General features: G+C 42.1%; 1 protein-coding gene across 8 annotated transcripts; it reads right to left on the bottom strand.

Moving 5' to 3' along the window:
• Positions 1-61,460: 61,460 nt before the first annotated feature.
• Positions 61,461-125,446, bottom strand: WSCD1 (WSC domain containing 1). Of its 8 annotated transcripts, XM_065573520.1 has the most exons (12): positions 119,266-119,364; positions 114,076-114,116; positions 106,354-107,063; positions 98,060-98,174; positions 95,094-95,278; positions 83,760-83,881; positions 73,799-73,976; positions 70,006-70,170; positions 68,079-68,279; positions 66,093-66,429; positions 63,834-63,933; positions 61,461-62,654 (listed from the first exon to the last, which is right to left on the bottom strand). In XM_065573520.1, exons 3-11 carry the CDS (start codon positions 106,778-106,780, stop codon positions 63,852-63,854), a joined length of 1,812 nt encoding a protein of 603 aa, XP_065429592.1. In that variant the 5' UTR covers positions 106,781-107,063; positions 114,076-114,116; positions 119,266-119,364; the 3' UTR covers positions 61,461-62,654; positions 63,834-63,851. The 8 variants fall into 8 exon arrangements, 5 of the variants coding, with proteins under 5 accessions (XP_065429592.1, XP_065429591.1, XP_065429593.1 ...); XR_010593966.1 differs by lacking the exons at positions 114,076-114,116; positions 119,266-119,364 and adding an exon at positions 125,126-125,410 and having other exon boundaries at positions 65,672-66,429; XR_010593967.1 differs by lacking the exons at positions 114,076-114,116; positions 119,266-119,364 and adding an exon at positions 125,126-125,410 and having other exon boundaries at positions 65,913-66,429.
• Between the last annotated feature and the right edge of the window lie 18,733 nt (positions 125,447-144,179).

Below are 144,179 nucleotides of genomic sequence, written 5' to 3'. Positions count from 1 at the left end.
TTAACTTGAGGCTCTGGATTCCACTGAGTAGTGAGTCCCTTTTGTGGATCTAAACCTAAGTATGTAGGAGTCAGCTACTTTAGCACTCTCTCTCACAAACTCCACCTCTACTCCGATATAACCCGGCCTGCTATAATACGAATTTGGATATAACGCGGTAAAGCAGTGCTCCAGGGCGGCGGGGCTGCGCACTCCAGCGGATCAAAGCAAGTTCGATATAATGCGGTTTCACCTATAGCGCAGTAAGATTTTTTTTGGCTCCCGAGGATAGCGTTATATCGAGGTAAAGATGTATATTGTTACAGGCCCCTTTCAAAGGAGATGGCCCAGACTCACCTATCGCTAATCAACTGTCTTCCAGCTAAGGCTGTGGGGCTAGGAGTCAGGTGACACCCTGTAGTCACCTGGTCCTTATAAAGGCCAGCAAGTGGTCAGCTAAGCTAGAGAACTGCAGAGGACAAGTAGATTCTTGCAGGAACTCATATGCAAGAAAAGACTCTTGGTGTTAGATGACTCGTAAGTAGCTGGTCTGGGGTTTGAGACTGGCAAGGAGTAGAAAAGCTCCTGTGGGAGTCCCTGGGACAGGGCACTGGCTGAAACGGATGAGGGAAAACCTCTGGGAACCACAGCCTGAGAGGGGCAAAGGGGAACTACTTTATTCTGTGATGTTGCCCACGTTTCTTAGTAAATTGTGGTGCTGAGTCAACGCTCTGGTGTAGCACTGATCCTTCCTGAGCTGGTTAGCTACCATACTGGCTTGCATGTACCATGCACTAAAAATTATATCTGAGTTCTGCCATATTCCAAGGGCTCCCTAGATTCTTGGCACTGACTAGTGATTTGGGCAGGGGGAGGAGAACAGGCGAGAGAGGAAGGTTCTCTTTTAATATTAGCCAGTGCAAGATTTGGTTGCATTCTATGTTAAAGGGGTACTTATACAGGGCTAATAAATTATCAAAATGTGATAAGCATGTGACAGACACAAGTGGCATATGATAGTGGAGATGGCTAAAAGGAGATAAATAGAAGATCTTATAGATATAAGCCATGGCTTAAAAGTAACATTAGTATTACAATCTGCAATCATTTATGAAAACCTATTATTAATACCTTAAATTATTACTATTCAATTAAACTGTTAAAAATTGTATGTGCAATGTTACCATGATTTTATCATCACTTAGAAGGACTCTGCTGTTGTCATGTGAGAATTTACATTAATGGGTGCAGAAAATAAATGCACACAGTTACTATGCTCTGCAATTTACTGAATACACTTGTGGACTTCTTTTTCCAAATATTTAATTCAGAATGTTGTAAGTTTATGATGACTCTCGATGTGGGAAGAAGACTTCAGAATGAAAACAGCCCATTTCATTGTGCTCATGTGTCTTTGTTTAACTACCAAACCATACTTCAGCTGTGACATGACCCTGATGTGATTTTATTCCTCCTCAGTCACTCCTAAGTCTTACTTACGTAGCATCATTAAGCAGCAGAATGGCTTAATTAAGGTGAAGGCAAAGTCCTGGAAGGATGGTGCAATTTTATGCTTGCTGCAGTCATAGGAACTTGGAAAGTCTTAGTAAAATGCAAAGAATAGGGTAGAAAAAGTATGGTTAAAATAGCAGCTTCTAACAGTAATAAAAAAGTTACTGTGTGGCTTCATAGGCACAGTGTTACACTCTCATTGAACACAGAGGGACCAAATTTCAAGTGCTCAAAATTAAGTCTAGAGTTCTAAAAGGGCTCAGCTCCCCTCGGTACCTAAGTAAGGGCTTGATTTTCAGACATGCTCAGTAGCTCCCATTCTGACATACAGGCAAATTTTTGGAAGTGTCTTGCATTAGGGTGCCGAGCTGCTTTTCTGGAAACTCAGCCACTTACTTTTGTGCTGAAATGGGAACTGATCTCTCTTGAAAGTCTGGCCCCACCCAACTGGTTGTACTGAGTCCTTCTGAAAATTCTGGCCAATAGGAGTTGAAGGTCAGCAGCAGGCATGACTTAGTCTGATCCCTGCGCTGGTCCATAATGTTGTTATGGACTCCCACTGAAGCCAGTGGTGCTTTATACAGATGCAGGAATCCATCCAGACTGTAGGATCTGGGACTAAGATTAAACATGGTCATGCATCTTCAGACAGGACTTGTCTATTCAGAAATGTGGCTCACCCCATCCCAGCTGAGTGAACTAACTAGTGGGCTGATATAAGGGCAGACTCCTCCTCTGGTGTTTCTTTGGGCGGGGGGGTGGGTGGGTGGGGAGAACAGCTTAGGTTCCTTCCTCTAGGAAAGGATTCACAGTTAGGGTTGCCAAGTGTCCGGTTTTCAACTGGGACAGCCGGTCAAAAAGGGACTCTGGTGGCTCTGGTCAGCACCACTGACTGGCGGTTAAAAGTCCGGTCGGTGGCGCAGCAGGGATAAGGCAGGCTCCCTAACTGCCATGGCTCCGCACCGCTCCCGGAAGTAGCAGCACGTTCCCCCTCTGGCTCCTAAGCGTTGGGGGAGCCAGGGGATTCTGCACGCTGCTCCCGGCCCAAGCGCCAGCTCTGCAGCTCCCATTTGTCAGGAACCGTGGCCAATGGAAGCTGCGGGGGAGGTGCCCGTGGACTTTCTGTAGTGTGCTGCTTTGATTTCCTCCCTCCCTTTGAAATGGGATTAGATTGAAGTGCACTAGGGAACTTTCAGTGCGTAGTATCAGGGTCCACATGGTCACATACAGTGGGGCAGGCTTGTATGGGGTTTATTTACTCCCCAGCTTGTTGTGCACTAATGGTGCATCTCGATAAGCTCCTGGCTTGCCTTGGACCAGAGCCATCTCTTTCTCTAGAAGAAAATGAAATAGTGATTTCTTTCATTTGATACTGGTAGAGCTGGCTGAAAAATGGAAACACTTCTGTGAAAATATTCATAAAAAGTATATTGCTGGGGGGGGGGGGAGAATTGAAACTCAAACTTTTGAGCATCTCAAGATTTTTGTCTTTGTGCTTTTTTTGTTTTTGTTTTTTGTTACTGGTCTATACTGAAGTATTGTACCTGGCAGGAGTCCTGGTGAAAGAGATATAGAGGAGATATAAAGGTGGTCTTATGTTTACTTTAATAGTCTCGTTAAGGGGATCCAGTACCGTGGTGATGGGTGCATGATAGGAATTTAGATGTCATCTCTCGTTACTGTTGTGTGACCTAGATTGTTAGGAGCTAGACATGAGACAACTGGTAAATCTGCTTAAGCATAGTGATGTCTGGAAGGCATTTCCTCTGATTGCTTTTCCTCCTCCAACTTGTTCTGCTTCTCCGCTGACACTTGACCTTCTGTGATGTTTTAGGATTGAAAGGATTTTCCGTCGTTTGAGCTATATCGCACAATGTGCTCCCTGTGGCCTTTTCTTTTTATCCTAAACTAAAGTGATTTCTCTTAGTTTCCTCCTGTTTTCGTTACTACCATCATACAATTAGGGCCTGATCCTTCAAGGTGAAGATGTCTGGAATTAAGAGAACTCAGCATCTCACAGGATTGGGATCTGAATTATCTCAGCACAAATTCTTAACTTATTCTCTCTGAGCCTGTGTGTAGTTAACTTTCCAACATCCTGTATACTTACAGCAATTCTCTGGAAATACTATATGCACAGGAAGTTACAATTAATCCTGAGTATGCATTTTATTTTGTGATAAATTATTCGACCTGTAAGAGGAAGAAAGAATCATGTAAATGCATTTTGGTCACTTACAAATCATAGGCAAAATATAAACCATTCAATCCCTGCCATTCACACATACTGGACCAGATCCTCAGCTAGTGTAAGCACAGTTTCACATCATGTAGCCATACATAGCCTCCAAATCTTAATTCAATCTTCTTCACTTATGTCCAAGACATAGAATTATAATCAGCACTACATTGTGGCTGGGATTATATTCCATGGCTGCTTAGATTCCTGTTCTTTCTTCTGAATTTTCATTTTATACCCTTTCTTTTCACAGCATACTCTGTGTAGTGCTCAAATATTTTCACATTGCTGGAGGCTGAATATCAGTTTCTCTAATACAATTTAATGGGATTTCCTTTTCTCTTCTAATACCACAGAAGTAGAAGTCATACTGGATAAGAGCACATATCAATGTTACCATAATTTTGCTCTGTTTCAAAGATATGATCTCATCAGTGTTTGATTGTGTCACTAATTTGAGGAAAGGTCACCGGCGTTAGAGCTGAGATACGTAACCTTTAGCAATCCTTGAGTTTATAAGGGAGGTATTTGGAATACCAATTGTTGGGCATTATGCTTTGAATGGTTCCAATAACTTTTGAACAGTAACATTATTTGGCTGTCAGAACTGAGGTCACTTCTTTCTCCTCCTTCAATATCTGACTACAAATCTGAACTAGGGCTTACAAGGAAAAGATGAGCCTATTAGTATTCAAATGAACGACCTTTTTCCCTATGAAAAATGGAAGACTTCATTGCATTTTGCTGAATGTAATTTTAGTGTTTAAGCTACCTATTAATGAGATATCCTACAGTCACCTTGTATGGAGTAGACACATAAATATCCAGGTTTACCAGAGGCTGGATCCTGGCCTTATGTATAAGCCTAAACAGTGCAAATAGGATCTCATAGCTGGATACGTGTCCAGTATGTGAGATCCTGCTTCTCTTGCTGTGGGCTGCTATGAGCATGGTCCTGCTAGTTGCTTAGCCCTTTCTGGCTCAGTGTCCAAGGTGCTAACACTAAGACCTCTCAGGAGAAGGAGGATACTTGGGGACAGGGGAAATCTGTACTAACTGGCACTGAATGGTATTTGCTTACAGGGCCGTGAGCATGTCAACTCCCCATTCTAGCTAACTACATCCCCGTGACCCACAATCCATTCCCGCCAGTGCTAGATGGGTATACTGGTGGCACTTTGTGCTAAGGCAAGATGCCATCTACCTGCCCGTAATGCAATTTGTACCCAACTTACAGCTGCCAGAACCCTTTTCTTCACCTCATGCACTTGGGCATCTAGGTGGAGGAGGGAGGTAGCTTCTAAATCAGTAATGTAGAATATGAGCAAAAAGCTGGTTGCTCTGTTGTCAAGTACCTTCATGTATCCATGTTTTGAGAACATTGCAAGCAATGGGTACGTCTACACTTACCTCCGGGTCCGGCGGATAGGGTACGTCTACACTTATCTCCGGGTCCGGCGGCAGGCAATCGATGTTCTGGGATCGATCCCGGAAGTGCTTACCGTTGACACCGGTACTCCAGCTCGGCGAGAGGAGTACGCGGCATCGACGGGGGAGCCTCCCTGCCGCGTCTGGACCCGCAGTAAGTTCGGACTAAGGTACTTCGAATTCAGCTACGTTATTAACGTAGCTGAATTTGCGTACCTTAGTCTGAAGTGGGGGGTTAGTGGGGACCAGGCCAATGTAAAGAAGGCACTCACCTTTCTTTAGCTTTACCCTTGCCTTTAGTTCATGTGGCAGCCTATTATGATAATTATAATAATTAAAGATGCCATCTATAAGGTGTCTTCAAAACACTTTTGGAAATTCAGTGTAAACTAGCCATAGAATGGGTAATATAATTTCTGCACATTCTCATTCTTGAGTGTCTCTGGTATTCATCAACTACATACAGTATTATTTTCTTGCACTCAAACTCTGGAAATACCAGTTCTGGAACATCCATCTCCTTTCATTCAGCCATCCTCCACAATAATTACCAGAGAATATGGCAGGGAATGAAACCCGACAGGAGAACCATCTAGACTTACATTTTCAAAAATTTCTAGTGATTCTCAGGATCTCAATTTTTGGGTGTGCAAATGGGAATCGCTTTCAGAAACTGCTGAGCTCCAGCCCTCTGCAAATCAAGCCCATTTAAAGTGCCTCAAATTGGAGGTCCAAACAGTGAGGCAGCTGAAATCATTCGTCACCTTTGAAAATATGGGCCATAGAATGTATTACCATGACCTGCTCTGGGTGGGTCATCAGCAGAGAGAGAATCTGGGATGTTTGGAGCTTAAAGCATGAGTCTCTACCAGCTGAGCTAAAAGACACAATTCTGTTAGCCAATGCTGTAGCCAGGCTCATGAACTTTTCTAGGGACCAGCCACCAGTAGAGGGGGACAGATCGCTACACTGAGTGGATATGGGTTTACCTTATTGGCAGTGGAAGATGTACTATGAGAAGAAAAGGCCCACGTGCTAACATATTTATTTTTGTATGTGTAATGCTGACAGATCCTGGTTGTTGGTGGACGGGATCGAACCTGGGACCTCTGGAGCTAAATGCATGAGCTAAAAGCCATATGGTCCTTAGCTAAGGCTGTAGCAGACTCATTGATCGCTAAGTGGCCTCGGTGCCACTAGAGGGGACAAAGCACCACATCCAGGAGGTATGTGGGTTACATACTTTCCCTAGCTGAGGAAGCGCATCCTGAGCTTTAGAGACTTCACAGTTGAAATCCCGGATGAAATCCCCAATTGCAACGCCGACAGATCCAGGTCGTCGGAGAGCGGGATCGAACCTGGGACCTTTGGAGCTTAGTGCATGAGCCTCTATTACATGAGCTAAAAGCCATATGGCCCTTAGCTATGGCTGTAGCAGACTCATTGATCTTTAAGTGGTCTTGGTGCCACTATAGGAGATGTGTGGGTTACGTATGATTTATTTTTTTAACAGATTTTTGTTCCCTTGACCAGTCAGACTGATGGGTGTTATCTTGCTTATCTCTGGCTGGGTAATGACTGAAAACTTCATGCTGATTTGTTGAACTATGCACATTTTCCCTTATTATCATTTAATAAGCATCCATGGTCTGGTCAGCATCTACTCTAAATCGTTCACACTTGGTGTATGAGTATTCCTAACGGGGAGCCGTGCCATTGTCAGGTCATGGGCCACACACATGCGTGATCCCCCTTAGGTGCTGCCACCCCAGAATGCCCCTTGTTGGTTCCTACTCTTCTATGCAATCAATCAGGTTTTGAGTTAGAAGTGCTCACTTCTGCTGCTGCTGTCCATTTACTCTGTGCTCCAGTTCAAGTCAGTGGAAAACTCTTTGTAGCTTCAGTGGTGCAGGATCAAGCCCCATCTCTGGCTTTCAAGGGCCCTGACAAGAAAACAGCAGCATGGAAACTGTCTTCATAGACCTGGCTCAAGTGATGGCAAAACCCCTCAACATTCAGTGGCTGAAGGGTAGGATGGTTGAGTGAGCGGGACCCAGTTTTGGCAAACTTAAACTGCAGTGCTACTGAGACATTAAATGTGGCATCAGCCGGGGGTAGAGGAGAATAGCACTACTCTTCCAAGTGCTTCGGTGTGTGTCTCTGTATTATTACCACCATGGGTTCTGTGTCTCCGACCTACGGTAAAGGAACAAACTACCAACAGGCCAAGATTGAGGACTGGTGACGAGCCAAAGGAGGGAGGAATTAAAAGCCTGGGGACTGTCAGACAGGTGGCAGCACCTGTGCTCAACCAATTCCATCCAAAACACTGTCCTGCCCAAATTCCCTTCTGCCACTATCAAGAAGGAAATTAGCACATGAAACTGGGAATAAGATTTGAATGAGTGTAACAGTTTTGCTTTATGCATAGATGCTGTTAGCGAAGGGCATACTCCAGTTAGTGATAAAACTTCCATTGACTTCCACTGGCCCAGGATTTGGCCATTCATATCAGCACTTTATTTTGTAGGCCTGATTCTGGTCCCACTAAAATTGGTTTCATAAGAAGATAATTCCATTGACTTCAAAGGTCACTCCTGATTTACACCAGTGTAACTTGGCCACAGTTGGGCCCCCCTGCATATTACTGAACACTCCCATCAGCGTTGGGGGGTGAGGGGGAATAGAAATATGCTAATGGTGAATATTTTTGAAAACCCTACCCTCTCGCCATCTTTATTCTCCTGCATCTGTTGTGTATTTTGTCCTCCTGAAAAATAAATCTGGTTGAGCCCAAAACAAAAACACTCATTTGCCAGCTGTCCCCAGTTGCACAGGCATGTTCTGCACCACTGCTGCTCCATCTTTGGAAGACCTGATATTCCTTTTACTTTATGGTAGCTTGATTGGATTGGATTTAAATGAAGACAAGTTTACAAAGTGTAACTGCTCACTAGAAAAGCCTGGAACTGCCTGTGTGTGCTTTTCTTTAAAATGCAAAAAGTGAATTTACTAGTCAGGCTGGAAAAAGAACAGGAGTACTTGTGGCACCTTAGAGACTAACAAATGTATTAGAGCATAAGCTTTCGTGGACTACAGCCCACTTCTTCGGATGCATACAGAGACGCTGTATGCATCCAAAGAAGTGGGCTGTAGTCCACGAAAGCTTATGCGCTAATAAATTTTTTTAGTCTCTAAGGTGCCACAAGTACTCCTGTTCTTTTTGAGGATACAGACTAACACGGCTGCTACTCTGAAACTAGTCAGGCTGGGTTTCTCAAGTTCCCACAATTCTTCTAAGGCAGAGAATATTAAGGTGCATGAACTCTTGGCTAGATTTCTACTTCACAGTGACGTTTTCTGCGGCTCTGCACTTGCATTCCTTACATAAGACGAGAGACTGCCCTTTGTTCAGAGCTGTACACAAAGCACAATGTGTAGATGTACCAGCCCCCAGGAGGCAGACCACATCAGAGCCATGCCCCATAAGTACGGTTCTTCCATTGAAGTTTGAGCAAATTATTTGCTACAGACCTATTCAGGGTTCAGTTTACGCCCTGCTCAGCTCCAAAGCAGTCAACCCCTCCTCCCTCCCCCCACACCCTCTGCAAGTTGATGTACTGGGGGGGCGGAGGGTGAAGTTATGGCTATGCTATGCTTTGCTGGTTTTCTGTCCACTTGTTGACACAAATAGGCTTTAGGGAACATTAAAGTTTCCATTCATTTAAATAGTGCAAGATCAAGTCCCTGTTGCACTCCCCCAGTACTCAGTATAAGCTCTGGGTAGCCCTGCAAGGTAGAAAAAGCTTTCCTTGTCCCCTTCTCCCTATATGGCTGCCCCAATATGGAAAAATCCCATTGGAATCAATGAGTATTTGCATAAGGACTGCACTGGGATTTTCCAAAGAGACCGAGGGAGTTTAGATCCCAAATCTCACTACATGTCATGAATGAAATCCTGGCCCCATTGAACTCAATGGGATTTCTGCCACTGAGTTCAATGGGGTCAGGATTTCACCAAGTGGGAGCTGAGCACCCAAGTGTTTTAAAAATCCAAGTCCACAGGATGTATGGATCAAATGGGTGCAACATTTTTCTTCTTTAAAAGCCCCTTGCTGCTTGCTGCACCAACAGAAAACTGATCAGAGGGGTTAAATAAAATTAATTAGCCTGGGTTTATGGATGTGCTTGAACATCCTAAAAGCGATGCTTGTAAATGTGGGTAAACCTGTCAGTGGGTGTTTAAAAGTGACTAATATAATCATTTTAATTTTCATCCTTCTTGTTGTTATAGATCACAATATGGTTATGGTGACAGAACCATCAAGCATAGTAAATGCTATAAGTACTATATGTTGCTAATTATACGAAGAGGGCTATTATACATTCTAGTTTATCACAATTTAATTGTACAGAAGAAATAGAAGGCAAAATATTTTCAGTAAAGACTAAGAAGACAGACAGCAGGCCACATTCTCCAGTGCCTTGCACCATTGTAGTAAGTGGAGTGCAGCATGATACCAGATCAGAAGGGTAGTATTCATCACTCACCGTGCACAGCACAAGATGAGTGGCAGGAAAAAATCAGGGCCACTGAGTCTGATTCTTAGAGGTTGTCTACATGGGGGATAATGCGCACTATGGGGAGGTGATTTCTAACCTATACTAACATGCTGCACATGAATGGTCTGTGGGGACCCTGCTGGTATGCTTTAAACATTCCACAGTGCGCTTTAATGTATTGTTGTCTGGAAAAAAATTGGACCACGATCTTATTCTGTGTTTGTACAGTGCCTAGCACAATTGGGTCCTGGTCTATGGCTGGGAGTCCTAAGGGCTACCACAGCACTTATTAATGCTGATCCTGGAAGTTTTTCATTTTTACCACACATAGAAAAATTATTAATTTCCCCTTCCTCTTTCCCCCTAACTTTATTCTATGTTGATACAAAACTAAACATAGGGCCAAACTGATCCTTATTGTAATGCCATTGGAGCGAAGTTACACCAGGGATCAGTTTGTCCCAGTTATCATAATCACTCTTGTTTACTGTCAGTATCAGTCTGTGAATATTTTTTTTTAAATCTGTGCAAATAAAGAGTTATGCACAAACTATATGAACCTAGGAGGAAACTCGATGCTCTGCAATTCTACTGTATGTCAGTATCAAGTCATTTTTCCTGCAAAGTGTATTTTGTGCACCCTTCTGGAAGAATGAAAAATAAAATGCACTTTTAAACAGGCAAAAATTATTCAGTGTAATGATTGCCTTTCATCGGCTGCATTTATTACAAATAGCGAAGGGACTTTGTAAAATACATTTACAACTTATTAAAAACACTTTTTGAAATCATTAAATCCTTGTTAAACATTGGTGCATGAGCATTTAAGCATGCATTTCTTGTACAGCATCAGGTTGAACTCTGCTTATTATAAGTGTCTAACAAGCTAGGGGGGGTGGGGTAGAGGGCAGGGTGGAAAACGAAGAAAGAAAAGCATCTTTTTTAAGCCATTATTTCCTGGAGGGAACATGCTAAAGAAAGTTACATGTCAAGCTGCAGTGTAAAGATATTGTACCTCGTAAAGGCATCGGTTCAAAATCTCATAGATGCCATTGCAATTTCCTACACATGCAAGGTTCTATAAGCCACTGGTCGGGGGAGGGAGGACAAAGTATGAAGGACCAGATTCTCCATTGCCCTGCACCATTTCCATCACTGTAAAATGCTACAGAATAAGACTATAGGGGAATGGTGACTCAACCCGATGGAATATTCTGTCTCCTTCGCACTCCCTGAATGAGGGCTAGGGACAATCAGAGGCCCAGTGCTTGTGGGAACACAGAGGAATCTGCCATTTTGTATACTTGGGGTGATCCATCCCAAAGTGAGCAGGAAGTGGCATAGCTGGGTAGAGTAGGGGTCAGGCAGTGCCATCTTGAAAGATGTTGCATTTTGCTCACTTTCCTGGCACAACAGCGAGCAGAGTCGGGATTTAGTCCTCCTGATGTAGAATCGTTCCCCAGACTCCCCCTGATTTGGCTCAGCTGAACTGTGCCCCTGGGTTTAAATGCCCTGGCTTTGCGTCTGTTTAGCAATTTGTTTCTTTACATGTATATTTGTGCATACAAGTGATTAGTTACAAATCTCCTTTGTCCAGTGATTAGTGATTAGGAGAGAGATGTCAGAAGAACCATCCTAGAGTGACCAGATAGCAAGTGTAAAAAATCAGGATGGGGGTGGGAGGTAATAGGTGCCTGTATAGGATAAAGCCCCCAAAATCAGGACTGTCCCTATAAAATCAGGAAATTTGGTCACCCTAAATCATCCTATCGGGCAACTAGCTGGCTGGCCACGACAGGGATCTGTGGAGCAATCCTGAGGGAACACACAACTGGGCAGACTTGTTGCTTGGGGTCCTGACTGGCGCATTGGCTGGTCCTTTCACTTGAGCACTTGGGAGAGATTCTGCTCTAGTGTATGTTGTGTGTGGCATCTCCCGATTCATTTCCCTCCCACCTTACCTTATGCAACCAGTGAGAGAAAAGAGTGAGATCTAGTCCAATATTCTATTGGCCTCTCATAAGGCTGTTATCAAAATACCTTTTCTACTGTACATCTGGTGACTGAACGTATACTACTGTATCTGCATCTCCCATGGCAAGCACAGTACATGTTATCAGGCAAGTCAGCTATTGTGCATACACTACTGCTTCTTGTTAAGGATAATCTTGTAAGCTGCCTATTCACTGTAAAGAATGAATTACAGAAAGGGTTATCTTTTGAATAATGCAAGAACCTTGGAAACTTGGAAAATGTGATGCTTTTGATAAATCTGTAGCAGTGGTATCTGAAACCAAGATGAAAGAACAAACTTTAAAATAAAGTGATTCCAGCCTTCTATCCAGAGTGAATAAATAATTCCAAATATAGCTCCACTCAGAGTGTAATTATACTTTGAGCTCTCTTATTAATGAGTAAATTAATGCCTCTGCTGGTTTACTGGTAAAGAGTCAGGCCTGGCCACACACAGGCCTGCACCCACTTAACGTAATGTCCGTTTGTAAACACATACCGTTAAACCGTTATACATTTGTGTCCAGATATGCTTATTTTGGTTTGACTGGCTTATTTCAGTATAGTTTAGGGTTTACATACATCACATACAGGGTTGCACCAACAGATGTGATTTTTAAAACTGATTTAATTAAACCAGTGTAAACATCTGTGTGGACAATCTAATTTTGGTTTAAAAGTGGCCTATTTTAGCTTAGTTTAAGTCAAATGGGAACAAGGTTAAGCCATTCCGAAATAAGCCACTCTTAAATTGAAATGAGACTGTTCACACAGGGGTTTGAACTCATTTAATTAAACTGGCTCAAGTTCGTGTCTTCCTAATCCAGGGAGGGAATTTATTAACCTAAACTGAAATAAACGTTCAGCAGAAGCAATTGCAAGTTAGTGTGTAGCCTGTTGTAGGGCTTTGTACATGCACGTTCGTTCCCTGCCTTGTGGTGGTGACCACATAAGTGTCTGATCCAAAGTTCATTAAAGTCAGTGGAAAGATTCCCACTTCTAATGTTTTGAAAGTAGCAACTTGAGAACAGTACACAGTGCTTTGTTCAAAATAAAAAATGAAATGGTAAATGCAAATTGGCTGTTGGTAGATGCTATTAATCAATACTCATTGCTAAGCTATTGATTATTATTCGGTGCTCATTGGCTGCTGGTATTAAACTACAGCACCTACCCACTGATAAGGGCCTGGTTCATCAGGCCACCACCACTCAGCAAATCACTTAAATTTAAGCACATGGTTAAGCGTTTTGCTGAATAGGGTTGGATCGAAATGTGTGCTTAAGGACTTTGCTGAAATGTGGCCATAGGTCCCTCTTTTTTATTTAGAAAACTAAAAGCATTCAAAGAAAGAGTTGTATTTGCTTATTAAAAACATGGCAAAGATTGTACAGGCTTTTATGTTTTCCAAATGGTTCTAAAGTCTCTCTATCTGAAGGGGGGGAAGGGGAGAGAAGACAATTTTGAAAATAATTGGAGAACAAATTCATGACTATTTATATCCTGTTTCTTTCTCCCTCTCTCTTGTGCACACATAGGTAAGCTGTTGCGATGCAAGATCTATTATCACTAATTGGTAAATTGTATTTCTTATGTACCAGACATAAGAACAGCGGAGAGAAAGCACTTGACTAGGCTTTTCAATCAGCTCGGAGTTTGTGATTAATGCCTAAGTGGGTAGCAGGTTAGACCAGGGCTGTGGGTTTTCCAGGGGGCAGGTTTGGCTCTGTTTTCCTTGTTCAGCAATATGGTGTGTTATCACTCATAATAATTACCGGTAGAATTATTCAGTGTGGAAAGAGGTATGCAGCGATACTAATATGCCCCCCCAAGGTTTAGTTGCATAAACGAAATTGACCCTTCCAGGAGACAATTGCATTGTGCCAGAAGAATGGAGCCGTTACCTGCTTTAGGAAATCTTTGAGGTACCTTGGCCCCCAGATCATTAAGCGCCTTGAATATAAAGACTGAGGGGCAGAGTCTTGTTTCTCACCAAGGTCCAAATGGCCCTATGACCTTGAAGGTGAGATTATTTTCTGTGGCTAAGGAGTGGCACTGCTGCTTTCAATAGCATTCATTGCCATCCATTCACATGGCGTGATCTTGATCCACTCCCACTGAAGTCAATACCAAAACAGCCATTGAGGGGTGCAGGGTTGGGCCCCAAATCTCTTGGCCTGATTATATACTGGCCTGAGCCTTGCATGTTTTACTCCACTGCCAAGTGAGTGTAAAATGCTGCCGCTCTGATTAGCAGGCTACACCTGCTTCCTGCCAGTGTACGTGACTACAGAAGGCAGAGGCAAGGAAGAATTGAGCCCTACATGAGCGTGTGCTTTATATATAAAAAGCTCTATTGTTTAATTCATGTCATTGTACAGATGGTCCTTCAAACAATGCCCAATGCCTCTGTAGATGTTGGTTGCCTAAGGAATGACATTTCGGGAGCAGCAATGCTGTCTCTGGGGAGTGACAAGCTGATTGCCAAGTCTTCACATAGTCTGAATCAGCTTGGCCCTGACAGGAAGGCTGGTATTGATCTTAAGGGCAAATATGGGTTCTTCAACGCTTGCTATTTTAATTACATGCCTCTAATAGCTGTGAGAGGTTCTATATGGGGGTTTGAGCATTGGCCCACTAAACCCAGGGTTGTGAGTTTAATCCTTGAGGGGGCCATTTAGGGATCTGGGCGGGAAAAAAAAGTTGGGGTTTGGCCCTGCTTTGAGCAGGGGGTTGGACCTGATGACCTTCTGAGGTCCCTTCCAGCCCTGATAGTCTATGATTCCATGTTAAAAAGAAAAACTTAACAGTCAAATATGAGGCAATGACTTGGATTTGGCATTGATCACCTTCTGTGGGATTTTGTATATCATCCAGATGAATTTCACAGCTGTTAATCTGCTTACCAAGTCAACTGCGGAAGCCACTCCTGGTATGATGGTGCATGATCTTAAGCTATTTAAACATGATCTCTGTGGAGGGGTTTTTTTTGTGTGCGGGGGGAGGAAGCGGAGTGAGGAACGGGGAGGAGACATTTAATTTCAGTTAGTTAATTTTCTAGTTAGACAATAACTTCAGTTTTTACCAGAGTCTTACACAGCTCCCTCTGATAAAACGCTATTAAAGAATGTGGAACAAAAGTCCTCCTTTTATAGACACCCCAAATTAAATCACCGTCAGTGAAATTCATCCCTGTGCAGAGGATCAGAACAAGGTCTATATACCACTTAACTCTCATTCTTCTTAGTGTATGCACAATGTGCCTCAGGTGACATGTAACCAGGATTCACCACTGAATTTGGTCTGCTGGTTAGATCCCTGGCCCAGGCTGGGTACTGACGGGGAGCGCGACATGAATGCTGACCCATGCCCCACAATCTCATTGAAACCCTAAATTGAAGGCTTAAGTTGGACTTACGCGGTGCATAGGTCTTGGACTGGTTCAGTGCTCAGAGCTGAATTGCTTCCCTGTAGAAGCTTCTTGTGGAGCCAGTTACTCAGCTAATGTAAATCGACCCGTAGTTCCTTCCTGTGCCACAGAATTCCAGTGAGTTTGGGAGAGACACTTAGCCTCAGGTGGTAAATCTACACTGCACACTAAGCTTGGGGGTGTGGGACCTGGCCTTGTGGACCTGGTGTTTTGAAGCCCATGCTTGAGCATCCACATTCATTGTAAACTTGGATTTACAGTTACTGGACCAGTATCTCACACCTGTGCTAACGTGTCCTGCTGTACTATGCAGACCTTCTGACTTGGGTTTGCAGCTTGATCTGCACTCCCACTGTGAAATGTGAAGGGCATGGACCTGACTCACAGTGGGACTTGGGCTCTGACCCATCCCCTGGCAGGGTCCTGTGACCCAGGACCTGAATCAGACTGATTTGTGTGTTTGAAGGAATAGGGGCTTTGGCTCAAACTGGAGTCAGACCAGGTTTAGCGTGTGGAGTAGACATTCACTCTGTGCCTCTATTATTCATCTGTAAAACGGGGATAATAGCACTTCTCACCTCACAAAGGTGTTGAGAATAAAAACATTAAAGATTGGAAGGAGCTCAGATACCATGATAATGGGAGGCAGTGTGGCCTAGTGAGTAGAGCATTGGACAGCGCCTCGAGAGAACTGGGTTCTATCCCCTGCTCGGTCACTGGCCTTTTCGGTTACCTTGGGAAAGTCACTTCACCTCCCTATGCCTCAGTTTCTGCATCTGTAAAAATGGGAATAATGATGCCTACCTACTTTGTAAAGTGCTTAGAGATCTACCGATGAAAAGGATTATCTGTGAGCTGGGGCTTTTTATTAGTAGTTGTACCACAGATAGACAGAACCATTGGCTTCAGTAGCTGGTAGGTACCTCAGAGACTTTGGACATTTACTGAATCCCGAATAAAGAGCAATTCTCTTGAGAATATCAAGGGTAAATGTCTCCTTTGCCCTCTTCAGACAGTTTAGGTGGCACTAAATCCTTCTTCTGTCTGAATGAAGTGAAATCTATTTATCTGATGTTTGGTGTCTTAGAGTTACCATTATTTATCATCCGTGCCAAGTCCCGTGAGAGATTGTTATTCCTCTGTTATACTCTTAGCTTCCTTATGATCTCGCACCAGTGAAAGTCAGGAGCAGCTTTACGAAAGATTCATCCATATGAGACGAGTAATTGGGCTTAGAATCAGTCCTTCAGATGCTTCATGAAAATTAATATTTTCCTCTATATCAGAGGAACGAGGGGAAAAATGAGTAGTGCTTTCTCAAACTCCACCTACAAACCAAGCTTTATCCACTTGTGATATCAAAGTGTCAATATGCCATTCACAGAAGGCAATCTTCATACAATGATTGTTTCTATTCTGTCTTATGTGCTTTGATCAGCAGCAAAATGGTTAAGACTGACATTTTAATTGTCATTAAGTTAGTCAACACACCAGTCTGATGAATGGAAGCAGCTCTAAAAAAAAAATAAAAAAAAAATATTCAGAGCTGCTGTTTTAAGCTTTCTGCAGACTCAGGCAGACATAATTGCACTGGAGAATTTGGTTCAGATTTGTGAGGTCCATTTTTAATTTAATTATTTCCACTTGGGAAAAGGGACCCTTTGTCTTTAAGTCTATGTCTAAATGTAGGAGCATGGGGCCTCCTAATATAATGCAAAACCTTTGAATTTCAAGTAGTTGCGCATCAGTAGTCTGTATCCTTCCATTCACAGACTAATCATCACTAGTGTTCTTTTTTTTTAATCCAGCCCTAGTCAGTATAAAATCTCTGTTCAATAGTATCCCCAGAGGAAAGTGTATCTCCTTTCACTTGGTGTTTGTCATTGTGTGCTACGACCTTCATATTATTTCAACATATGTATATTCTTACTTTTTGTAATATACCTATGCAAACATTCTATGAATGACCTACTTAGTCTACGGCAGACTGCCAACTAATTTAAGATCAAGCAGATGAAAGTAAGTACACAGAAGGCAATTTATTTTTTTTAAATGGGAATTCCTCTCACTTTAGTTTGTTTAGATCATCTTTTATCTGACTTAGTTTTCTTTGAAGTAATGCTAACCTTGCTGTTGGTAGAAGTGCACTAAAGTGACTGATTAAATAGCAACCACAACAACAAAAAAGAAGCTACAAATGCAGTGTGATATATGAAATATGCACAATATATAATATAATATTGTTGACCTTGTGGAGAAAACAAACAGCTGTGCTTTGACTTCCATCCACCTGAATACATATTAGGCAAGAGTCCAGTAAGACAAAAAATTGTGGCCCTGATCCTCAATTGGTGTTACTCAGCACAGCATCACTGAAATCCTAGGGACATAGGAAAATAGGAATTGCTATACTGAGCAGACACAATGTCCATCTAGACCAGCATCCTGTTTCTGACACTAGCCAGCACTGGAAACTTCAGAGCAAGGTTTAAGAACCCCCCAGCAGGCAGATTTCAGATAAGTCAATAGAACTGAGTTGATTTACCCCCAGCTGAGGAGTTGGCTCCCAGTGTCAAATACATCATACAGTGACAGAAAGAGAGGTATATAATATGCCATATCGAATGACAAATTGCATTTTATCCAACAAAACTTTATATTTTCTATTCACCTTTACAATGTCAAAAGCAAAGTGCATAGCAAGCAATAAAAGCTTAGTAGGGCTACCATGCTGGGGAGCACTATAATATCCGTTTGAGGGCTTGAAAAATAAAACCAAATATTTGGAGGGCTATAAACCTTTTGAAGTTAATAGGTTCCTATGCCAATGTCCAAAAGTCAGTTAAAAAAATAAACTTATGGAAAACAATATCTGCCTGGAGAATTCAAAGCACACATGTTGCTTTTGTAATTGGAGTTGTATGCACCACTGAAAATGTACCTATCTGTATCTTATACAATCCCCAAGCTTACTAAACAAACTTCATTGTATGCAGTAACATACTGTGTGAAGAGTATCACGCTGGAGTTTATGGATTGCACCAAGCAAATTACAAAGCAGTTAATAAGTGACCAGAATTTTAATAGGTGAAATGTTCTGCTAAAGAAAAGCCACTCAAGTCTTTCAACACTTTTGAATTTTTTCCTGTCCCGAATCGTAACAAAAAGTTAAAAATGTGGAAAAATTTTGCAAACTGAATATATATATATATATATATACACACACACACACACAATTGAGGGGTTAGGGTAGGGTCAGATGTTTCATTCAGATCATTTTCTAAAAATGTTAATTTTTTTTAGTGCAAATTTACAAAAATTTCAAAACAAAAAGTCTCTTTCAGCTTGAAAAGTGAAACTTTATTTCAATAATCTTTTTTCAACCACCTTTTTGTTTTTTTTATGCAGTTGGGTATTTTGTCAAACTTGACACTGTTTTGCTACCAGTTTTGGTTTCACCTAAACCTTTTTTTTTTCCATAGGGAAATGGTGGTATATCAGAAAATTCCTGCCCAGCTCTAATCATTAGTGTTGTAGAACTATATCTTCAGATGGTATAAATTAGCATGGCTCCTCTGAAGTCAAAGGGGCAGCTTCTCAGTTGGTATAAATTGTCATAGGATCTACCCTAATTAATCCAGCTGAGGATCTGGCCTACTCTTCATAATAGTATTAGTGGTGATCTGTATACAGTAGTGTCAGGCAGTTTACGGACACTCAAGGATTTCTATCCCTGCTCCAAGGAGTTGGCAATCTAATGATAAGGAAGGTCCATTATAGAATAAAAATTAGATGAAACATTCAAAGTAAACTTCTGAGTTCACTACAAATGGGACAAACTGTGGTAGTGTAACTCTCACACCTGGGTGTGGTGATTTGTCCCATCTAGTGGCACTGAGACCACTTAAAGAGAGAGTTAAAATGCGTCTGCTCTACAGCCTTTGCTAACAGCCAGTTGGCCTTTAGCTCATGCACTAAGCTCCAGAGATCCCTGATTCAATTCTGCCCACCAATGACTGTGGTCTGTTGGTGTTACAGTAGCACTTTTTTAGGATTTTAACATAACTCAAAGATGTTCTTAATGGTAATAGAGAGGGTGCATATTGACAGGCAGTGGGATCTAGGCACCTGAAACTTCTCTGTGCAGACTGCCAGCACAAAGCTAATGTCCCATTTTTGTGTTACAGCATCTGCCTACAGAGATCAGTTGTGGGACTAGGGCCTGAAACAGATTCCCCCATAGAATATCAGTGTTGGAAGAGACCTCAGGAGGTCATCTAGTCTGACCCGCTGCTCAAAGCAGAACTAATCCCCAGACCCCTAAATGGCCCTCTCAAGGATTGAACTCACAATCCTGCATTTAGCAGGCCAATGCTCAAACCACTGAGCTATCACTCCTCCCTTAAACTAAGAAAGATATTTGTAATTGGAATGGAGTGTGGACAGTTAGATAAAGTCTTGGCTTCATGAGTTGGTAGTCTTGGATTTTGGGTCCTTTGGTTTTACATAGTGTTATTTTCTTTTATCTGCCTCCTGTTTTTAGCTGCCAAAATCTAGCTATTGCAACCATAATCTTCTCTTCTAATGCTGCTCTGAATCATCATTTCCCATTTGAGTATCTCCTCTTGCTTTTTTCTTTATTTCTTGTTAATTATTTATTGACCTCCTAGGGCACACTTCAGGTTTTCTCACTTCAGTATAAAATTCCTTGATGGCTGCACATTCTCAATTGTGGCTGTTAATTTCAGATATGTATGTGTGAGCTCATTTAGTAAAATCAGACACTTTATTCATCTCCTCATTGATGTCCTGAATTTTGAAGGATGCATTTCAGTTCTGGTGGTGTATTTGCATATTTCACGGACTACAACATTTTTTTTTTAAGGTCAGAAGACACCATTCTGATGATCTAATCTGATCTCCTGCCTAACAGAAAACATAGTTCCTCACTAAGTTTCTGCATCAAGCTGATAACTTCTGGTTCAGCTATAGCATATCTGTTATAAAAAGATATCCAATCTTGATTTAACATGGTCCTTACTCCTTTTGAGCTCATCACCATATTACTGTTTGGGCACATTTCTTAATACTGATTCCATGCTATTTAAGGATTAGGACTTCATCTGATTTACACTGGAGACTAGGGGAATGTTTGCCAGAGGGAGCAACTCCGGCACATTCAGAATTAGAAATTCCGATATTCCAAGGCAGTTTTTAATAGGTTCAACAGGATGTTTTGTCTAGTGTTTAGGACAGGTATTGAGCTTCAGATGTCCTGGGTTCCATTCTTGGCTCTGCCATTGTCTTGCTGTGTAAACTTGGGTAAGTCACTTAACCACATATGCCTCAATTTATATATCATTGCAAGGGTGTCCTATGGATTACAAAACAGAGGACATCTGTGAGCTAGATGGAGTCACAAGCAGATGGGAGTTACTTGGATAGGTACATCACAAGAGTCAGGAAAGCAGTGCTTAATGGAGGAAGCCTTCCTCCAGCAGTGGACTGATTAAAGAAGGGAACTTTTCTATCATCAGGTAAAAGGAGTTTAAATATACTGCACTGGGCTGTAGTCCAACAAAGCTATGCTTAGGTCTCAGTCCAGCAAAACACTTAAGCACATGCTTAACTTTAAGCTCCTTACTTAGCTTATGGACTTTAAGCACGTGAGTAGTCTCACTAAAGTTTTTTTAAGCATGTGCTTAGGTGCTTTGCTGGGTCAAGGCTTTGGTGCAGTAAATGAAAGTTTTATGAGAAAATAACTGGGCCAGGAAGCACACACAAGTCTGAGTGGAATCACCCATGGGATTCTCATCCAAGGCAGAAGAAATTAACCCTGTTTGACCGAAAAGTCATGTTGAATATGTTACAATAATTTTTACCTCCCTAGACATCACCTACAGAAGAAGTTTCAGTGCTGTTGTGGTTTTGGGACAAAGGATCTAGCCTTAAAGGATCTGTAATGAACTTGGTCTAGTCCATTCTAGCAAGTTGCCTGCTTTAGGGTTGTTCAGGTTTGCTGGCTGCTTTTGAATATGTGCTTCATAGGGCCATCTCGCATCAAGCATCTAACTCAGGGGTTCTCAAACTGGGGGTTGGGACTCCTTAGGGACTCGCGAGGTTATTATATGGGGGGTCGCGAGCTGTCAGCCTCCACCCCAAACGCCGCTTTGCCTCCAGCATTTATAATGGTGTTAAATATATAAAAAGTGTTTTTAATGTATAAGGGGGGGGGGGGGTCGCACTCAGAGGCTTGCAAGGGGTCACCAGTACAAAAGTCTGAGAACCCCTGATCTAGTGAGTCGGTGTCTCTGTCTTTATCGTATTTATTCCAGCGATGGTCTCTTGTGGGTTTTAATAAAGAAACTGAGACAAGGCCAAATGGGTAATTAAAGAGTTCCTCGGGATTCTCATAGAGCCTTATGCATCCGAAGAAGTGGGCTGTAGTCCACGAAAGCTTATGCTCTAATAAATTTGTTAGTCTCTAAGATGCCACAAGTACTCCTGTTCTTTATGCATTATACTAACTGCTTCCTTTGGTGTTTGCTTCTTTGCTTACTACAGGGTGAATTATGGCTGTTATGCTGATGACACTCGGATCTATTTTGCTCTGTAAGCTGGTCCTGCTCTGCATCCTTAGTCCTGTCATTATGCTTGGCTGAAATGTAAGTCCGGATGTCACACAGTTTGTATTACATATGAAACTCGGGGGCGGGAGGGGGGAAATGACAGAAATGTTGAAAATTGCCTCCTTTAATTGATGTTCCTCCTAGGGGGAGGTTTTATTTTTTTTCCTTTAGTACTTACACGGGCACTTCCAAAAATGCTAGGACTATAAGGGTGTAAATTGACTTAATTTTATTATTTCATGCTCCTCTTAACATTGTTCCGCCCTGTCTTTGCCACTTCCAAAATGCTGTTCAGATGCTATTTTTTTTAGCATGCCAGGCTGCAGTAATGGTGCATGCTTTGGCCAGATGAGTTCCATGCGTGTGCCCACGGCCTTTCCTCAGGAGTTTCAATGGGTTCTCCAGATACCTTAGTCTACTTCTGCCAGAAGACTTGCCTAGGCCAAGTGATCTGACTTTGGAGTGGCTTTGTTAGTTTCCTTCTAAATCGTCTCTTGCTATCAAGGCACTACATGACTGTTTTCCCCATTGATGTCTGGCTTCTGTTTGAGATATGTGAATGTGGAACTACCAGCCTGAAAAGCCATTTAGTGCCATAGGTAAGTGTCTTCTAGCATTTTTACATTGACACTTACAAAATCAAAAGCCAGGCACTGTTCTAGGGACATTTTTAGGGCCACAAAGTAGTTGTATAAAATACAAAAGTGCTCGTTTTCAAATGGGTGCTATTCCCAATACTGCCAAATTCTGACCCAACCATGTTGTGTGCATATTTCTCAGAATAGAAGATTTTTTCCCCATTAACTCAGTACCTGAATAAGTTTATCAGGAAACATTGAACAAGAGTCATTAATGTTCTCTTTGAGAAAAACAGCTCTCCTAGTGCCTACACTCATTGGACTTTTCTATTCACTCCAAACACATTTCATCACACTGAATACTTGTTCTACTGGGTGGTTTGTTCCTGGTAGATACAGAGCAAATTTTAATCAATAGATTCGTGTCTTGGACAAAAAATATTGTACTTACTATGTTTTGATAGAAAAAACAAAAAGCTGGACATTTGGGTATCCCACAAGAGTTTCCCGGGACACTAGGACATCATATGAGAAACTGGGACTTCCCAGTAAAACTTGGATGTGCGGACACTCTTTTGCTGAAGGGAGAATTCGGGATTGATCTTGTACCATCCAACTTACTCATACATGAGTGACCTCAACAGAGCAACACTGCAGAATTCAGCTCATGTGACTCTAGAGAATTTTGCTTTGCACTGACTTAGAGGTTTTCATGGCTTAAAGCCTGTACAATGCTAAAATTTTGAAATTATGGCATCTCTACCATCTGCAGAAAATACGTCCTACAATGTTGGGCATTTTTCTAAAGCTTAAGGGAAACAGTGGCTTTGTACCTTGCCCATTGCCAAAAGATTAATCATGAAATGACAATTACCACGTGTCCCTCAAATTGGTGACTGGCACTTGGTTCTTAGTGATGTGGCTGCTTTTGGTTGGATTCAGTACATGAAAAACAAGTAAGTTTGTTTGTTTGTTTTGTGGATATTTGCCTGTTTTTTCAATATATGACTGTGTAAGCATCAGCTGGCAATTTTAGATTGACACAAATTCCAGTTCCTATAATCTTTACCTCTTCTAATTCTCACCTCTTTCATATGGGGTCAAAAAAGTATATTAGTTCATATTCTTACTGAATTTTAATTTAAAACCAATACACTTTAAATCATTTATCAATTAAAATAATCTGGCACAAGTAGATTAATAAAACATTTCAGAGAGATATAAGCATATGGAAAAAACATATACAAATAGATTCATTTTGGACATCTATGTCCAGTGTATTTTGGGGCCTAACTGAGAGACTAGGACTTTGGAAAACCCAGCCTCGCTGTAGGTGCTGAGTGAAGCTGGGTAAAATTGTTCAGACAAACAGCTTATTCACCCAATGCAGTTTTGGGTCAACGGAAACTATTCAAAAATCAGCAAATAGTTTAGGCAAATAAAATCTAAAATCATGCTTTCAGCAGTGCAAAAGACCTCAGTGATCTATGTGGCTCATTGTTTTCTAAAAATGTGCCTTCAACAGCAGCATCGGTGCTACCTGCTAGCCGAGGGAAGGTCCGCTTTCATTTCTTTCTGCTTTAACAGAAAGCTCTTTACAGTCCAGCATAGTGGTACAGTAAGTGAACTGGAATTGTCACAGCACAAAACAAATAGTTGAATTTCATACCATAGTAATTCCTTTATTTACTCTCACATAGTACTATCCTGAACGGTATAATTCAGTGTTAGGGCCTGATGGAAAGATGCCCCTGGACTTCAATGGGCTTTGGATTAGGTTTTAAATGCTGTCTGCTGTTTGGAGGGATCTCTTCTCCTTTAAGCAAAAGCAAAATGGTGTCAGGGAAATGAGACGTATCAAATGCAACTCCCCCTTCCTTCCTCCCACAATTTACTGGCAGGGAGCTATTGAGTAAAATGCTTGCTAAGCACTTAAACCTGAATTCTTTGTCTCTGACAATTATTGTGACCTTTGCTGCGTGTCCATGATAATTTGGCATTGAGTTTGCAGAGTAAGAGGTGTGGGAAGCTTTTGTAATGTAGCTGGAAGCCAGGCAAAGCCAAATTGAGGAGCAGCTTGCTGAAAATATAACATGCCATACAGCTATTGTTTGCACGTGTGTTTCCAAGCATTCTGTGCCCTTAAGCTTTCAAAAACACTGTGACAGATAATGTACAAATGCACTGGTTTGAATCCACATCTCTGATTAAAAATAAGAGTTCAGGCTCCTTTGCCTTGGTAATAGAATCTTTTGACCTTTTTAGAGATTATGGTTCCTTAAAGGTGACAAAGGGGTGAATGGTTTCACTAGAACCTCTGGTCTTAATCTGTTAAAAGCATTGGTATCAACCTCATCATTTTTGCTGCAAGCTGTCATTTGTCATGTGCTTTTAGAATGCACTGGCCTGTTAATCACACAACCTCCTTGCCTTGCAGATGATAAGCATTCAGGCTAGGCAATTCAGTGAGAAGATCTCCAAAGGATGAAGGACAACATTTTGCCAATGAGACACAAGTGACAAAGCCCATTACTGGTGGGACGGAGGGAGGCGCATCTTTGAGGTTGGCTTCTTGGGGCCTGAGAAACCGAGCGCCCTTATCATTTTATTATATTATAAAAAGAATTGGACTTCCACACTCTCTAGGCAACCTGGAAAATCTCAGCCATTAATGACTGTGTGATGTTTTGGGGATCACCCAGATCAATAAGGGGCTCTGTTACCACCTGTCTTTATAACTTTGGGTGTCTTACTGCTATACTGCTGTGATTCAGCACTTTGACCCCAGTAGCCAGACTACAAACAAAAGGTCCCACCTGGCTTCCACTAAACTAGTTAGTTCTTGCAGGGCAACCTCAACAATCCCTTCTGGTCCTGAGTGCCCCTGACCCCAGATCAGTCTCCTGAGTTCTTAACTCCCAGACACTCTGATTTTTCCCCTCTGGTTCTTCACCCCTGAAGGCATGAAACCTGCCCCCAATTATCCGTTCACCTTGCTGCACACTGTCTGCATGAGATCTGCTTGAGGTAAAAAATAAACAAAAAACTTCTTTAATAGAATAATGAGATTCAAAGATAAAACAGTAAGGAAAAGCAAACGCAGAAAATAAACCTAAAGATGCAATCTCAGGCTTTACACGTGTATATTAGCTAAATTCCCTTTTGTTACCTATTGCCTTTGAACAGTTTCCCAACATGCCCCATGTCCTAGAGAGGATCCAGCGCTTTGTGGACAGCACCCCACTTACATGCTGGCCAGTTTCTGGATACCAAACCTCAAACCGAAGCCAGTTTTTTTTAAAAGGTTTTTGCTCCCCCACCCTTCCCCCTATTTTTCTCCTGGCATTATGCGGGTTGTAGGGGAAACTCCCTCCTTTTCAAGATTGGGGTTTTCTTTTCAGCTTCAGTGTCATTCCATTAACTTTAATGATCCACCATTGTGTCTTCCTGACTGGAAGACTGATAGATACTTTAAGTTGGTTTCCTGTAAACAACTAGCCTGGGAGATGCCTCTCCCTGCCTGATTGCTTCACCCCCTGTTGTGAGGAGATGCTGTAGTGGTTACAATGTTCTACACACATTCACATGCCTACATGCATAACCGTAACCTATCTACGTATCTTCTAATGACCATCCAGTTCAGAACATTTCAAGCTATCAGAAAAGACCTAACTTGACATATATTGATGTAAGCAAGGTCTGAAGGAGCTGACAGCTAGTGATGAGCTGGGGGGAAAGGCTTTAGGACCAATGTTCCCTCTAATTTTTTATATCCATGTGGGGAACTAATTTTTTTATGTGCACCAATATGAAGGTGATGTGTGGTGGGGCTGGGGCTGAGGGGTTTGGAGTGTGGGAGGGGTCTCAGGTCTGGGGCAGAGGGTTGGGGTGCGGGGGGGGGTGAGGGCTCTGGCTGGGAGTGCAGGCTCTGGGGTGGGGCTGGGGATGAGGGGTTTGGGGTGTGGGAGGGGCCTCAGGGCTGGGGCAGAGGGTTGGGATGTAGAGGTGAGGGCTCTGGCTAGGGGTGAGGGGGGCCAGGAATGAGGTGTTCAGGGTGTGGGAGGGGGCTCAGGGCTGGGGCAGAGGGCTGGGGTGCGGGGGGGTGAGGGCTCCAGCTGGGGGTGCAGGCTCTGGGGTGGGGCTGGGGATGAGGAGTTTGGGGTGCAGGCTGCCCCCAGCCTGGGGCCAGAGGACTCTGGGTTGGGACTGGGGATGAGGAATTTGGGGTGCAGGCTCCCCCCAGGCTGGGGCCAGAGGGCTCCCCCCAGCCCTCTCCCCATCAACAGCGGCTCCACGGGAGAGGCATGCAGCAACCCTGCATGCTCCAACTTGCGTCCCTCCCCAGTTGTGCGCCTTCATGACCCTTTTTAGCCTGTTGCACAGTAGTGCAGCTTTGAGGGAACTTAGTTCAGGTCAGACGGTATTTACATGAACACACCTACTCTGCCTAGGTATCCAACAGACAGATCTGTGGTGCCCAATTGCTCAATTTGGGCTGGTGCTGGGTTACAAATCACTTTAGTATTGAATGCAGGGGTAATGGAATGTTATCCTTATTGTATACGTAAAGGGCAGGCAGAACTGTACTTGTATTGTCCTGAGTGAGGGGGGTCACCCTCAACTGAACTGAACTCACTAAGCGTGGGGGAGTCAGATCCCAGTGAAGAATTAGAGGGATGGGACAGGTGTTCCTGCCCGGATGTGTGGGCTCTACCTAAGAGTCCTAAGCACCATTTAACCTGCCCCTGCCACTAGTTAAAAGATAGAGCTAATTAGGCTCCATTGAGAGTCTTTCATTTTAAGTGGTCACTTGAGCTGAAATCACTAATAATCAGGTCTAAGTGCTGCTTAGACCTGCTGTGGGTCTTTTTCTGCGGAAGAGACCACCCAGCCTGCATTAGAAGTGAGCCTCTCTCACTGAGAGCGGAAATCACGACAGCATCAAGAGACTGACTCGGAGAGGTCACAGTCGAGAGGCAGATGGCAGCAGAAGGTAACAGTGCAAGGCCATCGGCAACAGAGTGGTGGCACGAGAAACGACCACAGTGGAGTGAACAACGGTGCAGCAGCAGGCAGCAATGCAGAGTGAATGGCCACCACTGTGAGCCAGTTGCGGTGGCAGTAGATACTACGTTTGCGCCACAGCGCTCAACGTTTCTTCCCTGCCCTCCCCCTCGTGGAGGTGAACTCACGTGAATGCACCTTGGAACTCTGTGTCTTTGCTGACAAGGATAGCCGCTGAATGGGGCATGGAAGAGGGAGAGGGGAGTGGCATGTTAAAAGGACATGTGTTTGTTGTACTTTCACCCCGCAGTGTGAGAAACGGAGGTGAAGGATACTGCCCAATGTACTCTGGGACAGGAGTTTTGTTCATGGTCAGATGTGTTTGTTTCCCCCAAATTAATGCCAGGTTCCTTTCCCATTTTTATTAAAAAATGTATCGACTATACACAGACTCAGTGCTTGCGAGTGGGGCAATATTGCCAGTTAGTGGTGCCCAGGGTGGGGGCTCCAGCCGGTTCTGTATTGTACTGTTAAGAGGGACCCTGGATATTGAACCTGGCCCTTGTTGCTGTTGACTCCATCTGGCAGAAAGTTTACATTTAAACACTGATTGATTCAATTGCTTATTCTCTGTGGTTCAGACCCCCTGTTCTCTTCAGGGAGTGTCTGGACCCTGATCGTCACAGTGACCCACTCCTGCTCAACAATTATTTCTTCCTATTTGTGCACTGTGCAAAGAGACGATGCTGCATTACAGGAAAGACTATAACGAGGGAGTGATTGCCACTGTATAATATAGTTCCTAAAGCAAGGGTGGTAGCTAAGAATTAAGAAAGAGACCATATTTTAAGATCATGGGCCAGATTGAATGGTGCACTCTGGCTGGTTTGCACTGCTTTACAGATGTAAAATATCCACAAGGCCAATTTAACTGGTCAGTTAAACCAGGCTAATAAGAATAATAATTCCATGTAATGCTGCTGTTATCACAGCAGTGCTTAAAGTTCCTAACTGAGCTGTGTCTATACCTCAAATTGCTTTGGTTAATTTACACTACTCAGGGGTGTGAACAATCCACACCCCTGAGTGACATAACTTACACTGACCTAAAAACTTCTCCTGCCAACATAGGTACCCCCTCTTGTGGAGGCAGGAGTTAAGCTGACCAGGGGCATGCGCAACGGGAGGGGGGGGCAAGCAGGGTCACCCCCAATAATCTTTGGGGGGCACAGAACTTCTGAGAAGGTCGAGTGATGAGCTCCTGCTGTGGCCAGGGCTGAGGTGGGGTGGGAGGGTGGGGCAGCAAGCTCCTGTGTGCCCCTCCCCCCCCAAGGGGTCAAATTTAAATTCCTGCGCATGCCCCCGAAGCTGACAGAGCTCTTGCCTGTCGGCATAGAGCGTCTTCACCAGAAGCAGCTGCTGTAATCTAGACATACCCTGAGATCAACATGAGGCACAGTATAAACACATAGGCTTGGTCTACACCAGGAACTTATGTCGGTATAACTGTCGTTCAGGGGTGTGGAAAATCCACACCCTGAGCGATGTCATTATACTGACCTTACCCCCAGAGTAGACAGCACTATGTCAACAGGAGGGCTTCTCTTGTCAACACAGCTACCACCTCTCGGGGAGGTGGATTACTTACCCCACAGGGAGAAGCCCTCCCCTCGGTGTAGGTAGCGTCTTCAGTGCAGCGTTGTAAGTATAGACCTGCCCATCATAAGAGGCGGTGCCTGCTCCGGAGAGCTTGCTGTTTGACCCCTTTGTATTGCTGGAGTGTAGTGGTGAATTTAAAGCTCTATGATTAAAAAGAAGAGTTTCCAGTCAGACGAACAGATTCAGAAAAGCATCCCCATCTAGGATAGCACTTAAGCATGTGCAATTTTAACCATATATTTAATTCCTTTTGACATCACTTGGATTTAAGAGATGCATAAAGGTGAGCATGTGTTTAAGTACTGCTCTGAATAGGAAAGCTTAAGGCCTAGTTTAAATTAGAAAATTAGGTCTGCTTAACTATATCACTCGGTGGCATGAAAAATCCACACCCCTAAGAGACATAGTTAAGCCGAACTAACCCTGGGTGTAGACAGCACGGGGTTGATGGAAGAATTCTTGTGTCAACTTAGCTACCGCTTCTTGGGGAGGTGGATTACCTACACCAATAGGAGAACCCATCCTGTCGGCATAGGTAGTGTCTACACGGATGTGCTGCAGCTGTGCCACTAGGGCCGTTCAGGTGCAGACAAGAGCTGAAGTGCTTTCTTGAATTGAAGCTTTTTTTGAGAATGTCTAAAACCTATTTCTAATCAAAGCTTTGTGTTTGTTTCTTCCTACCCACATTTTCATTGGTAATTACTACGCCACTTAGAATTTCCAGTTAATGGAATCAGTGGTAGTTAGTAAATGACCTCTTAACCCACATTAATAAAAGGATCTATTATAATATTCTCTTTGATATACTGCTTCCAGCTACATTAAGCTCTATAATAATTACTCTAATTACAATGCCACCTCTAAAAAGCACTTGAAACTTTATACTTGCAGATGGAATAAAGAGGAAGCCAGGTGTTTCATCTTCAGCACATCTATATTAAAAAACAAGAATAGTTAAAACAAATTTGGGGACTCTTGTTAGAGGGAAACATTAGAATAAAATGGAATAATCAAAGACAAATATGGAGCTTGTTATTACAGTGTGACAAATGGTCCAGGCCTCTTACTGTGAGCAAGGGAAACCTTAATGTAAGTAGTAGCCACAGCTGGGTGGGAAAAGTTTTATCCTCCTCTGAAAATTTTACAGATTTCAAAACCTGCTCCCAGCCCAAATCAAGACAAAGTTGAAATCTCAAATTTTCTCTCTCTCTGATGCATACACACACACACACACACACACACACACAACACACCCATAGAGAGGTTTGGGTCAAACAAAATGTTTTGGTTTGATTTTGACCATTTTAAAATGTGTCCTGTAATTAGCTTACATTTCTAAACCGTCTTTTCAAACAGAATTTTTATCTAAATGTTTCACTTTGACAATTTCAAAAAAACTTGAGTGGAAAAAATTAGTCAAAACTGACACTTTCTTGCAAAAAGTTTTGGTTTTGACAAGTGGGCATTTTCCAATAAAACGTTTTGATAAATTCTAGTAGCAATTCTTAGTCATGCTGTGGAGGAGTTCTCGCCTATCCGGCACCTTTCATTTGACTGACTTGGGGCACAAGCACAAGTTGCACTTAAAGCATGTGCACGTTCTTAAAGTCCTTTGCTGAATCAATACCCTATGGAGTATTGTGCTGGCCTTATGTGCAACCAGATATTCTTACAGGGGTGATCTTACTGTCATTCAAGTCAATGGGGAAAACTCTCATGGAGTTGAAGGATGCTGGATCAAGCCCATAATGTGTCTAGAAGTGGGCGTTGACTGGTCATGTCTTGTGGAGCGAGATCACGGTCTTGCCCTGGTTTCGTACCAGATCTCAGTCCTAGATTCTAGGACGGGTTTCCACTTACTACAGCCGCAGCTATGAATATCAGCGTACAAAAACTGCCATGGAGAGGGAAATTGGTAAGGACAAGTGTGGAATTTCCTGTAGAATTCCCTGAGGAAACTGAATGGGAAAGTAAACCTGTAAAGAGGAGTGACAGGCTACTACTGATGGGAAACTTTAATTATCTTACAACAGTTGCTCAAATCACATAGTGAGCTAATATATTCCCAAGAGTAAAGGCAACACTTGATCTAATACAAAGAAACTACAGATATAACAGCAAGAGCATGAGAGCTGGGTAGTGTGGTGAGTTCAATGTTCAAAAACCAAATGGTTGAGCAGAAAAACAAAAACGGATGGATTTCAGATGAGGAAATTATACTAAAAAAAACTGTGCTGTTTTTACAGCAGGAAACGTGGTCTATCTGTTACCTTTCAGAATGCTATGATTCTTTTAATATTGAAACCAGTTCTGCTAATAAAAAGCCCTCGTTTATTACAGTGCATTGCCTAGAATATGATTTGATATGTTTACTATGTTCATTTAAAATCACTTCAGGTGAAATCCTGGCTGCCTTGAAGTAATTGGCAAAACTCCCATTGACTTCAATGGGGTCAGGCTATTTACCCTTTTTCACATTTACCAGTTTGTGTTACAACAATAACACATGCCTATTGTGATGCTGCGTGAGTGAAACGTGACCATTTATATAATCAATATTGCCGCTGTTAGACAATTATACAACAAATCTTGTACGAAGTATGTCATGTAAGGTATTGATGGAAAAATTACAGTCTATCATATGATTATCCCGTTTATAAGCATGTATCATTTTTGCATCTGAAGTTATAGATATAGACTATGTACTGGCACGCTACATATGTGCTGTACTCCTGAATACCACCCACCAAGTATAATCTACATTGAAGTGGGACAGCACATTGTGAATGGAATATCCAAGTTGATGGCCCATTAAAGAACATTTAACTCACAATAGGCCATAGAAGAAGCTTGTCCCCACATGGCGAGCCTTCCTGTGGATGCTTTAGCCAGAATATGGGTCATGGCTGCTCCTATGAGGCATCCGAGCATGCAAGGGCTTGTGACGAGCTCATGTCACCCTGGACACCATCTTGTGCCTGTAATTTTCCACAAACTGAAACTGAGAGCAGTCCTTCCATGTGGGAGAAGGTATAAAGGACCCTGGAAGCATCTCCATTATGCCTCTTTCCTGCTCTGATCTCTGGACTATGGACTTACACTGAAGGGAGCATTTTAATCAATGGACTGAGGACCTTCCAATCTTCTGGAAGTTACCAGAGACTTTACAAGCCAGCAGTCTGTAACATCACTGCTATAAACCTGATCCAGGAACTTTGCAATGATTGCATGTATATGATTTCTTTGACTACCTTAACTCTCTCCTCTTTCTTGTCTCTTTATAAATAAACCTTTACATATTAGATACTAAAGGATTGGCAACAGTGTAATTATTGGGTAAGGTATTTACTCCTTCTCATAACACAAGAATTAGGGGTCACCCAATGAAATTAATAGGCAGCAGGTTTAAAACAAACAAAAGGAAGTATTTTTTTCCCCACACAATGCACAGTCAACCTGTGGAACTCTTTGCCAGAGGATGTTGTTAAGGCCAAGACCATAGCACGATTCAAAAAAAGAACTAGATAAGTTCATGGAGGACAGGTCCATCAATGGCTATTAGCCAGGATGGGCAGGGATGGTGTCCCTAGCCTCTGTTTGCCAGAAGCTGGGAATGGGCGAGAGGCAATGGATCATTTGATGATTACCTGTTCTGTTCATTCCCTCTGGGGCACCTGGCATTGGCCACTATCGGAAGACAGGATACTGGACTAGATGGACCCTTGGTCTGACCCAGTATGACCATTCTTATTTCATTTTAAATAGAAGAACTTTCAGAAATGATGCCCAAATAGGCTAGAAAATGGATCATGATATTCAAAAACTGGATCTCTAAGGGCACTCAGTTCATGGAGCTATTAGCAGGTCAGTATTTCTCATATACATCACTGATTTTTTTAAATAAGGAAAAGTGCCAATTTTGCTGATGTTACTATGAGACTTCTAACTCTCCCTAAGGTTTGGGTGTATCTTCTATTAGACAGAGCCAATAGGATGTGCCAGATGCTCAGCACTTTTGAAAATCTGGTCTCTTAAATCCCAGTTCTGTAAAGACTCTGCATAACTTTATGCACTGTGAAGAGCCCCACTGAAGCATGTAAAAGGAGTATGTCTTTGCAGCATCAGGGCCTTATTTAGATTCCTAAGGTTCCAATACTACAACCTCATACGTGTAAGTGCCCCCTAGTGGCCTGTGTGAAGCCCCACTAACAACCCCTCTGCCCAGACATAGGGTTCATCTGTCCATATGGACTTGCAGGATCAGGTCCTAAGTATGGATTTAGAAGCCAACTTTACATTCCTATTATTTGGAAGCCCAAGCCAATTGCATACTAGAGTTCGTGGTGGTAGTAGTATATAATAATGATATAGAGTAGATATAGCCTATATTAAACAGGGAGGTACTGGGAACCTGAACTGAATAAATAGCATATACATGTGTTGAAATATAACACCCTGCTCCTTCAAACATCCACGCCCATACTTAACTTTACTATGACGAGTAGTCCCACTGATTTCATTGTGGGGTGGGGCCTAAAGTACTATTTTAGAAAAAATGGTGGAGCAAACAAAATATATATTGACTCTTATACAATAAAAGGATTATTTTCATGTGGTTATTTATACTTTTGTGCAGTATTTGTAATTTAGGGTTTGCTGTCTCCCTCTCGTACATCAATTGCAGGGCTGGAATTTAGGCAGAGTTTCATAGTCTTTCAACATATGACGACCAGTATTCATTTCCTTGAGCAAGGAATTGTTAGGGTCTGTTGTTCAGTACACAACAAACAAAAAAAGCATCTGGCTAGAGATAAAGAAAACTTCAAATTGTCCTCTTCAGATAGAGAGTCTGAAGACCAAATAGCCAACAGAGCCCAAGGGGGGAGCACATAATGGGTTTTTAGTTTAAAGTTAAATTCAGAGAAAACTGAAGTGATCATTTTCAGACCCAGAAAGGTCAGTTTGTAATGCTGCCGCTTTGATGTTGCCTCTTAATGGTTGTTATGTTACTTCAGTTTCCATTAATGTCCCAGAGTGGTTCTTGAGTCAAAGCTTCCCTGCTCAGGAGCATACTTAAATGTATTTCCAAATGCTGCTCTTACCCTTTTAGGATCATTGTCAGCCTGTCCTTTTGCTCCATGCCATGCTGGCTCTAATCTGAAGTAATAGACTCACCTTTTTGTAAACCTCTCAGCTTTTTCCCAAAACCTAGTCACAGGCCTCAAGATATTCAGAGTGAACACGCCTGACTTCTTGTTGGAAATCCAACTTGATCATCTCCTGTGTTTGGAGGCTTTCTATAGCTACTTCAACCTTTTTTTTAATTGGTGTGTGTGTGTGTGTGTGTGTGTGTGTGTAAAAGCTGCATGCTCATGACTTTTAAAGTTGTTTATGTCCCTCATTAAAAGTTATTTAATTCAAGTATTGACAATGTGATTGGTGATGGTGCTGCAGTATTTCTCAGTGCCTGAGCACTGTACAAACACAGAATAACATGGGTCTGTATGGAAAAACAATCTTAGGTCCCGATCGTGCAAAGATTTATGTATGTGCTTATTTTTACATTCTTGCATTAGTCCTACTGAAGTCAATGAGATTGCGCATGTACTTAAAATTAAGCTTGTGAATGACTTTTTGCCAGACTGGTGTTGCACTGGATTGGGCTATATCTATACTGCAACTAGACACCTGCAGTTGGCCCATGCCAGCTGAGTCAGACTCGTGGGGTCCAGGCTCAGGGACTGTTTAATTGTGGTGTAGACATTTGGGTTCAGGCTGGAGCCTGGGCTCTGGGATTTCCCCCCCACCCTTGCAAGGTCCCAGAGTCCAGGCTCCAGTCGAAGCCCAAATGTCTACACCACAATTAAACAGCCCATCGAGCGTGAGTCAGCTGGCATGGGCCAATCTTGGGTTTTTAATTGCAGTGTAGACATACTGTTAATCACATATTAACTACCTGTACTTGAATAATATTGACTTTAGTGGGGTTACATCTGTGCTTAAGGGTTTTAGTGACTTGGATTATAGTGCCCAGCACACCCTGAAAGATCATGCCCTAAATAATGATCCCCCAATCATCAAGCTCAGAATTTTCAAATGAGCTGATCATGTTGGATGTTCAGCTCTTATGAAATTCTGGCCAGTTGTAGGTTCTGTGTAGTTGAAAATCTGGCCTTACTCTATACCTCGGTGGGAAATGGTCTTCCTGTCCCATGAGAATTTTTTTCCATACATGATTGGAACAAAAAGTCAAAATCTTCAATATTTTCACAAATTGGCAAATAGCAAAAATGGTTTGACAAAAAGTTTTGTGTGATCATTTCAAAACACCGTTTCAGTTTCAACTTCTTTGTTAACCTTTTAAATCTAAAATTTCTAACTAGAGTTGTTTCAGTGCAAAAAACTATAATTTTCCTGTTCCAAAATGGCAAAAAGGGATGATGAAACAACTCTGAAATTTTTTCCTCTAAAAATGGTTGAGTTGGGAGATGTATATTGACACTAACTCTGTTTTGCAAATAGTTTAGATTTTGACATATTGGCATTTTTAGCAACCTCCCCCACCCCCAAATGGTTCATTGAAAAATTCCCAAACTGCTGTACTGTGACTCTTTAAAAATTTGTCCCAGAGAGGCCAAAATTCAGGGAGATAAAAATAAAGCTCACATGAAAATTGTCATCTTTGATAGCAGGTTTCCTAGTTAAAGCTTGTATTTTTACTCTCTACTTAAGACACAAAAACAAACGAATGGTACAACAACACAAGACAATTATGCCTTTTTTGTACAATCTTCTTGTTTTATTTTGTACAGTAAACAGAAATCATGGAGATACAAAGCACTGTTCTGTAAGGAAATCAGCAGGAGACCCTCTGGACTGGAGCACAGCTATAGGAGATTAATGAATTAGTAGCACAATGGTGTATGCATTCTTTTCTCCAAAGCCAGAAAGAGGTTGAATGTTCCTTTATTATTAGATTTGTGAAGAGACAGTATGGTTCTTTCCAAAGTGATTTCCTAAAAAGAATGCATTGGTTAACCATGAGAAAATTCAAAAGGGCATATTTAATTTGAGGGAAAATGAGGCTATGTGACAGCTCGTCTTATCTTTGTTAAAGAAATTGAAATGTTTTCTATTTTTCCTTAGAAGTGTTTGGTTTGCATAGAGTGTATTGTTATTAGATATGGGTCAGAACTGAATTCTGAATTTGAACTCCTTGATCAGAATCCAGCCCAATCATTTTCATTGGAGGATGGCTCAGAACTACAAGGTCAAAATTTTCCATGCAAACTCCTCTCCCATTTTCCAACTAGCTCCAGTTGGGAGATCTACCCAGGAGGGCAGCTTTAGCCATAAGGCAGACTGTCTGGCAAAGGCTGCATCTCCTTAGTCAGCACATCTGCTAGCTGGACTAATCATGTTTCCTCCGCAGTCACTTCAAACTAGGGCTGGATCCCTTTAGAGGAGTTACAGGTGCCTTTGTGCCCCCTGTGAGCTGATCCTTGGCCCTGAGTTTGGCTGGCTGGTAGAAGCAGTCGTATCCTTGGGCTTAATTTAGCCCATACAATCACAGGAAGTTACTAAATCAAATACCGTGGATGTTTTTTAAAAGGAAGCTGGATAATTTTGATAACCAAGACCAATATAACAATATAGACTGTAATTATGCATGCTAAGGAAATCTCATGCTTCTGGATGCAAACTGATTATCATAGGGAAGCTTTTTTTCTCCCTTATGTACAGTATTCTCCAACATATTCATTTTAGGAGGGTTTCACCTTCATCTGAAGCATCGGGCACTTGCTAATGGCAGACACAAGACATGTAGACTTGATATACAGACCAATGGTCTCTATACAGTAGGGCAAGTCCTCCCACCCTAAACAATATGTTAGCTAAATTTAGCTGCCAAGACTACAGGCCAGATCCTCAGCTGTTATAAATTGGTGTAGCTCTAGTGAAGTTAATGGAGATCAGCCCAGAGCCACAAATGAGCATATGGTTCTTCTCTTTTTCTAGTCTAATAAGATCTAAGGCTCCCTGAGTGTCCTAGCTCAGGAAATAAGTGTAAATAGTTTGATAAATGAGACCCCGATGAAACAGGAAATTCAGGAACACCTTATCTCACATTTAATCAAAGGAGCTTCTCAAAGAATCTGGAAGCAAAGCATTCTCATTGGTTTGACTTTTAACTGAAGGAAAGCTTGTAGCCAGAACAGAGGTCAAGATTTTAATAGGGAAGGATGATAAACTTTTTTTAATAATTCTTTTTGCCAAGAAATCAATGCTTGGAGATGCAGTTATTTTAGAAAAAAAATGTTAAAAGTTCCTTTAACTCTTACTCCTGGTGCTTTGTCATATGATTTGCTGGCTGTTGATTTTAACGCTTAGGACAGTAAGTCAATAGTCCCTGTTGAAGACTGCAAGCTCTGGTTGCTAAAAAAGTAGGCCACCAGAATTGAATATTCTTGGGGGACTGTATTCAGTGATTGGTCTACATCATTTGGAATAATTTCTCAGGGTACTAGGGAGAGCTGTTCTGATGTGTGTATGTGATGCCTTCTACACAGTGATGAAATTTATTGTTAATGTTTCTTAGGAGTACAGTCTACCGGTGTGGATCAATTTTATACCCTTCACAAGCACTAAGGATGTTTATAATGTGATTAATAGGCCAGCAATCTTATGGGTAGGAATTTAATCAGCTGTTTTTATCTTTATTTAAAAATATGCTAAGTCAGTTTAAAATGGAAGGAAACAATATTGGTGCATGGTTTACCGTACAATTAAGTGCATAATTTCAGTATCTATCTTGGGTTTGTTTGGTTAATTTTGTATGTTCCCCTTTAAAAATGTTGACTGAGAACCAGCTGAGGCATTATTTATATCCATTTGGAAGCCTCATGCTAATATTTAAATTGCTTCCCATTTTTATTGAAATATTTACTTTGGGGAAGGTGGGAGAACCAGGCATTGCTTGCAATCTATGTGGCATAGACACAACTACCCTTAGTGATAAATACAGACTTGAGGAAAAATATGTAGAAGTATTTCCCCTTGAGGACTGGCAATGAGGAAACTGTGGCAAATTAAAATGTTTCTTAGTTACGTATTGGAAAATTAGCGAGAGCCTGCATTAATTGAGATTCAGTTCTCTATGTATATCAATTCCTCCTTAACCTTCTGGGATTTGCAGTGGTGAGAGAAACACAGAGCAATAGATTAATCCAAATGTTGCCAGTGACAAATATAAATTGAGGGTTTAAAGCCTACATTGAAATAAATTACTATTAAAAACCTGTTCACCCTTCTTCCTAGATTTCTTAGAAGAACAGGAATTTTGTAAAGAAATGTATTCATTGTTTGTAGACTAAGTTACTGTAGCTGGAAAGGCAATTAAAGGACTTCAGGCCTGATCTAAAGCCAAAAATTTCAAGGTAACATCTTCATGATGCACCTCACGTGGGGGAGGATTGCCTCATCAACGTGTACAAAGATACCTCCTTGTCCTCCTTCAGATCTGTCTTTAAAACTCTCCTGTGATGTGATGCCTACAAAAAAAAACTTGACAATGGTTAGGCACTGGTGTGTAACGACCACTCTGCCTACCATGTTGGCCAATAATCATTGTTTCCTGACGCTCCCCCATCTGTCTGTCTATATTAAGCTATTGTCTCTGGTCTTATAGTTTAAATTGTACGTTCTTGGGTGCAGGAATTATCTTTGTTCTGTGTTTCTATAGCGCCTAGCACACTGGGGTCCTGAGCTATGATTAGGGTTTCTAGTTGCTACCACAATAGAAATACACCTCTACCCCAATATAACACGAATTTGGATATAACGTGGTAAAGCAGCGCTCCGGGGGGACAGGGCTGCACACTCCGATGGATCAAAGCAAGTTAAATATAACGCGGTTTCACCTATACCGCGGTAAGATTTTTTGGCTCCCGAGGACAGTGTTATATTCGGGTAGAGGTATAATTAAAAATAATTCTGAAGTCAATGGAAAGAATTGTATTGTTTTGGATCAAGCCAAATATGCCTTTGGAGTGATTTTCAAGTTCTGTATGTTGCTAAGATGTGGATTTATTTTAATGTATCTTTTTTACTACTTCTGGCCTCATTTACAAGAGGTACTAGATAGGCTTTGTAGATAACAGTGCCATCCCACTACAATGCTGTACTGTTCTTTTTTACTTAAACTTTTAATTTTAATAAGCAACCTTATTATTAACCTTGTATCACTGGAAAATTTTAGATTAGCCTGTGGATAAAGATATGAAATCACAGAAAATTAGAGTAATTTTGAGTATTCTATCCGGGGCTTTTTATGGCATTTGAAAATTTCAGCTTGTGCCAATACACTGAAAACTACCTGCTGAGCACATTCATTTTATTTTTGTTTCCAATTTAAATGTGTGAGCCCTTTGAAGACCTAGAAACAGACTCTCTGGAAATCAGAGGGGTGCTCTGTGCTGCTTCAGAGATGCAAAGCTGCCGTAAACCTAGTTTAACTGGCCAATTAAACTGAAGTTTTGTCTACTTTGAGTGACTACAGTGGCACAAAGCAACTGAAGTGAACTGGTGAAGACCTTAGCAAATAAAATACCAACCTAAGGACCAAATATATGGCTACTTGTCATATTTTTGTTTAACAATACAGGTTATAGGATGCTATCTGTTATGGCAAGGAAGGAGAGAAGAGGGGATAGATCCCCAGTTTGCGTCACTTAATTGTTTACAACTGTGCTGTGCTGACTTGCATAAACTGAAATCTAGCCTGGTTCATTTGAGTTGATACAGCTGAAGAGGACAGATGAAGGAGAAATGCTGTGTGGCACCGGGAGACACCATGAGATCGGAGTCCATTATTCAGCCACAGAACAACACAGGAGCAGACAGAACTCAGCTTGCCTCATGAACATGCCTGATCACTGCTTGCAGGGAAAGGAAAATGTAGTCTGCATGTCCCTTCTGAGTCCTTGACCTTTCATCTGAGACAGTCCATGCTAAGTATGTTGGTGGTGGTTTTTGTGATGTGACTCTCACCCACTAGAAACTGGACTGAGACCTTCCAAATTCATTTCATAAAGCTGCCAAATAGCCATGGTTATTTATAAGTTGAAGCTGAAATGATAAATTGTGTGCCAACAGTAATCTGGGAGACACTATATGCTGCTTAATTCGGTATCTGGTTCACTAATATATTATCCCAATTTTACATTGGAGTATCTTCAACTACCTTACACTGCCATACAACTTGGGTAACTCAGTGGTGAATCAGAGCCTAGATTTAGAATGGAAACTGTGTACAAGTTTTATTTTGTTCTTCTCTTAAAACTACCTGCCTGTTTTATAATCTTTTTAAAGACAGTTAGATTTTGTATATATTCTTCCTGATTTTTACTGATATTGACTTCTTCCTAAAATTAACTCTCTGCAAGATAAAATACTGGACTGCAGGTGATTCTCAAAGGATCTCAACAGATGAAGAATATGGAATTGTTTTTAAGGCTCTCATCCCATACGGTTTAATATACCAGACTAAATAATGCTTTGGAGGTTCTTCAGCTTTTTGGGGTTTCATTTTCAGCAAACCAATTCAGTGCTCTACTGAATGAAGATGTTCATAAGCTTTCAACTCTCAGACCTTGAAATCAGCAATTTTTTATCTCTGTCTGTAACAGACTGATGTTTGAGGCACATTTTTGTCCTATGTCCATAAATATGCAGAACCTATAGTCTGTGCAGTGCTGTATCATTTTGTCTCTTTCTTTGGTTTTAAGTCAGCATCGTCGCAAATGTCGAAGTCATTCTATGATTCTCATTCGTTAAATATCCATTACTGTGACAGTGAGCTAGGTATTGTCCCTGCCTCATATGTTTATTGCTTACAGTACTTTTCACTGGCAAAACGCATGTTGTGTACCACTACAATGAGTCAAGTCATAGTCATTTTTGAGAAGAGTCATGCCACATCAGTATTTTATGTTGATAAATATATCACAGCTCTTTTACCTAAGTGAACATATCCTAGAGCTAGAGGGAGAGTTGGCCTGAATAAGGGCCAGTGTATAACTGCTCTGCCCAAGGAACAGCCCCGGGAAGGAATGTAACTCAGCTTATCTCAGTTCCTTTCTTGCTGCCTGGGAGCCCTTTAAGTGGCCCACCTTATCGGTCCAAACTGATGCTTGACCAGCTCCTTGGATCAGTAAGACAGTGGAGATTGTGCTCTGCACCAAGGTCCCAGTAGGCCGAGCAAGGGTGTGGGGGGCTTACTTTCCTGCTAGCATGAGTAAGACAGTGATGCAATCTGCTCCTTAAGTCCAGATTCTGACTGTCTTATGCACGTTAAGCAGTACCATGCTGTACATTTAATCCTACTGTAGTCAATGGGATCAATAGTGGAGTAAAGCACTACTCTAAGGGTACGTCTATACTTACCTCCGGGTTCGGCGGTAAGCAATCAATCTTCTGGGATCGATTTATCGCGTCTTGTCTAGACGCGATAAATCGATCCCGGAAGTGCTCACCATCGACGCCAGTAGTCCTGCTCCGCGAGAGGAGTACGCGGAGTCGAGGGGGGAGCCTGCCTGCCGCGTGTGGACCCGCAGTAAGTACTTTGTAGTTCGAACTAAGGTACTTCGACTTCAGCTACGTTATTCACGTAGCTGAAGTTGCGTATCTTAGTTCGAACTGGGGGGTTAGTTCGAACTAAGTGCCCCTTATATAGTGCCCTAATAGTAAGTCACTATTTGTCCCTTACTGAGTTAAAGCTATTGTTTCCTCTTGTAGAACTGAGCTGAACTCAGTTAGATATTCACATGGTTACAAATTGTCCAAAATTAGCTACACCAACTGTTAATTGAATGTGTGATTAGCATTGGGCCTTTTCTGTCAGCATCCAGAACTCATCTCTAGAATGATTTCAAAATTAACATTGTGTCTACATTTATAACTCAGCAGTTGCTGCTAAATTTGCTCAAATATTCAATTAGTTCCATTCCAAGAGTTTCTAATCAATCGCTTTCTAGCAGCAAAATAATGCAATGAAAGCCATTATTAGGATAATTTTGTGCTGTTATCCCTGACTACTAGCTAATCTTTAGTTCATATTTGAGATATTAGTTAAATAGAAGCTATTCATATTTTTTATTTTGACCCCCCCCCCCCCTTCAGCGAAGATTAAATTGGCAGGATTGATCAGACATTTATATTCTCATACTAAGTAACTTTAAAATTTATTGCTTAGCATTTCAGTGGGGTAAAGTTGTTTGTTTTTTCTCCCCTACAGCTTGTTCTGTACATATTCAATGATGATTCATTTTTATGAAATGTAAGAGGAAGTCATAGCTCTTTCTAAAGAACCATTACATTTCTATTTTTCATGGCTTCGAATAAAGATAACTTGCAAGTGTGCAAATGATCAAGTGTTTTCCACTCCACTAATATAAAAATATAGAGTATTTCTTAGGGTACAAAGCTTAAATTCTGCATTTTAACTTGAAGAAATAGGCTGATTCCAGTGAGTTAGGTTATGGTTTTGCTAGGAAACACCCCTGACTTTTCCCCACCTTTCATCCTGTGTAACTCAAGAGGATCTTGGCTTTTAGGAAGAAGATCTTTCCCAAAAAAATTCTCCTCTGACATTATTTAAGCATGTCTATCATGCCCCTGGTAATCACCATCAATGGCACTGTCCTCCCCAGATATAGCAAATGTATGACTAATTGCACCCCACTAACCTGTGAGAATTGTCTTGGGGTTAAGACACTGGACTGGGCCTGAAGAGATCTGAGGTCAATTACTAGCTCTGGTACCTACTTCCTGTGTAGCCCTGGGCAAGTCACTGAATAGCTCTGTGCCTCAGTTCTCTATGTGTAAAGTGGGGATACTTCCCTACCTTGCAGGGGCATTATGAAGGTAAATTCATTAACTTTTGGGGAGTTGCCCAATAATTAGAGCCATAACACCAACATAGAGTAAAGCAAAGTGTGCTCCTAGTGTTTGTGCATAAGTCCTGGAAGAATAGCTACCCATAATCCAAGGCACCCATAGGTAGAAGGGACCCTCATTCCAGCAGAATAGTGCTGGACTCAGAAGTATTCATCTTTCCCCAAACTTATCCAATGTCATTTAAAGAGTGCCCCCCAAACTGGAGCGGTATGTCCTAGGGATGTAAAAGTTTAACCGGCTAACCAATAAGCTTGATGCTTATTGTTTCCAGTTATCAATTAAACTCTGGTGCCCCCGCGTACGCCGGGGGTCCTGGCTGCCGCGCTGGGGGTCCCGACTGCTGGCCCCATGCATGGGGCTCAGCTGCTGCCACCGGACACTGGGCGCCAGCAGAGCCTGCACTCCTACTTCCCCGTAAAACGTTTACCCGTTTAACTGATTGACTTTCAATGGGTTAAATGGTTACTTTTTTTACCCGCTATTTACATCTCTCGTTTGTCCAGCTGTGGGTGTCACACTTTTAAGAAAAATGTGGACAAACTGGAGAGATTCCAGAGGACAGCAACAAAAATAACACTTAGAAAACATGACCACTGAGGAAAGGTTAAAAAAAGGGGCATGTTTAGGCTTGAGAAAAGAAGACTGAGGTGGGAGCTGATAACAATCTTCAACTGTTATAACAAGAACAGTGATCAGTTGATCACAGAAAGTACGATAAGAAGTAATCAGCTTAATCTTCAGCAAGGAAGATTTAGGTTATAGTTGGAAAGTTTTCCTAATATCTAAGGATAGATAGTTAAGTACTGGAATAGGTTACCAACAGAGGTTGTGAAATCCCTGTCATTGGAGCTTTTAAAGAACAGGTTAGACAAACATCTGCCAGGGATGGTCTTGGCATACTTCATCCTGCTTCAACATGAGGGGGGTGGACTAGATAACCTCTCAAGGTCCCTGCTGGCCTTATATTTTTATGATTATATGCTTAATCAGCCACAGCAGGAATTTTTTAAAAAAACCGATTGCATCTAAAACTACCACATCACTTGAATATATTTGTAGTGGAAAATTTCAGCAATCTAATAGGATTTTACATATAATTTGCAAGGTCGTTTAGGAAGTTGTTACAGGTTCAACTTTCACTTCTACCATCAGCTGGATTAGAAATGAATACTACCTGGTCTGCATTGCTCAAGTTGTTTCAAAAATGCATGATACCCCCTGCCCATAAAATAAACACTGAAGATACTGTGTCAGATCTCCAGTCTCTGTAAATCACTGTAGCTCCACTGATTTCATTCCAGCTGAAATATATAGCCAACTATATTGCATCTTATAGACCCTCAACCATCAAATATAAGCACTCTTGTGGACCACAAAATTAACTTCACTGGAAGTGAAGGGCTGGGTCCTTTCCTCATAGTTTATAGCTAATCAAATACAATAGATAGCAATAAATTCCTTCAGTTTAAACAGTCCACAATTAATAACTATTGGTAAGGGCAGATTGGAAACAAGAAATGCCAGAAGTTTAGTGACACAGTCTGTTCTTGTAAGATTTGCAGCCACAAGTCATGAATAAAGTTGTTGAGTGTTTATTCAAGCCCTTGGGCCTCTGATTCACCTGTCACTAATAGAGATCTTACTGCTACCCAATTATCCAAAAGTGGGAAACCTTCTCACTCCTTGTCAGAACTTACTTACGGCTGTATGATTCCAGCTGTGTCTACTGCAAGCCTTCCACATACTCCGTGCTAAGCCTACGCTGCAGGGTGCCAGCTGTCTCTTCTTAGCCATGAACATCCATCCATAAGAATGATAGGCTACCACCAGGTTAGCTGGTTTCTGAGAGTGCAGAAATATTTATGGAAACAATATCTCAATTTGGAGCTAGCCTGTCATTTTGTACTATACAACTGTCCTCTAGTCAATTCCCAACTCACTTAGCCATGCATGGTCTTCCTGTATGTAATATACATTCCCTGTATATTTGTCTATATCTAGATACATGTTTCTATGTAGATACAATGAGACTTTGACATGTTTTCCTAGTGCTGAAGAAATGTGCCAGACTGTGATAACCATAAAGAGTGGCATCCTCTATTAATCCACACACTGCCCTTCTGCTGTGAAGGAAACTCTTTTTAGGGCCGAGATGATATTTCACTCTGTATCCAGTCTCTCATATTTCTACAGCTGCTTGGAAGATTTTCAGTTACACGTGCTGTTTGGTTGAAGATGTATTGGTTTTGGCAGGGGCGGGCGGGGGGGAGATTCTCTCAAACGCTATAGTCGGGGGTGCAGGTTCAAGTCCCTGCTCTGCCTGAGTCTGAGTGATCTGGGGTGAAAAATCACGGCTCTGAATCAGGCAGAGCAGGGTCTTGACCCTGGGTGTCCCACAGGCCAGATAAGCACCCTGGCCACGAAGCCAGATACACTCAAAAAGTTCAGCTTTCCACTTGGCAACTGCCATTTTGACATGAAATAGAATTGGCATCCTCCAGCCAACTCTACTAAAATGGGCAAAGGAGGCTCCCAGTTTGTCATCGTGTCAACTGAAATGAGACGTGTATCTTAGGTTACGTCTACACTACACACCAGTGGTGGCGGCGTGTAGCTACATGCTCCAATGAAACTATTGTCGCTACATGTGTCAGTGACTGTGGCAAGGAAAGGCTCTGGCAGGGAGGTAGGGTGACTACGTAGCAAGTGTGAAAAATCGGGACAGAGGGTGGGGAGTAATAGGCGCGTATATAAGAAAAAGCCCCAAATATCAGGACTGTCCCTATAAAATCGGGACATCTGGTCACCGTACAGGGAGGAGGCAGCAGGGAAAGGCAATGGGATGCTACACTGCTAAAAATAGCAGTGGAGACTGGGAGGCGCAGCTTGGGTGTGTAGAGAACTGTGGAAAGTATCTACTCAGGTACATACCCAGAGACTTCAGGTGTGTCTTTGCTCACCTAAGCTGTGCCTCATTGTCTGCACTGCTATTTATAGCTATGTACGTTCTCTACATGCTGCTGAAAGAAGTGTGCGGTGTAGCTGTACCTTTGGGGCATATATGGCCCCCCATTACTGTAGTATCTGAGCCCTTCACAATCTTCTACAAAGTCCCAATTCTTCTACGAAGTCTCTGCTGGCCTTGGTTGGAGTTGGATCAGCCGGAGGCAAATGGCTCCATCTCCCATTATCAATCACCTCAACTATCCTGATCAATTCCCCGCTGACAAGTTTGTTTTCTTTAAACTTTTATTTTAATATAAAGCACAATCACCATGTGCAATTCCTGCCCCTTTGTTTTTAGTTCAACGTCCAAAATTTTGCAAACAAAATCCCTGATACGTGCCCTTTGACCTGCATACGTCCCTACACACAATCATACCCCGTGTTAGTATCCTGTATTTTGACAGAGCGCCACAGAGGCAGATACAGACAAAAGAGAATCCCAACATGCCTTTCACTTTAACCTGTGGTTTTGTTACATGGTGGTCTGCCCCCTTAAGGGCCTGGGGCCAGTCAGCCCCATTCAATTATCAGACCCAGCTGGGAAGGACTCAAGTGATTATAAAAGCCAGCAAGTAGCTCAACTGAGGAGGAACTGGAGGGGAAAAGGAGATAGGTTCTTGCAGTGGGTGCTGAAGCAGGGCAGAAGGAAGGAAGGAAGGAAGGAAGGGGGTATTCTTTGTTCAGTAGTGAGAAAGGCAAAGAGGAAAGTCTTTGGCAGCTGTATCCTCTGGTGAGCAGAGGAGTTGCTTTATTTTGAGGTTTTGTCTAAGTTTTATGTTTCGAGACTGGCCCATACCCTGAGATAAGAGCCTAAAAGAGACTCTGGGTGTTGTACTGGCCTTTCTTGGGCTGGGGAAACAACCCGGGAGCCTACAGTTTTGTTTCAGTGACATCCCCACAAATTATGCAGTAATGACACTGAAAATGATCATTTAGATTTAGAGCCTATTGTCTAGTAGTCAGTAAAAAAAGGAAATGTCCAGCTAAATTACATTTGAAGAGGAAACAAGAAAGACAATGGGGGGGGGGGGATTGTGACAAACCTCTAAGATCAAATAATAGAACTGGTTAACTTGTATTTTCAGCAGAGGTGGGTAGGAAAATGGTTTTCTTTTCCTGTGAGACTTTTGAAAATGTTTCCCATCTCAAATCAGGATGGGGGAAAAAAAATCAAAATTCCAAAAATGTTCATGAACAGATGATCCAATCAGACCCCTTCCCCTTTTTTTAATTAATCAAAATATTTCATTTTGATGATGATCTTAATAACTTTTAAATGTAAACTAAAAATTTGAAACCAATAACTTCTAACTGAAAAATGAAACTGGTTAGAAAACATTGAAATAGGATGTTCTGAAAATGTTGAAACTTTTTAAAAAGAATTCTCCAAATCAGGAGACTTATTGAAACTGTCCCTTTTGTACAAACATTGGTGGTTTCAACAAATAGGCATTTTCCAACAAACAAATATAACCCCAGAAAACATGTTGGTGCAAGATTCCCAGCCATCTCTAATCTTCACTACCTACCCATTCACCTGGTATACTTAAAATGGGATGGAACCCGAGAAAGGAGGTGATCTAAAGCTGCCATGATCTCTGTAAGAGACCAGGCTATGCCAATTTCATTAACTTGGGAGTCACTCATATATTGGTGAAAGGCACCAGCTCACAACCTTAAGATAAATTGAACAAAGCATTAGAAAATATTCTGTAGGCTGAGGGGAATATCTTGCTATTTAGAGGTCAGCCATGAATTTCTTACTCAGTAGGGAAACTTGCCTGAGTAAGGACCTCATGATGAGGCCCTTACAAAGAGAATGTCTCCACCTCTACACAAGTATCTTAAGATTAAATTCTGGCACTAACTCACTTTAAGTGTTTTCGTATGTTTCATCTAGATAGACAATCCCTGCCGTAAAAAATATTGTCAATTTACTTAGTCCATGAGTGGTCCCGTTGGCTTCTGTGGCGCAACCCTTTGGGTAAGGTACTATTGAGTTTGAAAAAAGACTTTGAAATCTGGCCCTGTGTGCTTGGACAATGCCTAGTTTAATAGTGCCCTGGTTGGCATCTATAATATTAGTGACAATAATAATAGTTTACCAGATCTGATGGGCAAAATTACACCTTTAATATCGTACAGCAGGAGTGGAACTCTGCAGTGAAATATTAGCACTTACAGTAATGCCGTGGATTTGCATGCCAATGCCAAAGAAAAGACTGTTCTTTTAAACAGAGAAGGGCTAATGTTACCCTACCTCACCTTCTATTCTTGTAGTGTTTGAGGATGAGAGTTTCCTGGGGTTCTTCCATATCATTTAAATGCAGTTTTTCTGCTGTGTGGGTGTTTAGCAGCAAGACTGTTCTAGTCAGATCTATGGTTGAGAGCCCCCCCTGGGCTCAATTAGAACTTCTGAAACTGTACAAGCCTGCAATTATTTTGCTGTCCTGTCCTGATCCTGGCTTGTGTGGGTATAGCTGAGATAATGGGCAGTACTTTCACATTATATAGAGAGTATTATTCCTGTACTTATTTTTACTCCTGAACCATGAACATTTTATTAAGAAGTTGTTCACAGCACTAGGACTGCTGATCCATTTTTTTAGACTATTCAGAATGGTCATTAGGTGGGTGAGAACTCAAGCTGCTGTGGAGAGACTGTGTTAGGAAAATGTATGCTAAATTTCATCCTTGAAGTCAGAAATTCATCATGCTTAATTTTAACATAATCTCACTGTAAACTCCCCAATCAAGAAGATCATGAGATTAAAGCTCTCACAGAAACCTCCAACTTCCTTAGCAGTAAGGCCCAGAATAATAGAATTGTAGGGCTGGAAGGGACCTCAACAAGATATATAATCCATCTCCCCCTTGCTGCCCACACTGAGATAGGACCAAGTACACCTAGACCACCCTGACAGATATTTGTCTAACCTGTTCTTAAAACCCTCCAGTAATGGATTCCACAACCCCCTGGAAGCCTATTCCAGTGCTTAACTAACCTTATAGTTAGAAAGTTTTTCCTAATATCTAACCTAAATCTCCCTTGCAGATTAAGCCAATTACTACTTGTCCTACCTTCAGTTCTCTATAGAGAACAATTGATCATCATCCTTTTTGTACCTGTTTTGTACTTAACAGATTTGAAGATTATCAGGTGCCCCTCATTTTTTTTCTCTCAAGACTAAATGTGCTCAGTTTTTTAACCTTTCCTCAGTAGTCTGGTTTTCTAAACCTTTTATCATTTTTGTTGCTCTTCTCTGGACACGCTCTCCAAATCTTTCTTAAAGTGTGGTGCCCAGAACTGGACACTGTACACCATCTGAGGAGAGCAACACAGTTTTCTCCCATACAATGCTCCTGTTAATACACCTCAGCATATTAGCCTTTTTTTTTTTTTTTTTTGCAAATGCATCAGTTGTTGACTCATTCAATTTGTGATCCACTATAACCCCTCAGACCCTTTTCAGCAGTACTTCCGCCTTGCAAGTCATTCCCCATTTTGTACTTGTGCATTTGGTTTGGTTTTGTTTCTTGTCCTCAAGTGTACTGTAGTACTTTGTAATCGTCTCCTTTGGATTTCATCTTTTTGATTTCAGACTGGTTCTCCAATTTGTCAAGGCTGTGTTACACTCTAATCCTGTTCTCCAAAGCGCTAGTAATGCCCACCAACACCCCTGCCGCTCAGCTTATCTGCAAACTTTATATGCATATTCTCCATTCAAGTAACTAGTAAAATGATTGAATAGTACCAGTCCCAGGACAGAACTCGGTGGAACCTCACTAGGTATGTTCCCCCCACCCCCAGTTTGACAGCAAACTCATTATAACTACTCTTTGAGTATGGTGTTTCAATTAATTTGCACCCACCTTGTAGTAATTGCATCTAGACCACATTTCTCTAGTTTGCTTATGAGACTGTCATGTGGGAATGTGACAAAAGCTTTACTAAAATCAAGATATATCATGCCAATGCTTCCCTCCATCTAGTAAGCCAGGAACCTTGTCAAAGAATGAAATTATGTTGGTTTGGTGTGGTTTGTTCTTCACAAATCTATGTTAGCTATTCCTTATAACCCTATTATCCTCTAAGTGCTTACAAATTGATTGTTTAATAAGTTTTCCCAATTTCTTCACCGGTATTGAAGTTAGGCTGACTGGTCTATAGTCCCACGGCTGCTCTTAGTACCTATCTTTAAAACAGGGAACAAAGTTTGCCTTTCTCCAGTCCTCTGGGACCTTACGTGTCCCCCATGAGTTTGCAAAGATAATTGCTAATGGTTATGAGATTGCTTCAGCTAGTTCTTTGAATACCCTAGGGTGAATTTAATCAGGCCCTGCTCACTTGAATACATCTCACTTATCTAAATCATCTTTAACTGCTTCTTTTGGCTTTCATTCCTTCCCCATTGTTGTTAATATTGACTTCGAGTATCTGGTCACAATTTACATTTTTAGTGACGATTGTAGCAAAATAGGCATTGAATACCTCAGTCTTGTTGATATTGTCCATTCTTAGCTCTCCTTCCCCACTAAGTACAGGACCTACACTTTTCTTCATCTTTCTTTTGTTCCTAATGAATGATCTTGCATGCATGATATTAAAAATCACTGTCTAGTCTGAGATGTTGTTATAGAGGAGCAGAGAGGCTTGTATTTAAAGGGCAAAGACTTAAGAAGTGTTGACAATGGGTTAATCAAATCCATCTAGTCCAGGATGAGGTGGCCTGATCTTTGGTACTAGTGTGTATTATATGTGCATACTGGTACAGCATGTGTCACATAGCCCAGTTTAGGGATAACAACTTACTACTGCTGACAGCTGATGGAGTTGATCCTTTGGCTCTGATGGTATAGGAGTGTGCTGTGGGCAGAAGGTCCAGGCTTCAAATCCTGTTGATGACCCAGGCAGGAGGTCTCAAATTCATACCTCAAGATATAGATAAATGAAGACAGTAGGAAGAGACTATTTCAAAGGAAGGCAGGGAAGATCTCCCTAAATGGCTAGAAAGGGAAGTCGGTTTGCAACTGCACAGTAAATCTTATACCTTGTGCTTTCAGAAGGATTTTACCTGTAAACGTTACTGCAGGTTGAAGTGCTGTACCATCTGAATTCCACTTAACATGCTATTGATCACTCTCTTCCCAACAGCAATGATAATCTTGATAATTTGTGTTACTGCTGCAAGGGTTTTTGTGACTGCAGTGTGGTAGGGATAATTTTTGTGTGCTGAAGAGTTTAATGCATTACAGGTGAAATTCACTCTTGTCAGTAGAATCTGCTGGCCTTCTGCACCACTTAAATCTTCAGAATAATGCTTGGGAGGGATTTCATCCCTAACAATTTACTACATCAAACCCCAGCATAACTTTATTGAAGTCAATGGAGCTATTCTGATTTACACCAACTGAAGATCTGGTCAGCAAGGTATTTCTTAGAAAACTGATGAAAACAGGGATAAGTTAACAAACAGTGATTTGGTGGATCTTGGTTTTGTTTTTTATTTTTCTGCCTCTTCTCTTCCCCTTCCCCCCTCTCCTGCCCAATATGTGATGCCCCTGGTAGAATCAAAATATGATCCAAGTATTGCTATAAATTTTATCATTCTCTTATGCTAACCCCACTAAACTTTTACAGTCTCCAGAATGCACAAAGTCACTCTCCTTTGAGTAGGAAGTTCCTGTTTGTATTTTATAGCTGAGAGTTTGCTTTTTCTCTTTCAGGTCACAGTGGAGCATTATGGCCTTTAAAGCATGATTAAATGATACAGCTTCAGAGCATCTGTCAGAAGGTGAGTGTTCTCTTCTCACACGTGGTTTTACACTTGGGTTCCTCAAATGACTTCTTGTACAGTCACTCTGATTTACACTAACATAATCAAGAGTGGACTCAGGTCCGATACCTTTAATGCACCAAACAGATTAAGCTGTGGGCCTAATCCACTGCCCATTACAATCTATGAAAGGACTACCATTGATTTGGATCAAATCCTGTGTGCATAAAAAGTTTACATTTGCTTTTTTTTCCCTTTGCATTTGCAGTACTTTGTGTCAGACCGAAAACTGGGAAAGTTAAGCATACATCTGAAAGTATATTGTCTGCTTTGTAATTCTTCTCAAATGTAGGGACACTAAACACAGTTTATTGTCACTGCCAGTGGTTGAAAAAGAGGGTATCTAGAATCATACCCCGCAAGAGATATTACTCAAGTAATACTTTGTTCACTCCTTCATCTCTATTGTTGAGCAAATAGATTTACATTCACTTTGTTTCAAGACCTATTGCATCACTAAGATATGCTGCCACATCTTCACCACAATACATTATGGGGATTACGAAGTATGAGTGAATTGACTATGGAATGCTATATGGCACACTCGGCCACATAACACTCTTTAAAGTACAACAAGCCTATTCCTGTAAAGTGTTACTCATGTGACTGGATCTTGCTGTTTATTCAGATTCTAATACCGTGCCCATCAGTGATGTGATGACTTCAGTGGAACAACTGACTAAGGGCAGCTCATGTAAATAGAGGTCGCAGTGTTGAACTTCAATGTGCTAATTCATCTCTCTCTCTCTCTCTCTCTCTCTAGATAGCTATATCAAGAGGGAGATGAGAGAATAATTCTACCTACAAAAAACCCAAGGCGCTCTAGTATCATTTATTTCTACTGCCCCAATATTAAACACATCTATTGTTTTATCAGTAGGCTATTTTTCAATGAACCCATAGACATATTGTGAAACTTAGATGAATTACTTGTTTCTTTGTGTAAGGTAGTTGGCACACACACCAGCTCTACTGTATATGGAAAGGCAAACTTAAATTTGTCTAGGCTCATGAATATAAGATATTTCCCAGGTGCATCCTGGTGGTTGTCCTAAAAAAAGTTTCATTTTTATAATTTGTACAAATTGCAACAATTCCCCTTGAAGGCTAAAACCTACTTCTTCCCAATCCCCTCAGACTGTAATCATGACAAGAAAAATATAACGAACTGATCTTTTTAGCTGCCTAAATATTTATTAAATGGTAATCCAACTGCTCTACAAAATTCCAATGGATTTTTAATGTTTTGTTCCCCACCCCATGCTTTCTTAAGATAAATCTTGCACAGATTTATAGCTCCAGGTTTTTCAAGCAATCTTTATACCTTAGATATTGGGGGGGAAATATGCTTTTTAGGTCACTTTTTTGTCATTAATATTCATAAAGTAAGCGGCAGTGTCAGAATATTAAATAATTGTGACCTGTACAGGAAAGGAGTTTTTTACTTTAACCTTTTAGAAACCATATTTACATGTTTTAGTATCATGAATAATACATAAGACTAGGTGCTAAGGTTATTTTCAAAGTCAGCCATTTTGGGATCAGGATGTAGAAAACAAAGTAAGAAAAGAGGAGCTGTTTTTCTTTTTTTCTGATACTCCCTAGTACTCAGGAAATAGCACTGAAGTTTTATGCCGATGGGATTTCTCGCCAAACTTTAATTTAAACTCTGTTGAAATGAAGAGGCATAAAATAGGTACAGTAGAATCCATTTAAATGAATGCCTGCAAAAGAGACATTTCTAAGAAAACAAATGTTCTACATCGTGAAGTATTAAAAATAAAATCATGCAGCATAACAATTGCTAAAATATAGCCATCCTTATGTCCTCTTCTCAGCAGAATTGTTTGGAGGCCTTTTGGACTATGTAAGCTCTGAAAACAAGGCTGACCAATGCGTTTGAGATAAGGGGCTGAGAAAGTGATAGCGTTGCGGAACATCTCCTTCTCCTATGTGAAAGACACCCTAGAATTTCTGGTGTTGGTGAATGACTAGGGACTTAAGAGACTGAAAATTAATACACTAGGCCTTCATTTTAGGGAACAGGAATAGAATCCACTTCTCTGTTTTGCCATTAGCCTGTTGAGTGACCTTGGAAGAGTGATCTTTCTGCCAGATTTGTACCCCAATTCAGTATTATGCATGATGTGCTGCTAGAGAACAATTCCCCACACTTGGCCTGCATTCAGTGCCAGGAGCTGTGGCCCCTTTTCTAAATGGACAGGAAGGACTAGCTCAGGGGTCGGCAACGTTTGGCACGCGGCTCGCCAGGGTAAGCACCCTAGCGGGCTGGGCCAGTTTGTTTACCTGCTGACATGGCAGGTTCGGCCGATCAAGGCCCCCACTGGCCACGGTTCGCCATCCCGGGGCAGTGGGGGCGGCGGGAAGCCGCAGCCAGCACATCCCTCGCCCGCGCCACTTCCCGCCGCCCCCATTGGCCTGGGACGGCAAACTGCGGCGAGTGGGGGCCACGATCAGCCGAACCTGCTGCATCAGCAGGTAAATAAACTGGCCCAGCCAAACGTTGCCGACCCCTGGACTAGCTTGTTCTCCTGCTAGCTTCAGGGGTAGGCTGGGTCTGCAAATTACAACCCTCTGTGACCACAGGGAAAGATTCTTATCACATTTACTTAAGTTGTATGAATGTGGCCCATAGTGTCAGTCCCTTCCACAAGGGATGAAGATACAGTTAAAGAAAATGCATGCACAAACCTGCATTTATTAAAATGACATTCTGGAAAATTGTTAAAGTATGCCAGCAAGCAAGATCTGGTTCATTTTCCAGCATATTTGATGCTTCATGAAGGATGGAGTTTTACTTCATCTCAAGGAAATGTTCTTGTCGCTGGCAAGGTACTTCCTTTAAATCATTTCCCTACCTGGTTTCTTATCCATTGTGACATGAAAATTTTCTCCTATGAAATGAGCTGTATAATTTGACTAAGGAAATGCTAAATGCTTCATTTTAGAAGCATTATAGGTTAATGAAGACTTTCAACACCAGAAAGAAAGAGAAGCTAGGATTGTTTCTTGTCTTTGCAGTGATTTTATGGTAACTTGTTGTAATCCAGTCATTGATTGAAAAGGGCCCAGTTGTGGAGTATTTCTCCTGACATACCACATTGATGGAAGAGTGACTTTGAAAGATCTTTTTGCTTATGTTTGCATGAAACAACTTTGCTCCCTTTCAAGAATTATAATAACCGTTTGCAATAACCTAGCAGTTTTCAGGATGAAAGGTGCTAACTGCAAACAGCATCACCAGAATGCAGCTGCAACCAGGTGGACAACCAGATGCAGTCATGCTGCACTGGCATGGGAGGAGGAGCTCTGTCCAAGGGCATTGGCAAGGTTTTAATTTTATGAAAACTATCATGTGGGCTTTCATATCTACTTACCCAAAGAGGGCAGGAACTGGGAGCCTGATTCTGACCTTACATTGGTTTTACATGACCAGAACTCCATCAACTCCAATGAAGTTACTTCTGACTTACACCAGATGAAACCTTGAAAGCCCAAGGTATTATTTTCATCTTAAAAAACACCATTCCTCCCTCCAGTTCAATAAACCACAGGGGACTCAGGTGGCTGAGGGGCTTTTGACTTTCCGGTGATATTAAACAGATTCCAGGGAGTCTGGATATTTCAACAGATTCATACAATGTTGAAGAAAAGTTCATTTACCAGCGTTCTTCTTCACTGCCCCAGGACTGAGTTGTTCTAAGCTGAGTTTTACTGAACGTAACAGTTGGGTTAGAGCAATCTGCCAAATTGTTCTGTTTTTTTAAGTCTGTACAAACTGCACATTCTGTCAATAACTAGTTTAAATTTAAACAGCTTTTCTCTTTGAATTTGCTATCTGAGTGATATAAAGTAACTTGAATGTTTTCTTAGTATTACCACAAGAGAGAATGTGTGTTCAAATAGAAATAGTGACTATCATAATACACTAGAGCTACATACTGAAAGGCCTCCTACTATTATCATTAGAGCTGTGCAAAAAAGTTTTTGGTGAATAGTAAATTCACCGAAAAACAGTCTTTTGGATGGATCAAAGCTATGAAGTCAGGTCAGATTTGACTAGTAGTTTTGGCCAAAAAAGTGTGTAGTGTTCTGTTTGTTTTTTCCTCCTGAAAAAAGTCAAAATATTTCATGTCAACTATTTTGAAATTAAACATTTAGACTTTTCATTTAAAAATGTTGCTGTATTGAACTTAAACAAAAAGGATCAATAACAATTTTAAAAAAATCTAGTATTTAAAAAATAACTTCTAGTATTCTTTTAATCCATAACAAAATCTATTTTTGTTTTGGTGAGAAACGGAGGGTTCAGTTTGGGTGAGAAACAAACGAGTTTTTGTTTTTCTGGCTTTCTTGGTTCACTCCCCAAATTGGGAGGGGAAGATTGATTCAGCTCTCACCTGTGCACAGTTTCCTTTACCCAGTCCATGGAACACTTGTGGATCTTTTTAGCTTTCACTGCCAGTCTGGCATGAATCCTTTATGGGAACATCACATTAGCTACTTTGATGCACATAGGTTTTTTTAGTCTTTGGCTTTCTTCCTCCCCTTACAGAGTGACAAGTGGTTCCCTCATCATATCAGGGGAAATTCATCCCAGTGCAAAGCACTAAAGCCTTTGCACCTAATGTAAGAGCTACTTTGGATGCTGAAGTGTTGCATACACCTTGTGTTGCTTCTTTGCACAGGGGTTAACTTCACCCATAAGGAAGTCTCATGTTGTCTATCTTCATTTGTTCTGCATAAGGTAGAGTAGCATATGGTCCAAATAAGAGAATCAGATGAAGCTTGGAGGTTAAATAAGACATGCAAAGATGACTAAAAAATTGATCCAATAAATACAAATATTTTAAAAAATATATTCGGATCTGTAACATTGTTTCATTATAATAATGCACTTTAATTGCATATCTTTTCATTTGTGGAAGGGTGGGATAGATGTAATGTGCCTTGGACAAAAATAAGGATCCATTAACTGCAATCATGCCACATGTTTAGAAATGATATAACTTCTGATGTGGTTCTCTCACTTTCCTGGACACATACTGTGAAAGTTACTCTATTAATAAAATGAAATTCGTGAGAAACTTAGTAGATAGAAATGGACTACACTGAGTAAATCCAGGCCTGAGTACTGAGCTATGAACAAGTCCCGACACTAGAAACCATTTAATTAAAAATAAATAGAATATATTTTACAGGTGCCATAAGGGGAGGCGAGGGAACAAATATGCAGATAGAAATGCTTCACTAATCCTGAATATGAAGAAAGTTCAAACAAATATATTGGCCTTTGTCGTATTGTACTGTGGGGGGGGGGGGGAGAATTGAATTAAAATCCTTATAGAATTCGTACGTCTGAAAATTTGTTACAGTAATTAAATGCTAATAAAATAAGAGATTAAAAGGATAGCTTCCTTTAAAGACTACTCTCAGCTACCAAGGTCAGAAGGAAAGGATCATTCTATCTGGATAAATGTCATAACTGAAACAAGCAGTAACTCAATTTTCTATATTTGAACATCTCATTATAATCCATGCCGTTGAAAGACATATTAGGTTCCAGAGAGGTGACACAAGGTCTCCTGCTGAAAATCCAGCCTTTAATTATTTTATGGAGGTTAATGTTGCAATAGTGGAGTAGTAGCTTGATCTTAACAGTGAATAATAGATTTCAACAGAAATGAGTTTAATAGAAAATTAATAAGGCAGCACAGAACACTTGGAATTCAATATGAAGGCTGGTGATTAGCACAGTGAGGAGAAGGTCTTGAAGCTCAAAGTTTGCAGGCTCTTCCCAAAGGTCACATTTCTCAGGTGGTTTCCCAGAGGTTGCACAGAGGTTCTGCGGCAGGATGCAACTAGCATCATACATACATTTTAAAAGATGAATATTTCGAAATGAAACAAAACCACTCTCCTTCCTCTGCAACATCGGCAGAGTCAGGTTATCACTATCAAAACATGACATTGCAAAACTTACCTGGTTTTCCTTCCCTAAGAACTGTAACAGAGTGTTGGTCCGTTAGAGGAGGCTACAGGCCAAGTGCAGCCCTGATCCTGGTTGCGCTCCAAACTGAGGGATTCTTGGGAAGTGTGGTTCATAAAAGTCCAGATACCCAGTCCTGCCCTCCCACCAATAGAATGACAGTGTTCCTAGGCAGTGCGTTAGCAGGTGGTAAGCCATGTACAGGAGTATGCTGTTTCCTGTTTTCCCCACAGGAAGTACCATACTGAAATAAACACAATAAAACCCAAGCTAAACAGTATTCACTTTGAGTTCCATTAAATGCTTGAGAATCAGCCTAGGTCCATCCAAAGGCTTGATCTTTCAAGCAAACCACAGCCTGCTTTGGCAAGAGCTTGTCCTGACCGTCATTGTCTATAGCTCTAACATTGGATTTCAGCCTGGTTGACCAGCCACCGGTGTGGCTGCAGCATTGCAACCCCCAAGCGTAGACTCCATTTGCACTCGTGGAGCTTACCTTGGTTGCAGTACGGCGGTGCAAATAGCAACTACGTCTGTCTATACTAAGGTATGTGTTTGTCAGGAATCAGGGCCTGCAGCAGAGCCAGTTTCTGGGCAACCTAATGAGTGCAGTTGGCTTGCAGTAGATGATAGCGCCTGTCTCAGACCAAGCCTTGCCCCTGCCTACCCTTGCCTTACTTCAGGTAACCCAGCTTTGACTGTCGGCTCCAATTCCCGACTCATGACTGTGGCTCTGACCCTTGGCTCTGGCATGTGGCCTATGACAGACCTTTTGGCTCCTATTCCTGGCTATTGGCTCCTGGTCCAACCACTGGAGAAGTCAGGCCTAGACACGACCACCCACATTCTGATCTCTGCGAATATGTGACTGGCCAACAATGGCTGTAATCAGGGCTAGTGTGCAGCATAGACTAGGCCTAAATCATGAGAAATGTGTGCAAGGCCAGGTCAGCCTCAGTGGTTTTGGCTGGAGTCTTGCTTGCAGTTCTTGGGTCCATCCGAGCCTGAACTAGCGATGAGAATGGGGGAACTATGATCCAATGTGAAATGAAAGCGAAGACAGTCAGAAACAGATGTGACCCAAACCCTTCACAGCTCTGCTTCCAGACTAAACTGAATCATAACAGGGTAATGGACAAAATGTTGTAATTTGACTGAGAGAAGCTTACTTTGAAAGCATTTATGGCTACAACTTCTTGTTTAAATTAAAACTGAAACTTTTTTTCTTTCATATAGAGCTTCTCTTTACTTTTCTGCTTATGAATCATCAGAGCTTTAACTTCCTGAGGAAAATTGAGCACTCAGGGAATTGAGTGCATGTTGTTACTTCTAATATGCTGGTTTTGAATACAGAATAGGAAAGGAACATCAGCATAGTTTTTAATGGCATAATCACCTATTTTTTGACTAAAACATCCTGGGTAATTAAGCCCAGTACAATAAGCCTAGATCTTGGACAGTATGGGAAAACCTGCCTTGTTAGGGTTGCTTCCTGCTTTTTAAAACTACATAGAAAGAGTTCTTTGTGAGCTTCACAAATTTCATTGAAGTTGATAGAAGGGAAGCAAATCAAGTAATTCAAATGCAGGTCCAGATTCACCCAAACACTCCGGCTTCTTTGTAGCACTCCAGTGCTGCAAAGCACCTGCAATCACATCTTAATTGACTGGGTTAGCCAGGTTTATGGCTGACTTGCATCACTGAACTGGCATGGGGCAGGCAGGTTGTACACATGAGTCTGGCCCTACGTTCATAGCTTAGAATTTTGGGGTAGAACAAACCTATAGAATCTTCAGTTTATGATTATGGGGTGCATTTGTACTGTGCATGGATTCTGGTTGTTGAGTTGGGATTTAGTGCATTATTTTTGCATTCCTGAAGACAAACTGAAAATTGCATATGCATGGTGTTTGGCCCTTTTTTATGCTAATATATCCTTTGAGAGGGCTCACTCATTTGAGATGATCCCTAAGTGGACCCTAGAACTTTATCAATGGTCCCTAAGCCAAGGCTGGTGTATAGCTGAGGTGTGAGGGTGAGATGTAGAAGACAACTGCATCTGATGCTACCATTTCGTCTGAGTCCTGTAAGTCCTGATCCAAAGCCCACTGAAGTCAATGGGAGTCTTTCTGTTGCATGGACTTTTTTTCTCTCTCCAGAAAGGATCCGTTCTGTTAGTGTACAGTGAGTTGTTGAATTCTGATGATTGAATTTACACCTATGTATGTTATGCATTAATGTTACTTTGAGTAAAAAGTCAAGTGATCAATAGGCTATACAGATCTCATTTGATAGCTTCTGTCTCAATTGCTGGCTCTACTGATATTTTTAAAAGAAAAATCTCTACCTGGACTGAAGGCAGAGAAAACTGTAACCCTAGGTCCAGGAGAGGAAGGCCAGGTTAACTTGAGGCCTTATTCATCTCTTCTCACTTACACCAGTTTTATGCCAACATACGCTGCTTGGGCATGATTCTGTTGCCCCACACCTTGGGTAGTCATTCACATCAGTGCAAAATGCCATCATGCTAATTTGATAGGTTTTTACACTCACTTTACAATGGTGTACATGGCTGCACCAGGTGCAGAGCAACAGTGAATTGGGCCCACTTAATTCCACAGAGCTACTTCTGATTCACACCTGAGTTAAAGAATCAAGCCCATGCTTTTTCTTTTGAGGCTTCTATACACCTAAGCTTGCTAGAGTCTATTGGATAAAAGAATAAAGGTGCACTGGCTGGGTCTTATGCATTAGACATGGCAGTTGTCAGATTCTATAGAGCAGTGTAATATTTGTGAATAATTTCATAGCACATAATGCTGTCTGAAAAATATAAGTGCATGATACCCTTGTACAACCCTTGTGTGAGATGCATGAATGCATCAAATCATTGCAAAGCTTGACAAATCCCTGGGTGCTGCTATTTTTTAAAATAATAATAGTAAGAACCAGAGCCTTTGGGTCCTTCATTTGATAAATGCTGTTCCTCCTGTCCAGCTTCACTAACTCAGAAATTGTAGTTGGAGACTGGCAAATGACATGACAGCTGCACTTGTGAAAAAGTGCATTTTGGTGCAAGGTGCCAATGTATTTTTGTGCAGGGACAGTCCTTTATATTTGCAAATGCTCTTAATTCATATTTTGCATAAATTAATTTATCCACTGATAAGAAATAAGCCATATATAGTGCATTCTCCAATCTAGTAAGATTTAGAGCTTGTCCACACAGGAAAATTAAACCAGAATATGGTGTGGTCTTAATTTAAAGAGGATTAACTATTTCTGACTGACGCATGGATGCCTTATTCTGAATCACTTCCAAAGAGCATTCACCATATAGTTAATCAGGAATAGCTCCCTGTATAGACAGGTCCTAAGTTAGCTAGTGTTACTTTTTTTGGAAAACAAACCCACTTTGGCATGCAAAATGCTACTGCATATTCATACTCTTTAAGATCTAATTTTAGCCAGCTTGAGACTTCATTACAACATGCTCACATAATTGAACGGCTTTCATCCAAGAGTTTTTGTACTGTCCTATTATTCTTCCTCACTTGCACAGAATTGAAATGATCCAAATGCTTTTCAGTTTTTTTTTTAAATTATGCACAGCTAGAGAAGGAATCCACTAACATTTAATTTCACACCAAATTATAACCTCAAACCTGCAATGGCTTAAACATACAAGTAACTTTATACACACGAGTAGCCCAAGTTTTGCAGGGTTGGGGGCCAAACTTCGATGAATAAATCTCATATATTGAAGCCCAAACAGTTATCAGTGGGTGCCAAATATTCAGTTGGGTACTTCAGTGATGATTTGCAAATAGGCCTCTTCATGTATGACTTCAACCAATGATAAAGGAAAAAATTTAGCTTATGCACCTAAATATGTTGCACTACATACACATTCTCGAGATAGTTTGTGCAAAAATAAAATCATGGGGAAAATATTAAAAATAAAGACCAAAGTGTTTTTAAAACTAACAATCCCACCCACTCACCTTCAAAACTTCCATTGGCAACTTATTGACTCTGATTCTCTTTGGCAATATATTGGACCTTTTGTATTGCCAGAGAGTTGGAAGAGAGAATCAGGCCTGGAGTATAAACAAGAATCGAGCCCACTGTTCTTATCTCCTCTTGGCCTTGTACCTTGAATGGAATCATTACACTATGAAGCCCTAATCCTGCAAGCTGCCTCACATCCTAGATAGAGCCTTAGAAGAATAATAGTCATTAGTAGAACTTTACTTGTGCTTTGCAATGGCGGTCAGTATCTCTATCCCCATTCTACAGCTGGGGAAGTGGCTTGCCCAAGGTCACGCATCAGGCGGAGCAGAGATAGGAATAGAACTCCGGTTTCCTGTGCTTCAATTTAGTGCTTTATCCACCGGTCAACACTGCCTTCCACTGAAGTCAGGGGGGCTTGTGTGTGCACAGGGTTCTGCTCAGCTTGCGGAATTGGGGCCTAAACAATTACGGACCAGATTCCTCAGTGCCCTGCACCATGTGCACTCAATTGCAAAGTGGGCATAAAATGGTACCATTCTGACTTCTTAGTGTCTTAACATCCACTTTCCTTTTGACGACACCCTATGACACTATTGGAGAATGTGGTCCACTAAATCAATGTGCATTGAAATGAAGACCCTGTATATAGTGTTCATATACAGAGTCTTTTAGAAAAGTAAATATCTTCCCTCTTCTAGAATTGTATGGAATCCATGTTTCTCATAACCAACACATTTTAAATTAGTCTTTTATTATTGCTTCTAGGTTAATCACTTCTGTTGTGTTCTTTTGCCCTGCTGTAAATGAAAATAGCTGTGTTATAAGCTATTACAAACATGGCTTATATAATAAACACTGACATAGTCTTAATTAAAATGATGCTGCCAGGCCCCTCAATTTAAAATAAAATGATATGACCTTTGTTACATTGCTGTACCCATGTTCTGTGTAAACTCCATTCCAGCTAAAAAAGCTAGTGAGGTGGTGGACAGAAAAGATTTAGGCTTTCTGAAGTAAAATGGAACTATATACTGCCTTTTGATCTATGAAACCAATTCTCATTAATGTCTGAGACTGGCGCACACAGACTGACTTGTTTGTACTCGGTATGCATAACTGCTTCCCATTTGGATTTTCATCAGCAGTATTAGTTACCCACTGCTTGAAACAAATTAATATGTGGTGCGTAAGGCTGTGGATGTACTGAGGGTCTGATCCAATGAGCACTGAAATCAATAAAAGTCCTTGGGCAAGTGACACACTCTGTATCTGTCAGTTCTTCATCCCTAAATTGTGATAGTGGATAGAACTTCCAAAAGCACCTAAGGGGACAAGGCCCTTTTTGAAAATGGGAACTTATGCCAAGATCCTGAAAGGTAAGATCCACTTAGATGCTTATGAAAATTTTATTTAGAAATGCTTCCTCTCCCCCCCCCCCCCCCTTCCCCACCTTCGGACTGTATGTGCAACACCTAGAACCATGAAGCCCTGCTTTTGACCAAGAGTTCTGGGCACTACTATATTCCTTCCTTACAAGATAGGAAGAAAGCCTTTCAAACATCTATATGTATCCAACATATCTTTATTGGTCTATGTTTTAAAGACAACTCTTTCTTTCTTTTAGCATAGCTTGTTAAGTAAAATACTGAAGGTTACCTGGGTTCCACTTAAAACTAATTAGAATTGAATGGAGCCTCGAAAATCTCTTTGGTACAGGGACACTCTTCTGTCTCTATTATCATCCTCCATGTACCTTAAACTGGATTTGCAGCAGCATAGTTCCATTGATTTCATTTATGGTTTACTACTCGTGTAAGTGAGAAGAGAATTAGACTTATTGGGCTTCACTGTAAACTCTCTCATATTGGTGTACATAACAAACAGCTTCCCTGAGATTAATGGGAGTTACACGGGTGTAAACTGCAGAACCAGAGTGGAAAAGCAGGCACATAGTGGGCATTTTTCTCCATTCGTACCTGAATTTCTCTCCTCACTCAAGCAAAAAAGTCTCCATCCATTTTTGCTTCCAGCTGAGATAGGACTACTGTGTAGTTAGTTTCATGATATTGAGCAATTCTTCAGAGGAAGGAAGAAAGAAGACAATTACATGCAGAGCACAAACAAGGAAAACTTATAAAAGACATGGACCAGACTGTGCTTGATTTACTATATTTTCAAAGCATCAATGGTACATACTTAAAGGAGGTCCAGCTCCCTTCATATAAACTGTTTTATTATTTTTTTTATTAAAACTAATATTCCATCGGGAGTTCGGGGGAATTTTTTAAAGTTAACATGAACAAATGCACTGTAGAGTAATACAACCTCCCAGGCCTAGCCCCAAAGCATGTAGGGTGATATAAAGTCTTTGAGCTTCATGTGTGACTCCTGCTGACACCGAGGGTGGCCCTTGGACACCCTTCGAGTGAAGCTGTCTCTTATCTGAAAGCACAAAGCTAATTGGTGTCATGTCGCTGCATGTGTTCAAGAATGAAATGTAATGAATTGAAGGGAAGCATAATGGAATTAACCCCCTCACCCCCAACTCCAGCCTGGACAATCATCCACCTTTCACTGTACAACAACCATAGTTACATATGGGACCTACGTTGTCTCAAAGGAAAAGTTACTTCATCGCTAACTCTAAATAACGGCCCTGGAGAGGTTGGGAGGAAAGCCGGAGATGGCTCCTGGGGACAACAATGAGCAGCTTAGTCTTTACCTAGAGAGCTTAGATGACTGGAAGCGGCAAATCTACCCAGGCAGGAATTTTTTTGTCTGTTAAGAGGCCAGCAAGCATGCTGTGTGACCTCATGCTGCATGGTCCTCTTCACTCACCATGTCTGCCAGCAGCACTGCTCACCCATAGAGCTTCTGTTCTCCCATGGCTGCCTTTTCCACCTTCCCCAATCCTCCAACTCACTAGTTTTAATCACTTGACTATAGCCATTTCCTTGCAATAGAAAAGCACTTTCTTGACTCTTCAGCACTATGCATAGCTAAGCTAATGAACTCAGCTAAGCTAAACTGTCGTTTGGGCCCAAATGGCACACCAGGCCCAATGGCAGGACCCATTGTAGAGACCATAAACTTAAAGACAAAGGGTTCCCGCTCAGGCATTGAGCATCACTCGTAACAGAAATGAAATGCTTTGTTCTTCTCTTGATCTCTTCACCCTTCCCCAACCCAGCAAGAATATAATATACAATGGGGCCTTTACCAAGCCTGAGGTATGCCTCTGAATTTGGGGCTGGATTGAGTGGGATGATATCATGGAGCTTTTGCCCATCCCTTTATACTGAATCGCCATTTTCTCCTGTTGGGAATTCCTCCTTTCCCCTGCTCAGGCCCCTTCTGCATGGGGCTATATGTCCTACCACCAAGAGAGACCCACCACTCTCCTTGATTCCAGCCCAAAGAGCTGGAGGCGAGCTGGAGACAGGATGCACCTTCCTGGAGATTATATTAATATCTCCTCTGGCACATGTTTTGAGTCCATATTATGAAGAAAACCCAAGGTCAGTCTTGAATCAGATCTACCATGCAACAATGCAGTTTCTGACAAGTCAGGGGACCAGTCCAAGCCTAGGTTTTTAAGGTGAGCCTTAGACAAGGTTGGTCTGACATTCATATCTCTGTGGAAGTGTTCACTGCAGGTATATTTCTATTTCTCCCTTGCACACCAACAAAAGTCTAATGTGAGGCTGTTGGGATGAGTGGAGGGCAACCAGAGAATTTAGGAGAGGGGAGGGGGGAAAATTTTAAAAAGAAAGCAACTAACTTTCTTAAAAGCTTGGATGAAAATATTTATCACCTTTGAGGGTTTTCCATACACATGTATGATGAATTTCCAAATCAAGCACTGCAAAATCTCAAGTTATTCTTGACAGGTATTGCTAGTAGACAGTAAGGATGAGAAGAAGGAATCCTTTTCCAGAATTAGCAGTGCACAACTGTTAAATTTGTAGCCATTTATATAGGGAAGGACACACATAGGCGGACACTAATAGCTTTTTCCTTGGTTTATAACCCAATTTCCATCCTTCATTGCTTGCCTTTTGAAGCACTTAATGCCCCTGAAGAACATCCAAGAGTGGAGAGAATTTGCATTCCTCAGCAGACTCCAAGAACATCTTAGCTTTTGCTGCTATAAAGCTCTGGTCTCGTATTTATTTATTTTTATTTTATTTTAAAAACACAGCTAACGGCAACTGGGATATCATCTTGGAACATACTCTCTTGGCAGCCCTGTCAGGTTTCTTCTTTTCAGTGCTTCATCCACTGTCAGGATGTAGCTATTGATAAGATCTTTCATTTCCTGGGTAAACGGCTCAAAATCCTTCTGCCTAGCACCTGACCGCTTGAAATTCCCATCTCTGTTGTTTTCGACACAGAGCAGTCGGTCCTCTGTCACCGTCATGTTTAGGAATTCCACCATTTCTTTCAGCTTGGGGATGAGATTCTGTTTTAAGTCTTCATAGTGAATAACAAAAAGATGTTTTCCATATTTTAACCAGTCTAAGACGTGAGAGGCCCACCATGAGGCGTAGCTGTTGACAAAGTCTGGCCATTCTAAACATTGGGGAAAGAGATGGGAAGAGGGGAAATATTAGATGATCTTATCCACACTCTGTTTTAATAATTTCCCAAACATTCTCCTGGAGCAGCAATAGAACGATCTTGCTGAATGGGGCAGCAAAAGTATAAATTGGAGCAGTCCTTGTCCTGTTTGTTAGGGACGGCTGACTTCTTTTTGCCTAAGTTTGATCTAAAGCTGGTGAGATTTTTTTTTTCTTCAAATTTTGAAATTTCAATGAATTTTTTTTTCACAAAAAAGTTAAACTTTTTAGTGGAACATGTTCACAGTTTTTAAAATCAGCTCTAGTTTGAACCCCCACTAACTCGCTGTGTTTGGTCGGAATATGAAAGTTGCTGAGTTTGCATGTTGCTTAGAAAACATATTGAAAAACAGAAGCAGAGAAAGGGGCGTGTTGGTGTGTGTGGGGAGGAAATCTATAAAAGATTTTCAAAAACGGAGGAACAATTATGATGATCTAATCTGACCTCCTGTATAACACAGGCCATAGGACTTCATTGAATTAATTCCTGCTTGAACTAGAAAGCTTGTGCCTAATTCTTCACAAGTAGAACACTGGTATATTGAAACCACTGGTGTAAACCTACAGCACATTTATTTAATCAATTGCTGCAAAGAGAGGAGTGATTCTAATAGAAAGGGCACTGGACAGGAAGTCACGAGATCTGGATTCTAATCCCAGCTCTACCACTGATATGCATGATCTTAGGCAACTCTGCCACCCAGTGCCTCCACTCCACTCCTTTCCTTTGTCTTGTTTGGTTAGATTGTAAACGAATGGTCCTTGGTTGTGGGGTATAAGGGGGGAACCATGGGTTCAGGATAGAAATATACGATGTTGGAGAACCCCCCCACAAGAGTTTATGCAGTTTGCCCATCCCCTTATTCTAACGCTTCGGATATACAAAAGGAGAAGCCCATGCTGAGTTCTTTAGCATTGTAAAGTATGAATGTAGCAATACATTCTGTGGGGGATTTAAAGTTCTCATTTGCTTTGCCAGCTGAAAGTATCAAAAGAAAAATGAAATGTGAGGGGTGCATTTTTAAAACGTGTTCAGGGGCACTGAGTAACGGTCAACGAGTCCTATTATTACTAATCTGTACTACAGTAATGCCTGAAAAATGCATAAAAATGTACCCCAACAAATCCTGTTTCATCATCTCCTGGATCTTAAACTAATCCGTTGAATAGCTCTTACCTATTAGATACTGTGGGGGCAAATTCTCACCATAGCACACAGCTTGGTTAAGTGGGTTGTGTGCAGCGTTTTTCTGCAAAGAGACATTCTCTCGGCCAGGCTGCTTCTCCTTGGTCACTACTGGAACTTCAGTGCTGTGCTAGTCCTGGTGCTGCACTCACTTTCTGTGACCAGTGATGTGGTTTAAGACTCTAACCACCTCCAAAATTCAGATCTGAGGTTTCTGGGGGCCTCCCTCTGCCCTAGGACCTGATGGAAAGTTCACTAACCTCAGTAGCAAAACTCCCAAAGACTTTAATGAGCTTTTGATCAGGCCCTCGGTGCATTGCCCTGCCAGCAACACTCCCATAGCACCCCACCTTCAAGGCTTATCATTTGAAGGCCATTTTAGATGCCCATTGATTAGCAATGGCTTGGCATGTTACCTTTACTCTTCCAGTTCCTATCTGTTGCATATCCCAGGTGGCCAGCACATTTCCGGTTGAATTCTGCCATTAGAGATTTGTATGGGTTCCTTATCAGCAAGATGGCGGAGTCAAACATTTCGATCTCTCTCTTGCCACTTTCATGTGTTTTCACACAGATAGTCCTCCTGCTTCTCCAGTGGTCTTTTTCTCCTTTAAAACCTGTTTTAAGATATGAGGGATTCATTGCTTTAAAAAAATTCAGGTTTCACATTACAAATGAGATCCTCTAATGGTGTAAAATTCTAACAACGACAAGAGACAAAGTAACTTAGTGGATCGAGTCCTGGACTGGGAGCCAGGAGGTCCGGAATTCTATTCCTGATTCTATCAATGACCAGCTATGTGACTATTAATTCTTAATTTTACTTGGCCAGTAAACTCTTTGGTGCAGGGACCACCTTTTTTTTCCCCCCCTGGAGCTGTACAGCTCCTAGCACAACAGGGCCCTGGTCTATGACTGGGACTTCCAGGTACTACCACAATATTAATAATTGTAAATAGATGAGACTTGGGTGGCCAAGGAATTAGTGGAAGCAATCTCAGAATGGTTAGCAATTATCTTCAAGAACTTATGGAAAATAGCTAGGTCCCAGAGGACTGGAGAATGGCAAACACAGAACCGATCTTAAAAATGGGAACAAAGGGGACCCAGGCATAGGCGCCGACTCTGTGGGTGCTCTGGAGAAAAAATGGTGGGTGTTCAGCACCCAGCAGCAGCTCCCCGCCTGTCCCCCCGCCCAGCTCGCCTCCGCCTCCTCCCCTGAGCGCGCCGTGTGCACGCTTTTCCCTCCTAGCTCCCAGTGCTTGCACCATGAAACAGGTGTTTCGTGCGGCTGGGAGGGAGGGGGGAGGAGGAACACGGCGCACTCGGGGAAGAGGCAGGGCTGGGGCAGGGATTTGGGGAAGGGATCCAATAGGGGCAGGGAGGGGGGCGGAGTTGGGGCAGGGCAGGGGCGGGGAAAGGGTGGACAAGAAGTAATGGACTTAATCTGCAGCAAGGGAGATGTAGGTTAGATATTAGAAAAACTTTCTAACTATACGAGTAGTTAAGCTCTGGAATAGGCTTCCAAGGGAGGTTGTAGAATCCCCATCACTGGAAGCTTTTAAGAGCAGGTTGGATTAAAACCTGAGAAGGATGGTCTAGGTATACTTGGTCCTGCCTCAGTGCAGGAGCCTGGACTTGATGACCTCTTGAGGTCCCTTCCAGCCTACATTTCTATCATTCTATAATTTTCTTAAGTGATTTTTGGGTTCCCAACTTGAGACACCTTAAAGGGGCCTGATTTTCAGAGGGCAGTTGTTCAGCACTTTCAACAATTTAGGGCCATTTAACTTGTCTCTCCTTGGGCCCACAGCCACTAGTCAGTTTTGAACATCTTGGCCAAATTCTTTAGGTGCCTTTGAAAATCTTAGCCTAAGAATCTAGCTCATTTGTTGCCTATAAAATTCTTTATGGGCCAGTTCTGACAATGGGGCAAGGTAGGTGTGTGTGTGTGTGTGTGTGTGTGTGTGTGTGTGTGTGTGTGTGTGTGTGTGTGTGTGTGTGTGTGTGTGTGTGAGAGAGAGAGAGAGACAGACAGACAGACAGACAGACAAGGATGATGATGATAATAATAGATGCTCAAATTTGCACAGTTTACCTAATATGACCCCACAAATCAGAGCAAGTTTTTATTCATGAAAATGTTTGTGAATCAGTTTATCTATGCTATTCAACCAGTCTCTGTACACTGTCTCACATTCCAAATGTTTTTTATTTTTAACACAGGTGTTTATAATATTGACAGACATATTTATTCCAAACAGAAACAAATGTCAAGACAAGTAAATAAACGTGCATCTTTAAAGCTGATTTCATGTTTTCACGTGACTCCGACGACAATACCTTTGTTGTACAGGGTTCCATCAAAGTAATAGCTTCCAGTGTAGTATCCAGTGGCGTGTTCTATTAAATGACGAGCCCAGGTATTCCCGGCCCCAGGAAAACTAGACAAAGCAACAAACACTTTGGATTTGGTAGTGAGGAATTTCCTATCTGTGCATCGGGTGTCTGTAAGTACAGAAGATATTTCATTGTAAGCAGGGTGGCTTCTTATTAATTTTACTGACAGCTACTGATTACAAGGTTTATTGCTTTCATTTTTCTATTTATACCATAGGATATCAGTTTGAGTCCAGATGTGATTCAGATACTTCTCAAAATTAATTCAGCCTTAAGAGGCCAAAGAGTTTATCCTTAGAGGAGGCTTTCAAGAGACTGACGTCATGTTAGGCAATGCTTTATTATTAGAACTGCAGCAAATTATTGTACCTACCTGCAGGTTCTAATAAAAGCCCCCGGATGCATGTTTAACTGCTATTTGCCTGGCAGGCTGGCTGTTCACTGACCGTCTGAATGTACCATTAGACTTGTGAATCAAGTGTCTCATTGTAATAGGAGAGGTTTCCTATACGTTAGAGTTCAATTCAACCTCTTAGCCTGGGATTTTCAAAAGCAAAACAATATTCCATGCTTTGAAGGCCCTTCATGGTTGCAAAAGCAGTGCTAAAATATGGCAAACAAGACAGATTGCATGTGCGGTTTTAAAAATATAATTGCCATTAAGGACAGCCACGGTCATTCTTTTTGTACCTGTGTAAATGTCATCTTGGTGACAACTGCTGACTGTGGTGTCTGTTTACAGAATAATCCACTGATTTCCATACAGAGAGAAAAGATGTAGGTACATTTTTGGGGGAGGGGAGGGAATCAGGACCACTGTTTGCAAAGAAGCATCACTAAAAAAAATAGCACCACAGGCAGAAGACGTAGCTCTTTCCATTGACAGATGCGTGTTCAGCATTACAGAACGATGCATCCTTGGCATTTAATCCTCCAACAGTCATGTGTCGTGCAGCATCAGTGCATACTTGCCTATCTACAGTATACGGGCCAGAGCCTCAGCTGGTGTAGCTTGGTGTAGCTCCATATGAAAATGGAACTCTGCCAATTTATACCAGCTGACGAGCTGGCCCTACATATGTAACTGGATTGCCCAGACCTTTGGCTACCTCCGGGGGAACATCTGAGTGCTTTGCAAAGGAAATAGCCAGAAATTAATGCAAATGATAAGGGTGGGATGGGGCAGATTGCTCATCCACTATGAAACAACACTAGGCAAGATTGTGTCTTTGTCTGTATAGGGCTCTTTATAGGGCGGGGAAGTGATGCACCACTCCTAACTCAAGGCAGTCTCTTAAAAGCCACAATCTACCTGTAAACGTGTATGTAAAGAATGTTCCCATTGTATCTGAAAATTAGTCAATTGGCCATAATCAACATGGGGGGCAGGGAAGAAGGGCAGGGATTAAGCTTCAGACTTCAGTTCAACATCCTTCCTGAGAGGCTTGTGCTGAAATGGAAATCAAAAGAAATTAGGCTTTCCGGCACTTCAGAAAGGCTGGGCGTAACCTGTCTCGCGAGCACATTATGTTAGATCTGCTGCAAACAGGGCCAATGACAGTCTCAAAATTCAATCCGCAAAGTAAGGGATGCTGTAGGAGGTAGGGTCAGCTGTCTAGTGAGCTTTTCTCGCTCAGAAGAAAATATCAAACCCTGACCATGTATATATTAACATGAAATGGATTCAACTTTAAAACAGAGAGTGGTCGTCTATGAGCTATTTTCTCTAGTTATATTTCAGAAGCTGTATGGACATCTTACATTGTGGAACTGAAGGGTTTCACAATCATGACGCTACTTTATTGGCATTGCCTGTGGATATGAGGCATTGTGACTTAGTAGGTGGTCCACCACAGTGGGTCTCGGGAGGTCTGGGTTCTATTCCCCTCTCCACCTTGGGAAAGTCGCTTTGCCTCTCCCTGCCCTTTCCCCCATCTGTAAAACAGGGATAACGAGGCTGACCTCCTCTGTAAAGTACTTTGAGATCTTCTGGTGAAAAGTGCGACACGAGAGCTTGGTATTATATATGTATACCTATTAATGCCTGCCTAACCTCAGAATGGGGAATGAGGATAACCCAGGAAGGGGTATGTATGGTCATCCTTAATGAATAGACAGAAGAAATGCTGCACATTGCTCCTCATCCCATCGCATGCAGTGCCATCCATTTAAAAGTTGCAATGGACGAACACCTGCATGTGATCCAGCATGGAGGGTGCCCCAATATCCCTCCCCAACGTGATTTCTAAAATCAAAGCACGCTTTGAAGTATTCAGAGTTCAGATTTGGAACCCTGATCCTGCTCTGGCTGAAGTCAATGGGAAAATTCGTAGCCTGAACTACTGGATTCTTACCCAAAATAACTTGAACTTCCAAACATCTTGAAAGTACACAATTAAATCTCTGGATTTTCAAATTAGTTCAGAGGGCTGTAGTCCAATAGGGGTATGAACCAATAAATGCTCAGAAGTGGACCTTACCTACTCTACTTTGAGTCTGATACGTGTTGGTGAAAATGGGCCATGAGCAGAAGTTTAGGCCTCTGTCCAGCAGGGCTCTTAGAGATATGCTCAGCTTCATGTCTATGAATAGTCCCATGGAGATCAGTAAAACTACTCATGCGCTTAAGTATCCGGTTAACTTTAAGTGATTTGCTGGATTGAAGCCTTATTGTCAATGTTACCAACCTACTTTTAGATGCTTATGAGGATGAGCATTAAGAGGAAGATGTCGCAAGTAAATTAGAAATGCTGGTAGCACTGGTTTTAATGCAGCTATAACTGCAATATGTATGAGCCAGAGAGAGCATGGTTTGTGGTTAAAGCACAAAACTAGAAGTCTAGGTTCTATTTTTGACTGTAATATAGCTATTGTTTGGCTCTGAGCAAGGGGTGGGGGTGGCTGGGTTCAGTGTGTAGGTGATGGGTGGTGGTGCTGGTCTGTGAGATATAGGCTGTCACATTGGATGATCTGGTGGTCCCTTCTGGCCTTAGTCACAATGTTTAAGTGCAGGCAAAGCTCTGTGCCTCAATTTCCCCACCTGTAAGATAATTACTTACACCCACAGGGGTTTTGTAAGGCTTAATTCATTGTTTGTAAAAGTGTTTGAAATTCTCCTTTGAAAGGAGGTTTATTGAAGTATCAGTGTAATTTAGTTAGGGTGAAGGGAAAGTTCTAATTTGTTTAATAGTTAAAGTTGTTTGAAAAATCTAAAGCCCATGAAACTGGCCAGGAAGTTTAAGGACAGGGATTTCCAAAAGCCGCTACTTGATTATGTTGTATCGATAACATCTTATTTTGCTTGCATGGCTATTTTACTCTTGTAAACATCACATACAACAGTGTTAATTTCTATATTACATGTATGTATAGTGTGTATATAAAACACATATGTTAATGCTACTTAACACATACGTTTATATACACATACGCAGCAAAGAATCCTACAGCACTGTGGAACCATTTTATCTATCCCTGAAATGCTGTCATGTCTGGGCTGGAAAATGATCCATTTTTCAACTGACAAAATCGCATATCAGTTTGATAAAGGAAGGGAAAGACTACCATATACAACTGAAACTGCATGAGGAATTTAGGTATAGGCAGGCTTCAATAATTCAAACCAGAATGTGGCCTGGACATTACAGCTAACACCTCTATGGCTAGATGTTCACCTGGTGTGAACAGGTATAGCTTCATTGACTTCCGGGGGCTCTTGCTGAGTTGCAGCATTTACCTTGTACTGGAGTCTGATAGACATGATAGTAATTCTCTTCTCTTGGCACCTCAGCCATACTACTGACGTTCTGCAGTCTGCTGCAGAACAACCTGTCCACGCTGTCGTGAAGAGTGAAATGCATTGTGGGATAGCCACAGTAGCATTCTGGCCCTCCGATGATTGCCAAGGGAAATTCCTATCCAAGAGAGAAAACAGATCAGAATGCAAATGCCCTGGCATCAACAATCTTAAGGGGACACTCCTAATATAAAAGCAAAAACTATACCTTCAAAGGGCAAACTGTCAGGATCAAAGCAATATTTGTTTTCATTGAAAATCTCATACCCATGTCACTAAGTTGTCCATTTCTCAGGGCAAGTTTGTGAATCTTTTTCTGATTGTTTTGCTGAGAACTTAGAGATTCAAAACACTTTCCATCTCCACTACTAATTTATGGAATTTAAGGACAGAAGAAACCTCTATGGTCATCACTCTAACTTTCTGTGGAACACGGGCCATAGAATGCCATCTGGTAATGCCTACAATGGAGAGTGGTGGTGTTCTTTACTATAAAAGTCAACATTACTAATCCCAAGAATTTGTTGCTGAACTAGAGCATAACTTTTTAGAAAGATAGTCATCCACAATTTAAAGATGCCACAATCCAGCTCCCCAGCTGGTGTAAATCAATATAGCCACATCAACATGGGCACCATTTTTCTGGTTTTCAGCAGCTGAGGATCTAGCCCAGATTAATCACAAACTTGAATAACCACTGAGGTCCATTGCCAGGATAGAGCCAGGATGGAGAAGAAAACTGTCCTTGGACTTCAAGAATTCTGTTTTCAGAAAAAGGATCAAAGGGAAAAGCAGGGATTTAGATGAATTAAAGGCTAAATACATTTACAAAAACAATGGAAAACCACGAAGAACTGAATATCTCCTACTCTGACTCATTCACATGCCTGAGTGCCCAAACAGTGTTTATTTTGTATAGCTTTCAGAGGGAATCTCCCAAGCTGATGAATCATGAGCAGAAAACAGTCATTTAAAAACAAAGCCAAACTCTGTTAAAAATATAGTAGGAAGAAATGTTTACACCATCGTAGACAAAGAGACTGAAGTAACAGCACACATGGGCCTCCATCAGGGTTTCCAGAGCCAGTAGGAGATCTATGGTACCATATTCACAGGTATATGCAGTCACTGCATGGGTGAGTTAAAGAGCCAGGATGGGCACCTTTGCCACTCACTTTCCTTGTGTCTTGGGCTATGTCTACACTTAAAACTCTACCGTGGCACAGCTGTGCTGCTGTAGCACTTGAGTGTAGACACTATGGTGATGGGAGGGGTTCTCCCATTGCTGTCCATAATCCACCTCCCCGACAGGCAGTAGCTAGATTGACGGAAGAATTCTTCCATTGATTTAGCACTGTCTACACTGGGGCTTAGGTCGGCTTAACCATGTCTTTCAGGGGTGTGGATTTTACACACCACGAGAGACGTGGCTAAGCCAATGTAACTTTTCAGTGTAGACCAGCCCTTGAAATAAATACTTCATACTGCAATTTTACTTTATGGCTCTCTTAAAGTATATCCATTGGATCGGGATGCCGAAGGCAAGATGGGTAGGGGAACGCCTTGTTTGTGAATCCCACCAGAGCTTAGATGTGAGTTAGGCATTGAGCTACTTGGTAGAGTCAGGACTCAGGTGACTGCGCACAGCCAGCTGTTGAAATTTAGGCACCTAGACTTTAATGTTGGCAACCAAAGCACCTAAGGTGGGATTCACAAGAGGGACTAAGTCTAACATTTAGGCACTACAGGCAGTCGCAAAACTGCTCCACTGCCGTCTAACCCTGTGGGCACCTGAACTCTGCAGGCACCCCTAAACATTTTGAAAAATGAGGCTGACTCTCCTAGGTCACTTGGGAATTTTTGAAAATATGACACTGCATTGACCACATGGGTCAATACCTACCATGCTGCTATCAAAGTGTGACTGGAGATATATAAAATTAAACAACACATCCAGATACTAGGTAGCAGATTTTCAAGAAGCTCAGACTAGATTTTTTTTTTAAGTGCACCTGCAATTGAGGGTAGATTTTCAAAAGAGCTCAGCTCCTATTTAGGAACCAAACTAAGGGTCACATTTTCAAAAGTTTTCAGCCCACAGGAGCACCGGGGGTGATATTTATGGGCAACATTTTACAGAGTTCAGCTCTTTGAGAATCTGGCCATTTATTTATATGCTTACATCGGGAGCTGAGCTCGCTTGAAAACCTGATCCCAGTTGTGGGAGCTGAGCACCTAAAAATCTGGCCCTGAGATCTGTTGAAAATCCCTGATGTCTTTTCCCTTCCATGTGACAGCACATCTTGGGTTGGATTCAATGTTAAATTAGGCCCTTAGACTTCAATGGGGTTACTAAAACAAGGCAGGCTTGCTTCACTGCACAGAGCCATGGAACGCAGTTTTACATGTTTTAAGTACGCAGTTGGGAAGGGTTATAACATAATTTAGTTTTGGAAGTGTGAATGGAGCAGAAGGATTGGGAAAGCTTGAAAAACCACAAGTTTATGAGCAAGTTCTCCCCATTTAAGCAACATCCCAATTTTTCGTCCTTTTAAAAATATTCTTTTGGACTCTTGTTTATAAAATAACTCCTCGGTCTTGAGACTGGATATTTTTCCCCTTAAAAACTTTTCTATTGGCATGCACGTTTGGGACAGAAATGCTAGGAATTTTTATAGAGCGGGACTGCAGTGTAGGAATTGATGCACAATGTTTGAGGGTGGAGACCTAGAGGTTCTAATCCTGACTGTATCACTTGTGACACTGTCTGTAGGTAACACAACATGCATGAAATTCTATGGTTGGATTTATATAGGAGGTCAGACTAGATATTCATAATGTTCTCTTCTAGCCTTACAATCTATAAATCCATGAACATCTATTGTGCTCCTGTTTGTAAAATGGGTCTAATACTTGCCTTATAGGGGACTGAGGCTATGTTCATTAGCGAGTGCAATACACTTTGAGATCTTCCGATCACAGGCACTATGCAAGGACAAAGCTTTGTATTACTGCAAGGTTGCACATGGGAATTGGCAACTTTCTGGTTTTGCATATTTATTTAATTTTAGACATGAAAATGACACATGGAGGGGGCAGCGGGAAGAGAGACTGCATAGTGTTTATAAATAAATACAAGCTCAGGAAACTAAATAATTAAGTGCCACTCTTTTGTGTGCTTAGCACTTTTGAAAATATGGCCCTTATTTAGGTATCTAAAAGAGAGCGGAACTCTTCTGGAAATCTGTCTCAAGGAAATCCAGTTGCTTCTGGGCGTGAGGGTTAACATCTGCCATATGGATGCTAATACAGCCTGTTGGATTATAGCTGTGAATATCTCACTGTTACAAGGATGGAAATCCTTTAGTTCCTGGAATGAGGAGTTATGCCAATGCTTGCCTAAGAATTAAACTGATGTATTGTTCTTTAACATCTGCAATGTTAAGAAGAAGCTCCTATCATAAAGTTCCTCTGCAAAGTGCGTCTGTTCCTGAAAAGGAGCTCACAGCCTTTTGAACAAATGGATTTAAATAGGCCAGGTGTGCTGAGTCATGTGACTGCAAAGGCTGATTTTTGTTCCCTTTGTCAAAAACTGCATTTTCATTGGGGGGGGAGGGGGGGAGGGGCAATTACAGTTGGCTAATCTTTTTCTGTCAAAACATAATTTTGAAGAAAAATGGCTTTTAAGGGAAAAGCCAACATTTTCATGTAAAAATTGCATTTTTATGCCATTTTCCAGTTTTTTAAATGGAAAAAAAAAACGGAAACCCAAAACTTTAGATTCCCCCCACCCCTAAGAAGATGGAACATTTAAACCAAAAACAGTTTTCAAACACATGTCAGTTTTTGGCTTCAGTTTTTCACCAAAAAACTGGAACGAATGTGTAGGAAATTTCAGTGAAAATGAGAGAATTTTTCCCTATGGAACTTTCCAGCTAAAAACTGGAATTTTTAAATCAACTCTAATGGCAATGCATTAAATTGTCAGCATAGCAGTCTCTCTTGGGGAATGGGGAGAATAGGTGAAATGCTGCAAAGCTTAGCCATCAGGCAGAGCAGAAAGGGAAAGCAGTATGGCTTCTTACTGCATCATGCAATGGTGAGGTCAAGGAGCAAGGGCAGTAGGACCAGGACTAGCGCTAGATTTTCAGATCTGAAGAAGAAGCCAGCTCCTCTTTCCCAAAGTAAATACTGTCCAAAGGATTCTGGAAGAGATGAAGAATCTGGTGGGCCAGATTCTCCTTTGACTGATGTAAATCAGGAGTAAAACGCTGACTTCAATGAATTTACACTGGTATAAAGCTGGTGCATTAGACTTGCTATATGTGTATTATATGCATCTAAGCACATGTTGAAGTCAATGGCATTAAAGCTGGGGCTTTAAGTTAAACATGTGCTTACGTTCTTTTCTTAATAAGGATGTGATCACTTATGTGGTTAAAGTGAAGGATGTGCTGAAGTGCTTTGCTGAACAAGGGCATATAGAATCAAAATGGCTGAATCTGAGTTTTTTTCCTTTTTTACCATAGAAGAGCTACGTTGTGGAACTTTTAAAGGCAAGGTCCCAATAAATGTTTCCATGAAGTGTGGGTGTATTTGCATGTGCAAGTAGCAGGAAAGCTAAATGTCCATGACCAAGCATTTAATAGACGTTCAAAGGGTTGTTCAAGCATACAGAGGGTTTGAATGGCTTGCTGAGCTGCCACTATCTGTACACTTTTAGCAAATGCCTTTTAAAAATCATCTTGATTCTCATCTATGGAAGCGTGTGACAAAACTGCTGAGTGGCTTATCTCTTGCTCTTCCCCAGTGCCTAGCCTCTGATAAGGAGTCAAATATGATGTGTGTCCCATTTGTGCCCTCACTACCAACATTTGCTTACTGAGTGAGATATGAGATTGTCAAAAAGTATTTGCAGATTCAGTCCAAGGGCATAATGGTCCCATTTCTGTTTGCAAACAGAGCTGCAGCTTTTCAGCATAGGTAAAATCATAAATTTCCTCTCCTAATTTGGTTTAGAATAAAATTGCATCGTTTTCTTAGCAAGTTGGCACCTATGGAAAGCTTGCAAAAGTGTAAGCAAAGCTAAGCAAATGGGCCTGATTTGCTATCCTCTGTCCCCTTTGCAGTCATTTCCAATGTGGAAATGACTGCCACTCTGATCTGGTGTGTAAGATACAGTGTGGTGGTGAACTAGGCTCAGTGTTTCAAACTAGTGCAAGACACGAAAAGCCCGGTTCTCCTTTTGCTTACATAAGCATCATGCTGGTCAGACTCTACTGACTTGAGGAGCTATTTCTTGTTGCTCTTTCTATATCTGTATCTCAGTGCCTTTCGCAGGGTTCTCTACTGTCAGTGGAGCTTTGGCCACAGCAAACAAGTGGTAGAACTTGGAACGAATCCTACATCCTGTGGCTAAATATACCTGGTACCTCCCCTAGATGTGTCTAGTGAATGGGCCAAATTCTACTAGTATACTGTGTGTAAATATGCATCAGAGAATTCATATCCAGCAAGGGGAAAGTGTGTGTGTGTGCGGGGGGCTGAAACCCTAGATCCTCAGGGAGAAATCTTTCTAAAGGTTTCCAAGCAAAGGGGCTATCTGGAGCAGTGCCAGAGGTTCACTGAGTAATTATCTCTCTTTATGCACATACTCAACTTGACCCAGATACAGCACCAACATATAAGCCTCCATGCCTATTATTTGTGCTCCTAACAGAAACAGTCTGTGCTGTGTGAGCATGGGTGCCACCCTTGGGGAAAAGGATGGACATGTGCCCCTCATCTTTTTATTATTGTGGGGATATCCCCCAGTGCAGTGCACTCCTGGTAGCCCCAACGTTTCTCTGTGGTTGCCTCACTATGCGTGAGGATGGGGTAACCAGTGCTTTCCCACTGGCTGGAATACAGATGCTTATGCATTCTAACATCGGTTTTGAAGATAACACAGATGCCCATTTTGAGTGTAGAATTTGGCTCCCTGTGAAGGTTCTTCCCAAGTAAACCACAAACGGGGTTTTACTCTCTCACCCCTACTTCATACTGTGGGCTGGTGTGTCAGCCCCAATGAGGCCCGTGAACGAGTGGAAAAAACTGTCAAGCCAATCAATTACCACATTTCAGGAAATGCTCCCCCAACAACATTAAATGTTAGCTGCCTTGCTCAGCCAGAAAACATGGCTTGGTCGCCAATTTCGGCACAGAGAGTGCATTTTTCACTAAAGTTTCTTGCACATTTGCCAGCCCCAAAGAGAACCCAAGTTAATACGCGTTCCTTCCCCATTCCTTCAATGCCATTGACTTTAATATGTTGGCAATTTTTAAATCAAAGGAAGATCTCCCCTTCAACTGCCTGAACTGTTTTGTTTCATCAAGTATATTAAACTGTCAAATCTCTGTACATTTTCAAAATGATTGGAGAATTTCAGATAATAATGTTACTTTATTTACAACATTAAGGTTTCAGCAATATGATGTGATTCTGAAAATGCAGAGCAATTTTCAATCCTGGAGGGAATTTCTAAGAGCTTATTTCCATAAAAATTAATATATAAAATCTTCCTTTTTGGCTTCAACGTGTGTTGGGGAAGGGAAAAAACAGGGAGCTGGCTTCATCAGTGAACAATTTTCAGCAAATGTACTGCACTCGTTGAGAGCCCCACAACCGTTCTGGGAAACGCACGAGTGCAAAGGGCTGCAACTCTTTATCTTCAGCCCCCTGATTATTCAGATTTTGTGCATAGCTTATGCAGAAAATGGAATGATTGCCAAATAATGTATTCAGCCATGACTTCCTTTTACTGTTTAATCAACAACTACAATCCATCCCCATTCTGTCAATCTCACCTTCCGTAGTGACACAGCCCCTGATCCAGCAAAGGATTTAAGCACGTGCCTAAACTTAAGCACGTGAACAGTCCCACTGAAGTTCAAAGGGCCCAATTCTCTACTGCTTTATTCCAGTTCTCTGGCAGTGTAGATCCACTGCAGTCAGTGGACCCACCCACAGGCTTAAAGTTAAGCATGTGCTTAAGTGCTCTGCTGGATCCAGCCTTACTGTACCCATAATCCTACTGAAACAAATGGGACTTCTTGGGGCTCATGGGGTGAAATCCTGGCTCCATTGATATCACTGGGAGTTTTGCCATTGAATTCAGTGGAGCCAGGAGAAAGTTACTACCTGACATGCCCCAAAATGGCAGAATCTAGCAGCTTATATTAAGCTCCTACTTGTGTAAACATTTGCAGGATCAGGGCCTGCAAGCCCTTACTGCTCATATGAGTAGCTTACTTGCACCAGAGTCCCATTAATATCAACACCCATGCCCTTAAACATTCGTTTTCTAGTTAACAGAGCTCTAATTATTTTTGTTTGCCTTCCTTACAGCATTTTCTTCACCACTTACATAAATGCATCCTAACCCTAGCCTCTAAAACTCTTTTTTATTATAAACCCATTCAATTAATGAATTACCAAGAGATCAAGAGCATATATAATTAGTTCAACTCTGATCACGGCTAAACCTTTGATGCAGCTTTCCTTGAGACAGGGGAACACAGTTGCGACTACCCAAAAAGCACAGAGAAGCACCAACATGTGCAAAGAAAGGCAGTGCCCGTCATCGAAAAAAGTGAATCCCTCAAGTGCTACTGCTGATCTGAGGTTTGTTTGAAAATAAGCCTGTTCATTTTGCAACCAAGTCAAACATCATTTAGCAAATTTCTATCAACTGGCCTGTTCTAAGAGTAAAAAGGAAAATACCTTTAAATTAGCTGTCCCTCTGAAATAAAATCTCTGCTTATTTTACCTTGCAAGGTCTTTGGGCAGGGAACAATTCTTATACACTATACAAACATATAGCACAATGGGGCCGTGACCCTGAATGGGTTCTCTAGGAGCTACTGGAATATAAATAAAGCGAATGGAGCTACGATGATTTACACAGATGAAAATCTGACCCATTTCCTATTATCTTACTGAGTTAAGACAAGTTCCAATTCCCAATGAAGTCAACAGAAAGCCTCCCATATTCTTCAGTGAGAGCTGGATCTGATCCCTAAGGGCCTTATCTTAACCAAGTACTCATGAATTAGATTTTCTGAAAACCAAGCCCCTTTAAGGTGTCCCAAAAACAGAAGCGCCCAAAATCACCAGTCATTTATGAAAATGTAGGCATTAGTGTTTGAGTGAATGTTTATGATAACCTTTCTTCTCCAGGGTTTTCCATACAATCATCTCAGAAATTGACAAGCAATAATTACACCTCACAAGTGGATTAGTTAAACCCCATTAAACCCATGTGGACATTTTTATTCCCAATTAAAGTGGTCTTAATTCGGTTTAGTTTAATTCACTTCTAAACTGAATAAAGGCCACTTTAATTCTGAATAAGAGTGTCCGCACAGAGATTTAATGTGGTTTAACTAATTCATTTAAAATTCACACTTTTAGGTAGTTCAGATTGATTTCCCTGCATGTCCCTGTGTACAAAAGGGCAAAGTTGGGAATAGAACCCAGGAGTCCTTCAATTCAGTGCTTTGCTCTACCCCTTATTCCCACACACTCCCTATATTGGTATTACATATGCGCGCACACGTACTATGGTAATTAATTAACACAGAACAACACTTCAGTGGCATTTTCTCAAAACACATTGAACTGAGGAGGTGGCATAAAGGATATGTTGACTGGGAAAAGACTTCCCACTCCCCATCAAGGGATAAAAGCTGCTAAAATTACTCTACCTAGTGATTATGAAGATTTTGTTTTTCATGCCTTAATAGTTTTAATCACTTTGTGTTACTAGAAGACAAATTAATTGAATGTTTGGTTTACTCCATGTCATCTGGCTTTAGGCTAAATCTGACCACAAAACGATTCTTCCTTTGCACAAAGATACAACCCAACTTGGGCGGGGGGGATGGACTGCCTCTGAATAGAAAGTGCCTGGGCCAAATGCCCCACTCCATTACACCAGTTCATCTTTACTCAAGTCAACGGAGTGAGTTATGCAGATGTAAACCCAGCTGATTGAGAATGTATGCCAAGGCCAAGACCGTAACAGGGTTCAAAAAAGAACTAGATAAATTAATGGCGGATAGGTCCATCAATGGCTATTAGCCAGGATGGGCAGGAATGGTGTCCCTAGCCTCTGTTTGCCAGAAGCTGGGAATGGGCGACAGGGGATGGATCACTTGATGATTATCTGTTGTGTTCATTCCCTCTGGGGCACCTGGCACTGGCCACTGTTGGAAGACAGGATACTGGGCTAGATGGACCTTTGGTCTGACCCAATAGGGCCACTCTTACATTCTTATGACCCCTATGTCAGTCTACAGGCCAATAAATAAGTAGCAGAACTTTATTAGCCACTGTGTGGTCATTTGCACCAGTGCAAAGTGGGTGTAAGATGTTACTAAGTCAGAACTCTCCACTCAGGGTTTATCTAAACACACAAGTGGAATCACTTTAACGATGCCATTATAGGGGCAGTACAACCCCCTTAGGGTATGTCTACATTGCAATCAGATGTGTGATTGTATAGGCAAGGTGCTGAATTTGAATCTCTAAGGGAAGAATTTGCCTTATTTAGCATCAATTTCAGGTTTGTACTTGTTAGTCAATATGGCATGTCACTTTATTTTCTGCTGGCCCACTGGATAGTCACTTAGGATTGGTTTCCCTGTACATCATCTTTAATGGCAGAATTCTGATTTCTCCCCCACATAAGCAATAATAATTAGACCGGATATGCCACGGTGAGGTTCTTTTGAAGAAATCTGTCCTTTGGAAACTAATTTTTGAATCCACAGCTCCAAAGACACTAAGCATCTCTATTTACTTCATAAATTAACACTCACACAGAGAGAGAGAGAAAAGTGAAATGAGAACTGTTCTTACTTTCTTGGAGCAAAATTCAGAGCACATCTCCACCGTCAAATTGGACTGTATCAAAGAGGCTGGAAAGGTGACTGTTAAATTTTCTGGAGCTCTAAAACATCCTCGATAGATAACATTCCTCCCTGCGGGGATATGAAATAGGTTTCTCTTGAGAAAACAGCATCCGTAGTAGCCTGTCACTATCACAAAAGACAATATTCATTTTGAATCTTTAAAACAATTCTCCATATATATGTATTTTCAGAGTACTTTAGAAATAAGAGAAATAGAGAGAGACACGAGGAAAATGCATTGCAAGTCCTGCTATACTGAAAGGAACACACCCCTTTAGCCCTGTAGTAACTATTGAAAGAAGGGCTGCAGAGAAGAATTTAAATTAAATTCCGCTGGTGGAGGGCATTGCTATTGTTTGCAAGCCCCAGTTTTCTTTTGAAGATATTTTCCCCCTGAAAGGCTTAAAAGCCCTGATAAAAATCTAAAAAGCTTCCCATGATCTGCACCAGAAAAGAAACGGAATTTAAATGAATTCAGAAGTCCCTTTAGGGACCCACCTTTCTGCACATCTGTTCAGTTATGAAGATGTCCCCCCCGCCCCCCATTCACTTGCATTCTTTTCAGATCAGACGAGCTCACTGCAGCCTTCAAAATCTAAACTCAGCTTTTACAAGTCATTCAGGGAGCATGCAAGCTCTTTGCTGAAATCCTGAGGGCCAGATTCTGATCTCCATTGCACCAGTGTAAATGCTCAGTAACTAAAGAGGTCAGCAAAGTTACTCCAGATTTACAGATGAGTAACTGAGATCTGAGTCTTGCTAGTACTTACAGTGTATTCTGTCCCACTTACCATACAAGGATAAATGTCCCTTTGCAAAGTTGTCCTGGAAATATACTAGCCTAGTCATGCAATTGGCTTTCCTACTCTTTGAGAAGGTGAATGATGATACAGAAAGTAATGATATTTTACTAACCCAGTCGCATAACAACAGTATCTACTTTTTACATCACGTTTAACCCTAGATCTCAAAGCACTTTACAAAGGAAGCAAATATTATTCTTCCCATTTTACTGATGGGAAAACTGAGGCACAGGGAAATGAAACAACTTGCCCAAGCTCAAGTGAGAGACCTGGGAATAGCACGCAGGTCTGCTGAGTCCTAGTCCAGTGATCTATCAACTAGACAATAGTATGTCTACCAAAAAAACAAAAACCCATGGTAAATGGGCAAATATAGTTAATATTGGACTGAACTAATAGGAGATGTAGTTTGGGGCCTTGATGAGATTACATGCATATGACTGTCTGGCAACATGGCCTAGATTTAAATTTCAGTTACGCAGTGTGAATTCAGAGTAAATCCACAGATTTCCATGGAGTTGCTCCTCAGTGACAAAGGAGTATATGCAAATAGAATCTGGACCCTAATATTTTACCTTTCTCAGTGGGAGGAAGAAATCAGAGATGCAATCACTGAGATGTGATTTTTAAGGTGATGTGTTTGTTTCTCAGTGGGGATCTGCAGAGACCAGAGTGCCGGTATCATCTCACTCTCACAAAATCTTTTGTTCATAAAATCATAGATTTTTAAGGCCAGAAGGGATCATTCAACCATCTAATCTGACCTCCTGTATTGCACAGGCCAAAGAATTTCACCCAATTACCCTGTATTGAGCCCAATAACTTGTCTGACAAAAGCATCTCTTCCATAAGCATTCAGTCTTGATTTGAATCTATCACTTCAGGGGATAATCACTTTAACTGTTTAAAATGTGTTCCTTATTTCCAATGTGAATTTGTCTGGCTTTAACTTCCAGCCTTTTGTTCTTGATATGTCTTTCTCTATTAGATTAAACAGCCCCTTAGTACCCAGTATTATCTCACCAGGAGTTTATTTCTCCATGGTAGCTTTACACCATAATCAAGTCACCTCTTGATCTTCTTTTTGATAAGCTAAACTGTTGTGTTGGCATCTCAACAGCTTGATGATCTGTATATAGTGATCACCATTTAAAAGAATCGTGTACCACTCAGCCATCTCCCTATTTTAAATACGAGAAAATATTATGCTAGCCCAGATACCACTCTACAGTATCTGGTGCCAAATGCTGACCTTGCAATGGTAACCACTCCGTTTGCAGAACTGAATGATTATTTTTTTAATGCTGAGACTTTCAAAGTGACCTACAGGATTTGGATGCCTAACTACTGTTAGAAATTAATGGGAAAATGGCATGTTCAGATGGTACTGGCCAGCTATGAAATTCCCAGGCAAAAAGTATCTTTTTGTTTCTTTGTTTTTATTTCAGGAGGGAACAAAATATGTTCAGTGTGCCCCCAAAAAAGTGGATTCCAAGATACAGTCAACAGGAATAAGAAAACAAGGAGTAAAACAGTCAGGAGCAGGATACACACTAGCATGATAAGATTACAGGAGGCAAAGGGTCTGATCCATTCTATTCTTCATAGGTTTTCAGAACACTGTAGAGCACTAAGTTACATGAGCAAGATCTGTCGGGTGGTTCATTCTCTCTCTCATCCTCGCCCCAGGAGAACTGCATGTGCAGTGGAGCTTTAGGGTTTATTTTTAAATGTCCACACTTCTGTGTTTATACGCGAGAAGTTGGGTTGAAGAAATACACTCTGCACTTGGGGTGGAAGGTGCAGAGATTTGTGATGGTCCTCCATTTCTGTGGGAGTTCATTCCACAGCCTTGAGTCAGCCCCTGAGACAGTCTGGCTCCTGCACAGAGGAGTGCACCCTTATGGTAGATTTTGATCTCACATACACTTGTGCAGGGTCTAATATTATAGAGCTGCAGGTTCAGCATTTATGTGTGTGAGTGTCTTTAATTCCCCACCAGCAACATGTGTTCTCTTTGCTGCATTTAAAGACAAATCAAGTCCATATCCCTTGCTAGATCTCTCTATACATACACATGCATCTTCCCCCATCCAGGCCAGGTCTTCACTTCAATTTCATAAGTACCCCATTTGTCCCAAGACAAAAGTGAATATTTTCCAAGCAATTCATAATGAACTGGGCCATGTAACCCTGCTGCATAGCTTTGACAATTTACAGTTGTGCTATCTGAGAGGGGTTGGGACTAATGTTTCCTAGAAGTAATTTATTTTATTCCAGTAAGGAAGCTGCATCTGTGTGCCATGGCTTTTGATGTGCTGTGCTTGGTTAGATAGGGTCAGAGGATGATAATCTTATCATGTGATCTGAACACACCATCACTGTCACATTGCCCGCTTTCAGTCCTGTATAGCATTGCACTGCTGAGAATCATACGTAGATAAATGTGGGGTGGAAGGGGGGGGAGGGTAGGAGGGAGATGGCAAAGATATAGGGAGAACATCAGAGAAAGAAAGACCGAGATAAGAGAATGACAGAGGTAAAGACAGGAACTGCTGGAATTCCATACTGATTTCCCTCCCCCACCCAAAAGAAAAGAAAGTCCAATTCAAAGTACTAGCTCAAGATGAACTATTGTTCCATCTACTGCAGCAGTATAATTATTTACAAGGTGTATTAGAAAGGCATGCAGAGGCCTCATTGTGCTAAGCACTGTACAAATGAGATGACATGGTGGTTGCCCCCAGAGCTTTCAATCAGCTGTCCCCCTATGACAACATGCCAATGTGCATCACACCAGCTGATTATAAAGAACAGCCATCCTATGTGCCTGTATGTTATAAGGCTAGAACTGGGCAAAGCTATTAAGGCTTACTAGTTTAGATAAGGACAAAACTTATCTGATTTGTACCACACATTTTGATGTCTCTTCTCACTCTTCCCTTTTCCTTCTTCCTATCCTACTCTTCCTTTCCACCATTTGAAACAACCAGAAGCTCCCCCGCCCCCATCCCATCGGTCTCTTCCATTCCCCCCCACCAATCCTCTCCTTTATCTCCAGTAGATCCCTTTGATATTCTAGCTCTTTTTGCGTGGCCCCAAACAGAACCCCTAACCAAGAACACTTCCCCAGTCCTGCACTAACTTCCATCCCCCAACAGGTCCCCGACCTTTGGTGACACCATAGCTGGAAGGAGTGGCAGTGAAGGGGAATGAGGTTGTCAAAATTGCATTCTCTCACTTGCCCTTTCTCTCCGCTCTGTTCAAATCTGTTTGGGGCCAGATCTTCAGCTGGTGAAGAACAACCAAGATCTGCTGAGCTCTGGTTCCAAGTGTTTCCTTGAATCAGAGGTGTAATACATTATGGTCCTGATCCTTAGCTGGTCTATATCAGTGATGATTCACGCTGGCTGAGGTATCAATTCCTTCCATTCAAGTACCCCCGTCTGGGGAAGGGTGACTCCGGTTGATAATTGCCTCGCAAATGCTGGAAGGGGAGATTGGGCTGTTCTGTGAATTTGAGCTCTGCTTCAAATCCCAAAATAGAGGTTACTTGTGCTTACGGCCTGACTTTTGCTCAATTACACAGTACAGTTCCCTATAAATAGTAGGTTTCAGAGTCGCAGCCGTGTTAGTCTGTATCCGCAAAAAGAACAGGCGTACTTGTGGCACCTTAGAGACTAACAAATTTATTTGAGCATAAGCTTTCGTGGGCTAAGCTTTCGTGGGCTACAGCCCACTTCATCGGATGCATACAATGGAACTTATATGTTCCATTCTATGCAGCCGATGAAGTGGGCTGTAGCCCACGAAAGCTTATGCTCAAATAAATTCGTTAGGTGCCACAAGTACTCCTGTTCTTCCTATAAATAGTAGTGCTGTCAGACCTTACCATGGTATATGTAGGCTAAAACCTGCCGGCATTAATAGAGAAGGCCTGAATTAGGACATTTGATCATTTTTGGTGGAAAGACTTTGGCCTCGATTCTGGATTGTGGTACGACGACCTTCCACTACATCATTGATGGATTATAGGTCTAACGCCAACAAAGCCAACCATAGGAGGATCACCTCAGGGCAAGGGATCTTCTGGTGGCATAGTGTTTGTGATGGGGCTCCTGCTCTGCCTTTGCCCTCCCTATCCTTTGTTTCCAATCATTTAACCAGTTACTGATCCATGAGAGGACCTTCTCTCTTCTCACAACAGCTTACTTTGTATAAGAGCCTTTGGTGAGAGACTTGTCAAAGGCTTTTTTCAAGTCCAAATACACTATATCACCTGGACTGCCCTTGCCCACGTGTTTGACACCCTCAAATTATTCCAACAGATTGTTGAGGTATGATTTCCCTTTACAACAGCTGTGCTGACTCTTCCCCAACAAAGCATGTTAATCTAGGTAGCTGATAATTCTGTTCTTTGCTATAGTTTGAACCAATTTGCCTGGTACTGAAGTTAGGCTTACCGGCCTGTAATTGCCAGGATCGCCTCTGGAGCCTTTTTTAAAAACCGGTGTCATGTGTTCTTATGTTCTTACTAGCAAGAACAGCAAGGGAGAAGAACTTTATCTGGAGATATGCATCAAAAGAATACATCTCAAAGGTACACAGTACAATAATAAGAAGGGGAAAGAACCCTTTTGTTATCCATTACTGAGGGAACAGAAAGGTCAGTGCTCACTGCATTGCATGAATGGTGGGTACCCAGTCCTGTGGGGTAGTGACATTGAAAGGTTGCTGTAGGAAGAAACTTATCTGAGTCAAGGATTGTAGCCTGTTGAGTTAAGTTTTAGTCATGGGGAAGTCTGACTGTACTTTTGTTTTATTTGTAACCATTTTCTGTTTCTATTATCACTTAAATCTGTTACTAAACATATTCTTATTTTATGATAAATTCATCTCAGTGTTGTTACATTCAAGTGAGATGTGCCTCCTTAGCTGAGCCAGCAAGCTGGTGTGTATATTCTGTCTCTTTGGAGGCAGTGGACTTGATCATTTCAGTGAGTAACCAGTGACGGGCTGGATGCTGCAGGGAGATGCTTCTGGAGCGTTGGGGAGCTGAAGTACACCAAGGGTTAACCTGCAAGTCAAAGTTAGGACTGGTGGAGTCCTAAGGAGTTTGCTTGGCCGGCTAACTGACTGGGCTGGTAGGGAGCTGCCACACAGTCTAGCACCAGCTCCCTTTTATGCTGAGGCAGAGGGGTAACAGGGTGACTCACATTTCTGGACATCCCAAGAAAGTATCTCAGCAACCCCCACTCTGAGCTGTGTGGTCCTCTGCCATAGTTCTTTGTTCCTCTAACCAGTGATACCCTTAAAGATGACCTGTAACTTTAACCGAGGATATAGCACCAGCTACATTGCAGAAAGGCCTTGTCCTATCTGTGGGGCCACTCGAGAAATGTGCAAGCAAAATAACAAGCTGCGGGAGAAAGAGCTCTCCCTAGGAGCAGACTGTTACAAACAGCACAGCACCAAAAAAAAGCATACGTTTCCCTGCTGCCCATGATGCTCTTGAAAGACTCATTGCTTCCCACATTAATATTTGATTGATGAAACAAAAGTTTTATGAACATACAGAGAATCCTATCAAATCTGATCTGGGCCAGAGCTCCAGCAGCCTACACCTACATTCTCAAGGGACCGGAGAGCAGCAGTACACAGCCAACAGATAATAATTTAAGCATATTGCATTGTTCGGTCTTAGTCTTCCTGATTTGCAAGGGAGAAATCTATAAATAGATGGCCAAATTCTGCCCCTATGTAAATGATGGGCTCTGTTGTGTTTAACTGTAGCTACACGCTGGTAACAGGGCCAAGGTACATTCCTCCAGCCGGGGCTATTGTTTACCAGGGAGGGAGAGGAATTATTCCAGCTTAGTACTAATGTGGACACGAGAACGAATGGATATAAACTGGCAGTGGGGAAGTTTAGGCTTGAAATTAGACGAAGGTTTCTGACCGTCAGAGGGGTGAAATATTGGAACGGCCTTCCGAGGGAAATGGTGGGGGCGAGGGACCTGTCTGGTTTTAAGATTAAATTAGATCAGTATATGGAGGGAATGGTTTAATGGTAAAACATATTAGCTGAGGAATACCGAGCAATAGCAGGTAAATAGTATAATGGCTAACAAGGGTCAGGCTGGAGACTCTTGCCTACATGCTCGGGGTCTTACTGATCGCCATATTTGGGGTCAGGAAGGAATTTTCCTCCAGGGTAGATTGGCTGAGGCCCTGGAGGTTTTTCGCCTTCCTCCGCAGCATGGGGCAGGGATCGCTAGCAGGAGGGTTCTCTGCCAATTGAAGTCACCAAGACACAGGATTTGGGGACTTCATCAGCAGAGTCAAGGGAATGGTAGGGACGGTTTTGTGGCCTGCAGCATGCAGGGGGTCAGACCAGATGATCATAATGGTCCCTTCTGACCTTAAAGTCTATGAGTCTATGAGTTTACCACTGGTTCCGTGTGTGTGTTATGCATCCCCCACTGTGCCCAATCTACAGAAGATGTGAGTCAGCTCAAGGTATAGAGCTTTAAAGCTGTAGAGACTGCTGATTTTTGCTCTGGAGGGTCCTGACTCAGTTAAGATGGCAGTTGTTGCACTACCTGTTCCTAGGAGGCCTTGCAAAGGAGCACAAGGGATGGGTGGAAGCCCCTTCAAGCCTCCCCCCCTGCACCCCCAGCCTTATATGTACTCTGTGTTTATATAAGACCCGTGCAAAAGGCATTCACACTCCCCTATTGTTCCGAAGGCCTTCCCCCAAACAAAATGAGTGGGAAGAAGAGTGGTGATCCCAAACCACAGAGAGCCTCACTTGTTTGTGCTCATTCTTTTGACTGATTGATGAATTCTGAGACCCAGCTTAACTTAGAGTCATAGAGTTTAAGGCCAGAAGGGACCACTAGATCATGATCTCCCGCATATTGCAGGCCACCAGCACCACCTCGCACACTAATCCCAGCAACCAAAATGAGACCAGAACATTACAGCCAGCAGAAGACTAAACTATTAGGTACCGCAGGCAGAGAATAGGAGGGACTGAGCTGCATCAGTATTTGACAGGAAAATGATTAAGTGAGATACACCCGGAAAATCCTGGCAGGTAACCCCCACCCCTACTGCAGAGGAAGGCAAACTTCCCCCAAGATTGCTGCCAATATGACCTGGGGGGAAATTCCTTCGTGACCCCCTCCCCCGCCAGATTCCTTGCACACCTTGAGTAATACCTTACTCTTTGAACAGACCCACTGAAGTCAGCAAGACTACTGGGCAAGTAAGATACTAATCAAGGTAAATAAGGATAGCAGAATAGAGCCCTGGAAGCTCTGTAGAATGAAGGGATCTATTGAAGTGGAGATCAGTTAGACCCTGAGCATGTGAGCAAGAACCAGCCAGTCAAGCATCCGAGAGAGACTGTTCAGTGCCGCTTCAGAGCCCTGGCCCATGCCTTCCAGCATCCCAGCTTAGGCTCTACGTTCTGTTCTCTGAGCACCCAGAGCATCATGCTAATGCCTCCATTTGCACCAAACACCCTCACCAAGACAGGTGCCAGGATCACTTCATGGATTGCAGCTACACTGCAGGACAGGGACTCCTAAATGGCACAGAGAGGCCAGGACGTGGTTCTAACTTCACAGATAGGAATTCCTCCAGCATAAGGGGCATATGATATTGCTCATACTATATAATATTCATCTAAGTGCAGAGGGCAAGCAGACGGCCTATGTATCCCTTAAATCACACTAGCCTTATTCTGAGGCCTTAAGGGATGCATAGACCTCTGCAAATAAGTGAATTTCACTGGCACTGACTACTTATAAATGCTGATAAATATCCCACTGAAGTGATCCCCAGCTGGCCATCAGAAAGAAAAGTCAACATTGAAAAGAAGTGGATTCTAGTAATGTATTTTTTTTACTGAAAGAAGGAACAGACCAACTTTCCTGCTGCCTTTGTCAACGGTGGATGGATCAGTCTCGCAATTAATCAGTAACTAGTTTATTATTTTCCTTAGAGTTTTAAGCAACTAAGTTTAGGTACCTTAGTTTGACAGTGTTGGTGCAAATATTTCTCTTGATAATGATTAACTTCCACCCAGTGGACAAATTCACATTTGCATAATTCTTTTTCATTCGGAATCAGAACGAAATGTCGGAAATGTGAAATTTTCAGTGGTATGAACCAAAATGGAATTCTTTTGAAAACTTCCAGGCTGGCAAACTGGCGCCCTGGGAGCCAGCTGTGCTGCTTGGAGCCGGGCAACCTAGAGAGTCTTGGGGTACGTCTACACTGCGCACTTAGCCCAGGCTCTGACTCAGCTTTGACCCCAAATCCTCCTTCCGTCCACACACAAATCTGTCTGACTTGGGTCAGCAAGCACTGAAGACCCAGGTCCTAGGATCCTGCTAGGGAGGAGGATCAGAGCCCAAGCCCCAGTCATTTTGCAGTGTGGACGCAGCTCAAGCGGCACACCTGAGTCATGGGCACATAAACATGGCTGTAAGACCCAGGTCCAGTAATTTTAAACCCAAGTTTACACTATGGTGTGGATGCTCAAGCACACGTCCACAAGCTCAGGTCTCACAGACCCCGGCTTAGTGTGCAGTGGAGACCTACCTTTGGAGCTCAGGGAGCCCATCAGCTGGGCTTCTAGGGAGTCAGGTGGCCCACGGAGGCTAGGAATCCAGAAAATCCATCGGGTTGGCTGCTAGGGAGCCTGAGAACCTCGGCATTGCAGCTGTCCACCACCTCGTGGGCTGATTTGCAGGCTGGTGAGAAACTAAGGAGGCTGGCCTGCCTGCCTGGTTCCCATGGAAAGTTTAGATACAATAGACACATTCCTGTGTTTTGATTCTCTCAAACCAGCATTATCTGATGAGAAAACTGTTCCACTGGAAAAATTTGGACCTGCTCTACCACTGACCCTTTGGGCCAGGTTAGAGGCAAAATAGTGGGCAAGCAGGCAGAAGCAGCAATAGCATGCACTGTATCTGCTTTGTGGATTATATTCCATAGATCACTTCATTCTACATAGCTTCCAAGACTATATTCTGCTATCCTTATTTACCTTCATTAGTATCTTACTTGGCCAGTAGTCTTGCTGATTTCAATGGGACCATTCAAAGAGAAAAATCTTTGTCAAGGTGAGCAAAGGCATCACAATCTGGCTCTTACACACACACACACACACACACACACACACACCCTTCAGAATTAAACAGTGATGCAAATCCTGGGAAACTTGCCAATGTGCCTGTCAGCCTGACATTAGCAATTTAGGTCTGTGTACCTGTGATCTATAATTAATGTGTAGCAGTGTGCATTATTGTACAAATCTTGACTCTTCTTTCACCATATATGCTGATGCAACCTAAGGTCTTTGTTGTTTTGTTCTCAGCAAATAGCAACGTGAAGAAATCAGAAGGTTTGTAAAAGTAAAGACTGCTCAGCTGCTTAGACATTTATGTGGTTTGTGTTGCTCTGAAGGTTTATCTATTTTATAGTCCTAATTGAATGGCACACAAGAATCGGCAAAGCTCAAAATTAGGCAAAACTCCCCACAAACTCCAGCTATTAGGAGAATAGGTGTCCTGTAGGAACTAGCAAATCTTTGTGTCAGATCATTACCAGTTCTCATCTAGAAGAGACAGAGGCATATTCCTCTACCACTGAAAACAGAAACATATTGATTTTGTTTAAGAGAAAGTTTGGGGCGAGAATGGTACTGTACATGCATTCTCTTAAGCGAATGGCAGAAGAAATAGAATCATAGAATCATAGATTATTAGGGTTGGAAGGGACTTCAGGAGATCATCTAGTCCAACCCCCTGCTCAAAGCAGGATTAATCCCCAACTAAATCCCCAGATGGCCCCCTCAAGGATTGAACTCACAACCCTGGGTTTAGCAGGCCAACGCTCAATAGGTTTCCTAAATTTCTAATACACTTGCATTTTGCCCTGTGATAATGAATGCAAGACAGATTTTTTTTGCAGATGAACTCTCGTTGAGGTGACAGTCGTAATGCTCTATATTTTACTGGTTCCCATGGTTACTCAAACTCTTTATGTAGCAACTCTGATGCAACTGAGTCAGATGTTTCACACTCCTCCTAAATAACCAGTTGAACGACCATCCGAGCTGAGCTGGATACTTGCCCCAGCCGTAAGTGGACATCATGGCCCAGCTTCTCAAAGTCTTAGGCACCTCACTCTTACTGAAATCAATGGGAATTAGTTGCCTAAGTAACGTTGGAGATATGGGCTCATGCCCTTCCACGCATCTTTCAAATGTCAGCTGTCACTTTCCATGTTTAAAACCCCAGTGAAGGATTCTCTGGAGCAGGATGGGAGGGTGGAATAGTATTTTTTTCCCCCACTGATGTCTGATGCTCCCTGTTTGTGGGATGAACCTTACTCAGGAATGCTGAATGCCCTGTCCCTGTTGGGAGAAAATACTCATCAAATAGCTTTACATTACTTACGTCGTTTGGCCCCTGCCCGCAGCTCCTCCACCCTGTAGACAGACAGCCTGTTCACCCCACCACAGATGGAACCTTTCTCTCCTTTACATTCATTGTTGCACTCTTCTTGCTTTGCAGTAGTTACTGGGAGCTTGTTCCCACAGTAACATTCTGCACCATACTCTAAGCCAGCGTAGGTATAAGCCCTGTGGGAAGAAAACAATACTTTGAATACAGCTAGACCCTTTCATTCCAAAGTTTCTCTGTACAGTTGGCAAACTTGGGAAACTTCTATACACAAACTATACACCATGCCCCCCACCACCACAAGAAATGCAGCCAACTCTGGGGAGCAAGGCAGCAACTATTAAAAACGTGAATAACAACACGGCACATCAGTGGTAGGCAAGAAGTGCAGAATAACATGTCTAGTTGAAAGCAAACAGGGAATTTTGTTAGGTGGAATATAAAGATCCCCATGGCAGTTTGCCGAGTGCACTCAGTTTTAATACCCCGGCTTTTGAAAGAAGTGCTAAGGAAATACACCTCTACCCCGATACAACGCAACCCAATATAACACGAATTCGGATATAACGCGGTAAAGCAGAGCTCTGGGGGGGCGGGGCTGCGCACTCCGGCGGATCAAAGCAAGTTCGATATAACGCGGTTTCACCTATAACGCGGTAAGATTTTTTGGCTCCCGAGGACAGCGTTATATCGGGGTAGAGGTGTATTAATAGTGATATTTTTCCAGGACTTCATTTTCATGTCTTATCCAAATGACACCCCAACCGCACAGTGCCCTGAAGACTATGCTGGGTATTGGTTCAGTAGTGTCTCCTATGGAATCACAGCACCATTTCTTGAAACATGAGTGTTTGTTGGAGGTTTCTCATCCAAGCACTGCTCAGGCCTGAGCCTGTTTAGAATGTCAGATGTGACGACATCGCAGCTCAAGGGGAGATGGGTCCTGGTCCAAGCAAAATATTTCAGCTCCTTTTGTAAAGTATTTGACCACTTAGAGCAGCACAGAAGAAAAGTCCATTTCTGAAGCTATCTTGACTGGCCTTTAAAAGGAGCCACTTTTGATCCAGTTAAGAAACTTTCAAATGGTCAAAATAAAGAACTGGCTATTACTTCAATTTTAGATTAAAGGCTTCCTTTTCTCTTTCAAGGTATAAAAGTGTGCTTCAGTGAACAGTTGCTATATAAAATAAGAAACTACAAAAATACGTATGAAAGGGCAATCCGCTTTGATTATGGAGGTGTCTGTTAAAAAATTTAACACATGGCTTGGTGTATGGAAGTTAACATTTGCATGGATGTAGTTTAACTGGCAGTACAAAATGATGACATATAAGTAGAAAGCCTTTGTCTCTTAAAGTGAAGTCTCTCTCTTTCTCTCTCTCTGAGTTTCTTGCCCACACCAAGACAGACAGAGACACACACACAGCTGTTAGAACACTGGGTGAGATCTGGAGCTATGCTGATTAACATCACCTGGGGGTCTGGCTCATTATTCTTAAATATATTTCAAACAAGAATCAATAAACTGCTTGTAAAGAGATTCCCACTTAGGTTTCTTTTTGGTGGGGTAAGAGTTAATGGCTAATTCCCTATTGCTGTTCAAGCAGAGCTGTATTATTATTTTCAGTATTATTTATTGTATCTGCCTCTTCAGCTCCCCTCCAGTCTTAATGTAACCTAAAGTCATTTAATACTTGTAATCACAATCATTGTTACTAACAATTAATACTGAATACACTTTGAAGAAGGATGGTTTTGTGATTGAGGCACTGGACTGGGTCTCAGGGATCTGGGTTCAGTTCCCAACACTTCTACACATTATCTCTAGGACTTCAGGCAAGTCATTTAATCTCCCTGTGCCTCAATTCTCCAGTTGTAAAATGGGGATAATAATCATTCCTTTCCGTGTGTCCTGAGTCCAATATAAGCATCTGCTCTGGAGTATAATTCCCCTGTGCACCAAGTTAAATCCTGAGCAAGATCAACCCTTCCAATATCTAAGCTGTCCTGAATCATAAAGTGTCTCACCATTTTTCATAAGGGGGCTCTGCTAGGCCCTGCTAACCTGAAGCACCACTGCTAGAGGAATTAGCATATCCCAAGAGCGAGTCTCTCATGGTTACACAGTGACTTTAGGCATTGCCCTGAACAATGGGTAGCACATAAGGGTACTACTGGGATGATAACAACAAGGAGTCTGGTGGCACCTTAAAGACTAACAGATTTATTTGGGCATAAGCTTTCGTGGGTAAAAACCTCACTTCTTCAGTTGCATCTGAAGAAGTGAGGTTTTTACCCACGAAAGCTTATGCCCAAATAAATCTGTTAGTCTTTAAGGTGCCACCAGACTCCTTGTTGTTTTTGTAGATACAGACTAACACGGCTACCCCCTGATACTGGGATGATGTAGCTTAGGAAGCAGCGTGCCTGAGACGCACGTCTGAGTCTCCATTCTTCTTCTGCTTCCTCTTGCCCTTAGGAGCAGAGAGACTGGTGGAGAAGTGCAGGCCTATATCTGCCATCAATTCTTACCACTGATTCACATGCTGGCTCAGCTAATCTGGCCAGTGAGCCTGTGGGCAGAGCCAACATTCTGACCGGTTCTTACCCCTTTTATTCCCCATGTGCAAGTGTGTAGGTCACGTGACAGTTTAGACCACAAGTTGGGCCAGCGAACATTTCCTGCACTCTCTGTTCATTTCCATGTATCCAAGCCGTAATTCTGGGGAAGGACACTGACCCCAAAATGGCTTTGCTTCTGTGGTTAGGCAGGGTGAAAGAGTCCTCTTCTTGCAGTGTTGCCAAGCAACCTTATGTTTGGAGGCATGAGGTAAACACCATTTTCAAAACGGTTTGTCTTCTCTTTAATATATGCACGTTCTTCCCCATTGTGAATTCAGTTCTAAATTCCCTTTGTTATCGGAGAACAGTGAAAAGTGCAGTGAAAAATCTCTCTTTACCTCTCAGCACAAGCTTCTTGACAATGAGAAACTGTCATTTTTCTTAAGTCATAAAACACAGCTCCCTTCAATGTCTTCTCCCTGGAATCATTACTGAAGCATCCAACGTAAGTGCCTAAAGTACATGAAATAGCACAACAGTTAGAGATAATCTTACATCCTGGAACATTCAACTGCAAATTCAAGGTCCTTAGTTTTACATGGCACTTTTCTATTTGCTCAGGTCGTAGCAATATGTTTGGTAGCCTGGGCTGATACATAGACTAGTGTGTTGACATTCAACTCTTCTAAGACATCTTTTTGTTATTAGGGGGTGAAGTTAAGATTGAGGGTGAGGGGGCAAAGTAAGGATGGGGCCCACTACAGTAAGGCAAGGGGATAGCTGTGAATGCTGGTGGGAGTTATAGCTGGTAGAGTATGTGGGGAGTGGACAGAGGAGGGAAATGTAGGGGGAAAGGAAACTTATCCACATAGGTTATTTTAAAATATAAGATCCTGATGTTTTTCCTAGACCCTTGCACACTCATTTACTCGCTTCTGTAGTTCCCTCTGTCCATCACCCATGGCAACAGAGCCCTCCGTCCACCTATGGTGCCCCCACCCTGATCCACCATTCTATGTCATCTTGTCTTGAGTCCTCACCACACCTCCACATCTTCTGTTCCCTGCCCTGTCTAAGTTCCCAGTACCCTACATCCTCTTCCATGCAGCCTATCCTGCATCCCTCTTGGGGCCAGACCAGGGCCAAGTTAAGCCCCCAGCGCGAGTTATGGCACCATCTAACTTGCACCTGGCTGTAACAGCCCTCACCAGCCAGAAGCCACTGTAGCAGTCACCAAGTGCAACAGCGCTTCAGCCATGCCCTTCTTTCTATAGCTAGCTCACCTATTTAGGGCAATAGTGTTGGCCATACTGGTCCTTATGCCACCCTGGGATCTCTTTTAGCCAGCTAAGCTAGCTCTGTAGTGGCTTTGGGCCAGCAGACCCGCTCAGAGCAGCTGCAGCAATTGGTCAAGATATGGCACATGATAAGCCAACAAAATGAGTTAGGAAAAATGTTCAGAGTGAAGGGAAAGTATATTTTTACAAATACCAACAGAGGGTCCTGTGGCACCTTTAAGACTAACAGATACTTTACAAATACCGTGACTTGGAAAAACCTTTTTGGATTGTTCAAAAACTTCCCTGAAAAGCTCTACCCTGGAATGAAATGAGGTGTGAGACGTTTCAGGAAGCTGGGTTTCTTTTTGAAATAGGTAGGGCTGTATTGAAAACGGAGTCCGCAATGGAGCGGTAACTTTAGCCTTACTTATGGAGCTGTCTGTCTGTCTATCCTATTGAACCTCACCTCCTCTCCCATCGCTATTATTGAGACCTTTGAAATACACCTGGCTTTACTTAGCATTTGAAAGCAAAATATTTCAGCCTGCCTCCTATATTAAGCATCTTGTCTTTTTGATGTCAGTAACAGACTACATGAAAAACTTGTGTAGCCTGTGATATACTGAAAAGAATTCCCCACCAGAAGAAATATGGGGATGCTTTATAATGTACAGTGGAGTCATTCAGGTATATGGAGTCATTCGGGTATAAAGGATGAGAGGAAATTTGATTCTGGAATTTGATTCCTATTAAAATAGGAATATTAGAGGATGCAAGTATCATGTGATCTCTAGACAGGAAGGGAAAATAAGATTAGAATTGCTAAAAAACCGTACTGAAGAGTAATAAATAAAACTACAAGGGGGAAAAAAGCTGCTCCACATTCTAATGGAGAATTCAGAGGTAAGAAAATAAATCCAACATTTCAATGGCACAAACACCACAGTAGTTTCAAAGAACTGCACATTGGTAATTTGCAAACGTGCAATTAGAAAATTCGCAAGCTGTGAATATACACCCACAAAAAGCTGTTAATGAGATGTGAGTTATGCACCTGGAATAAGAATTTTTTATATTTCAGTGGGGCCTTTTGACTTCAGGGGCTTGATTCCACCCAATTGCCGCTGAAAATGTAACATGGGTTCTTGTCAAACTCAGAAATAGCATAAGAGAATCTAAGTTAATGTAAATTATATCTGATTCTAGCCCCCATGAGTAATTTCCATCACTGTAGACTCCTATAATTCTCTCATCTACTTATCAATATCTGCCTTAATCCTCACCTTATCACTCAGACCACATGACCTTAGAATGCAATGGTGCTTCAGTGATGATGTCTCTCAAATAGTGAATAACATGTAATGGGATGATAATTTCTGATGAAGCCATATGATCTCTTTAAAAGCATCCTAGAAATATGCATTATTATTAGCTGGAAATATCTTCTACTGCACAGCAACACTCCATGTATTATTATTTGTATTAGAAGTAATACTTGGGAGCCACATTGTGCGAGGTGCTGTACAAATACCTGGAAGAGACATTCTCTGCCCTGAAGAGCTTAGAATCCTAATAGACAAGAAAGGTAAGGATGGTGGAGGGAAACAGAGGTGAAGTAACTTGCCCACAGTCACGCAGCAAGTCAGTCGGCAAAGCTGTAAATTATAGCTGCGTGAATAACTTTTTTCAGTTACCTGGCAATTCCACAAAAATGCAAAAATGGGAGTGGGAGGGGGACATTGCTGAGTTGACCCAGATCTGATTTTTTTCAAAATTTCTGTCAAATTGGGGAGGAAAAAAGTTTTGAGTCAAATAATGTTTTGTTTTGATTTTGAGCTCTTCAAAAAGCTTTTTAAAAAATAAAACAAATTTGGAAATAGTCATTTTGAATTAAAAAAACCACACCTCACATTTTGTTTTGAAAATGTCAGAACAAAATGTTTGGATTTTATAGAGGGAATTATTGGGAGTGGAGTTTTGACACAAACAATTATACATATTCTATATGAATCTATATATTTTTTTGCCAAAAACAAAAAAAGGTTGGTCGAAAATGTTGCTGACACCTTTTGGGACTAGAACCACATCTAGCATCCTACACACACAACATGTCACTGTCTTCCCCCTTTAAATCAAAATTTTTTCCAGCCCTACCAAAGTTGGAGACTGTATCCTTTGAGACTGTATCCTGTAAGAGCATCTCGGATGCTGTGATGATCTTAGTAGGAAAGCAGACCTTTTGCTGGTTCTCTGCACCAGGGTAAAATTTCCCCCTCAGATTTTTTTTTTTTAAATGATCCAGGTGTATTGTATTGACAGTAATTTCACCCCAACGTGTTTTTACAATCTAAATGGCCAAACTGTTGCTCAAGAAACTCAGACTGGGATTTTTAAAGGTGCTTAAGTGAGTTTGACCCATATCTCAGTAGGTACTCCGGCCCAGATATGCGTGTTAGGCCTATCCTTTGGAGGATCTCATCCTGAGTGCCTTATTTCCTTAGGGTAAAATTTTCAAAGGGTTTAAAGGCCAGATTTTCAAAGGTATTTAGATGCCGAAAGATGCAGCTAGGTGCCTAGTGTGCAGGAACACCGCCAGCTTTTCTGCCGCCCTAGGCGGCGGAAGGTCCCGCCCCAAAATGCCGCCCCCCACAGAGGCAGCGGAAGGTCCTGCTGCCGAAATACCGCCGCGGTCGCTGCCCCCCAAATTGTAATGGGTTGCGCCGGCCCTGCTAGTGTGACTTTCAAAAGCACTTAAGTAGGTTATGTGCCTAACTCCCATTGATTTATAACCGATAACTCCCATAGCCTAGTCTTCCTTTGAAAATCCTTCTATAACCTGAAAATCAGACTCTTTCAGGACCAAAATAGCTTTGAAAATCTGGCCCTAAATCACTTTTGAAAATGGGATTTAGGTGCTTTTGAAAATGTTACCCTTACGATCCTTTGTAAATCTTGGCCTTGTTGAACTATGAGCTCTTCAAATTATTACAATAAAATACATTAATGTTGAAAATATCCATAAACTTAGTTAATGCCGATGCCAGTACCAGCCATTAATCTAGTGCCTTGCTGATGTTATAATTGCTAATGGAAAAGGAGCCAAGAGATTATTTATTGCTGCATCTCACTGGATTATGCACATTTGAATATGCATCATTTGAATATTCAAATGAACATGAAGTGACAATGTTAATAACAGCATTGTTAACAAGCCTTTGGAAATTACTATCAATTAAACTTTCCATGTATAGAGTGTGCTATTTCCCCCCTCTCCTAGTAAACTTACTCACTCTTTATTTTATTATGGATCCCTTCCAAGATGTAGTGAAATACTTAGTGATTATAATGCCTGCTGAAGTTTCAACTTCACACAGTGATTTCCTTTCAATAAAATGTCACATCGCCTTAAAGTGGCTGTTTTATTTGTATACACCTCCATTCTCGGCTTCATACTGATAGCATGTGGGCTTGTTCATATATTTAGCTGATGTGTCCACCCCACAACTGCTCAAGCATAGCATTTGAATAGCTAGTAAGTCAAATCCTTGGTGAGCATAGGTGGCAAACCCTAGATACTTATGTATGTTCTGTACTTCTATGGCCCCCGTTCCCGTAGTATTTGAGCACCTCACAATCTTTAATGTATTTATCCTCACAGCACCCCTCTGTTTTCCCAATCTGTAAAATGGGGATCTGACGCACTATATAGCTTCCTGAAGGTCACACAGGAAGTCTATGGTGGAGCAGGGAAATAAACCCATATCTCCCAACTACCAAGCTAGCACCCTACACTCTAGGCCGCCCTTTCTTAGGTCTCCAGTCAGTCTCACCCTCTCTTCACATGCACCAGGGCTAATCAACAACAACTAAATTGAAGTCAAGAGAGCTAGAACAGCGTACAGCTGTCATGAGTGAGAGGAGAATCAGAGCTATCATGATAGTTTCTTCTACTGTCCAGACTTGAAGTCATGGGGCATGTGGGCATTTATCAAAGCCAGCAAACCAGGTTTATTTCAGAGGGCACCTTGAAACCCATCAGAACTATATGGGGTGTAAAAATGTGCAGCATGAAAGTACAAATCCTAGAGAATCTGGATGAAGTGAATATAATGTGAACCTGTTTCATGAAGGTCTCTTCCCCTCCCCTCAAATATCGTCACATGATACAACAAACCTGTCAAGCCCGTGTACTGGATGCGCCCTTGCCTTGCTAAATCACCAGTCATCTATTGGGTGAGCAAAAGCAGGGTGTGTACTGTCTTTACGATCAAAAAAGAGATCCTTTGAACTTGTTAAATTCTAACCTCCCAGGTGACTCGGTTGGTTCTTACAAACAATCATCCTTTGGACAGAAGTACATTAAAGTATGTGGGAACCAATGTTAGGGAAGAATTATTAGTTGATAAAAAAATTGATTCAATCCTAAGTGTTTTGGTACATTCTCAGGTCAGTTTGAGTCAACCACAAGATATGTAAGGAATAGGTTGTGCTTTGTGTTTCTTGCTAGTCTAGGAGTTTCTGTTAGTCTGAAGCCCACAGTCTACAGACACAGTGCAGTCTGCTGAATCTCACTTAGGGCTGCTCTACACTACCACAGTAAATCGATCTAACTTACGCAACTTCAGTTACCTGAATAACGTAACTGAAGTTGACGTAGTTAGATCCTCTTACTGTGATGGCTACACTGCACTGTGTTGATGGGAGAGCGTCTTCCATCAACTTCCCCTATGCTTCTTGGGGAGGTGGAGTACACAAATCAATGGGAGAGTGCTCTTCCATCAATTTAGCGTGTCTTCACCAGACCTGCTAAATTGACACTTGGTGCATTGGTAGCAGCAGTGCCAATCTACTGGTAAGTGTAGACATGCCCTTAGACTCCATGGTATTTAAATTGCATAAACCCTTATGATCTTTGCCACCCAAACCAGTTAATTGTGAAGTTTTACTCCATAAAGCCCTGAGCGCTGTTAGAATCTGATTCTCTGTGAACCTGAGAATTCCACCTGCAATACTTGGATCCATCTATTGTGCAGCATTAATCCTAACTTCTTGTCTCAGTTTCCAAAAATGTCCACGTTGGGTGCAGCCAGTTGGCATCTTTTTGTGGGGAATTTCAGACGATATTATTTCTTTTGATTATATGTTCTTCATATTGTTGATGATGTTGGTAATGTGGCGTCTAGTTATTCGGAGTCCCTTTCCTCTAGGTCTTTATTGGCCAGGGAACATGCCAGAAGACCCCAGCCTTTTCCAGTTAAGCCTAGAGATAGTGAAGTTTAGATGGGGTCATTAGTACCTGGCATATCTGTACCAGTGTAATGTTGTGGCAGCCTTTGCCACTATTTCCACACACTTGCGCAATACTCTGCTCCCTGTCCATGGGTGTTGAAAACTTGCATGCACTTTTACAGTGTCCTAGTGGACTTGCTACAGCTGACTACAGTGAGCTCAACATATAATGGTACACATAATGGCTTGCTCTTTTTTTTATCCTGGCACCAGTCACTCAAATCCTTCTGATTATTGTAATTCCCTGATAGTAGGGCTTTTGAGCAGGGCTTCCCTATCACTTTCAGCTTGTTCGGAACGAAGCAGCATGGTTTGATCATATTACTCCTGCCCTACAGCTGTTTAAGGCTGACTGTCTTTAATGCGGCTGACTGAATCCATCTTATCCTGTTCTTTTGTAGAGGCCTTGGCTATATTACAGTCAACTCCCACTGAAATCAGGGGGAGTCTTTCCATATACTCTAATAGATTCTTCAGGTCAGCTTTTCAAAGATATTTAGGCACCAAAAGAAGCAGATGGGCAACTAATAGGATTGTCAAAAGTTCCTCAGCCAGTTAGCACCTAACTCCCTTTGAAACCAGTGGGGGTTAGGTGCTAACTTGCTATGGCACTTTTGACAATTCTACTTTGGGCAGGTGACCATCTCTGCTGTGGTGGACCGTAATATGGGAAACTTATTCTCTCTAATAATCCACCCTTGTCTCAGCCTCCAGCCTCAGTCTCACTTATTCCCCCAATAGGACTCTTCAGTAGGACTGTGCAAATCACTGAGCCGTGCGAATCATTGATTTTTTTTCAGTTCGGTGGCTGAAGCAAAAAAAAGTCACAGAACAAACAAAAAACTTGTTTCAAATCAAACTCAATGTTTACTTCCTCCCAAGAGAAAACATTTCATTTTCATTTTGTGGTGTAGTCTAGTTTTTGTTTGTTTGTTTTGTTTTTACCTTTCTTTTTAAAAAATAATTGAGGTACAATTTGAAATGAAAAGTCACTGCGAATTGAAAAAATCATAAGATTTTCTTTCGAGAATGTCAAAATGAAACACTGTAGGAGTCTGGGGATTTTTTTACCAGCCAAAATGATTTGGTGAATTCAACATGAATTCACAAAATATTACAGTTCACCCAAATCGGCATTTTTCAACTAAAGCAAGTTCCATCCAAAAAATTTTGCCGAGTTCTAAGTATGACCCTTTGTTTAAATCACTTCGTTTTCTTCTCCTCTCTTTCTGTCAGACACCATAGCTTCAAGATGAATATTTTATGATCTCTTGCTGATATTCTATATAAAGTCATTGTTACTTTTTACTATGAATTTTCAGGACGCATCCTGAGCATTTGGCTGGGGATGCTCTAAAAATACGAGGCTCGCAATTATGAAATTCTTTCTGTGTAGTGTGTGGGGAGGGAATACAGAGCCTTCACCCCACCGTGAAGCTTTCTTTAAGGCTGGCTAGAATAGCAGCTCCAGGCACTAGAGGGAGTGCAGGGTTTCCTCAAGGTCACACGGTGTCTGAAAGTGGGGAAGAGAGCACAGTAAGACACGGCTCCATTTCCCCTCCAACCAATGCCACACCAGCCTGTGGAACCAGACAGTCACATAGGGACAGTATCCTGCACTCCTTAAAGGGGAGTAGCAGTTTGCACTCACTCCCACAATGCACCCGGGAGCTTAGAGAGGCAGACTGGTTTCCAGTACCCTCGCTGTGGTGGTGCAGCTCTGCACTGACCCGAATGCCAGGCTGGGCCTTAAAGGTACAGTCAAGCCCAAGGAGACTAGCCTGTGTTTTTACCAAAACAGATAGAAAATATAAGGCCTGATTCTGCTGTGTTAACTCGTGCTTTGGTCGTGCCTGTTTCCCCATTGAATTCAGTGGGGCAGCACACGTATGTATTTTTCAGCATGAGTTAGGGTGATACTGATACAGACTTACATGGTTACCCCTCTGAAACCATACATATACTTAGTTTGTATAAAATAGTTTGTAAAGGCTCAAGAGCGAATAAAGAAATACATTCCTGTAAGCAGTCAGAATACCTCTCACATGCTTAGGAAAGGTATCAATCTTTGCCTGAAACAAAGTCCTACGGGACAGAAAATGGAAGTTGGGAAAAGCCCTTACCTTTGTTTTCACCTGTATGTTGCATCATCTTAGATCCCATTACTTGCATGGGTTGTTGCTCATTAATGAACCTGTGAAACCATCTTCTTCTTAACTGTCTCAGTTCTGAGTTCCGGGACATTAGCCACCGTGGCCCGTACCTCTGATCTGATGTTGGGTCATGGAGCACATCCATGTCCACCAGAAGCTTAGAACTCAAACGAGGGTTTTGCATTGTCCTGGTATCTAGGATTCCAACTCCTATCACCATGTCTGAAACCGGTGAGACCTGAATATTCGAGGTCCCACGTGTGCCTTGTTGGATAACCAAGCGGGATCGCTGTAATAGGAGAAGGCTGCCAGCCATTAAGTAAGCTGCTGTGAGAAAGAAGAGCAGAAACTGGGTCCGCCGAAGAAATTTCTGTAGTCTGAAAAAAGGTTTGGCCATACCCTTACTGAAACTGGGCACTTCACGCCTTCAGAACGGCCCCTGAATCACCGTTTGAAATTGTATTAGTTCCTCCCATAAGTTCATCCCATCACTTTAATGTGTCCTCTCCCATAAAAATGGTCTTTTTCAGTAGCAACAGCAACTACAATGGCATCATGCTTTATATCCATAGAACCGTGGGGTTTCTGGGCAGCTGATCTGGTTCAGGTGAACTTATGAACAGTTCCATGACTGTGGCCAGTTGCACTTCATAACATCAGATTCCAGAAGGAGAGGAAACCTGAAATATTAAGAAGAATAAAGTTGGCTCTGATCCCATTAGCAAACACTTACCATGTTGGGTTCTTTCCCCCCTTCTTTTATTTTAGCTAAACATATAAAGACAATAATCCTGGTAGAATGACTGATTTAAAAAGGATCGAGTTGCAGATTTCTAATTTTACATTTTTCTTTATTTTAATTTGTAATGTACAAGAAACACCTGCATGATTAGAATATTCTACTCAGGATGTTTGGAACAGTAAATCCTTTTATTTCCTTTTGTAAATAGCTGACATCTCCGGTCTTTGTTACTGACTGGAACCAGGTAGTCACAATATAGACATCTTTAGAGGAAGATACTTTCTTTTCAGTGGTACAGTAGCTAAGCTACAAATCTAGATCAGAAAAAAACAACAGTGTGGGTGTATGGTGAAGAAAAACGAAATGGCATCAGCTCTCAAAGGATAAGAGAATAATTCTTAATCTCCATGAATCACAATAAAATGAGGATTTATGCTGGAAGGATAGTTCCAATATAGATATATAGATTTATATATATTGTGTGTGTGTGTATGTGTGTGCGCACACGCACGCCTTGCCAAACTTAAAAGGAAGCTAAAGTTTCCACTAATTTGAATCTAGTGTATGTTTCTATGTACCTTTTGTGTGAGTGGGTGTGGATGGGAGTATGTATATATGTATAGATTTAAATTAATGGAATCTTATATTTTCTTTTAAAGTTTTCCAAATATTTCTAGACTATTTTGGGGCTTTGCCAGGCTGTTAGTTGTGCTGATCTACACAGTGACAGGATTATCCAAGCAAGAAAAAGCTCTTTTATGCTCTAGGTAACCTTTAACCTTCTGGAACAAATAAAAATGGGCATCTTGCCATATGTTCTCTGAGTTCCCGGTTAATCGCTCCTCTGTGGAACCATGAAAGCACTGAGAAAAGATGCAGTTCGTTCCAGAAAAAAAAATATTATGGCTCTAGTTTAACTTGCATTCAGAGCACCCTCAAAACCAGCATCAGAACAAGGAAACTTGCTGTCCACTCATCGGCCATTCTTTTCATAGCATTCCTCCACTCTTTGCAGTTCCTGATTAAATATCTGAGGATACTTCTGTATGCCTCTTGCTAAAATATGTATGATCATGTTAGGGTGACCAGATGTCCCGATTTTATAGGGACAGTTCCGATTTTTGGGTCTTTTTCTTATATAGGCTCCAATTACACCTGTCCCGATTTTTCACATTTGCTGTCTGGTCACCCTAGATCATGTAAAATTTCTCCTTAATTCTCTTTAACATTTTGTTTTTGCTTAGTTGTGTAATCTCTTGGCTTCTTAATCACCAATCAATGAAAGGTAAACCTTTCTCATTCAAAAATATATTACAGTTCATTTGACCATCCATTCTTTTTGTCCAATCCCCTTTTTGTCTATTTTTCCTAAATAGCAGATTGGGTTTAGGAGAAAAGGTCAATACATTCTAACTTTGCAGATCAGGCCGACTAGGTTTTTGATGACCTGATTTAGACAGCTCCTAATTTAAAACCAAAGTATCCAATTCTTAATCCCATGTGGCTGAGTAGCATCTGAAACATGGGGTAAGATTTTGCTGTGTTCATATCTGCCACTCCATTTTCTTCAAACGTCAAACTTCACAAGAATTCTCATCTTCTCACCAATAATAACTGTGGAACTTTGCAGCTCACATCCATAATTCAGCTGACAAACTTTTGAGAGATTCAATGTGTTCCAAAAGACACACCATATTTTATGAACTATTTAAGGCCAGATCCTCAACGGGTGCAAATCAGAATTGCTCCATTCAGTATTGCTGATTGAGACCAGCTGAAGATTTGACCCTTAATATTTAAATTATTTAACATCTATGATCAACAACATTGAGTGCTCAGAAATGACAATAATGGGATTATATAAATACCGAGATAGATTAATAGAAGATTATTTATAATAATTACATATTGCAGATTACTACTCTTCTAATTATGCTGAAGTAACACTGTAAAATCACATAAGAACCATTTGATTCTCTATTTGTGCATAACATTCAGCCATTTCCAACATCTCTTTTGTTCCCTAAATAGACTATAATTTAAAAGGAAGCTGGGCATACGTTAACTATTCAAAATTCTGCAGGAAAATTACGACTCTGAGATGTATTGCATTCAAGACAAAGGCTTTGCAGATAGAAGAATCAGCTAAGGCACACCCTTGTGGCCAGTTTCAGAACAGATAGCACACCTCACCCTTCCATTTGTTAAAAGGGAGACTACAACAAGTCAGGCTGAAAGGTGAACTGTCAGGCTGGAGGGAGTTTACTGGTGGAGATCCTCAGGAATCAGTCTTGGGACCAATCTTATTTAACATTTTCAATAGTGACGGGGGCACAAAAAGTGGGAGTATATTTTCAAAAAAATCAGCGACTGACACAAAGTTGAGAGGTATTGCCAATATAGAGGTGGACCGGAATATCATGCAGGAAGATTTAGATGACCTAGAAAACTGGAGTAATAGAAATGGTATGAAATTTAATTGTGCAAAGTGCAGTTAGGGACTAACCATTGTTGCTATAAGCTGGGGAGTTATTTGTTGGAAGTGACAGAAGGAGAGAGACTTGGGTGTACTGGTCGATCACAGGATGACTACAAGCTGCCAATGTGATGCAGCTGTGAATAAGGCTAATGCAATCCTAAATACATCAAAGGGATAAAGACCAGGGAGGTAGAGGAGTTATTTAAGTTAAGGACCCAGGACCAATGTTGGCACAACAACAGTAGATATAAACTGGCCATCAACAAGTTTTAGGCTTGAAATTAGACAAAGGTTTCTGACGGGGAGAGGAGTGATATTCTGGACCAGCTTTCCCAAGGGAGGGGGCCCACCTGTGACAGCTATTAATAAATATCTCCAACAGCTGGAAATGGGACACTAGATGGAGAGGACATTAAGTTATTACAGAGAATTCTTTCCCTGGTGTCTGGCTGGTGAGACTTTCCCTTCCACACAGCGTTTAACTGATCACCATATTTGGGGTTGGGATGGAATTTTCCTTCAGGTCAGATTGGCAGAGACCCTGTTGTTGTTTTTTTTTCACCTTTCTCTGCAGCATGGGGTCTGGGTCATTGGCTTGTTTGAACTAGAGTAAATGATGAATTCTCTGAAAACCTGAAGTCTTTACATTAAGATTTGAGGACTTCAGTAACTCAGCCAGAGGTCATGGGCCCATTACAGGAGTAGGTGATGGCCTGTGATGTGTAGGAGGTCAGATTAGATAATCATGATGGTTCCTTCTGGCGTTAAAGTCTTAGTCTATTCATAATAAGGCTTGGCAGAATTAATATTAAGCATTTTTTTCTATTTTTATTGATTTAAATGTTCACAGTTGCAGGAAATTGTGAGGGGCGAGACAAGGGAGGGTCAGATAATTTTTTAATGACAATAGATGTTGAGATTCAAAAAGTTAAAGCTTTATAACTGTTAAAATACAAATTGTCAACAGCACATGTCAAATTATACCAAGTAAATATCCTTAAACTCTAAGATCTCAACCCACATTTTTTTATTTTACCCATCTGTAAATTTTTATTATTATTGATGGAAATATTTTTCATCTTTTTTGGGTGTACATCAAAATTGACGTTTACCAACATTTACCGATAAATCTAATCCTTCAAAGCCTATTCATAACGTAGCTTCTCAGAGCTGCAATTATTAATATGCTATAACATTCAATACTATGATCTCTTTATTAAGGCAATGGTTATTGCAATCATACAGTCAAATGTTTTTATGATATTTTTTTCTTAGCACTGAGACATGACTATATAGATTTTTTTTTATATTCACAATACTTTTGCCCATTTTTTTTATTTCAAGGTTTTGTTTGATACTCAGAAAGAGATCCAGTAATCATTAGAAAAAATGGTTAAAACCAAGGTCCCGGAATATGTTCAAGGAATCTGAATAAAATGCATTGCCGGGTGGAAAAGAAGTAAAACACACATCTCTGACAAGCACAATACTTAGTTTACAAGAGGTAGTTCTTCTCTACCACTTTTCATTCAAAGATTTCAAAGTGCTTTACAAAGGACCAATTTTACAGATGGGAAAACTGAGGCACAAAGTGGGCTGGTCCAGATACCAAGTGGTAATTAGGTGCTTACATACTTTTTGTTGATCTGGGGTGACATGATTTGCTAGGGCCACAGGGCAATGGCAGAGCCAGGAGCAGAATCCAGGTCTCCCACTTCCCCATTCAATGCCCTATCTATCTACACATGAGTATTCACACTTCTGTTTATGGGGCAGAAGGAAAAAAACACCTATTCCCAACCTCAGAAGCTTTATCCATTATATGGATGTCAAGGGGGACAAAACTTGCAGAGATCAGTGCTAAATACCAATGACTCTGAAAGGTTAGGGTATTACTAGTAATAGGTTGAGGGGAAGTCATATTTAACGGGATAGTGCTGACAGCGTCTTACCTCTGCCCTTAGCAGAGGAACTGTAAACACCTGCATTTCTTTGTGTCAGCTGATCACAGAAAAGTCTCCTTCTGGCAGAGTACATCTCTCTCTCTCTTTTTTTTTTTTTTTTTTTTCAGCCTTTCCCTCCCTGCAGGTGTGTAACGGTGGCATCGCAATAATGCAACACACTCTGAGCTAAATGATGGCTCTGAGAACCAGTGGAAAAGGGTGATGGCTAGAAACAGCTGTAGAAGCTGAGTGAAAACGGGTGGACGCATTGTGCCCAAACACTGTATAATGTGCCTCGATCTGCTCTCGCTTAAAACCATTTTACGCTGCTCTATTTCCACTTACTTCAATGGAATCACTCCATATTTAGGTAAACCATGTAAACCAGTGAGAGCGGATCCAAGTCCAATGTGTGTAGGAGCACTGAGGGTGGTTCACTCCACAGCGATACCTGCTACACCTGCCTCCAAAACGTGTCATGTTTGCTCCTTGGGGATGCCTGGGGAGAAGGGTCTGGCCAGAGCACCACCTCCCGCCCACCCAGACTCAACCCCTTTGGGCTATGCAGTGCCGCCGGTAGTGCTAGCAGGCCTTGCTCTTCCACTCGGAGCACAAAGAGCCCCATTATGATTGCCTCTTGTGTCAGGGCACTGTTGGAAAGGGACTGCCAGCACCCTCTCTTTCCACCCATCAGCATGGAAAGCCACGAATTAGCCTTATGTTTGCCACCTGTTTATTGAGCATGCAAAGAACACACAAGACATCTAACATATGCAGAAGAACAACTTCAGTCTAAAAGACGCTTAGCACAGCTCCCACTGAGTTGGTTAAGAGGGAAGCTATTTATTATTGTTATTATTTATTTACTGCAGATGGACTTCCCAAGAGTTTCACAAACATTTAACCTACAGACCAGATTTGGTGGGTGGACTGGGGATACATGGGAGGGGTGAGTAGTGAGGGAGAGCTCAACTATATTGATTACATCCACTCTCGTGTACTGTTGCCAACTCTCTCGATTTCATTGTGAGCCTCTCAATATATTATATTTCCCCAAAAGCCTCAGCTCAAGTCTGGTGATTACGGGAGAATCTCAGGTTTCATTAAAAAAAAAAAAAAGCCAATTTCTAGCCCTCACAGCTGTTGTCACATTTCCAAGATTTTCTCAAGGCTTAGAAACCAGAAAATAAATAAAATGGACCCCAAATGCATTACTCTCATGATTTTTAAGCTAATTTTGTGATATGTTTTGGAGGAATGACACAATTTTTGAAAGTTTGGGGTTGACATCACTGCTGTGTCCAGCCATTAGTTGACATGCACAACACTATGAATGCTATGCGCCTCTCTTTTCCACAGAAGAGGAGCAGAGGGGTGAAAAGAGGTACAATAATAAGTCATTATTCCCTGCAAAATAATTTAACATCAAATCCTATCTTCCTGAATAGGGTTCGGTTAATGAAAATTGGGAGACTCGCATACTGTCTGTTTTAGCTTCCTTTCCACTATTAATAAGTCCGAATAAAGAATGAATCCTTTCCATTTGTTTAAAAAGTTTCAAATGTCAGAAGTGAATTTTAGCACAGGCAGTGTGATGTGTGTAAATTATCCCCAAATCCAGTGTCCCTTAATACAGTTGTCAGAAAAGTACATTGTAGGCAAATTGCAAAAATACTCCACTGGAGCAATACTGCAAATGTACAACTCACAAAAATTAAGTGTTTCTGTTAGTGGGAAAACAGAGGAGTGCCACTAGCAAGGATTGCCACTGACGTATAAAAATGCCATTTGGTTTTTCCATGAACTGTGTATTCAGTATTGCCAGAGTAAAGTCTAGAAAAACATCACTTTTGACAATTACATTAAAAAATAAGAAATAAGAAAGACATGGTGAGACCTGCTAATCGGAAATTTGTCTTGTGTGTATAAATGTTCACTTTAAACTACTGAAATCAATATGAAAAAGGCATTCCTTAGTAGGAGAAGAGCCTTTTACCCCTATATATCTGTTCTCATATGACAGGGGACTTTTAGATGCCGATTAGCCCCAGATTAATTGACAACACAGATTGGTTGAATAGATTTGGGATTCCTGTTTAGGAATGCTACAATTCCCATGGCAGTCAGAAAAGGAAAACAGACTGTTAGGGTGTATAATTAATGGGATAGAGGCTAATGTTGAAAATATGTGATTATGTACTTGGAGTACACCCACACCTACAATATCAGGATCTGTTCTAATCACACCATCTCAAAAAACTTACAGTAGAAACTGAAGGGAGGTTGAGATGGGCAATGAAAATGATTAAAGAGATGGAGATGCTTCCTAATGAAGATAGAAATAACAGGACTGGGATTGTTCAGGATAGAGAGAAAACATAATAGAGTCATAAAACAATGAATGGTATAGAGCAGGTAAATGGGGTGCTCTTATTTCTCATAATACAAAAACAAAGGGACATTCAATGACAATGAAAGACAATGCAATCTAAAAGAGTAAATGCCAGTGTACACAAACCATAACTAACCTGTGAAACTCACTGCCACAAGATATCATTGAAGGCAGGATCTTAGTGGGATTGAAAAAAGCAATAAACATTTATGTGGCTAATGAGAACATCCATCATGACATTAGTTAAGATATATGAAGGGATATAAACTCCCATAATTCCTGTTAGTTAATGCTTGGGTTAGGACCTGATTTAGGAAGAAATTCCTTCTACGGATAGTCTTCCATAATTCCATGATCTTCCAGTATAGGGTATCTTGTATTTCTCTGAAGTGGCTTATTTTGGCCATTGTCAGACGTAGGATTTTGGACAAAGGAACCTTGGGTCTGATCAAGTATGAAAATTCCTCTGTTCCTAATATATATAAAACCACAGCCTTACTTACTGTATTAGCAGTAGGTGAACCTCCAAAAATTCATAGACCAGATTCAGATCAGGTAAGTGCTGAAATGTCTGAACCCTTATGGCATCTGTAGCCTATTCTAACTGTAGAATTTTGTGTAGAATTTTCACAAGAACAATTCGTTTTTCTTCTTGCTTCTGGAAATACCATGAGAACCTTACACAACACTACATTTCCTAGCAAGATACCAGAAGTGAGAAAATATCTGAACATTCAGAACCGCAAAATAGATATAGTTCAAATTTGGTTCCTAAACTAGCTAAAGTCACGTTTCTTTCCACCCAGCCTGAAAATAGCCACTCAAGAAGAAGATGGCTCAAAATCATAACAGATATGTTAATTCGTTAGCGATCAAATCCTACCACTCCACCCCAGCCTGGGGTGGCACAAGAGGGCTTGTGGGGATGATTGGGAAGGAATCCACCCCAGAACACGTTCATTAATTATTTTACAATAATGCGTAAATGCCCCATAGTACTAGGTGCTGTTCATGCATGTAATAAAAAGACCTTGACCCAAAGACCTTACAATCCACAAAGCACTGGCATCAGCAGTACAAGGGTGGTTTTTGCAGCCCAAAGGTCACATTAACCCTTGCAGTTGGTGTTACACCTTTACTTTGCGAAAAGTAGATCACCCAGGCCTCTGGCTCCTGCAGACCATCTCATCCCATCCCTAAATCCCATTCTGCTCGGCTCTGTAGCAGTCTAGAGGCATGGTCCCCAACCCAGTCACCAGAAATCCTGTACCCTTCCATTTAGTTCCCCTCCATGTCATTCTTAGTCCTCCATAGCCATGCACAAGGGGGCAAGATTTGCCTCTGGGGCTGTAATAGGGTTACCATACGTCCGGATTTCCCCGGACATGTCCTCCTTTTGTGTGCTAAAAATAGCGTCCGGGGAGAATTTGTAAAGCACTCACAATGTCCGGGATTAGCAGAGAGTGGCTGGGAGGGCTGCAGGGAAGTCCCGGGCTGGACTCAGGAGCAGCTGTAGAGGAGCCGGATCCGCCCTGCATTCTGAGCCAGCAGCTGCCTTGCAGCCCAGTCCGGCAACACTGTGCAGGGCCAGACCGGGTTTTGTTGTGCAGGGCCAGACCGGGTTTTGTTGTGCTGGGGAGCTCAGCCACGTGTCCGGCTCGCACAGAGCCCAACACTCTGTTCTGAGCAGCAGGGTAAGGAGGTTAGGGGGCAGGAAGGTTCTGGAGGTGGAGGTCAAGAAACGGGGGGGGCTTTTTGGGGGGAGTGGAGAAAGTTTTGGGCAGTCAGGGTACAGGTAGGGGGTAGGGTCCTGGGGGGCAGTTGGGGGGGGTCTTAGGAGGGGGCAGTTAGGGGACAAGGAGCGGGGGGGGGGTAGGGGGCTGGGAGTTCTGGGGGGGAGCTGTCAGGGGGCAGGAGTGGAGAGAGGGATCGGAGCAGTCAGGGGACAGGGAGCAGAGGGGTTTAGATGGGTTGGGAGTTCTGGGGGGGGCTGTCAGGGGGCAGGAGTGCGGAGAGGGATCGGAGCAGTCAGGGGACAGGGAGCAGAGGGGTTTAGATGGGTTGGGAGTTCTGGGGGGGGCTGTCAGGGGGCAGGAGTGCGGAGAGGGATCGGAGCAGTCAGGGGACAGGGAGCAGAGGGGTTTAGATGGGTTGGGAGTTCTGGGCGGGGGCTGTCAGTGGGTGGGGAGTGGTTGGATGGGGCGTGGGAGTCCCAGGGGTCTGTCTGGGGGTGGGGGTGTGGATAAAGGTTGGGGCAGTCAGGGGACAAGAGGCAGGGAGGCTTAGATAGTCCTGGGGGGCAGTTAGGGGCAGGGGTCCCAGGAGGGGGTAGTCAGGGGACAAGGAACGGGGGGAGGGTTGGGAGGTCAGGGGGGGGCGGGAAGTGGGAGGGGCAGGGGCGGGGCTAGGGCGGGGCTCCTCCCGTCCTCTTTTTTGCTCGCTGAAATATGGTAACCCTAGTTTCTATAGCATCTGCACTGACACTTGTGAGGATGACAATTACAAGGGCTATCAATCCTCATACTTCAGGGCGTACTGCAGTGAAACAGAGCTCAGTTCTCTTCACTGCTGCTCAAGACCCAGCATTTACTGAGGCATACAGAAGGATGGATTAAAAAGATTCTTCATTGTTGCTTGCAACCTTTGTGTTACTGTCTCTTGTGCTGCTGCTCAGATGTAGAAAATAAGGTGGCCTAAACTCACTGAATAGGATTAAAGTAGTATTTGGAACTGGAACCCAAATGCAATTGAACTGGACTCTTACTTAAAAACAAATGACAGCCAAATCTTATCAAGTAAGGAGAGTTATGCATGCGCACGTACACACACACACACACGACTGATCAGGAACGACCAATGGAACATTTGTTGCATTGTTTTTAAACTTCGTCAGACTTAATGATATTTGACACATCCATTTGTCATTACTACTTATTTGTATTATGGCAACACCTGGTTGTTCTAGATGCTGTACAATGTGCAGTCAGATTGTCAAAAGCGTCGACTACCCAGTGTGCTGAGCTCTTTTGGTCAGTAGTAAGAGCTGGGCCCTGCCACCTCGAATTTACAAACTAAATAGACAAAAGCTGTGAGATATTATTACCTTGATTTTACGGGGGGGGGGACTTAGGCCCAAATCAAGAGGCGTTAGGTGCCTAAATAGCTGTGAGGATCTAGCTCCAAGTGACTTGCACAGGGCTACACAGGAACTCAGTGCCAGGCATTGAACTCTCATCTCCTGAATCTACATCCAGTGCTCCCCACAAGACTAGAGAAGCTCTGTCGTCCCCCCCCCCCCGCCACGGCCCCAGAACCGCAGCAAGGAGTGAGAGCTCCCCCAGCCCTGAGGCCATGCATGGAGCAAGATCTCCTCCAGTCCTGGGGTCACAGCTTGGGTCGGGCGCAGGGGCTTCCCCTGCCCCACCCACCTGGCACTTCTGCTGGGGAGGGGTCAGGGCGCTGGGGCTTGCCCTGCCTGCCCAGCGCTTCTTCAGACCTCTGGGCTTCTGCTACCTGGTGGTGGATTTTTTTCTAGGGTTCCCCAATTGGCCGGGGCCCCTGCGCACGGGCCCCAACAGGCCAGTGGCTAATCTGCCACTACCTGAAGTCCTGCTCACCCAACACACCGCTGCAAGAGAGGGCCCCGCACTAGAAGTGTAAGGGAGAGTGCTCACTTAGGGACAGGGTAGATCTATCTATAAAAGTGTTGGCATGGGCGGTGGGTATAATAGCTCATAGGAGGCTCAGCCTCCCCTGGCACTGCCGTGGCCGCTGGACCCCTGGTTGCAGGGTTTTGGGGGGAAGTTTTTGATTTATTATGCCCCATGCAGGTCAGGGTGGCTGAGGAGGCAGTATGTGCTAGTCAGCTTCAGCCCCTGGACTCCAGGGAGATTACTGATGAACCCAGGAAGCTGAGTAGCATATACTGCCTCTTCAGCTGCCCCGGGGCCTGCATGGGGAATAGCAAAGCTTCTTCCGGAGGAGCGTCTGAGAGACGCACGCTTTTGTCCGGGTGGCCTGGGGAGGGGAGGCGCGGCGCAGCTGCAGTTGGCCTGGGACTCTGGACAGGGGGTCTTGGGACTTCGGCTGGCTGGGAGCTCCTCCGGCCACGGGGGGGAGTAGAAGGAGGGGGAGCTGGGGCTAGCCTCCTTGAAGGGGGGCTCCACCCGCTGCCCATGAGTGTTGGTTAGGGTTATGTTGCAGCTTGCTATTAAATAGGGTTACCATACGTCCTCTTTTTCCCGGACATGTCCGGCTTTTCAGCAGTCAAACCCCCGTCCGGGGGGAATTGCCAAAAAGCCGAACATGTCCGGGAAAATGGCGGCTCTGCTCCTCCCCGACTCTGTTTAAGAGCCAGGCTGCCCCAGCGCTACCGGCTTTGGGCAGCCCCTGTGCCTCCGGACCCTGCGCCACCGGAGCCCGGGAGGGGAAGTGCCCGGCTGGGGGCGCAGGGTCCGGAGGCATAGGGGCTGCCCAAAGCCCGAGCGCTACCGGCTTCACAGTTTGCCGGGCAGCCTCCAGACCCTAAGCCCCCGGCTGGGCGATTCCCCTCCCGGGATCCAGCTGCGCTGGGGAAGCGCTGGCTGGGGGCGCAGGGTCTGGGGGCTGCCCGGCAAACCCTGAAGCCGGTAGCACTGGGGCAGCCCTTTCCCCCTGGCTGGGAGTGGAAGGGAGGAGGGGGCGGAGTTAGGGTGGAGAAGGGGCGGGGCTAGGGGTGGGGGAATGGGCGGGGCCAGGGCCCGTGGAGGGTCCTCTTTTTTTATTTATGAGATATGGTAACCCTAGGCTGTAATGCCAAAAAGTATGACATACTAGAGTTGGTGCTACTTGCAGAGATGAGTGAGTGAGACAGTCTCTACCTTGGAGCATTTACAACCTATAGGCCAGATTTTAATGGGTGTAAATCAATGTAGATCCATTCACTGTAATGAGGATCTGGCCCTATTAATCAAATTCCTTCCTGATGGCAGTGGTAGGCCTCTGTCTTGTAAAGTGTCCTGTAGAGCTCTATAAATGTTTAATAGCAATGACACGAGTAACAGATATTTTTAACACCCACACATCATTAACATGTGCACAGTGAAGTGTGTTTTTTTGAAGGATTTGTATGTACGGCTTCTCCTGAATAGCTTTGAAAATTTGCCTTGTAGTTAGTGTCTCCACAACACTGATAAGTTACATATAGTGTCAAGAAATGTGAGAGCACATTTAATCCCCACCGTCTCTAAAACATTCAGCACTTAGCAACCCATTGTGCATTGACAGTGCGAAAAATCAGACCTGAGGCATTTACAGTTCTGATTTTCTTTCAGCACATATACAATACCAGATTTATAGCCGTGCCATAAAGAATTTGATACAAGGAAAAGCAGGTTGATGATAGGCTTCTAAAATGACGTCAGTTGACAGGCATGAGTCACTTTTCCTATTGACCACAAAACAAAACAAAATCACATTAGGCATGCATTAGTACCATTACAAATAAAAAGACACTGGAGATTCTATCCTCCCAGCCAAGTGGTAACCACAGAAACCTTTGGGGACTATGACTCACTTTTTTCAGGCTTCAGAGAAGGTACCTGAAGAAGAGGAGTCATTGACTGACAGGTGAATTTTGTGCCCTTTTCAGGGCTGTCACTAAACATGTTGCACACCTTAGACTTAGGTCAATACCACAATGTAGTTCAAGAACAGCAGGATTTTACAAATGCAGAGTTCTTGGCATAAAGCTTCTATTTTGTATCCTAAACTAAATGAAATGGGACGCCTGAACAACATTATTTTTAGAAAAAAATCCGTCTGTCTTCTACATTTCTCCTCTACTTTGTCAGCTCTCTTTGAAGACCAATGTAGTCAGCTTGGAAATGATTTCAAGACCTAACAAAAATAGATTTTGGCTTGCAGCCTGTCTTTTGGATATAGACGGTCATTTTCTTGAGGCTTTATGGGGGGAGGAGTCAGGATTAATATAATAACATGTAGGCTCAGTCAGAGCACAGAAGGCCGAAAACAAACTAGTGAGAAAGGGAAAAGTCACAAAGTCGGTTCAGCCTCATGCCTAAAGTTAAGCTTTAATTTGTGGCTCAAGTCGGGTGTAAAGCTCCAGATGACTGAACTACTCTGCAAAACATCTGTCATCGCCACGACTGCAAAAGTGAATAGCCAGCTCGCCCCATCGTTTCCAATATGGGTGGGGAGTTTCATTTGAGTTGTCAGAAATCAAATGAAGGAGAGCACAAAGGGGATGTTTCCAACCACTCCACCCTCCCACTTTGGGGCAATGGGAATATTCCATATTCTCCCACCAGACAAACCTGGTCGTTGTTGCCTAGGATCAGAAATATACTGTTGGTGAAGAATTTCATGTTCAAGTAGAAAAATCACACTGGAAAGAGAGCTTAGAAGAAAAATCCCGCTGCTACAGAGCCTGTTGCAAAGTCCACTGGGAGCCATTGACTTTGCAACAGGCTCTGTAGCATTGACTTTGATGGACTTTGGATCAGGCCTCTTACGAAGGCACTAGCATTGCCGTCCCAGCTGTTGCATGGTGTTCTCTGGTGGTTGATGCAAATGCAAGAAAAGCAGGTGGCTTCTCCAGCATGCTTTCCTCTCTTCTTTTTTTTTTTTATTTAACAAAAACAAAGATTTTCTAAGAAGAGTTATCGAAATAGCTCATTTACTTGAAACAACCTAAGAGACAGGTCTGTGGGAGATAAGCTGATAATTGACTTTTCTGGCAGTTACAATATTATGTTCAGATATGACTCATCTAGAATCCAGTAGATTGGCTTTCCGAGTGTATTTTGGTTTAGATCGATGGGAGGAGGCACTCTAGGAGTGAGGGTTATTCTTAAAGCAGAATTAGAATTCTTGCTGAAGCGTTTTGGCCAAGCGTGCAGTATACCTGGTGGCAGAGCACACTTATGATAAAGGTTAAGGACCCTGGAGGTATGACCTCAGGCAATGTGAGGATGCCCAGTAAGGATCTGGTGCTACACCATTGAAGATAATGAAAAATTTGCAATTCACTTCCATGGGAGCAAGATTGTGGTTTAGATCATTAATGATAAGTGGTGTGGTTGGCTCAGTTCTAGGCACCAGTCTAAGTTTATACACTGAAAAAAATAACACAGTCAAGTCTCAGAGAGGCTTTTACTTGTTCAGATGGAGGGAGGAAGGGGAGATATAGGAAGGAATATAAAATGCCTCAACAGTGGATGTGTTATTCCTTGACTTTAGCAAAGCTTTTGATACGGTCTCCCACAGTATTCTTGCCGCCAAGTTAAAGAAGTATGGGCTGGATGAATGGACTGTAAGGTGGATAGAAAGCTGGCTGGATCGTCGGACTCAACGGGTAGTGATCAATGGCTCCATGTCTAGTTGGCAGCCAGTTTCAAGCGGAATGCCCCAAGGGTCGGTCCTGGGGCCAGTTTTGTTTAATATCTTTATTAATGATCTGGAGGATGGTGTAGACTGCACTGCTACAGACTAGGGACCGAATGGCTAGGTAGCAGTTCTGCAGAAAAGGACCTAGGGGTCACAGTGGATGAGAAGCTGGATATGAGTCAACAGTGTGCCCTTGTTGCCAAGAAGGCTAACGGCATTTTGGGCTGTATAAGTAGGGGCATTGCCAGCAGATCGAGGAACGTGATCGTTCCCCTTTATTCGACATTGGTGAGGCCTCATCTAGAATACTGTGTCCAGTTTTGGGCCCCACACTACAAGAAGGATGTGGAAAAATTGGAAAGAGTCCAGCGGAGGGCAACAAAAATGATTAGGGGTCTGGAGCACGTGACTTATGAGGAGAGGCTGAGGGAACTGGGATTGTTTAGTCTCCAGAAGAGAAGAATGAGGGGGGATTTGATAGCAGCCTTCAACTACCTGAAGGGGGGTTCCAAAGAGGATGGAGCTCGGCTGTTCTCAGTGGTGGCAGATGACAGAACAAGGAGCAATGGTCTCAAGTTGCAGTGGGGGAGGTCCAGGTTGGATATTAGGAAACACTATTTCACTAGGAGGGTGGTGAAGCACTGGAATGCGTTACCTAGGGAGGTGGTGGAGTCTCCTTCCTTGGAGGTTTTTAAGGCCCGGCTTGACAAAGCCCTGGCTGGGATGATTTAGTTGGGAATTGGTCCTGCTTTGAGCATGGGGTTGAACTAGATGACCTCTTGAGGTCCCTTCCAACCCTGATCTTCTATGATTCAGAATTAAAGTTCAGGGCTTTAACAATCCAGTCAATTTTGGGTACAACTCCCTCTGAAATTAAATGGAGCTATAGGTTTACAATTCATGGGGCAATCATGCCTTAGGAACTCAGAAAGCTGGATATCCTATAAACCCGAATAAACAAAAATGAAGGAATGTGATACAGGGGAAAATGGACTTTTCTTCATCAGCTAACATAGGGTGAGATCCTTAGCTGGTAAAAACCAGTGTAGCTACATAGGGCTAAATTCTACAGTTCCTGTTCATACCTAAAGTCAAAGGGATTTTTGCATGTATTAAGACTGTAAGTCTTGGACTCATTAACATACCCAGGAATGCACTTTAATTAATCCCAGTGAATACAGTGCTCATGAGACAGAATAATAGCCTTGGTTTGAGCCTGGTTTATTGCAAACAAGTGCCATGAAAGCTATCACACACAGCTCTACCAATGCACCTCAGCCCATTCCATGTCCGTTTGGTTGCATTGTTCATTGGTTTTCTCAGCCATGTCCTCCCTTTTGCATAGCAGAAAACCAAAATCATTTGTACTTGTAGCTCAAGCAATGATCTCAATTTAAAAATATTTGGCTAACAACTGTGAACTGGTAGCAGTCCACTATTCATACAGCCTCCTAGGACCACACGCTGTCAAACACTGTGTACAGTTGACAGTTGCTAAATATTTTCATTTATTTTTACTAATTATGTATTTAAAAAAAATTATATTTAAGATCAAATTAAGATTGCATTTTTTCCCAAACCCACCCCTGGTTGCATGAGTTAGATAAAAACAAAATGTTGCTTTAAATATTTGTAAAAATATGATATTTTTAACTCTGCCATCCCCTTTCCATAGAAATTAGTGTATCCTATGAGTACCGGCAGTAAGAAACTCATGATAATAAGAAACTCTCAATGAATTCCCATTGCAAGCTTTTGGGCAGGAAATCATTTTTAAAAAAAAAAGTTGATTTTTTTTCAGAGAGGCATTGATGTAAATGTAGAGAGACAGATCCTCAGCTTGTGTAAGATGGAATAGCTCCACTCATCTATGCCAGTTTCTCAGATAAGGATCTGGCACTCATGCCTTGACATTGAGGTGCTAAGCACCCATAACTCCAGTTGAAATCAATGGAAGATGCAGATGCAACACATGAGTGTGGGGTTAACCTCGTCTTCTTTGTCTCAACTGTAATTATTTCTTTCCTCTTTTGTAAAAGGGCCCTCCTACCCAATTCATTAGTGAAGTTTAAGCCCTGAGTAACTCTGCCATGTTGAGACTTTAAAGAGTGACAGATGTACACGCGAGTCTTGTGAGTAATGGATCGCAAATGAATTATTATACTTTAAACACAATATAAAGTCAGTCAGCAAACTGGAAGTGAGATGGGAGCAAGACAATTTCTCCACACACCCAAGCGCAGATGCTGCAGCTGACGAAGAATGCCTAAATGAGTTTACTTTTTCCCCCCTATTCTTTTTGAAGTGAACATGCTATATAATTTAATCTGCCCACCAAGTTTATTTTAACACAGGTATCATGTTAAAGTTTTTAAATAATTCTGAACGCTGATCTAAGTAAAGCAGAAAAAAATTATGCAGAGATGTCAGGCAGCAAAAATGTACAAACCCCCGAAACTGTCATGTCAATGTTAAAATACTTGTGTTTACACACTACCAACATCTCCATACAGTGTGTACATAGTATACAACACAAGCAGTGTTACAACTGATACCAAATTCATTTACTTAAAAGTAAATGGTGATGTTACCAATTAGCACAGAGCTACGACCCAACTGGGTTGTGAAGTCAGCATTTAACTTGTGCAAATCTGATCATAACATCTCTCTAATTGGATATTGCATTTATACAAGGCTAATTTGTTATCATAAGTAAATGTCGGTCAAGACGATCATTTCCAGACCATCGCCTTGCCCTGTGGGAAGGCATGGCGAGAGATCACACAAAAGGTAACAATAAGTTAAAGAACATTCAGCTTGAGATAGAATAGTGACTTGGCAAGTGTTAAAATGACAGGTTTGTAACATTAAATGTGCTGAAATGATATGTTGGGTTCATGAAAAACAACACTCAACACCTTTTATAGGTCAGTGATCAAATAACTTGATTATCAAGTAGAATGAACCCACACCACTGTGGAATAAAGGCAGACATGCATATATATATATGTGCTGTGTATACAGAGTATTGTGTACCATAAAGACACACACAGTGCATGTAACCTGTCACATACCTTCAAAAACAACAACAGAAAGAGACATATCTGCAAAAAGTCATCTGGAGGCTGGAAAGTCTTTTAGTACATGGTAAATCACATTAGTGTAACGTACATCTCTTTGATGTTAGAAACTCAAACGAAGACACAGCAAATGATGTGCAATTTCTGAAAAACAATATGGTTCTGTTGCTACAGGCTGAAGTTTTCCAAGAGACCATTGTAGAAAATGCACGATGAATGGATTTGCACATCCCACAGAAGCTAAACATGAGAGCAGTTTCTGTGTGCAATAAAATACATTGAACTGACAATACCCTAAACAGCTGAAGTGTCGTAAGAGTCGCATACCAAAAATTATTAGATTCTATTTATACGGTATAGTGGGGCTTCTGAAACTGCTTAAAGAAACAGTGCTTCCTAATTTGCCTTGCCGTGCTATAAAACAAACACACACACACATACTATCCATTCCTACTTTTTAAGTATATTTCCTAGCTGCTTTGGGAAGGGCATCTCAGCAGCAAACTGCAATCTTCACAAACAATGCAGCTAAGCCCGGCATGCTTGAGATGGCATGGATAAATTTAATAAATCAAACAGCCATTTGGGTCTGTAAGGTATGTTAATGCCCCAGGGTCTGCAAAAAGTTGTCTGGTTATTATTTGTGTGATGGCCAGCAGATGAATAGCTTCCAGAAGAAGATAATTCAACTATATAAGAAATAGAAGAAGAAAAACTCACCTTTCTTTTATGGTCAAGGAACTCTTATTATTATGAGGCAGAGTCTTAGACAATCCAGTGAAATATTAGAAAAAGCTGTAATGCATATTTGAAAAGCGGATAAATCCTGCTCTCTTTGCCCTTCCCCACTAATCCTTCTTCTGTCTCCCAGATTTCAGTACACAGAGCTATAATCCTCCTGAGTACCCCCTCAGTGCTCTGCCTGTATCTAAGCTCTGCACTTCAATACCTCCAGCTGTTTATATCAGTAACTAACCAAGCAGCAAGAGATCATATCCTGTCTGCACATGCTCACTGCTCACCAGTCTTTGCTGCTGCCAAGCTGGGAGATCTCCAGGGTCCTAGTGACTCAGACCAGTGTTCAGGAGTTAGGAATTGAAAATACCGATGATGTTTGTTTTTAGAGTGTGGTATTTGGTGTGGGGGGTTGGGGAGGGCAGCACAGGGAGAAATAACCCCTGCTCTTGTGCACATAAAACTGAAGGGAAGTAATGACACGCACAGTATGTCATACTGTGTCAAAAACAGCAGCCATGATCTGTGTGCTTTGCTTTTCCTTTTCAAGTGAGCTGTAAAAGTTCCCCTCCTTCACATTTGTTTTATAGAAATCTATAGACTTCGTTCACAGCTATAGACTTCTACCTATAGACCTGTCCAGGAAGGCAAATAAATCTAATCATCCGCAACACAGAAGATCTAATACTATCAGCTGAAGGGAGGCTTTTTTATGCCTCTTTTCCACTAGAATCAGAGCTGTTTTGGAGCCACTTTTTCCTAGATACATTCCCAACAGGTGAGAGAGAAATACAGGTAAATGGTTCTGCAGAAACTGTTCCAATACAGGCTTAGAGATTTCAGACAGCATCTTGTTATTCAAGGCACAGGTGGATGGAAGTAAATTATTTATAAATGTGAGAGCTGAAAGACAGTTCACAGGCTGTCCATAAGATTGACTGATCGGCAATATCATCTTCACTGTGTATTTGGTGTCCCTTGTCTGTTGGTTCAAATGGTATTAAACCAACACCTGTGTTCAATGAGAGATTGGGAGTGAGCTCCAAATTCAGCTCTGCACCTGGACTTGGACCACTCCGTAATTCTAGTGTGTTTGGATCAGACCATTATAGCTGTGGACGTTACATGCAAAATTCAGATCCAGTTTTGGATCTGGATTTCAAGTGACCCATATCGCCTCTAATCCTCAGTGCTCAGGTGTTCAGATTTGTAATACCGGATCACATTCCTTTCTAACTAGGGTTGCCAACTTTGTTTGGACGAATTCCTGGAGATTTCATTACATGACATAATCTTTAATTAAAGATTAATCTGTTTCCTGGAGATGCCAGGACAATCCTGGAGAGTTGGCAACCCTATTTCTAACCAAGGGGGGGGGGGAGGAACCACTCTACCTGTAATTTTAATTAGAGAGATTAGTCAGGATCTCAGCTGCTGCTTAGGGTATAATTCTGTCAGTCTTCTTCATGTTGCTTATTACCTTACTCTGTGACTAGCCCATTCATTTCAGTGGCGCTATTTGAGCAGAAAGCACTCCAGCAGCAGACCCCTGATACCCAGTCCTGGGTCTCTGAATTAGAGAGAGGTTCAAGCTGCCAAATTCTACTTGTATTTCAGACACCACACAACTGGTCAAACCCATGGTTTTCTTTGTTCATTATAAATATTTGCAAAATATTCCAGTTCTCATGCAGATCTGGATTTCACACACACCTGAAGTTTGGAGCTATGACCTGGGCTCATCTCTGTGCAGTGTATTGCAAGATTTTGTCCAGAGGTGTTCCAGGCGTACACAGATTTTGTGTTGGCTTTCTGCACCTACGGGGAATTTCACCATCTGTGTGCTGTAATATTTAGGCACAGGAACTCTCTCTTGTTTGGTCACTTCTAGGCAAACAAGGTTGGTGCCATAATTATTTGATTCGATTTACTTTTCAATATTTATTTTCAGAGTAAAGGTTTCGGGGAGGGGGCGTTGTTTTTTTGTTTGTTTGTTTGGTTGGTTGGTTTTTAAAGCAAACAAATCCAGGTATTTCTACGACTTTTAATTGCACCCAGGAAAACAATTGACAGAAACGGCAAAGCCAGACGAAGAATCACATTTCTGTTGGTTGCACTTTGTGGGCCGGATCCTCAGCCCCTGTTAGAATCCCTTTACAGAGCTGCAGTGGCACAAATGGCCCTTAAACCATGCTTGGGGGAATCTTCAGCAGGCATTAAGACAGCTATGCTGGATTTATGTCATCAGCTCTTCTCTCCCTGGTGTGCAGGTCAGGGAAAGGCAACGCTGGGCCTTTCTAAGCAGCAGAACTTAGAGCACCCCTGAGGCTGCTCAAATTTATGTCAGGAATGTTTTAGGCCCACGCACTCTATGGGTTGGGGAAGTTGAAAAGTGGCCTTTTCTTCTCTCTCTCCAGCTGAGCTGAGCATAAGTTCATGCAACAGATGACCTGGTTCTATAGTTTGTATTTGTTTTCAGTGTAAAGCAAAGGTCATTTTCCTAGGTAAAGTCAACTTCCATTTCTCTGTGTATTTCTGTATATCTGAGATAGCAGCATGATGTAGTAGATATGGCACTGGACTGGGATCCAGGAGATTTGGGTTCTATTCCTAGCTCTGCCACTGAGTGTCTGTGTGACCTTGGACAAGTCATTTCACCTCTTTGTACCTCTGATTCCCCTCCCACCCTTGGTCTGTCTTGTCTATTTTGATTGAAAGATGTTCAAGACAGGTACTGTCTCTTGCTATGTATAGGTACTGTACATAATAAGCTGGTTGGATCCTTTAGGGGTATTATAATACAAAAAATAACTTACTACCTCCATAAAAATGACAAAATCCACCTATTTATCCATAACAAGATGAGCCCATTTTTTTCTATCATAAAAATCTTTGGGTTGTTGGTGAATTTTATCTCAATGAATAAATTTGCCATTTGTTTTAAAAAACAAAACCACCACCACCTGCTTTCAAATGTGGAAATTCAAGAAGCGAAGATTAAGGATTTCTAGCAGTTTATACCATTCACACCAAGTTTGACAATCCTTCAGACTCGATAAGATGTGAAACTGAACTGCTAGAATCCGTTTGCTGATATTAACATGTCAAACATTTGCTGAGGTTTAGCATAGTGACAGGGCTACAATTTCACAGTGAGTTTCTGGATTCTGAATGGCAAAGTACAGGCAGGATAGTCTGAGTATACAATATCCTGTATTTTTTACCCTTAAGCCATGGAAGAAGCCAGTGCTATGGTTTATTTTAGCAAATAAATAGCAAGGTGCACTTGTATATCTGAAGGAGTGTTGAACCTTCACTCAACCTTGTTAAGTCACAGTAAAGACCAGTAGCGTAGCAAATTTTGTGAATAAGAAAGTGAGTGAAAAAGCACCTTTAAAAAAAAAAGCAATGATGATGCATCACAAACATGTACTAGTTTGATTTGATAAGTTTTAGTTTGGTTTTAATTGTGTTGGGTAACGCTGCATAGTAGTCTAGCAAATGTTCTGAGGGCTTAGTAACAAGAACGAACTGTTGTCTTGCTGTCAATGCTTGCCTGTAAATATGAAGAGGGAACTCCAGTTTAAAAAGAAAATTACTGACTTTGCAGGTTAGCAAAGTTAATTAGCAATGTAACTATCAAAATCTAATATATGGAAATATCAGGTGTATCCTCCTCTCACTTGCACCAGTGTAAGTGATGGATGGGTCCATAATTTTTCAACCCACCAAACCCTTAAGTTGATGCTTCAGGGTCTACTGGTCTAAATCAATAAAATTACACCAGTGCACATTGGTGAACCAATGAGAGGAGAGGTAAGTCATCTCATTACACAACTTTGTTTCCAAAGATTTGACACAATTTTCTTAAGAAATCCAAAAGCAGGCAAAAATCACCTGCTCCAAATTTTCATTCCAAAACCAAATATCAGCAGTTTTGTCAAAAGACTTGCCATGGTTTTCAAACCGTCTAGACAAATCAGCATCTGCACCAAGTTATCGATGGATTCCAGGGAGGTGCTATTGTTTTGATGGAAAATATGCTTCTTGCATGGTTTTGTCAAATCTACACACAATTCTTGGAAAGATGTTTTCGTTGTTGTGCTTTGAGTTTTGGATTCAAGCAAGCCCCAAACTCAAAGGCAAGTTTCACACAATGTAAGTTATTGTTGTGCAAAATCTCAGCACCATTTTGATGAGTCCATTTTGATGTTAACAGTTTCAATTACTTAGATGGTGATACCATATAGCCAGCATGAGTAACACATGCAGCCTGTCTGTGACTTCTGGATTCTGTTGTCTCTGGGGAGGGGGAAAAAAAATGGAGAGATCTGCCTCATCTACACTAAGGGCCCTTTACACCCCTGTGGCAACATAATTTGGCCCTAATGTAAATGGGAATCACTCTTTTGGTGCATCCAGAGGTGTCAGATAGTCCCTTGGTTAAACAAAAGTTCTGTCTGTCTGGAAACAGAGGCTAGATCCACATGTGCCATAAATTGGGGTATTCCATAGATATCAGTGCAGCTATGAGGATGTACACCAGCAAAGGATCTAGCCCACAGTTTCCCGAGTCATAATCAGAACCAAGTGACTTAAAATTAGCTCCCTGCAAATCAATCAAATGTCTTTGATCATGTCTCAATGTTCCTGCATTGTCTGTTTCAGCCAGATAGGGTCTTAGTGTGTGTAACTTGGCGTTGACACTGCCAGGCTGCCGCTGACCATTAGAATTCTGCATGCGCTCTCCCTTCCTCTCCTTCCTGGAGAAGAGGCAAGGATTTAGTGTTCCTACTGTAATATTTGGACGGGGGAATCTGTTCTTCAATGTGTGCATTCATACAAGGCCAAAACAGCAAATCTGGTCCGGCCCTCGCGCTACTCTTCCATGTGTCCCGAATGAATGATCTTTGTAATTTTCAATCTCAGTGATTGTGGGATCACAAGCTTTTAACCTTTTAGAATAAGATTATCAGTAACTGTTCATTCTTCACAGGCTGTCCAGAATTCCATCACTTGTAGCAAACACACAGATTTTTTTCTTTAGGAAATGTAGCAATGTGGATAACTGGAGAGCCTGCAAAGTTGCGACACTTAATTCTCTTAAAACAGAAGTCTTTGCAAGATTGGGCCTTAGCTTTGTTCATTTCTCTCCTGACACAGATAAACAGGTCACAACAAAATGATATTGTGCCTCATGTGACCCCTCTATGTTGTCAGGAAGCTTTGTGAAGAAAAACTCTTCGAGCTATCAGCAAACAATGTTTCTTTTCATGACCAGTTCAGTGTGGTATTTAGTAGACTTGGTGCTGAACTTGGGCAGCTGAATGTCAGAAGACTCCATAATCCTGGACAATTTCTCTTTTCTTAGTCTGCTTCTGCACATACTGTCCACGGCGTCTAACACCATGTGAGTTTTTGGCACAATGTGATCTCTTGTTGCGTGCATGAAGGCAGTAACTAAGTGCATGTCTACAATTGCATAGAAGGTATGATTGCAGCTAGGTAGATATTATCCACGCTAGCATTAATCTAGCTAGCATAGCTAAAAATAGCAGTGAAGATATTTCAGTGGGCTGTACAAGCCTACCCAATCCCCCCGCGTATGTACTCACTTTGTTAGCCCAGCCTCTGCAGTATTATGAAGGTTTCGCTGCTATTTTTACCTATGCTCGATTAAAGCTAGCGCAGGTCAGCCATCCCATGATACAATCACACTGCCTGTTGCAATGCAGACATGCTCTAAGAATGATTCAGAGGGAGAGAGGCTCAGTGCTTGTCTATATGCATTAGTTTAACCTAAGGTGTGAGTGTGCACTGATTTGGTTGAACCAGTGAAAAGGGTTATGTAAACACTCGTTTCAGTTTAAATCCGGTTTATTTCCATTTAGTTTGTTAGACTAGATCAGCAGTTGATTAGACTGGTCAGACTAGAGGATCATAGTGGTCTTTACTGGCCTTAAAATCTATGAATATAGAAATTAGAGATTTGAGCTAAACCAAAATAAGATTGTCCATACAGGGATTTGCACAGGCTAAACCAAATCAGTTTATCAAGTTTGTGTGTAGACAAGGCCTCCGGTGGGGATAAGAGACTTTACTAGTGACATACTCAGCACCTGAAAAGACCTGCACCACAACTGATAATAGGCATTTTCTATCAGCGCTAACTGCTATATAATCAGATAAATAGAACTAGCAAGAAATAGCACCATCTGGTGATTTTACGTTAATGTTACACTCTCTTACACCGGTGTAACTCAGCTAACTTCAAAGGAGTCATTCCTAATTTGCACTGGTGTAATTAAGTAAGGATCAAATCCTACACGGTTCTGGTAAGGTCAGTGGCAGTGAAAGGTGCTTAGCTAATGACTGGTTTCCTTTGTAAAGCACTTTAAGATCTACTGCTGAAAAGTGCTGTATAAGAGCTGGGTAATATTATTTATTATTAGCACCTTGCAGAAAACACTCAGCAGCTGGCATGACAAGCCCCAAATCCTTGCAAAAAGGAAGAATATATAAATGTACATATAGCTGTCAATGTTTTCTCCAGCAATGAAGATAGAGGTCATTGAACTGGTGCAGATCTCTGCAGCTCCCTTTTACTCCCAATACAATTAGATTATCAGGATAGTACTTTAAAAAATAGATTGGATCTTTTTTGTTTGTTTTGTTTTGTTGTTCAGGGAGTTCATCCTTTTGTAAGATCCAGTGATCTTTCATTCAACAGAAGTAGTGCTAGCTATCTTTTGATACTAATATGCTATTACACTGAAAAAGTAACAATCAATAAACTGTTGTAGTCAAGAAAATAGCAGGCTGAATTCTGAAATCTGCTTTTGCTGCATGCTGGCGTAAAGCTGGTGTGACTCCACTGAAGGCAATGGAGTTATTCCAGATTTATACTGCTGTAAATGAGAGCAGAATTCTGCCTAATATAGGTAGTAAAGTGTTGGGTGTATGATGAAAAACATTGAGTGTGTGTGGGGGGGGGAATCAGTCGGCTGAAAAGCCTGGTTGTAATGAAAGCTTGTAGAAAAATACAGCATTTTCTGGTAAGTGGAAGGGAAGCTAGAAAAGAAAATCAACTTCTTCATAGAAGCTGTGATGGAAAGACCAGAGGTGGCCTTAGAAATCTCAAGGTCTTTTGCCGACACAAATCAAGAGGACCCATTGATGTTTCTAATCCAGGAATATGTGGGATACCAATTCACCGCCATCTGGATTTCAATTAAATCCAATGAGAACATATTATTTTCTTCATTTTATTCTGCTTGCACATTGAGGACAATAGTTTATTTCACACAGTTTCAAGAAGCAGCAGGATTGTGCCTTCTAGGGACTGGGAATAAAGACTACGATCAAGGTGAAATAGGCTTTGCAGGCCTTCTGCACTAATAGTACTTTTTGGAAAGAATTTGGGATTCTGACTGGCTGACGGATAGGAGCCCAAATCCCTCTGTTGGCCACACAAGATTTTACTCTCATTTCTAAATGAGAAATGAAAGATGATCTAGAATTTAAGTCATTGGACTGTGACTCAGGAGATCTGGGTTTGAGTTCCAGCTCTGCCATAGATTTCCTGGCCTTGGTCAAGTCATTTAAATTCTCTGTGCCTCTGTTTTTCATCTGTAATGTTGGGATGAAGATGCTTCCTTTCTCTCACCTTTTGTCTGCCTTGTCTCTTTAGGGTGACCAGATGCCCTGATTTTATAGGGACAGTCCTGATATTTGGGGCTTTTTCTTATACAGTCGCCAATTACCCTCCACCCCCGTCCCAATTTTTCACACTTGCTATCTGTCACCCTATGTCTCTTTCAATGGCAAGGACTGCCTCTTATGTACAATTTTGGTTCCAATCAGCCACAGTGGTTCAGCTCTTGTTTTATTGCTACTGGTTCATTCATCACTGATCATTTTTGTGCAGTTGCTTTTTAAATGCCTGAAACAGAGGTATCTATGTAGCATCTGAAGTCCTGATACAGTTTCAAGTACAGCAGTGCAAAGTCACCACTGTAAAAGGCGAAGGAGTTTGCTAAACTTTAAGATAAATGTGAGTAACAGGTCCTTCAGGGTGGAACTGCATTACCACTTTGCACCGCTATTAAAACAGGACGTTGAGGAAAATCTACTACTCAGAGAGAAGTTCAAACTATGGTGCACTTGGTGAGGAAGGTCATGTGTACAGTTTGTTATTAGGAGGAACAGCTGGACTTATTTTGCTTATTTTCAAACGCACTCATACATAAAGAGCATGATTCTGACTTTACTTGCACTGCTTTTGCACCAGTGTTATTCCGTTCTCTTCAGTGGCATTACATACGATGCGGACAAGTATAGAAGCCTGATTCAGCTCCTATTGAATTAAAAAGGGAGTGTTGTTAGTGATTTCAATGGGAGTTCGATCAGGCCCTAAATGAAAGAAGGTTTGAAAGTTCAGCTCAAAAATTATTGGGTTCATGTTTCAGTTGGGGGAAAGAGCGGAGAAAAAAGAGTAGAGCAAGGAGGGGAAATGGTTAAAAACTGAGCAATGTGTGAGGAGAGAAATATGACAAAAAAGAAATATGAGACCATGAGAAAAGGAGCAGATATGGGGAGAGGGAAAAATTCTAATGAGGGAAAATAAAGTATATTTATATCGGGATGAAATGCCAATTCGATTGAAGTTCATGGCAAAACTCCAGGATTCCACCTACCATGTATAGGGGATCCACTTACTGTCTGGATTGAGGAAGATTCTTCTATTCCTAACCCATGCTGCAAAATTCCCATTAGCTATCAAAACCGAGGGCCAGGCACCAAACAGAGCAACATCATTGAATGATTTACACCAGATGGACATCGGTCCCAGGGTGTTGAAATGACCAGGGACACATGGACATAAATGATAGGAGTTTGCAAACGCAAATATCCAGAACAAAAAGGTTTTCAAAACCTCAAACTCCATGAGGTTCACCCATCCCAGTATTATTGTTACTAAAGTCCTGCAAACACTTACTTACCACCAGATTGTTCCTGTGAGCAGTCTCAAGGGACTAGCACTGTGCCTGAGCTCAGTGGCTTGAGCATTGGCCTGCTAAACCTAGGGTTGTGAGTTCAATCCTTGAGAAGGCCATTTAGGGATCTGGGGCAAAAATCTGTCTGGAGCTTGGTCCTGCTTTGGGCAGGGGGTTGGACTAGATGACCTCCTGAGGTCCCTTCCATCCCTGGTATTCTATGTGCTTCCAGGGATCAGCCCTTAGAAGCTAAAGAAACGAAGATGAAACAGATGAGCATCTTGAACGTTTTCTGATATCTCAGTGGAAACATAACAACAATACAAATAGTATAAGGTGTACATAAACAAGGGAGAACCAGGCCACCATCCAGCAAATGAAGAGAGTTGAAAGATGAAGATTGAACTTTTTGCATAATTAAGAATCATTGTAGCTATCATGGTTTCTTTTGTTGCCTGACTTGATCTTAATTGAAGATTGAAGCCTATTGAGAAGAGAATGTAGTTAAATAAGATGAGTTTTGTGCGAAATGCTGCTGGAATTAAGGTCATCAGTGTTTTGTTTTTGATCTTTTAACGGTCAGTCTTGATCATTTGGTCATTTTGTTTGCTAGTATTTTATAAAGCAGCAACAAAGTTAAAATGTTAAGCAGTCATACATAACTGCTTTCATGGCCAAATTGCAGTGGATTCTTTCTAGTGGTGAATTAGGCCCAGAGTTCTTTACTGGTCCAATGCATTCCACTTTATTCTGAGTTGTTTTTCAGTTTGTCTCTCACTATATCTCCATGTAGTGCCTAGCTCAGTTGGGACCCCATCTTGGTGAGACCTTCTTCGTGTGACTGTAATCCAAATTATAACAACATTTTCTGGCACTCCAGTCTGAAATATTTGTATAAAGTTTAATTTAAATCACCTTCCTGGTCTCACTTTAATAAACATGTTGAGTGATGTGATTCTCTGTGGGAGACGGCATGAAGGTGGGAAGTCCCTTTGGAATTTTGGCCACAGTATTCACATACAAATTTCAATCATTCATTCTGAATGATAAATGAAATTGGATGTATTGAGAATTGTGTTTTCCTTTCATTTTGATGCGCCAGTGATTCTCTGGGCTGGATCCACAGGTGCAATGAATCCGCCCAGCTCCACTGACTTCACTGGAACTATGCTGGTTTACGCCACCTAAGGATTTGACCCTCGGTTTCTTGTCTCTATTGATTCATAGATTCCAAGGCCAGAAGGGACCATTGTGATCATCTGGTCTGACCTCCTGTATTACATAGGCCATATTGATGAAACCTACTCCTCTAACTTCTCAAACCATGACACCTTGGTAGGGCTTTTAAGGTCCACTCCTCCCTAGCCCCCAATATCTGCTTTCAGCCTGTGCACCAGATTCTACCCTCTCTTACACTGATGTACACTCGGAATAACTCCACTGGTTTTACATGTTTAAACAGGTGTAAATGAGAATAGAATTTGCCACACTGGATTAAATTGACCTCTGTGCAGAGGTCTGTTAGCTGCTTAAGTCCACAAAAGGGGACTTAAGGGGAGTAAAGAGGCTTGTGCTGGACCTTTAGTCCCAAAGGCTGATTTTTCCCACTTACTCTCTAGAAGGCAAATCCCAGAGTCAGCCTTTACTCGGGTAAATTTCCATTCAGTATGGCAGCCCTTGACTTCAAGGTGAGTGTCGCCTGAGGTGAGGAAAGCAGAACTTAGCCTGAAAAGAATAAGCTGACAGGATAGAAAGGGTCTTCAGGGAATTCAGGGACATGACAACACAAGTCTGTTGGAAGTTTGTATTTTTATTAGGAAAACTTGACAGTTGATCTTCTTGAGGCCCGACCTTTTTCTCTCCACAGTACCCCCAGCAAACAAATGCCAATGCAGATGAGATTCTGATGACTCCCTAACCATTGGTTTGGGATCCAGTTGTTCCCTCCCGCTGTGGGCACCTCATCCATTCTAAAAAGCTCTGACTGCATGGGGTTCACCTCCTGGCTGGAAGAGAGGGCATAATGTCACTGCTGCTCTAGGCACTGCGTCCTAAGAGGTTGAATGCCCATGGAAGTCATTGGGAGTCCTTCCATTGATTTCAGCTGGCATCAGATTGGACACTGAATGACGAGAGAGCAGCCTTCACCTTCCATGGAGCTCAACCACACCGCCTCTTCTCTGTAGCTGAACTTCACCAGTTCACCTAGGCCATCTACCAGGGGCGGCTCTAGCTTTTTTGCCGCTCCAAGCACAGCAGGCAGGCTGCCTTTGGCGGCATGCCTGTGGGAGGTCCGCCGGTCCCGCAGCTTTGGCGTACCCACCGCCGAATTGCCGCCGAATCCACGGGACCGGCGGACCTCCCGCAATCATGCCACCAAAGGCAGCCTGACTGCAGCCCTCGCAGGGACTGGCAGGGCGCCCCCCGCGGCTTGCCGCCCCAGGCACGCGCTTGGAGCGCTGGTGCCTGGAGCCGCTGCTGCCATCTACACATAACACTGCCATTGAACTAGGGAAACAATTCAACTCACACCTTTTTGCCCCTCCTAAACGGTACAAGCCTGCATCACATCCACATGGACCTTTCAGAGTCTCATGCAAAATGGTCTTCCGAGTTCACCATATGGGAATGGTTGCCCCTTGAAGTGGACAGAGGAAGTTCAAACTAGTGAAAATCTGGCAACTCACCAAAAAGTAGCAGGGAGATTGTGTAGCACTTGTTGTTTTTTGTTTTGTTTTTTCATTAAAAATATTGTGAACTTGTTGTTGATCCCTTACTGCACTCATGTATTATGTTGTATTACAGTTTTTGTCATGTTTCATTTACACCCTTATAAGCTCCACGGATATTTAAGTATTTTTTGAAGAGATGCCAGCGACACAGATGGCAATTGCACAGGCTGCTGCACAAGCAGGCATTGGTGGTCTGGTTAGCATCTCTGGGAAAAGACGCACAACTGGTGGGTCAGAAATTAGATGACAACGTGGCCTTTAAGCAGAATTGACTAGAAAAAAGACACCTAGCTCTTCTCAGAAGACACTGGAAAACTCAAGGGAATTATCTGAGAGAACCAACTTCCCGGTGTGCTATCAACTCAGCGAGACAGCACAGATGACCTGCATAGTTTGTTTCTTCTGTGGAATCCTTTGCTAATTTGGCATTAAGAATCACAGTTTACTGATCTCTTCGCTACTAGCAGTGTTTGCAATTAGGGCTTTATACAAAATCCACTGCAGTCAAGTGGAGTGTTTGGATCAGGCTCTTCAAGAGGGTGAAAAGCAAAGGGATTATTTTAAAGTGCCTTCGAAAATTAGAGCTGCTGAGAGAGCCACTGTAAGGGGATGGCTTGTCCCCAGTCCCTGGAGGACATAGAGCCATATCAGTCTCTCTTTCCAGACAGTTTTTTGTTTTCCAAACATAGACAAAAACAGTTCCTCAGTCCATCCTAGATTACAGCTCCCTTTGTCTCCCTCAGTCCCCACTGCTTTGTGGCCTACAGCAGGACTTTTCCTTGCTCTGTTTAGCTGAGCACAACCCACTCAGGGCTTTCTCCTTGGAGGCTCGTTTCTCCCAGGAGCTTCCCACTGCCTTTCTTCCCAGGGGACTCTGGCAGCCTCTCCCAGGAACACTCTACAGCTCCTGCTTTTCCCTTCCTTACTGACTCCTGATGGAGCACCAGCTCCCCTTCAGCTGCACCCAGGGCCGTAGCAACAAAGAACGTGGCCCCCTCCGAACAGTGGCCCCCTCCAAACATATGTCCGGGTGGGGCCCCTTACAATGCAGAAACTGGAATGCGGTATTTATTTTGCCACTTTTAGGGGCCCCCTTCCTTGCAGGACCCCCTCCGGTCGGAGGGTACAGAGGGCGCTCGCTACACCTCTGGCTGCACCTGATTAATGAACAGGGCGGGTGGAGTCACAGGCTTCTGGCCCTTAAAGGGACAGACCATCTGGTTACAACCATTCATAAAAATGCAGATCCGTAGACTATTGTGGTACCTGTATTTTAGTAGCCATACAGATATGTGTAGAGTAAGGGTTTATATACCTCCCTTATCTCTATGATTGCTACGTGCACATGAATACTGCCTTGTTCCGAATGTTGAACGGAGCTGAGCGAGATTTGGAATTTCCTTCCTGTGGAGAATTCCAATATTTCACCCTTTCGTGGGCATCCCGGATTGGGATGAAAGGCTGCCTTATTCACATTTGCCAGGGAATGAAGTGTGGGCCGCTCACAGCTTCTGTTAAAATCAGTAGAGTGTTCAAAACTCTAGGAAGTTTCGTTTGGATTTGGGGTGAGAGGGCAAGGTCAGGGGAACTCTAGATTTATCTGAAACCATTTCCTCAACCCTATGTGTTCTGGCTCAATGATTAGATAGGGGACATGCTCTAGCTCAGTCACAAGACACGCTCTGGTGCACGGGCTTGTGCACACACAGACTTCGTTCACAGCAAGCTGGGGTGTAAATCTACCCAGCACTCATCTGGAGTGCACCAAGTGTCCGTGTGGACTTTGCTGATGCCCAGTTCCCTAGTGTGTTTTAATCTACCCTGCTTTGAAATGGGAGCAGCTCAAAGCGTGGAAGGGGACTGTTAGTGTGCGGTAGCAGGGTCCATGTGGACACTTAGGGTGTGTCTACACTGCAATTAACACCCGCAGCTGGCCTGTGCAGTGTAGATTTCCAGGCTAGGGCTGGAGCCCAGGCTCGAAGAACCTGTGCGGTGGCAGGCTCCAGCCTGTGCCCAGATGTCTACTGCAATTAAACAGCCTGAGTTAGCCACAGGTTTTTCCTTGCCGCGTGCCATACGCTTCGTGTGTGGCTTGCTCGTGCAGGACTTATGCCCCAGCTTGCTGCAAACTAAATGCTTGTGTAGACAAGTCCCAAGAAATGTTGGGTGCAATCCAGGAGTCCGTGTTATGCAGGAGGGCAGAATAGATGATCACAATGGTCCCTTTTGACATTAAAATCTATGAAATATCAGGAGCTACATGTCCCTGTGTTCTTCTGTGCACTGCCCACATTTTTCTGCCAGCCCACAGAGTTTCCTCCTCTCGCCTCAATTAAAATGTTCAAATCTGTTGAGCGTCACCACGAGTCTCAAAGATCTAAAGATAAGGAACTGAAAAACAAAACCTCATAAAGATAAAAAAAACTGGGCCGGTTACTCTGCAAAAAGAATTCTTTCCTACCTGATGTGGATCTTCCGTCTCCTACCCTGCCATGTTTGCACACTCCTTTTCTCTCAGCACTCTTGGTAACTATTCCCCCCCCCCCGCCACCTCCACCCCATTCAACTCCCTCCCACTTATCAGGATCCCTCTGGCCAAACATCCACAAGCTTCCCTTTGTACCCAGCTCTTTTCCAGTGCCCTCAGCCCCGTTTTTTATATTGGTTTCTTCCTCCATAATATGCAAATATAACATTTAACTTGCAGCACTGAAGAATGCTGCACCCTAATCATGAAACAGAAAAGGAAGGGCAGGAAAAGAGCAATATTACCATCATTTTACAGATGTGGAACTGAGACACCGAGATTTTAAATGACTTGCCCAGAGTCACACAGGAAGTGTATGGAAAAGCCATGGATTGTAGCCAGATCTCCTCCATCCCAGTATAGTGCCGTAGCCACGAGATTGTCTCTCATCTCTTGTGCATTTGCCATTGGAGCCTCTTGCATTAGATAAAGTCAGGAGTGACTCCACCGAAGTCAATGGAATTACACTAGGGTTAAACCAGCACACAAAAGGGAAGAATCTGGCCCACCGTTCCAATATCAAGTGGTTTTGACGGAGTTATGCTTTGAGAATGTAGATTTGATTGAACACCAGCGTGAAACTCAGAGTGCGTGAACATGACACCTTGCAATATAAAGCTGATGTATTTTGCTCTACTCAAGATTCTTTGAATGGAGCTTGTCAGCTAGATTTGTTTCCCATATTATAATTGTAACAATTATGTACTTGTTTCTTTGCATCCTGGTAGCACCTAGGAGCCCCCATCATGGACCAGGACCCCATTGTGCTAGGCGCTGTACAAACACAACAGAAAGATGGTCCCTCCTCAATGTGCTTAAAATCTTTGTGCATCCTGGCAATTTGCTGGTCCTCCTACCTCTGAAAATAAAATCTGCGTAAATACTGGTGTTTTCCCGATGGGGCCTTCTTATACTTTTGACCTGGATAATCTTTTCATTCCAGCTGCTCATGAGAGAGAATAATGGTAAAGATATGTGAAATTTCACTATGCACCTTACAGCACTGCTGTCATAGCAACGTGCTCACTAGATCTTGTACAATACTGTGGTTTGGAGATATCACCTTCCCGGATAGAGCCCTCTGTTGAAGTTTGGAGGAGGGCTTTAATGGAGACTGCTCTACTACATTGTGTGAAAGAATAATATTCTTTATAAGACCTTATGCTGTGCCAGTTGCAAAAACACCACCGGCTAATGCCTTCAGTTAAAATCAGCCTGCTTTTGTCTGGTGCTTGAAAGCTCAGTCTTTTGACAAGTATAAATCATGTCTTGCTTTTTGTTTTTAGTGGACCATAATACACTTGAGTAGATAGAATTTCACCTGACTAATAAACAATCTAAAGCCCCTGATGTCGGCCTGTATCATAAAACCACAGCATCAGCATTGCCCATAAACCTTTGTAGCTTCCCTTTGCAGATTCTGAAGAGAAAAGTTAGATTGCTGGAGCATTGAATCGGAGGTCCTTTGTCCCATGCTGACTCAGTCATTCATTATCAGGAACTGACAGCATCAATTAGCGAGCCCCAGACACTCAGCATTGCAGAGATCATGCTGATTCAGACTTTAAATTAGAGTGCGGATACCATACGGTGCTCTTTGCAAGTTGGCCTTGTAGTTAACGTGCACCACCTTTTACTGGTTTTGAAAAGAGAAATAGTTAAGTCATGGCAATTAGTCTATCTTCTTCAGCTTCCACTGAAATAGCATGTCTTGGTAGGGCTGTATCTAGTTAGGCCAATTAGGTTCCCTTTGTCATTTCCCCCCCATTTTTAGTACAGCAAAAACAGCAAATGAAGATAATCAGAGGATGAAAGCAGAGAGCTGCAGGGCTCATAACATAAGAATCAAAGAGGACAAGATAGAGGGATATAGAATAATGAATGGTAAAGAGGAGGTAAATTGAGGGTTCTCAATTAGCCTGTTTTGTAAAATAAGAACAATGGAGAACTGAAAGGCATCACATTTCAAACTGTTGAAAGGAAACACCTGTTTACACAATGCATAATTAACCGGTGGAACTTCCTGCTACAACATATCGTTAAGGTCAAGAGCTTTGTAGTATTCCAAAGAGGATTAGTCATTTATAGGATGACAATAGTGACAGTTACATTAGATAAGATAAAAAATGGAGGGATACAAACCAAACACTAACTGACAGAGGAAGGGGATGGGGCAGAAAAAAATTCTCTATAGATTGTCTCATAACTGTCCAAGGTTTTTTGCAACTTCCTCAAAAGTATCTGGCATTGGCCATTATCAAAGACAGAATGCTAGACTACATGGACAACCAATCTGGTACTTTATGGAAATTTCTATGTTCTTATGTTAGTTACATTGAGCATTTTCCCACTCCTTGTATGTTTTCATTATTTTAAATCCTCCATCTCCCCCCCACTTTTCTTACCCTTCTCAAAGTAAAATATTTGTATTTCCTTTATGAGAACTCCATAGGTTGAAAATGTTCCTAACTACACATTTCTTTTTTCTTAATGTACAAAGGCCCATTGAGAGAATCTGTGTTCTCCGGGTCGCTTGACTGCATAATTCTTCCCCTGTGCCATCTCAAATATTTTGGAGGTCTCTCTGAACAGTGTTCTTTTCCCTTCCCCTTCCCCTTCCTTCTTGTTCAGTGCAGGATCCCAAATTGTCAGGCATGCTGTTGTTGCCAATGTGTCAGGGGCATAGTGGTTGCTTGGTAACCAGCAGCAACACTTCAAAAATGCATCCCTTTTAAATCGCGCTTTCCAAACTTAATGGCTTTGAAAGGAACGGTTGTTCTTTCAGGATTATTTTCATTTAGGTTTTTTTTAAATCCTCCTTTCAGCCCAAGCTTTGCTTTTCTTCTCGATTCGCTTTCTTCACATCTGTTTTCACAAAGGCAAGCAGTGTCATTGGCCTTGCCCATTTGGCACTAAAAACCCTTTTATCTTTTTCTTTTCTCATAGAGTTCAGATGTTATCGTTTCTGAATTCCAATTGGAATGGAAAGAAACTCCACTAACATTTCCAAGTACCATTTTCATTTATGTTATCTTTGGTCTCTCTATTCTTTTTGGAGGCTATTTTTTTCTTCTAAGGAATATAAACATAAATCAATATCAGACCTGTGTGAAGAAACATCAGAAATTATCTCCTAATTTATGGAAGGCAGTGTGATGTAGTGGGTAGAGTACTGACTGGGAACCAGGAAAACTAGACTTGTATTCTCTCTCACGATGTCCTGCTTTATGACCTTGGGAAAGGCACTTTGCTTTACTTTCCCTTTCTGTAAACTGGGTGCAATGCTACTTGCCCAGTGCTGTAAGATCTATGGATGAACAGTGCTATATGGTCTTGATTTTGTATGACTGAATGTCGATGACATCTCCATTATTGAGGTCAGTGGTAGCCGAGGCTGCTTGGCACCTAGCAGCATCAAACCCGGTAGGAGCTGCATGTTTGTATTAATTCTAGGCAAACAGAAGGTTAATTTGTCTGATCCTGCTCCCATTAAGCTCGTGGCAAAATTCTGTCACTTTTCCTAATGCATAACCAGCTCAGCACTATGGGCCAAATTCATATAGGTCACCTGGAATATTGTTTGAAGTCAGTGGAATTGTGTGTGAATATCCAAGATGTTCTGTCTATTTCACTTTAATTTTCCGTGCTTCTTTCTGTATATCATGTCTATTACAAATGACATAAAAGTATATAGGTTCAGATATAAGGGGTTGAGCAGTTAAATTACTACAGATATATACATACATACATATATGTGTATATATATATGTATATATATATGCACACACACACATATATATATTATATATATATATTGTGGGTACAATGGCATACTGTTATGAAATAAGTATTTCTATCTATCTTACCCATAGGCTTTTATACTGCTACCAATCACCATAATATCTGTGCACTCTCCACATAATTATCTATATATTACAATATATACAAGTATCCATCCATTTGCTGATGAGGATATTAATGAAACAGGGAACTTTCCCAAAATTATACATGTAGTGGGGAGGAGTAAATTTGTATCTCCCTTAAACTGTTGTGGCAACAGGAGAGCTCCATGAAAGAAATAGTTACACTGGTGTCATGGAATAAGTGCACCTCTACCCCGATATAAAGTGACCTGATATAACACGAATTAGGATATAACGCGGTAAAGCAGCGTTCCGGGGGGGCGGAGCTGCGTGCTCCGGCGGATCAAAGCAAGTTCAATATACCGCGGTTTCACCTATAACTCAGTGGACAACGTTATATCGGGGTAGAGGTGTATCTACTCCCAAATCTCCATCTTGTGAGGAATGAGTGAGTTCTAATTAGTGGTTTCTTGGAAAGGCAGGTTATTCAGATTCTAACCACTTCTAACTGACACACAATCCATAAATTGTAATATTCTTTAACTGTATCCAAATGGCACTTTTCCTACCTATGAAAACATCAGACATTTTTTTGTTAAAAATTCCAGTCTAGTCTTCACAACAGAATGTCATTGACCAGTATGACTAAGGGGGCCCAACCACATTAGCAGCAACAGAAAATGGCTGTGGGGAAATATCTTTTGATGGATAAAGCTGAATAATCACTAGCAGCCGGGATCAAATTCAAATGATAGAGGGCAGATTCAGAACACCATGGATATTAAGTATTTTTACAGAAAAGTCCCAAGATGTCAGACCTGATTCTGTGATATCCGACTCCAGGAAAATTTCAGTCCAGCTCCTGTCACCATAGTACCTGGTGACAGGGTGACTGCACTGGCTGGGTCATCTGAGTAGGTT

Source organism: Chrysemys picta, chromosome 19 (assembly GCF_011386835.1).
Source record: "Chrysemys picta bellii isolate R12L10 chromosome 19, ASM1138683v2, whole genome shotgun sequence".
In the NCBI taxonomy this organism is placed as follows: domain Eukaryota; kingdom Metazoa; phylum Chordata; order Testudines; family Emydidae; genus Chrysemys; species Chrysemys picta.
This window is presented reverse-complemented; position numbering and strand designations above follow the sequence as displayed.

What these genes read in the sequence shown, in the direction of transcription:
- WSCD1 (XM_065573519.1), bottom strand. Translation starts at nt 106,780, where the DNA reads ATGGCCAAACCTTTTTTCAGACTACAGAAATTTCTTCGGCGGACCCAG. An exon ending in CTGAATTTTGCTCCAAGAAA is followed by an intron (nt 73,977 to 83,759) that starts GTAAGAACAGTT and finishes TCTCTTGGATAG; the next exon opens with GAATTTCCCTTGGCAATCAT. An exon ending in CTATCAGACTCCAGTACAAG is followed by an intron (nt 70,171 to 73,798) that starts GTAAATGCTGCA and finishes CTGTACTTACAG; the next exon opens with ACACCCGATGCACAGATAGG.